This window comes from Cuculus canorus, chromosome 18 (assembly GCF_017976375.1).
Source record: "Cuculus canorus isolate bCucCan1 chromosome 18, bCucCan1.pri, whole genome shotgun sequence".
Classification (NCBI taxonomy): Eukaryota; Metazoa; Chordata; class Aves; order Cuculiformes; family Cuculidae; genus Cuculus; species Cuculus canorus.
The window spans coordinates 4,749,355-4,882,699 of record NC_071418.1 but is presented as its reverse complement, the minus strand read 5'-3'; the positions used below and the strand labels follow the sequence as shown (position 1 = coordinate 4,882,699).

General features: G+C 49.5%; 5 protein-coding genes and 1 long non-coding RNA gene across 9 annotated transcripts; 4 read left to right on the top strand and 2 right to left on the bottom strand.

Moving 5' to 3' along the window:
* Positions 1–19,615: 19,615 nt before the first annotated feature.
* On the top strand, positions 19,616–35,468 carry FAM20A (FAM20A golgi associated secretory pathway pseudokinase). Its single transcript, XM_054083076.1, has 11 exons — positions 19,616–19,961; positions 25,585–25,769; positions 26,223–26,273; positions 26,737–26,815; positions 28,356–28,448; positions 29,958–30,073; positions 30,511–30,691; positions 31,027–31,136; positions 31,493–31,574; positions 31,658–31,717; positions 34,801–35,468. Exons 1-11 carry the CDS (start codon positions 19,681–19,683, stop codon positions 35,063–35,065), a joined length of 1,503 nt encoding a protein of 500 aa, XP_053939051.1. The 5' UTR covers positions 19,616–19,680; the 3' UTR covers positions 35,066–35,468.
* Positions 35,469–37,919: 2,451 nt separating this feature from the next.
* Positions 37,920–54,188, bottom strand: PRKAR1A (protein kinase cAMP-dependent type I regulatory subunit alpha). The gene is made up of 12 exons (XM_054083077.1): positions 54,037–54,188; positions 52,191–52,254; positions 51,142–51,320; positions 46,750–46,923; positions 46,054–46,145; positions 45,747–45,808; positions 45,173–45,219; positions 44,420–44,578; positions 43,704–43,764; positions 43,461–43,582; positions 42,779–42,860; positions 37,920–40,405 (listed from the first exon to the last, which is right to left on the bottom strand). Exons 3-12 carry the CDS (start codon positions 51,316–51,318, stop codon positions 40,233–40,235), a joined length of 1,149 nt encoding a protein of 382 aa, XP_053939052.1. The 5' UTR covers positions 51,319–51,320; positions 52,191–52,254; positions 54,037–54,188; the 3' UTR covers positions 37,920–40,232.
* Positions 54,189–55,901: 1,713 nt separating this feature from the next.
* ARSG (arylsulfatase G) lies at positions 55,902–117,129 on the bottom strand. 3 transcript variants are annotated; one of them, XR_008452950.1, is made up of 13 exons: positions 116,047–117,129; positions 106,650–107,424; positions 106,169–106,356; positions 105,225–105,272; positions 105,034–105,145; positions 104,582–104,722; positions 101,970–102,160; positions 100,735–100,815; positions 97,363–97,471; positions 92,895–93,015; positions 89,273–89,363; positions 88,494–88,958; positions 55,902–57,710 (listed from the first exon to the last, which is right to left on the bottom strand). XR_008452950.1 is itself a non-coding variant. In XM_054083737.1 (12 exons), the coding sequence occupies exons 2-12, from the start codon at positions 106,844–106,846 to the stop codon at positions 88,624–88,626; spliced, it is 1,614 nt and encodes a 537-aa protein (XP_053939712.1). In that variant the 5' UTR covers positions 106,847–107,424; positions 116,047–117,129; the 3' UTR covers positions 87,743–88,623. The 3 variants fall into 3 exon arrangements, 2 of the variants coding, with proteins under 2 accessions (XP_053939712.1, XP_009562189.2); XM_054083737.1 differs by lacking the exon at positions 55,902–57,710 and having other exon boundaries at positions 87,743–88,958; XM_009563894.2 differs by lacking the exon at positions 55,902–57,710 and having other exon boundaries at positions 87,743–88,958; positions 104,582–104,719.
* Positions 61,345–65,453, top strand: LOC128854044 (uncharacterized). Its single transcript, XR_008452951.1, has 3 exons — positions 61,345–61,474; positions 63,400–63,592; positions 64,682–65,453. It is a non-coding gene; the product is annotated as an uncharacterized LOC128854044 (long non-coding RNA).
* On the top strand, positions 66,391–87,400 carry WIPI1 (WD repeat domain, phosphoinositide interacting 1). Its single transcript, XM_054083740.1, has 13 exons — positions 66,391–66,515; positions 67,860–67,942; positions 69,503–69,672; positions 73,064–73,160; positions 76,884–76,981; positions 78,013–78,105; positions 78,411–78,481; positions 79,383–79,490; positions 79,881–80,045; positions 80,231–80,338; positions 81,507–81,628; positions 82,320–82,420; positions 86,853–87,400. Exons 1-13 carry the CDS (start codon positions 66,445–66,447, stop codon positions 86,898–86,900), a joined length of 1,335 nt encoding a protein of 444 aa, XP_053939715.1. The 5' UTR covers positions 66,391–66,444; the 3' UTR covers positions 86,901–87,400.
* On the top strand, positions 115,124–124,052 carry SLC16A6 (solute carrier family 16 member 6). Of its 2 annotated transcripts, none has more exons than XM_054083739.1 (6): positions 115,124–115,329; positions 117,128–117,370; positions 118,004–118,147; positions 118,857–118,985; positions 119,994–120,815; positions 121,427–124,052. In XM_054083739.1, exons 2-6 carry the CDS (start codon positions 117,136–117,138, stop codon positions 121,666–121,668), a joined length of 1,572 nt encoding a protein of 523 aa, XP_053939714.1. In that variant the 5' UTR covers positions 115,124–115,329; positions 117,128–117,135; the 3' UTR covers positions 121,669–124,052. The 2 variants fall into 2 exon arrangements, with proteins under 2 accessions (XP_053939714.1, XP_053939713.1); XM_054083738.1 differs by lacking the exon at positions 115,124–115,329 and adding an exon at positions 115,558–115,576.
* Positions 124,053–133,345: the final 9,293 nt, after the last annotated feature.

Genomic DNA, 133,345 nt, shown 5'->3' with positions numbered 1-133,345 from the left:
TGATCTTCTGCTACGAAACAGCCAGTGCTGCCCTTTTCATCTCAGGAATGCACAGCTGCAAAAGTGAGGTCTCGGTTCCTCTTGCAGAATGTGGCTCCAAGAGTGCAATTTGTGCCTAAACCATTAAGGTCACACTGTGGATGGAGTCACATTTGTACTTACGCTGCAGGTGACAAGTGAGGGATGGGCAGGTGGCAGGCACAGACACCCGGGGATGCCTTTGGGTGTGTGGAAAAAAGAAATGGCAAAACTCATCCAGAGTCTCAACAGCAAACTAAAACAACCTAAACTATTAACTAGATCTAGAAAGTTTCTAGGGCGTAGAGAAAGAAACAGCAACCATCATCAGCCTCCTCTCCCCCCAGAGTCCGCTGAGCAACCTTCTGCATCAGAAAACACTTTCTGCTCTTCTCAAACACTCAGACCCTCTGTGAAAGTCACTCTTCCTCCGACAGTCACACACGGCATCTGTGCGCTTTCTAAAGACTAAATAATCCATTTGCTATGATTGCTTCTAGATCAGAGCAGGTAGATCTCATGCTTGAAGGCACTAGTGGATAGTCCCAGGCATCAGGGAGAAAATCGTTTGTACCTCTTGGTGGCCCTGCACAGCCAAGATCTCACCTCAGCCAAAAGTTTACATGTGTCTAATCCCCATGGAACTTTTAGATGCCAGTGCTGCTCAAGGTAGAAGAATGTCCAGAGAAGGTCGGGGGCAAACCCCTCACATTTCAAAAAGAGCTGATGAAATTGGGCAACATTTAGTCTCTATCAGTGATATGATCTTTGCGGGCAGAGAACTGAACCAGTCCCTAGAAGCTGCAAGACCCAAGACCAACATCTCTGAAAGATGCTGGCGTGTCAAAGCTGCGGAGGTTCAGCTTCGCATAGCACGGACACAGGCTCCTTGCGCTTCCCGTCCTGCTGGGAAGAGCTTGGCTCCAAACCCAGCAGGCTGACCACAAACCCTGTCTGCATGAATATATTTGTTAAAACACTCATTCACACTGTAGCCACAGCACTGGCTGGAAGAACACATATCAGGCTTTCTGTCAAACAAAACGCATTCCAGCTGTCTGGGAGGACAGCAAAAACTGCCACCGCACTGCTTTGAAGGCTTTACAGTTCACTGTAGCGCTTTATATCTGCAGTTGTTTCCATAACCAAGTCCAAGAGAGCCTGTGAACAGGCAGGAATTAGGCACTCATGCAAAGACCATTAAAGTCAAGGGGGATCTTTCCATTGACTCGAGAGCATTTGGCTCCCAGCCCTGCGTATCAAGGTCTGTTGTGTGGGATTTAGAGCAGGAAATGGGAGCAGGACTTCACAGGTCTTCTCAGCATTCGTTACAGGGGTTAGCACAGAAGCTCTCTGTGCCCATTTCCCCGCATATAAATTAAGAAGTGACTGCTCATCCGAGATGCAAAGCCCTAATAGACCATCGTGCTGTTCAACCTAGGCACCTCCTCCATCCTTCCTAGAGCAGAGTGACTTCACACCATAAGAAGTCGGACTAACCCATTCCTATGGACAATAAGATTTCTTTATGGGTCCTGACATGTCAGCCTCTGACGCATAACTCACGTATGATGTGTCGGTCCAAGAGCCTGGGTTTAGAAAAACAGAGGTGAACAAGCCCTGCTTCAGCGGGAAATAGAGAGAGACAAAAGAATGCTTAGCTACAAGCAGCTTGATCCCAGAAAAAGAAGAAAGGAGGGTGGAGAAGGAAATGCATCCTAATGCCAGGGGTGGCCCAAACCAACTCTGCACAGACAAGCTCTGCCAACAGACTCAGGAAACATCTAAAGAACAGAAACATCTAAAGAATCAACTTTTCAGTGGCTGCAGCTTCACGTAGGCTGTGCCATACTCAACAGGACAAGCTTCGAGCAGCGAGTCTCATGTTGCTAAGATGAGCTGACAGTGATGTGCCAGTCCAAGGATCTCCTCTGCAGAGCAGCAGTCTGCAGGTTCCCTGTGCAGAAGAATCCATCCCCCCACCCAGGCATCTCCATTAGCCTGGAGGGAGATGCTGTTATCCCACCACAGGAATTCAGGTGTGGCTTTTTGTTTCCAGAGGAAAGAGTTTTTCGGAAATGAGCTTTGCTACCACCTGCTGCAAATTCACCGGTTTATAGGGACAAATTGCCAAATTTGACAGGAACTGGGGCCTCGTTAGCATGACTGAGGCTTTGGCAGAGGGAAGGCTTCTCAGCTTCCATTTATAGGACAAGCTGAGAGGTGCCATGGCAGGAATTCAAGGCAGGGCTGTGTGCACTGTTACATTATGAAGTCTAGACAGCGCTGGAGCCCTGCAAGGCTGAAAAATGCCTTTTCCCTACCCTCGTGTACTATTTAAAACCCAGCAGCATTCCTCAACCAGGAGCGATAAGGGGAAATATTTAATTCCTTTGTTCAAACAGACCCTTCTGCACCATTGTCTCCTTCAAAAACCTCCACCTCCAAAGCTCTATCCAGAAAATGGGAGGTTGACAGCATTGCTGCACGCACGCCAGCATGAATTCTCATTTGACCAAATGCTTCCAGCATCCTCAGAGGAAGGAAATAGGGAACAAAAATTTTTATAAAACTACCTAAAAATGCAAGTTTTTATTCCTACCTGGAATGAAAACGCACCTTTGGAGCAATTCTTGAACTATCTGCTTTTAGCTAGTTTTATTCCTCCCTTTTCTTCACGCCAAGGGTGGAAACTCACCTGCCTGAGACTTCACTGCCTCTGTAGACCTCCAAGCAACGCTCCCTCCTCTGTTAAAAGACACCCAGCTGAAAAGTGTCCAAGGAGCTGTGTTCATCGATACCTGCAGCCAACCTCAAAGGGAGCAGGAGACAGTTTGAACCTAAACAACAACAACAAAAAAATAACAGGAATAGTTTTAATTTATTGGAACGTTTCTATTGAGCCTTAACTGCTAAAATGCCCTTTTCGTGAGCTGAGGGGCAACTCAGGCTTAGAGAGCATTTCAGCAGCTCCTGAAATATAACCTGGGGGTGAGGCTGAGGGATGCGTGGCAGCACTTTCCCACCCATTGCCAGAAACGGGGATGACGTCTGGGCATTGCTTCCACAACTCAAACTGCAGCAGGGTCCGGTCGTAAGGACTCAGTCATTCATCAGCAGTTCGAAGGGAAAAATAGGATCAAATGATGATCCTTTAGAAATTGCCGGGATGCTTCTGTCTGTACAGTGAACACATTTGCTCTTCTTTCCTTAAGTGGATTGATAAGCACTCTGATTCAGTATTAACACATGCCAGATGCTGGGGAATCATCCCCTACTTGTGGCAATTACGAGAATGTCCCAGAATCCAATAAAGCAACTGAGAAGATGAGCATCTGGCTGTGGTTGTCAGGCCCCAACACAACAAGATAAATCTACGTAATAAAGAGGTGTGATTTTTGTTCCACTTGAGTCATATGCCATTTAGCACTGGATACATGCGATTCCTCCTCCCTTCAAGGGTTCTACTTGGGAGGAGATGAGCAGAGCATCTTTCCTCCGGTGGGATGCTGAGCTGCAGTCCTTTCTCTGCTGTGATCCAGCTGCCACGTGCTGATCCCGGAGCTCATCAGCATCACTCAGCCACAGTTCTTCAGAGGGAATCGTGCAAAACAATGCTCTACAGCCACCAAACAGCATCTCCAGCCTAGAAATCCCTCAGTGAGACCATCTCCCTCTCGCTGGCTTTGTCCACTCCACACTTCCAGCCATGGACAAAACCCCACAACTCAAGAGAAGACAATCTGCCACATGTTCAGATTTGTTAAAAAAAAAACATACAAAGTGATGAAGCAGTGAAGGCTGCTTCATAAATCAGCCAAAAAACAGTCATTGTGCATAGTGAACACTTTGTGGATTACGCAACAGCCATCCCATCAGGCACAAACACAGGGGCACACGCGTGGCTGAACAGCATTTTAAACATAATTAATGGATGATTCCTAGAAGTAATAGCCAGCAAATTTTATTCATGTGAAAGGCAGTAGAGCTGAGCTGTATTTAATAGAGGAAAGAAGATAAAAATAAATCTCAAAAGGCCTGATAATGCAGACTCTGTGCTTAGATATACATCAGTATATCTTTATGCAGTAAATGCCAGCATAGCTATAAGGATGTTTTTTCTCGGTTTGGATAGCAACTCATTGGTTTTAAGATCAGAAGCAGCCATTAAAACATCTCATATGTGCTGCTTTCCACCACAAGCCAAAATGTTTCATCCCATAACTGAAGAGAGTCAGAGGTTTGATAATTTAGAGCTATTTGCAATGAGTGGCACACCAGCCTTCGAGCAAGGGCCAGCCTGGCTCCAGCTGCTCCCATTGCCAGGACCTTCTCCCATCAAAGCTGCTCTTTAATCCATCCCCTGCCCTCGCAAACAAAGTCTGCTCCAGCTTTCTTTCCCAGAATTTTCTCAGGCAACGTGCAGAAAATGAGCTGAGGTAAAGAATAGCACAAAGAAAAGGCGGTGAGCAAACATTCGGGAACCTTCACTGCCAGAAAATGCCACCCAGCTGGGACCACGTGCTCACCTCTGGAGCCCCAGCAGTCCCAGGGAGCATCCTCCCAGGCTCCCAACCCTCTTACCTCACTGAAATGCATCTTGCTAGGAAGACTTCCAGAAGACTCAGCTGTGCCTGAAGAATCTGCTCCTTCTTTTCATTCCATTTTCCTTTGGGCTTTTCCTAAAGCAGAGCCTTTTCTCCATGTAATTTCCTACAAATATCTGAAAATAAACACCATCAGCATCCGTTTTAACAGCAGCCTCCATTGAAGAAGCATCGAGCAAACCCAAAATCATAGAATATGCTTACAATAGCACTCATAATGTTAACACCGAAATAATTGTAAAAGTCAATTTTTATGTAAATTTGTGGTCATTGTTTATTTTTGGTAAGATTCAAGTGCTCGGCATCTGTTCCAGCTTTTCAGAACTGGGGATTCAGTTTGCAGAGGGTTCCTGGGAGAGGCACAGATGTTTTCTCCTAGAGAATAACACTGCTTGTTTGAAACACCTTAAAGGCTATGAAAACATCATTCAGGATCCTGGCTTGAAAGCCAAAGTTTAAAAAAACAACTACATTTAGAGTCAAACTCACCCTATTCTCTTCACAAAGCTGCTGCTTTTCCTCTTAAACCTTTGTTTAACTTTGATCCTTTCTGTATTTGAGACCCGGTTCTTTGTGTACCCATTTCACGGGCTAATGAGTTCCCTTTCTCTCGCCTGGGATCTCTGACAGCCCAGTGTTACAACTATATTAACTACATGAAATGTGCTTTTAATGTTCCCATTAGAGAACATTAGAAAGGGGCTTTAAAGTATAAATGTAATGACTTGGGATAAAATTTAGTTCATACACAATATTTGACTATGTAAATATTTAACCGATTAATGCACCCAGTCCCATCGTAGGAAACACCATTACAAGGTTTTGGTTCCCATCTGTGACAGAGCTTTCCGAAGCGTTTGATGCAAACCACTGCCAACCCCAGCAGCTGCAAGGTCTGTGCTTTGAGGGACCTCAAAGGTCTGACTGTAGAAGCCCAGTGTTCCATGCAGCCAAGCCACCGTCCCAGGAGCCCTCAGTTTAACTAAACTCAACCATTTCACCTGGTTTAGGGACCTCTACATTATTTAATAACATACAGAGTTAACATCAACCAAGATAACAGAGCAAGGCTGCTGGTGGGGTGTTTTGCTCCACCAAGGTCTATGCATGGGAAGGAAAGGAAAAGCGTGTCTATCCAGCCTTCAGAAAACACATCCATTTCAGTGCCTTTGGATAAAGTGCTGAGCAACAGAAAATCGTTCTACATGTATCAGACCAAATCCATAAAGTATCAACCCTGTAATTAGCTAGAATTAGAAATCCACTCCAGCTGTGTTTCCCCAGGCAGAATCCATACACACCCACACACGCTCTGCTGCTAAAACGATGCTGATAGAGGAACATGGGATGATCTCTTCTCTCGGGGGTGGCCCACGTGCTCACTGTGAGTCCCCATCCTTCACCAGGTGCAGGAGCCAACCTTGTACCAAGGCTTACTGGTAACTTTCCAGAGGCCGAGCAGGGAAATGGTTTGTACCAGTGTCTCTCCAGTCAACCCTGCCAACCAGCCAGCTCCCTTCCCTGCTGCCCAAGGAGCCATTCCCTCCCAGCCACGCCAAGTCTCAGGCCAAAATTCCCCTTGGATAAGCATATGAAGTTATATTTTGAATGTGTCTTTCTGCACTGTAGCTTTTCTGTCTTTAATAAGAGAAGAAAACCTGCTGATGTAAGATCCCAGGGTGAGGAAAATGGAATGAATGCTCTGGTCTCTACTTCAGCCCTTCCTTTCCATCATCACCCAAATACCAACAAGCTCCCAAAAAAAACCAATGTGGATGTGGCCAAACCCAGTGGTATTTTTGCATGGCTAATGCCCCTCAGAGCCTGTGCCAGCTCTCAGAATAACATCTAGAAGATAATGTGGACTGAGCTTCTCCCACAAAGAAAGATTCAGTTGTCACCTTATTTTCAAGGAGATTTTGCGCTTGCGATTCCCTGGTGGTTAAGATGCATTTTGAAAGCTCCCTGCCTAACCGCATCGCCAGCTAGTGCTAAACATTGCTATATGAGAGGAAAAAAAAACCCAGTGCTTATGAGATCTTGATACTTAGGGATCTGGTAAAATGACAGCAACCTCAGCTATAATTACTGCCCTGTAATCTGCATGTCATGAATAACTACGTAATTCAGCAATAGCTGCAATCACTGCACACAGTTGTTTGCTCTTTGCATTGAAATAAAATGGTGGGGAAGATGGGCAGCAATTGAGTGCTGTGTAAATACACAGTAATTTTCAGCCTTTTTCTATCAATCAACAGACCCTTAACATTTTTCCTGGGGAGGTCGCACGCAACAAACAGAGCCAAGAAGCCCACAGGCTTTTCTCACCAAGCGCCGTGCTACACACCCCCGAACCCACCCATCAGCCCCAGTGCAAGCAGAGGGCTGGGAAGAAAGGTGGGTCATTTGGAAAAGGAAAAAGAAAAAAACAACTTTAATCACAACTGAAAGCGAGTCTTTTCTCTTGCTGTTCTTTGAACCATTTGGTTCACAGATGTTTTTAACAGCTTTTAGAGCACAAGACTGAGCCACCAGAGCATCCGCAGCATGGCCAGAGGGGAAATTTGCTATTTTGATCTTGGTTTGGGAGCGTGGGCTAAATATCCATGCTTTGTGCAGTGAAAATTACTGAAACTTTTGAGTTGGAAACCATGAGGAGCCTCAGCCAACTAATGAGATGCAGTGCCAGGGTAGAGGTGGTGAACGGACACTTTTTGAACCTCCCAGCTCTGCTAGGAAAGGTTATTACTTCCAGCTATTTATCACATCTTTGCACATCAGCTGGTTTCCTCTATCACTTATTTTTCACAGGAAAAAAAAACAACCTAACAGGTTAGCTCTGGAGCCAATTCAGCTCTTTGAAATGCGTACAGCCAGCTGGTGCCTTCACTGGACTGAGATGGGAACACTCGCAGAAGCAAGTCCACAGAGAGACCAGATGGACCCCAACCCTGGTGATGCTGAGGCTGACACCAGCCCAGGACCCACAACTGACCTATGTCAAGAACATCGACTCACACCTGTACAGCAGGAGGAAGATATGAGGAAGATACAGATCAACCTCCAAACCTAAAAGAAACCTTTCTGTGTCCTCAGCAATCAAGTCCAGCAAAGCCAAAGCTGTTGCACGGACCACACGGGCCTCCTACAACTGCAATTCCCACCAAAAAAAAGATCACAACAGAAACCTCCTGACTGTGCCAAACCATCCCCTGCAGGACAGCATCCCCAGCACACAACTTAAACACAATGACTGTATGCTCTGCTGCAATAAAGAAAGGATAAGGGCATATTCAAGACTTCCCACTGCTAAACCCACATGATTCTGTTGGTCGCAATGGATGCTTATTTAATTCCATACAGTTCACATCCCCTCAAGCTCTTAGTGCGTGAAAATGCCTCTGTGCAACAAAATGGGCATTCAGAGGTTTCACAGTACCTTCTTTCCCAGCATCTCATTTGTTCGTAGACTGAAGAGACCCTGGCATTAATAATCACTTATTTTAAATTAAATGCAAGACTAGAGAGAGAAGAAAAAAGTCTTCCTAAGTGTGGCAGACTTCTTTACATCTCTCTAAAGCTCCCTCCAGAGCTGTAGCTGTTGGTGCTGAGAGAGAAAAGTCAGCTGAACCAAGGACTTAGCGCTGGAGCAGTGCAACAAGAAGTGCAATAAAAAACGCTTTCACTCTCAAGCCAGGAGGATCATGCACTGAATTGATGAGGTTTTGCCAAACTCCACGTTGCCATGTGCTACAGAAACTGCTAACCTCCAACTCGCTTCACCAAGCAAACATCAAAATTTGAAGGCAATTTTTCTGTGTGACCTAAAACGCCTCTCACAGGAGCAGAGAGATGGCGTAGAGGAAGAAGGAGCCAAAGGATCTCACTTTCTTGAGCAAATCTGTAGCACAGGAAAAAGCATGGGGAGGTAACCTTGTTGTGAGGCCAACATCCATGGGGATGGGAGGTCCCTCTCCCAGCAGTGATGCTTTGACCATCACCCTCTGGCCTTCAGAGACTGCTGTAGCGTGACAGACAAACCCAGACAGACAGCAGCAAGCAAAGAGACAATTTAAGCAATTCACAGGAACAGCTGGGGCTTCTCTCACCGCCAATTAAAGAATTTCTCTGACCGTTTTTTACGTAAAGATTAGACATCGCTCCACATCCACACAGCTCTGTGGTTCCACGAGCCAGGGCACAAATGACAAGGGCTCCACAGCCTGTTGCTTTGCACCTTCACAGAAGACTAAGTGCCAAGGGCAGAAAGAAATACTCCCTTTTCTGTGGCTATTGCATATAGCAAATGAACAAATCCACCCCACAGGCATTTGCCTCTGGATGAGCAACAAAGGCAGACATTAAAAACCCACACAAACAAGCACAAACCCCCAACAAGAGCTCTTGCGTGACACCCGGTAGCTCATTCGAGAAATGTGATGCTGTAGATATGCTTTGTCTCTAGCTGAATCCATGTGTGAACATGAATTGTTAAGTGGAATAATTCATTGCGCATTGACTTTCACCACGGGCCCCAAGACTCAAATCCATGTTCTTTCAAAATTACTGTAATTTTCAGCGTATCTCCTGTGATGATGTACAGAGCCAGCCTGAAATTCCCCTGTGGCACTTTAATAAATAGTTTAACCTGAGATATAATTTACTAAGATTTAAGTGCATGCTCAGGAAAATCTATTTCTGTTGCAGGAACTCGTACTAAAATTGGCATCACCTCTCTCCAAGGCTCTCTCCACTGAGCTCACCATGCTTGGGTGAAGTCTACTTGCATCCTTTCCCACCGACTGCAGAGGCTTGAAAATATGGAGAGACAAAAGGTCAGAGGCATTTTCCACTTTAAAAGGTCCTAAAACAGGAGAAAAGTGACCTTCTCAGGCCTCGTACAGAGACCCTGGCTGCACCTCAGTTATCCAGGCTTTCATCATAGCACTTGAACCTTCACACTGCTGGGACACAGCACAGAAATGGAAGGAGAAATAGGCGTAGCGTCAAGGGATTAATATTGCCCTAGAACCCAGCAAAATATGACATGTAGAAATGAAGGATTAACCACTAGAAACTCCAGACCAGGTGCAGATGGCAGCTCACGCAGCTGAGGTAACCAGCTTGTTCCCCATGCCCTCTCTTCATAAGCTGCCCCTGACACCCATCCTGGTCCTTTTCTGTGCACTTCAACCCGCTTTGATTAACAGCTTTGTTCAAGTGCTTTTCTCAGGGGCGATCAGGCAAACCTGTTAAATTGATGATGCGCCTGGAAAATCAGCACAGTTGTGAGCAGTCTGGGTAGTTCTGTATTCACTCTGTTCCCCAGATCAGCCTTTTCCCTTCAGACTGCAACTCGTTTTCTGCTCTACATGGTATTTTCTGCCCTGGAGCTCAGCTGTTGGTGGCGACTAAGAGTTAATAAGAAAGTCAGGGAAGGACTGAGTGGAAAAACAGCTGAATTTTCTGCTGATAAGTCTCTCCTCCTTCTAAGCCTCATTAAAACTGTCCTGATTATTTTCTTGCTTCAAAAAAATATCTTATTTCTGGTTCTACAGCAAGACAGCGAGTTTTCTGCATCTGCATTGGGATGAACCAACGCAACAGTCAGGGTTAATGACCCCTAAAGCTGCACTAGAGGCCAGATTAAGTCAAAGATCATCATCCTGGCTCAAGAATCCGTGTGTAAAACGCTAGAGGCATTTTATAAAGAGACACTGGAACTTAAAAGAAGCCTCAGTGCCATAATTGCACCTTAATTTGATCTGAACTAGATGATTGTGCTGAAGACAGACACAAGCCCCTCCCAGGAGAACACACCCAGGCTCAGCGGCTCGTCGGCAGGGTGCTAATTTTCTGTTAGTGCAAGAGATTCGCTGATTCTCCTTATTTCCATCCTACTGGTAAAAATAACCAACATCAACATTGCTGTTGGCTTCCATCAAAGCGAGAAAAGAGAAAGCAAAGCTGACAAGCAGTTAAAGCCCAAATAGTTCAAACTGGTTTGATGGCAAGAAAGCCAGAGGAGCCGGTAGGCAATCAATCTGGATGTCGATTACCCAGAGCCAGCAAACACATCTATTCTGGGATCATTAGAGTTGTTGTCCTCTTGAGATCTTTCCCAGCCTCTCCACTGGTTCTAATTTGTTTTGTTCTTTTTCTTTTTTTTTTTTTACATTTATGTTCATTTATTGCAGAATAAGCTATTTAATAAATTCTTGTGGCGTAGCTCCCTATACAAGTGCTCTGTTCCAAAATCGTTACTTTTAGTACCTAATACTATGGACACAAAAAGAGCTCCCACAGAAGAGTTATTGCGAAACAGTCCGTTCCCATCGGCTGTCCGGCAGCCAGCCGCCAAGCCAAGGTTAATGTGACCCTGGTGAGCAGCAGAGATTAATAGAGTTAGGAGGGGGGAAAAACAAATACAAACACCAAAAAAAAAAAGAGGGGAAAAAAAAAGCTCAGAAAAAGCTGAGAAGGGATACAGTGCCACAAAGGCTGCCAGGGAAAAAGAAGGATCTTCCCCACCAACTGCCCCTGTGCTTATGCACACACCTACAGCATCCTTACTTAGTGAGAAGGAACAGATTGCTGCTCTGCAGTTTGCTCTTGAGCATCCCAATTCACTGGTGCTTTATAATTAACAACTTTAATTGTGGGTTGAAATTGAAAGGGCTTTCCCTCCTCACCTCAGTTTAACAAACAATACTGAAAACCAGATTGCGATTGAGAAGTTTTTTATCTTTTTCCTTTTTTATCCCTTGCAATTCCGAAATGTGAGGGCATTTCCCAAAAAAAAAAAAAAATCAAGATATATAGGAGCTGGAATGAAACATTGATTTATTATTACTATTACTAATTACTATTAGTAGTATTATTAGGTATAGGCTTTCCTTTTGAAAGTTTTCACTAAGCTCCAACCCAAACGATTGCAAACTTCAGACTGAAGGTTGGAGGACTCAGTTCTGCTCCCCACCAGGGAACTGGATGATCTTTAAGGTCCCGTCTGACCCAAACCATTCTATAAGGTAGGAAGCATATTGGAGGTTCTGGAGTCCAGGGTCTCCTGTCCTTACTTGCACCCTGCTGTGACAACCATTGTCTTGGAAGAGAAGTCCCCAACAGTGAACTAGCCACAAGCAAAGTGCCCACACAACCTTGAGGTCTTGGATGGCTTTTATCCTTTTTCTTAAGCTTTTTGAGAAGGGTCAGAGAGACACCATCTCCTCCATCTCCCTCTGCAGTGCCCTTTCCACCTGAAAATACACACAGCCAAAGTCTCTCCTTCATCCCACGACTGATCCCTTGGCACTTCCAATGTCACACAAGGTCTTTCTCAAACCCATGATATGGCCTATAAGAATACATCCCCAGAATAAACCAAACGCATCCAGCTTGAACAGAAGCCTGGTTGAACGGTTTCTCTGTATCTTTCTACTAATAAACTGCCTGTAGTCTTCACCGGGGCAAGACAGACAACGGCGATAGCCAACAGCAGCCAAGATTGTAGAGTTTCCTCTAAATGATTTAAAGCCTTGTTCTTGCAGACAAAGAGGAGTCAGCCAGCCTCCTCCATGGATGTTATGTACGAACAATATTTAACTCATGAGATAATTTATCAGTAGATAAGTTAATGGTGTGGGGGCTTTTTAAGAATAGATACTCTTGAGGAAAAAGATGTCCCAGATGATATCACAACCTACCATCCCCTAAAAAATAGACATTAGCTATTCCCTTATATCTTTTTTGTGGTCTGGATGAACTGGTACTGGGCTGGGTGTTGGAGGTTTGGGATCAGTCTGTGATTCTCCCATCAATGGAAGAAAGCACAAACCCTTTCATTTCCTCTGTTTTGTAAACAATCATTGTCCCATCCACTGACACGCTTTTAAATCTTTATATAGAGAGCCCCACACCAGCCCTCAGTGGTTTTACTAAGAAATTAGTGGGCAGATAAGCTATTGCAAGACTTGGAAAACGCGACAGCAGCTTCAGAGAGAGGTTCAAACCCTCTGCCCTGGGTTTGAGTGCCTGACCCAATGACAAAGGGAACATCTGTGCCTCTTCCTAGCCCTTCTGCTTGGTTCCTGTCTGCTAACATAGAAAAGAATAATAAAAGTTATCTTTGAAAGCCATTAAAATTTAAAAAAAAAACCTCTGCAAACAATCTGCATTTTATCTTCTTAATGGCTCTAAAGCCTCCGCTTGTGTCCAAACATAATTGCGCTCAGCAAGGGCTGAAGAATATTTCTCTCGAATCGTAGACCAGATGTTCCACTGAGACCATTCCACAGTTAACTACCAATAAAAGTAATTCAACAAACCAAATACTGATTAAAGAACGCACACACAGCCCAGCACCATTTGCAGATAGGAAACGTGATTTGCTGTCACTTAACCCGCAGTGACACAGACACGCTGTTCCCTTCCTCCTTGGCAAAGGCAACGCCAGCCAGCGAGCCCGGCTGTTAGCGGGGACTGTTTTGTTTTTATTATCTTGGAAATCAACCTCTCATAAACTCAACGTAGGCTGAGCCACTGGCCAGACGGCCAAAGACCTCCAGTGTTGCTTAAGAGGTCAATGCTGTTTTCCAGTCCATCCCAGACAAATAGTCCTGTCATCCACTCTGCAGAGGATGACCAGGCAGCTTTGCCCATGTCCTGGGCTGCATGCAGCCCCCCACCACCTCTCTCTATGAGTTTTGCTTATTACAGACCCCTTTTTAAGCCCCAAGGGCTGGTGTTCATCATCTGGACTTTGGATAAGAGCAGGTACCTGTGCAGCACGGGGAGCAAAGCCAGAGCCTTCTTGGACGCCATGCACTGGGCAAGGGTTTCATGACTTCGTCACCACCCATATTGTCTCTCCTAGGACAGGATGGTCTGGTGAGGGGATTGAACGTGGGAACCTGCTACAGTCCTCCAAGCCTTTGCTATAAACACACACCAGCTTTAGAGACACTTAAAGGGAAAGAGGCGCGGAGGGAAAAGCAAAGCTGCACTGGAGGAGACAGCCCAGAACCATCCCCAGCACACAACAGCTGCTCTCTTGGACCAGGAAGGTGGTTTTGTCTAGTTTGTGCTTAGCAGCGCAAAAGCTCATTGCCAAGTAGGATAGGAACCGCCCGGTCTCCCAAGCCCAGAGCTCGCTGAGGCCAAGGGGACGAGCCTGGAAGAGCAGCCAAGAGAGGTAGACAGGAGGAGGAAAATGAAACCACGAGCTGATGGGAGCTGCTGCCAGGTTGGATGGGGAGGTGTCAAGCGGTATTGTGCCTGGGGCATCTCTCACATTCTGCCTTCCCTATCCTGCAGCAAAGGAGGCTTCAGACTTCATTCCCACTTCACATGTTTCCAAAGGCTTCCTTTTATACCCTATAATTGCATTTTTGTACCAAAAAAATCCTCTAGGGTGAACAGGCTTCCTCTCTCAAAAGATTCATCTCCAAAGCAAGTGGAGAGGCACTAATTGCCCTATCAGGTTCTCCAGGGCTTTTCTCCGTATTGTTAATGAACAAAAACATGTTCTTAATTTTAGCACTTAGCCCAAATATTTCATTTTTAATTATAAGCCGAGGCGGAACACAAGACAGCCAAGAGCAACAGCGAGCACTTCCCTCTCCAAACCAGCACAGCAGAGACTGTGGGAAGATTTCACACAACCCTGGAGTGAAAAAACACAGTCCTTGCTGGGGGAGGTCAGGCAATAGGGACCCCACCAAACCCCCTGCGTGCCCCCTTACCTGGGAAAGGAACTCCAATGCCTGCAAGGGCACAAGACTGCAGCCAAACAAAGGGATGCAATAACCATCATCATCACCACCACAGCTCTCTCTGTCCTCCCCAGCTGCTCACAGGCAGCACTTTTATAGGCAGCACCACTCCCTGCTTGGCCCTTCTTGACCATGCCTGGTGGGTTTGGCTCCCAGACTACAGCTCCTTCCCTTAGCCAAGGGGTTGGTAGAGACCCCTGCTCATCCTCCCCACCTGCAGTCCCTGCCTGCACGGCCAAATGTGTTGCAGCTGGCCAAGGGATGACCTGCTGCTCTGAAAACAGGAGGGGAACTCACCACGTGTGCTGCCAGCCAGGGAGTTTGGGTTTGGCAGCCAGGCTGGGAGCGGGCACTTGGCCCCAAGAGCAAAGGCGAAAGGAGTGATGAAACCCCATGAGCATCTCAGGCACTTTCCCGAGCCCTGATCGCATCAGCAAGGACATCTGTGCTATATCTGGGACCTCTCCTTGTCCAGCATCAGGGTGGGATGCAACCACAGAGCATTCGAGGCAGGGCAGGAGCCTGGGCCAGCAGCAGCATTTCCCAAATCACGTTATGGGTGGAAAGGGCATGTGAGAAGAGGGTGGTGGGTGGCTGACTCCATAGGAGGTCCCACCTGGACTCACAGCCGAAGTCCCATGGAAGATGGGACGGAGCAGCCGGATACACAGGGACAGCCCAGCGAGCCCTGGCTACGGAGCCACAGGGGAACAGCAAAGACCTCAGACATGAACTGACCTTCCAGAAGAGCTGCAAATCAGCCTGTTTTTTCCCTGGGATGGTCCAAGCTGCGGCGTTGCCTCTATTTCCAGCCCTCTACAACTGCTTGCCCAGACTCCCTTGCTCCCTGTGGGTTTTTCTCCCTCCTCACCAGGGACACCAACTGGAATCACCTCTTTTTAGCAGCTCCATGTGCAGAGCAAACCCCTTTCCCCACCACACCGTGGAAAGAACTGACCCTGTCCCCCCGAGACCACAGCTGCTGAGGGCACAGAGGAGCTCTGATGTGTAAAGAGGGAGAAGCTGGACTTGATGCTCTGAGCCCTGACCGGATCAGCTGGATGGGGATCAGGATGGAGCTGCGGGATGTGCTCAGACACATCCCGATAGTGAAGCAGCAGATGCAAAACTTGGCTCCTCCAATTCATATTTTTATTTTCTTTGTAATCTTGTGTAGCTGCCCTGGCGTTTAATCCTTGTGATTAATAACAGAGAGAAAGGGATCGTTCTCCTCTCTTTCTGCCTTTTACAAACATTATAATCTGCAGGGTGGGACTGGGTCAGCTCTGTAGTATTTCAAGTAGAGTAAAAAGACAAAAAGCAGCAGACAGAGGCATTTACCTTTTGGCAAATAAGAGGCATCTCAGAGGAAGATGATTTTTAAATCATAACGTGTGAAAGAATTCAAATTACATACTTGCATCTCCAAATATTTTTAAGTTGGGCATCTGGAAAAACAAGAGGAATATCTTTTATTTATTAAAAATGACTTTGAAAATGACCCAGCTGGTTATTCTCTGAAATACAAAGAAAGTCTTTTTTAGCACGAGATGTCATCATACATTTATTTAAAGCTTTAATGATATGTTTTGGGACATCAGCTATGCTGGAATATTTCTCCATTGCAGTTGTCTGGAAGAGGAAGGGTTTTTTGTTTTTTTCTTTTTGTCTTAAAATAGTAAATGAAGCAAATTATCTCATGGTAATTCCAAGCGCTAATTTGATTCTGCTTTAGCTGCCGGTGTCCTATCAAATCAGGTTTTGCAGGTTAATTTTAGGAACGCATCTACCCGTTTCAGTGTGCTCAGATGAGCCCTCCTGAGACTCAGGGTGGGAAGCAAAGCTCATCTTCCAACTCAGCGGCTGCGCCCGGTCCAGACACAGCCCATCAGCAGAGCAACGAACCAAGAAACCAGGAGATGGTGAGGTGCTGAGGGATGTGCATGGGATAGAGACGAGCTCCAGCAGGATCCCTGTGTGCTGGGCAAAGCCCAGGTAGCGCCGGCATTCCAGGAGCATCGCTCCGATGCTTTAAATAATAATGAGAAGAGCAATTTTGCATTCCAGCTAGTTAGGAGCTGGCAGGCACTAATGCTCTGGGAAGGACCGTAGTGCTTCAATTTATTACAAATCAATGGGATTGATTTATTGCTTTTTGTTTCTTTTTAATTAGCCTCATTAGAAGCGAAATGATCTTCCTGTGGAGCATGTTAATAACACAAAGACACAGCTCCAGTTGATGTTTTGTTCCGGATGCATTTGTTCAGAATTAGCCTTGCAAACTAGGAAAGATTTAATAATGGTTTCTGGGAGAGATTAGCAACAAGGAAACAGCTCAGGGAGGATTAAGAGAGAAGCAAGTATCAGCCAGTTTTTGTCCAAAGTTGCTCTTTAAATTTAAAGCGAGTCAATGAGTGTCCTTCAGAGGGCTGACAGCCACGGAGCAGTGTTTGCTCCTTGGTGATTCATTCGGGTTTTGGTGAATTCCAGAGTTTCTGAACTTCAGCTGGTTCAACTCTCCTTTTTTTAAATAATAATAGAAAAAAGAAGAATCCTATTGTTAGTCCCAGGCCGTTGCTTATTATCAGGCTTATTGATGACACTGGTTTGGAGAAGCTGCCAAGCTCCTTGGCCCGTGGAAGAGCTGAAGACCACGGCATTCTGCGTAGAGAATCCTGCTGCAGCACAACACCCCTTTGCTCTCTCCTAAGCTATGGAGCCAGAGGGCTGGAGATCATTTTCTCCCTCTTTACATCCAATTTTACATTCTGAAAGGTTCTGCTCTGCTTTTGGGCCAGGAGGATCGGCTCTAAGGCTGGTGGCAGCCCTTCCCATCCTGCAGATCCTAACCTGTGAGCAGAGCCCCTGCCCGCCCAGCGCCCCCGAGCCTTTCGAAAGCAGCCAGGACCTTCCCCTCTTGATAATTCCTGTCTGATTTAGAGCATAAAGAAATCCAAGTGCAATCTTTACACCAATTTCATCCCTGAAGGGCCCAGAGCTGCAAGGATGAGAAGCAGAGTGGTGTGAAGAACACATCGTTTATTCCCACCGGTCCTCGCCAGCCCATAGAAGCACCAGCTGTAATTTGTGCTTTGGATTTCTCTGACATGCTGTGAAAAGTGCATAAAACTTAGTACTGTAGAAAAAAAAAAAAATACTTAGAGGAAGCTTCCCAAACCTTAAACCCAAATTCTTCAAATATCCAAAGATGGAGCAATTCTAAAGTTGCATTTCTAAATGAGAGCATGGAGTAGCCCCTGTCTTCCACTGATCAAGAGATTGAGGAGACAGATGTGGTCCAGAAATAAAGAGATTGAGGGGACAGATGTGCTCCAGAAATCAAGAGATTGAGGGGACAGATGTGCTCCAGGTCCCTCCAGCCACAGCCCAGATCTCTCCCCTCTCTCAACAAAGGGAGCAATCCAGGCTCCAGGACAAATCCTCAGCTAACAGATCCACGGCTGCCTGTTCGCACTGCCCCAAAACCCCAGCGCAGCACACTTCCCAGAGCCTCCCTTCGCAGTGCTCCATGCAAACCCGAGCTCTGCTCCAGCCAGCTGAAAACATAATTGACTTTTCCCTCTTTCTGCAGTTTATTTTCTGTTCTCCCTTCAGCAGAGCGCTGGAGCCAGGCTAGTCTAGTCACGCTCCCTTTGTTTACAGCCAGTTTCTTCTCCATTCCCTTCCCTTGGCCCGGCGCTCCTCAACCAGCTCCTCGCTGGGCTCTCCTCGCAGCGGGGCTCTCCTTCCCCCCATGATGAGCTCAATGGGTCGCAGCCCAAGTGCATCCCCACCACCAATTCCAGGGGGAATTTCCCCGACTATATTTTAGTAATTCCAAAAATAAAAGCCGAGTCCAAACCATGTGCTGAAGAGCATCAGAGCAGGGCTGCAAGCCAGGCCAGAGCCCACCAGACACCAGAGGTGTTTTAGGCACCTCATCCCCAAACTCCCACAGCAGCAGCACTCGCCAGCTTCCAGCTCCTGCCAAAGCATTCGGCTGGGAGGACTTTCTGCCTTCGGGAGAGGAGGTGAAGCCCCCTGAAGGAGCTGAGGGCAGCTCGGGGAGAATCATAGACTCATAGAATGGCTAGGTTGGAAAAGACCTTTGAGATCATCAAGTCCAACTGTGCCTGTACGGTTTTGTCAAGGAAGGGAGAGGAGATGCTTCCCTGGGTTGTGGCTGGAGGGACCTAGAGATCATTTTTCCCATCAGTCTCTTGCTCTTTAGAAGACACAGGCTAGTCCCTGGTTTCATTTAGAAATGCAATTTCTAAACCGTACCACTACTAAATCATCTCTCTAAGATGAGCCCCATCTCTGCCTATGAGCCTCCATCCCTGAGTGTGAGCCCCCACCTCTGCCTATGAGCCCCATCCTTGAGTGTGAGCCCCCACCTCTGCCTATGAGCCCCATCCTTGAGTGTGAGCCCCCATCCTTGAGTGTGAGCCCCCATGCCTGCCTATGAGCCCCCACCCCTGAGCCTGAGCCCCCATCTCTGCCGATGAGCCCCACGTCTGCCAGTGAGCCCCTCCTCTGCCTATGACCCCCCACCCTGAGCCTGAGCCCCCATCCCTGCCGATGAGCCCCATCTATGCCTATGAGCCCCCATCTCTGCCAATGAGCCCCATCTCTGCCTATGAACCCCCATCTCTGCGATGAACCCCATCTCTGCCTATGAACCCCCATCTCTGCTGATGAGCCCCATCTCTGCCTATGAACCCCCATCTCTGCCGATGAGCCCCATCTCTGCCTATGAACCCCCATCTCTGCCGATGAGCCTCCATCTCTGCCGATGAGCCCCATCTCTGCCTATGAACCCCCATCTCTGCCGATGAGCCCCATCTCTGCCGATGAGCCTCCATCTCTGCCGATGAGCCCCATCTCTGCCTATGAACCCCCATCTCTGCCGATGAGCCCCATCTCTGCCTATGAACCCCCATCTCTGCGATGAGCCCCATCTCTGCCTATGAACCCCCATCTCTGCCGATGAACCCCATCTCTGCCGATGAGCCCTATCTCTGCCTATGACCCCCCACCCTGAGCCTGAGCCCCATCTATCTCTGCCGACGATCCCCATCCCCGATCCTCGCCCCGATCCTCGCCCACGGCCCCGCACGCTCGGCGGTTCTCGGCGGCCGCTCCCGGGGCGGCTCCTCTCGGGCTCGGGCCGGTGCGAGCCCCCCCCGGCGCCTCCCCCCCCCCCGTCCCCGCCCCGAGGTGCCCGCGGCCCCGGCACCGCCGCTCGAGCTGCGCCGCTCGCTCTGCCCGGGGCGCCAGCGATGCCGGGGCCGCGCCGGGACCGCCCGGCCGTGCTGCTGCTGCTCGGGGCGCTGCTGGCGGCCGACCTTTACTTCCACCTGTGGCCGCGGGCGCGGCGGGAGCTGTCGGGGAGCGCCCCGGACTGCCCGTGCGCCGCCCGCCCCGCGCCCCGCGCCGCCTCCGCGCTGCGGCGCCTCTTCGCGCACCCGCTGTACCGCGCGGCGCCGCGCCCCGCCGAGCCGCTGCTGCCCGCCCGCGCCGCGCTGCGCTACTACCGCCGGAGAGCCGCGCGATGGAGCAGGTGCGTCCCGCCCGCCGCGGCCCGGGCACCCCCTGCTCGGGCACCTCCTGGGTACCCCCTAACCAAGTACCCGCTGCTCAGGCACCTCCTGCCTGGGCACCCCCTGCTCGGGCACCTCCTGGGTACCCCCTAGCCAAGTACACCCTGCTCGGGCACCTCCTGCTCGGGCATCTCCTGGGTACCCCCTAACCAAGTACCCCCTGACTGGGCATCTCCTGGGTACCCCCTGCCTGGGCACCCCCTGCCTGGGCACCCCCTCCCCGGGCACCTCCTGGGTACCCCCTAACGGGCACCTCCTGCCTAGGCACCTCCTGCTCGGGCATCTCCTGTGTACCCCCTAACCAAGTACCTCTGCCTGCGCACCCCCTGCTCAGGAATCTCCTGGATACCCCCTAACCAAGTACCCCTGACTGGGCACCTCCTGGGTACCCCCTAGCCAAGTACCCCCTGCCTGGGCATCTCCTGGGTACCTCGTAACCAAGTACCCCCTGCTCGGGCACCTCCTCAGTACCCCGTAACCAAGTACCCCTGCCTGGGCACCCCCTGCTCGGGCATTTCCTGGGTACCCTGTAACCAAGTACCCCTGCGTGGGCACCCCCTGCTTAGGCATCTCTCGGGCACCCCCTAACCAAGTACCCCTGCCTGGGCACCTCCTGGGTATCCCCGTAACCAAGTACCCCTGCGTGGGCACCCCCTGCTTGGGCATCTCTCAGGTACCCCCTCCCCGGGCACACCTGCGTGGGTATCTCTCAGGTACCCCTGCTTGGGCATCTCCTGCTTGGCCATCTCCTGGGCACCCCTGAATGGGCATCTCCTGCATGGGCATCTCCCGCGTACCCCCTAACCAAGTACCTCCTGCTTGGGCATCTCCCGGGCACCCCCTGAATGGGCATCTCCCAGGTACCCCCTCTCTCAGTACCCCATACGTGGGCATCTCCTGCTTGAGCATCTCCCAGGTACCCCCTCCGCAGACACTCCTGCTCAGACATCTCCTGCTTGGGGCATCTCCTGGGCACCCCCTCCCTTGGCACCCTCTGCATGGTGCTTGGCACCATCTCATGCAGCACCTGCTCCCCAGGCACCCCCTGTGAGGGGATCTCCTGGGCACCCTCTTCCTGGGCACCCTGTCTCAGGGCACCCCTCGGGGCACAGTTCAGCAAACAGTGCAGGCAGGATTTCCAAGGAAGCCCTCTGCCACCGGACCATGGGATGCGTGGGGCACTTAGGGACTGGTGCGGGGCAGAGATTACAAGGCTGAGGCTACTGGGAGATGTGGGAGATGTTCCCATTGCTGCCTCGACTCGGTTCCAGGCAGGAACCAATCACATTCACTTTCTTTCCCGGTTTAAGACAACCTCCCACCTTGTCTACTTTGGTGTGAATTCCTCTTATTTCTGTGGGACTCATCCAGTTCCAGTTTCAAACACGATTCGCAGGAGGAGACGATGGGAAGCAATAATGGAAGGAACTGAAGAATGACCTCCGTGTCCTGACCCTGTGTGCTTGGCCAAGGGTCACCCGTGTGGGGTTCATCCCTCGCTTGAGTCAGTCTGGAGCACGTTGCATCCTTCTTCACGTTGCTCCAAGTCCGTGAGTGGTGGGTTTGGGTATCCCTGGGGACACACTCCATGGCCAGGCTGTGCCGAAGTGCCACAGTTGCCCCTCAAGTGCATCTCCTCAGAGCTGAGCGATGCCTCCTGAAAGAGAGGATTTCAGCAGCAAGACGGATGTTTCCCAAGCAAAAGCCTGGTGAGGATGGGAAATTTGATCTGAAGCAGCTCACCGCACGTACTTGATGGCTTCTGGAGCACCACCAGAAGCCCTGAGCGCCTGGTGCCAAGCACTTGCAGCAGCGCTGGCATCACATCCGCACCAGCCTCACCTGCAGGACAGTCCCGGCTGTTTGGTACGAAGTCTGCATCTCCGACTTTGTTTACTGCTTTGTTTCAAAGTACTATTGAAACGAAGCCGTGGCTCCTCGTTACCTTTTGTTCTGAGGTTCGGTCATGTTGTGCCGGGATGAAAGCTGTGATGCTGTTTGCCCTTGACTTCGCTTTGCACCTCCAAGAAGGAGAAAGGAGGCAGAGTATTGATTATTCCTCCATCACTTTGAAATGAAATATGTGGTACTCCTAAGTGGGTAAAGCCTTCGGAAAGCACGCAAAGACGGAGGTGACACACAGCCGCTCCTGCCAATGGCGCTGCAAATTGAATCTATAATAAAGATGGCACTTGCCAGGGCTGATGCATTTCTTAAGACCGTGAATTTGCTGTGGGCACAGAGGAATTTCTGCCTCACCAGAAGCACTGCAGAGCCCATGTCCTCTCCAGCGTGGTCAGTGAAAGAAGGTGTCCCTCCATCAGCCGAGAGCGAAGGGCAGTGTCTTCTGTGGAACCCAGGAACCCATGGCTTTTTCTCCCGGGCCATAGGTTTGAAGTAGCTGCTGAGGACAGAAGGTAGTGCTGTGGGACCATCGGATCACGACAAGGTGTGACCACATCTGCTACCAGGCAGAAGACAGTCAGAGATGGGTATCCGCAGGCCATCCCCACCTTGGCTTGACTGGGCAGCAGGACACAGTTCTGTATCGTACATCGTTCTGGCTGTCAACAAAGCATCTTTCAGAGGGGCAGGATGCTCCCCCTGAGTGGAACGTGCTGTAGCTCAATGCTTTACCTACAGCACAGCATGTCCGTCTTCATTTCTGTGGCCAGACGGACATCAAGTGGAGTAGGATTCTCTGCCAGCTCATGGAGTGGCCCTAGGATACAGCCGTACCGACGGCAGGGGAGCACAGCGGCGTGTGTCCTACCTTCTCCGCGGTAATCCTACCTTCTCCTGTGTCCTTCCTACTCCTCGCTGCATGCTGGCTGCTGCCCATCACCATGCTTTTTCCTGGCACTTCAATGAGGATCAGGCATTTGATTGCAGGATGCAGAACCAGCTGGAGAGACTGGGCTTGCAGGAAGGAAACAGCACAAAAAAAAATCCACACCTCTTCAAAACCAAAAAAGAAAAAAAAAAAAAACCAAAAAAAAACCCAGAGCTAAAAACTCCAGAGCTTATTTTTATCCTGGAAGGAGCAGCTTCAAAGTCCCAAACTCTGTAACCCGCTCAGTGCCAGGGGAGACACGTGGAGAACGGACACCGGTGGGCTGCAACCAGCATCACCCCACGCTGTGCCTCTCGCAGCCCAGCTGAGAGCCAGGGCAGCCCTGGGGCTATTTGCAACAAGTTAGAAATGAACAGTTTTTTTATCATTATGTCTTTTGCAGAGCTCTGTTCTTACAGGAAATATTCCAGGAATCCTTAAGGAAACAGGGAAGCAGAGGGAGCTCGATTTTGCTGGTCCCACAGCAGCTCGCCTGGGGCAGGGACCGTGTGGGCACTGGGCTGGGGAGCAGCCGCTGGCCGGGAACTGCCTTCCCTTGCACAACCACTGCATTTTTTTCCCCATCAGTAATGTATTGCTCACTGCCACCCTGGCGGGGAGGGGGAACAGCCTGGGTGTATGGGAGGCAGGAGAGCAAATATGGTAAATTATTTAGGCAGCTTCCCTAGGGAAAAATCTTGAGTCATTCTGAATTACCCTGGGGACTTTATTGTCCCTGGCTGCAGCTCAGGGGTCAAGGTTGTGCCCCAAAGACTTGCCCACACAAGACTTGGTGCATGACAAAAGCACTGGAAGGTTGAGGCATGTCCACCTGAGCTGACAGCATCCCATGGCCACATCCTTGTGTCCAACCCTGCCAGCCAGACCTACCAATGAGTCTTAGCACGCTCCCGTGTGTCCTGGCTCAGGAGGAGCTTCTGTCTCCTTTGCAGATGACCTGTGCAAAGAGCTGGATCGAGAGAAAAATGCTCCAACCCTCTTCTTCCTAACCACACACGCCTGGACTTCGTGCCTGTAGCTGACCCCGTCCAACTGAAAGGCAAACAAACTGGGAGAGGGAACAGCCTGCTCTGACCTGCAGATATGTCACGTCCCTCCGTTTCCTAGATTTCTCCCAGGACTTTACTGAAACGTGTCCCTCACCCCTAAGAGGGTTCATCCCTTGCTCATGGTTAGACCGGACTAACCACACTGTTTAGCCTGCTTAGATGGAGAAGGATGATGGAAAAAAGAAAACCAACCAAAACCCAACACTTCCCTGCTGGTTTGAGCATGGAAGCAAAAAGAAAAACCAGTAACACCCACAAACCTTTTCCGACCAGCAGCCACCACCACTCCTTGGTCAATAAATAACTCGGTGCACGGTTGGCACCTACTTGCTGTAGCCACCGCTGCAAGCGTACAGTGTGGCAAACTCCAGCTGAGCCGCTTTGCCATCTCAGAGGACACGACTGTTGGTGCCTGCACACAGTCCCCCCTCCCACCATGCTTGAAAAGCCTCCCTCTCCTCACTGCTTTAGTTTGCATTGGGCAAAACCTAAAAAAATCAGGGAAAAAAAATACGAAAAACTAAAGGTGAGCAGGGAAAAGTCATCTTTCTTTTTATTTTCGTCTTTCTTTTCATCTTCCATGCTTCCCAGAGTGTGTTTTGCCGAGGATCTCGATTGGGTCTAGCGAGGCACGTGGCATCTCCCCCTCTCCAGCTGCTCCATCCCAGCCGTCATTAATGCCCCACTCGTTATCAGCCCCCGGCTCCGGTTTCCTTTCATGGATGTACCTTGGCATTTTCAGTGCAAACTGAACTTCGTTTTCCCTTTATCAGGACTGACTACTCTGTACATGGCTCGGCCGGCGTCAATGAGAAACTAACGCTCTGTCCTCCCTGCATAGAGCGAGTGACCTTTTGACTGCAGTTCAGCAAAGTGCGGGTCCCAGATGCACAGGTCTTGGGGTCAAGAAAAATGCTCATCAAGTGGGGAGAAGTTTTTGGGTTATTATGGAACCTAGAAGGCCCCTTGGACTCCACTTGCTAAGAAAAGGCCAAGGTCAGCCTTGATTTTAAGGGGTGATAGGTAGGACGCTGCTGGACGGCCTCATTGCATCCCTGCTCACCGGACCGAGGGCTGTGGATATGTTCACAGAGGCAATTTGTAGCTCTTATTTGGTGATATTTTTTTTTTCCCCTGTCTGGGACCCTCAAGTTCAGGAAAAAACCTCTGGCCATAAAGACAGCCCTGTGCAGAGACTCACTCAGACAAGACCCTGTTGTTCTCCCAGGCTCTCCACTGAGCAGCCAGGACCCAAGTTATCCGCTATCACATCACGTCCCCTCCTCAAGTCTGGTCTGGAGCCTGCAGTCCCTCCAGGAAGCACTTCATCCATCACATAGGCCAGCTCTTATGTGGCTGGAGATGTGATTTAGCTTCAGCCATGCCCTGACACCTCTCCTGGTCCTGATGGGGTGAGGAGAAGACAACAAGGGTCCTTTGTGTCCCTGCCTGGGGCTGCTTCCCCAGAGCTTTGCAGAAGGAAGAGGGCGGCACAGTTTGTGAGACCTTTGACCATCTCAGTCATTGCTCCCTGCCTCAGTTTCCCCTCAGGTGGCACCCAGAGTCCTTATCCTGTGCTCCCCAGCATCCTCTGTGCTCTCTCCAAGCCTCTGAGCTTGGGGCAGTAAGGGTTTCCATCCCAGGGCTCATGCTTATCACTCCGTAACTGCTCTCTTCCAGGAGACACAAGCTTTACAGAGAGGAGCTCAACCTAACCTCCCCAGCAGCACCTCTGCTGCTCCGGCCAGATGCCAGTTGGCTCCAGTTCCACCTGGGCATCAGCCGGGATGGGCTCTACCCACGCTCCAGCCCCACTGTCAACAGGCTCCTCCACGATATGCAAGTCTTCACCACCATCAGTGCTGGTAAGTACCCTCCTGCCGCCAGGATGGGGCCATTGGGAGCTGCATGGGGCTGGGGGGGTCCAACCCCTCCCAGGTCACTTTTACAAACAAGTCAGGGGCTGTGACTCACCTGAGGAAGCCCCAAACCCTGTGCTGGCTGCCCAGCAGGTTCCGTGCTCTGCAGTTGCCATACCCTTACCTCGAAACAAGAGGAAGGACTCTGCTGTAGCCCTTGATGTGGCATCTTTTGGTGCCAGCCATGCCAGGGATCCATTGCACAGCAGTTTTAATCGCAACAAGCTGCCTCAGTTTCCCCAAGAGGACTGCACCCCTCGCTGTGCACCGATGGCACCGGGACTGCCAGGCCGGGGCAGGCAGGGGTGGGCAGGCAGTGCCCCCTCCCAGGGCCAGGACGGGGGTCGGCAGCGACGGATTGAGCCCCGCAGGGTCTCACTGCTCCTCCTGCCCTTGCAGACTACAGCCAGGATGAGAAAGCGCTGCTGGGAGCCTGTGACTGCAGCCAGAGTGAGTGCCATGCTTCGGGTCCCCCCTCTTCCCCCCAACACCATTGCTTCAGCCAGCCCCGGTCCCCAACTCCTCCATCCTAAACTCAGCAAGGGAAGCATAAAGCCAGGCAATGCCAGGCTCTTCTCCCTCCAACTGAACCCCACGAGAAGCTGGGATGTGCATGGCAGGACACCAGTACACCACTGGTTTCTACTGGGGGAGGGAAAAGTCCCCAAGAGGACGTAACAAATGGCTATTGGGAAAAGCACTGGAGGGAAACCTCTATGGCACAGCTCGGAGAGAGGAAAAATACCTGCAGAAGCAGAGGGGAGAAGCTCCAAAGGGGAGGAAAGCAGCTGGAAGGAGCTTTGGGATGCACTCACCAGGGTGGAAAACCAAATCGTGCCGGAGTGCGTGACCACTTCTTCACTGCGCACCGGGAAGGCTTTCCACGTGGCTAACGTCCCGTTTCCTTCCCAAGTCGTGAAGCCCAGTGGTGTGCACCTGAAGCTGGTCCTCAGATTCCAGGACTTTGGGAAAGCCATGTTCAAGCCCATGAGGTAAGGCACATCAGCAGAGCCCCCACCGAGCCCCCTGCCGCCCTGTGTAGCCATGAACCAAGGACCCCACAAGCATCCTTGGCAAGGACAAGCGCACCACAGCTCCGCCTTTACTCTCCTGCACTCAGCCACCTTCACAGCTGAAAAGGTTTAATTATTATTGGCCGCTTGCACCGTCCCATAGATGCACGCGGATAAACTGGTGTTCCCACACTGCTTATTGACATTGGAAGTTTCTCAGTTCATAGATTCTAGATGGTGAAGGACCTTGGGGTGCTTTGCTTTAGGGAGACTGCCTATTTCTCCCTCTTCCCCAATGCACTTTGTGCTTTGACTTGTTTCTCCTTGGATTCCCCAGAGAGCTTCCAAGAAATAGCTATCAGTCCCTGTCACCTCAACCTGTCAATTGCTTCTGCACTTATTTGTAGCCCTTTGGGACTCTTCACATTTATCCCCGGTCACTTTACTCTCTGGGCAGCTGACAGCACACCAGCTGGGATTGTTTGCTTATCCAGTAAGCAGCCAGCTCCTCTCGCTTTGGTTTCCATCCACCTCTACGCTGTGTTCAGCAGGTTTGGAAGGGCAAGAAAAGCATCTATGCACTCAGCTGAGCCAGGGGAGGCTCAGCAATCCCTGTGGGCTTCCCTGCAATACGTGACTGCTTGGGAGGCAAACGTTAATTCAGTGCTCCAATATGTGTAGCATGTGTATGACAGCCAGAAAATGAAATTAAATACGCTGCTGTTCCCATCTCGGGAATACGAGAGCATCGAACCTGAGCTCCTCTCTGCCTCCCGTGGGGACGTACGATCATAGAATAGTTTGGGTTGGAAGGGACCTTAAAGTTCATCCAGATCATCCAGTCCATCCCCAGTGGACATCCCACGGGCTCAGGCTGCCCAAGGCCCATCCAACCTGGCCTTGAACCCCTCCAGGGATGGGGCAGCCACAGCTTCTCTGGGCAACCTGGGCCAGGGCCTCACTACCCTCATGGTGAAGAAATTCCTCCTTATGTCCAGTCTAAATCTGCCCCTCCCCAGTTTATACCCATTGCCCCTCATCCTATCCCCACAAGCCTTTGTGAACAGCCCCTCTCCAGCTTTCCTGTAGACCCTTCAGGTGCTGGAAGGTCACTAGAAGAAATGCATGAGAAGTGCAGAAGGGCCTTTAGCATCACCTGATGTTCCATCCCCTCAAAAAGCTGTCCTAACAGGGTCTAAACTCTGGCACAAAAGGTTTTAAAGCCCGGAGTCAGCCTTTCTGCCTCCCTTGGTCACCCAGCACCGAGACAGGGCGCACGCGCTGCTCCCCAGTGCAGTGGGTGATGGCCGTGGCCCAGCACTGAGTGCGTTGGGTCTTGGCCTGGGCACCGACTACTGCAGCTCTGTCTGGTGGCCCTGACACCGGTGTGGCCACACAAGAGCTGTCCTCGAGCAGACGGGCTGGCCCTGGGGGCACCGTCCTTGTGCCACCCCCCATGTCCAGGCTGCCCGCCCACCCTGCCGTGCCCAGGCGGGTTAACCCTCTCGCTCTCTCGCAGGCAGAAGCGCGAGGAAGAGACTCCCGAGGACTTTTTCTACTTTGTTGACTTCCAGCGGCACAACGCAGAGATCGCTGCCTTCCACCTGGACAGGTAGGGGCTGCTTCCTCCATCTGCCAGCTCCTCATCCTCTGCCGCTCTTGGGCACCAGACAAGCTGTGCTGAGCTCTATGGAGCTGCTCGGCCCCAGATGAGCGATTGCTTTGCAGCGCTCTTTTGGGAGCTGATGCGTTATTTGGGGGGTGGGCAGCTCTAGCTCCATCTGAAGGCCAGGAGCCAGCTTTGCCTTGGCCCCCGCACAAAAACAGGCTGGCAGATGAAGTCCAGGTTGTGAACGGGTCAGGTATTTGCCCAGCTGTCTCACAGCCACACACACACACACGGTCCCTGCATGCATCGAAGTGCAATGATGAGCTCTGGGCGCAGCCTGGATCCCCTCCCGGTGAGGGAGTCACACGCTCAATCAGCAATCAAGGCATATTTTGGATTGAGATCAATTGCAACGATGCAGTTCCAAGCATTCAGCTAATGAGCAATTAACCTGGCACCTCTTTCCCAGCAGGCTTTGTATTTAAATAAAATCAAAAATGCCCTTATTATAACGGAGGGCAGCAGCCGTCTTCCCCTCGGTGGGATAAGTATTGAACATCAAGGGAGAGCGATCCCTGATGATGATGATGGTGGATGAGGGTCTCCAGTTCCCAAGCTCAACTTAAACAATAAGCAGGACTAGAGTGTGAGTCCTAAAGCTCAGACGCTGAGCGAGGGGATGAAGAGAGCTGAAACCCCTTTCCAGCCACCGTGGTGACTCTGCTCGACTCAGCCCCCATCAGCTTGCCTCTCTGCATCTCAGCTCCACGACCAGAGAAATGAGGCCAGACTGCTTTTCTGAGGTGCTTTGTGTTTTTTTAGGGCTGAAAGATGCTAGAGGAAACCAAACGCGTGGGTTTGTCCTTTAAACATTGCTCAATAAGTAACAGGCTAAATCCTGTTTTGTGCCTGGTTCTCAGAGGGCATTACCCAAGAAGCAAAGCACAGCATTAGCTGTTTCACCCCATGTTACTGACTCAGCAATCAACAGCAGCTTTCCACTCACTGACACGAATCCCTTTGTGCCCCAGGCCCTGATTTTTTAAGGGTATTTGAGATGAATCAGCTGAGCATGAGTGTCTCTGAGTGGGGCGATGCCTCCTCGCCTCCCGCTGTCTCAGCCGCATTGTACCAGGTTCACCACATCTTTGCTCCATGTCAAGCCTAAGGGCCTAAAGGGCTGTTTTGTCTCTCCAAGGACCCAGCTTGCACGCGAGGGGATGGGAGAAAACAGGGAAAAGATACGAATCCTGGAGAACCAAATTGTCCCAAACTGTCCCAAGCAGCAGCTATTAAAATACCAAAATCCATTTCGGACCAGAGGGCAAAATGATCCTGGCTATTCACTAGAAAGAAGCTGGAAGATAGAAAACATGATGGTACAGTCATCAAAAGTCCTCTGGTCTACACCAATGGAAGGAACGAGAGTAGCATCTGCCGACCCACCTTGCCATCCTGTGCAGTAACATCCCTTTGCACCGCAGGCTCTGAGCAGCCGTCCCTTTTGTGCAGGATCCTGGATTTCCGGAGGGTGCCACCCACAGTTGGGAGGTTGATCAATGTCACCAAGGAGATCCTGGAGGTCACCAAGAACGAGATCCTGCAGAGCGTCTTCTTCATCTCACCAGGTAGGTGAGCGCCTGGCTGCCGGGAGCTGGGATTAGATGTGTTGGTCCCTGGTGGGTGGAAGGGCAGGGTCTGCATGTGAAAGGGGCCGGCAGGGCTCCTGCTGTTGAGCAGAAATTAAATTTTTGGGTGAAACATGCACAAAGATATGGTTACAGCAGAGTTGTCCTTCAGCCTCCAGCTGGAATTATCTCCCAGCTCTTCTCACCTGCCCAGTTTTCCCCAACCTTTCTCCTACCGTGGGACCAGATCTATCTGTTGATCAAAATCCAGGTATCCTTCACGATTTGGCAGATTCACATCCCTCCTGTGGTTACATACGCTATAGTCATATATAGTCACATAAATAGTCAGAGTCACCACCGCACGACGGGGTAGAGATCAGTCCAGGCTACCTTGCAGCCTCCTGCAGATCACAGCTCCCCTCTTCTCCTCCCAGCCAGCAACGTGTGCTTCTTTGCCAAGTGCCCGTACATGTGCAAGACAGAGTACGCTGTGTGTGGAAACCCTCACCTCCTGGAAGGGTCCCTCTCCGCCTTCCTGCCATCCCTCAACCTGGCGCCACGACTCTCCATCCCAAACCCATGGATCCGGTCCTACTCGTTTGACGGAAAAGAGGAGTAAGTGGGTAAATGATGCTGTTTCCCATATCTGCATCGCAGGGAGCGCGCGGGAAGAAGAACGTGCAGGGGACAGACACACAGACAGATGTACAGAAATTGTATGTCCAGGCGGAGGAAGGCCAAGGTTCAGAGACTACCCATAATTAATCTAATAACTCTTAATGCCTGGGCATTGAATTGGGTTTGACTTCCAGTCTCCTGCATGCACAAGGAGATTTAAGTCCTCCTCCTCTCCATCTCTGCATGGGAGACCAGCTTTGCGGTGCTGTCGGGACACAGCGGCAGCAACCACTGAGTGCATCTCCTCCTTCTCCTCCATCTCCTGCCTACAGGTGGGAAGTGAATCCGCTCTACTGCAACACGGTGAGGGAGATCTACCCCTACAGCACCGGCAACCGGCTGCTTAACATCGTTGACATGGCCATATTTGACTTCCTAATAGGTATGATGAAGGGGGAAATAACATTCCTTCCTTCCATGGGGGTCTCCAGCATCAATCTGCCCACCCTCCTACACCACGGGGATTCTCAAAGCCATCTCTTCGGCTCCATGGACAGTTTTGGGAGACTCCTGTCTCCTCCCAGCCAGTACAGTCCCTCCTGATGTGCAAGTGAGGGGGAGCCCCCAGCCCACTGCCCAAGGGATCCAGCAAGAAGGAAGCAGCAGCTCTGAGCATCTTAGACACTGCCAGCGAGGCAGCAAGCATTGCATGCTGATCTGAAAGGAAACATAGGATAGTTCAAAAAATTACTTGCCACGTGCAAGGGAAACTCTGTTCCTCTGTCTGCCCTTTACCAGGGAACATGGACCGTCACCACTATGAAATGTTCACCAAGTTTGGGGATGACGGCTTCCTCTTACACCTGGACAACGCCAGAGGGTGAGGCTGCAGGAGGACACCCGGGAGCGGGGAAGGCAGTGGGCAGGCACTAAAGCTCTGCATTCTCTTCTTGCTTCCCCCAGGTTCGGGCGGCATTCCCACGATGAAACCTCCATCCTGGCCCCGCTCTCCCAGTGCTGCATGTAAGTGCCAACTTCATTTTCCTCCCCAGACGTGGTGTTCCCACCGTAATGTACTGGCAGCACTTCGCCGAGCCCTGGCTCCATCCAGCAGCGCAGGGAAGACCTCCTGCTGATCCCAGCCAAGGGGGCAGGTTAGACACCGGAGCACAGGAATCACAAATTGTCCCTGAAACAAGGATTAAGCTTTTATATCAGTTATTCATCTCTGTTGTGTTGCAGCCTGCTACCGTGTCATACAACTGTCCTTCCTAGATACTTTCCCATCGAAGCTAAAAGGCCCTGCAAGGGTAAAAAGCTATCACCGACAGACCAGGAGACACTGTCCGCCGGATCAAACCCTTCCAGAAGGGTCTCCTAGCATCTCCCGGCTGATCGATATGAGGTGCTATCAGCACCATTGATCTGACACGAAGCTCAGAAATCCCCATCCAAAAGCTTGGTAGAACTTTAATGCAATTAACAAGGTTTCTTCTTCTCGTGGCATTAAGAAGCTCCTGAGCTTTACTATTTGAATCCTATCTTCTCCCTTTTATTAATTCACATAAATCATCAGCTGAAAGTTAAATTTAAGAGACAGAAAAAGCTCCTCTTTCCTGTGGTTTCTCTTTAGGAGATGCTTAGCCTATTTCCTTGCTGTACCTGCTCTGTTTCAGCCCCAGGGCATTACCTGCACTCTCTCCCCATACACCTGAGCCACTGGATCTAATTTTAAGAACTGTTATTTGCACCCTGTGAGTCTTTTCACTTATAATTGCAGGCTCACAGTGAATCCTTCTCACAAACTCCTATTTTGTGCAGTTTAAATTAACTCTGCCTCTTAATTCGACCTGCAGACAGTGCGATCCACAGGTCAGAACCTTCCTATTCTTCCAGATCCACCTCCCAGAAGCTCTTCTTAATTTAGTTCTCGCAAAAGATGCTAATAAGACAGCCTGTGAGTTGCACCTTGTAATAAGGCAACTAGGGCCAAGAACAGTGTAAACGCAACTCATGCTGCCTGAGGGAGACACACAAAACTTCAGTTTCCCACAACAGCCCATCCGTTTGGAGTGGAGAAGCATCCAGAAACACTGGGAAAGGAAATAAAAAGGTTTCTTTGAGTAAGCAGAGAGGATGCAGACTTCAGCCTACCCTAACCAACTAGTCTGACTCAACCCACCGAGTCACCTGCTTGTTCCTACGTGAAGTCGAGCCTTGTACACCTAAGCAGGAAAGTCCTCCAGACAAGAAGGACTGCTCAAACCACTGGGCTGCTGAATAACAGCCTGCTGGCCTCCCTGTTAAACATGTTCATCTCGTTCCCAGCCAAGTTCTTCTCTAAGTTTGGCTTCCAGCAGATTTAAGTCTTCTGGTATTTTTAGATGTCTCACAGCTCCCACACCAGTCCTCGTCCCACGTTGAAGCCTGTGCTCTCCTCTCCCACAGCGGCTCCGAGTGCAGCAAATGGCACAAACACAGCCATGAAGTGAGAGACTCCTTTTCCTGAAAGGGTCAATACCCTCAACAAGGCAGACAGGCCTGAAGACAGCCCCCAATTATCCTGGAGCATCTCTCTTCTTGGCTGACGAAGTCCCTAGAAGGCTCTAGGTCAAACCTTCACCAATTAAGTAGTACGACAGCAGGGTTGCAACTGCCCTATGGGAGAGGAGCAGCATTTCCATCTCACCTTCCTTTCCGTATTCCTCCTGTTTCTTACATAACTGTTACAGCATTAAATAAGCCGTTCCCCGCAGGGTCAGACTATCCCGTTTCTCCACCTTCAAGCCCCATTGCTGTTCGGACCAGAGCAAACACAGCTGGTGTTTACCCACAGCAGCTCCTCGGAGTCACTCTTTGCCTGGAAGGAACACTCACTCTCCTTTGCTGTAGTTCACATCTGGGCTGTGTAAGGCTTTCCTCTGCACTCCAGCAGGGATTTAAAGCCTCATTGCCACGCTTAGCACTTGGCTAATGGATTTATTGTTGCAGGGCTATTAACACAATCTTGGCAGTGGGCAGGCAGGACAAACGCTGCAGTTTACATCGCCTGCCCCCACGCCAGCGCTGTACGCAGAACGCTTCTCCATCCCTTGTGCGATGCAACAGGCATCACTGACCACAAGCATGTGCTTTGCTTGGCTGCTCTACCAGCCCTGGTGCAATTCTGCAACTGCTCAGCCAAGCACAGCACCAGCAACAAGCCTTTCCCTTGGCATCCGAGCAACACGTCTCCTATTAGAGTTGCAGAGAGACAGATATTGTTCCTGATCAATGCCCGGGGTAAATAAAAGGCATATAAAGGCAAATCTTAGAGCTGGTTAAAATGTTTCTGACTGCACTTTCTTCCATCTGAAAATTCTGGCTCAGCTCAATAGGAATGGCTCCACGAACGGGGATTACTTCATTTCCAGAATTTAAAGGGCAATAATTAAAACCACAGATTAATTTCAGTACCAGAGATGCTGAAGTCAAAACACTTCTGCTGAGGATTAAACAGATGATTTCAGAATACTTAGTTTCATTCCCAGAAGTGTTCCAAGATTATAGCTTTTCATCCCACTTCCTGTCAAAGGGAAATAATATTTAAATCTCAGTACCTGTTAAGGTAAAGTCACAGTTAAATCAGTTCCAGGGAATATTCCCCTCTTTTTGCTCAGAGTTTTGACAGAAGACTTTTTTTTTTTGTCATTCATGCCTCTTCATTTTACCTTTCCTCTGCCTCCACCCCAGAAATGTCAACCTTGGGAAAACAGCCCCACCCTGCAGTAATCTGGGGAACCGCATCATCTCTGACTCAGAGGAAAAACACTCATTGCTGAGAACTTCTATCTTGTTTTTCTCTCTGGTGACAGAAACTTGCAGTACAAATACTCTGCAGCCTGGAAAAAAAAAAAAAAAAAACAAAAGGAAGAAGTAGAGGTTTCTGCAAAAAAAATCATTTCTTTCAGGAATGGAAAGATTTTTGTCCCGAAGTTCTTTGTCAAGTATCTTCACCCATCTCTACCCTCCCTCCTTCCCCTACCAACAAGGGGTTTGGACAGCCAGTTCTTGCCAGGCTGCTGTAAGAAGTTTGCATTAACACATCTGATTTCTTATTTTTCCAGAATAAAGAGGACGACGTTATTACGACTCCAGCTCTTAGCTGAGCCTGAATATCAACTCAGCAACGTGATGAGGGAATCCCTCCTGCAGGACCCCCTGGCACCTGTCCTCACCGAACCTCATCTCTTGGCTTTAGACAGACGGTTACAGCTTATTCTGAAAGCTGTGCGGAAATGCATAGACACATATGGAGAAGCCAAGGTGGTGGCCAATGACACCACACAGCCCAAGGCTCCTGCGTTTGACAGAGTCAAGCTGAACACTTAAACAGTCCTTAACTCATGCTCAGAGGTGGGAAAAACGTCTGCAAGGCAAGTGGCAAGCTTTAGTAGCTGGGAATTTCCATCTACAAGTGCTTGTGGGACAGAGGGGAGACTCTTCTGAGGATCTTCAGGAATCACACTGGGTTTCTGTTCTGGGGGCTCAAGCAAAGCTCGACCAGCATGTTGGTAAGTTGTGGTCTGACTGCAGCAGGCCCTTACCCCTCAAATACCATCTCTCTGGTGGAAAAGAAGCGATCTCTGTTTCTGTAGTTGGTCACGCTCTTGGGAGGGTGGAGGGAACACATGGCCATTGGTTTGCTCAACCTGCATGGGATCTCAGTCTTGCTAGTGAAGGACACAAACTAGATCCAAGGATGAGGCCTGAATAAAGTGATGCCAAGACCCTTTTCCTGTTATTAAGTGTCTGTTCTGAAATCAAGACTGCGTATTTGAGAAAAGAGCATGCTTCACTAGGGCAGTACCAGCCACCGAGACAAGGCAGCACGTTGATTCAGCACAGCCACACTGCAAAGCATCAGTATTTGCCACCAGACCTGTCTGTTGCTTCTTGGTCTCTTCAACGGTGAAGAGCTCACACTCTGTGCACATCCACCCAAAAACCCGCTGCCTCACAGTTCAGGTTATTAGAGAAAGGCAGGTATGCATTGCCTTTGACCCTAAGGAAACAAAACCAAACAAAACAAACTGTTGAGAGGCACAGAGGTGTATTAACAATGCAAGGAACCCCCCACTTCTGGCAAAAACATTTTGTCAAAGTGGGGAGAATCTATCTCAGGTCATCTTCTCATAGTTTTAAAATCACTGAAGTTGTCAGAATTCCCTGGAAAATACACATGGTATCTCCCCGCCCTCATCTCTCTGCGTTCTGAAGAGATGCTATAGGAACTGGAGACCAATAAAGCATGGGGAGGGGGTTATAGCTTTCAACTTGTAGTTTTCCCCTTGCCTTCCAGCAACATGGCTTAAGAATAACTTGATTAGTAAAGCTCTCTTTAATAGTTTTTCCTTTGACTGTTCAACACTGAGCTTTTTGGCAGCCTAGGGAAAGTAATTGAGAACTCTGTTGATAATTTATCATCCTTGAGGAAAAATTAAAAAACACACCATAACCAATCTACCAAAAGCTCATTCTAAACTAACCTTTAAAGTTAAACAAAAGCCATCTACAAACACTCCAGATCTTTCAGGAGAATCCTAACACCATAGTACGAATGTTATCAGGCAGCAGTTGTTACCAGGCTCTCAGCAAGCTCCTGCACTGACCCACTGGGCTCATTTTCTTAGAGTGGCATTTTTCCCTAAAGGGAATTCAGTGATGCTGGCAGTAAGAGCCTCGATCATGCAAGGACAGAACAAAGCTTTTTTTGTCAACAGGTATCATTTTTCACAGGGACCATAGCAATGCTTAATTCAGCTCCACAATAATTCTATAATACACCTGTCTCCACACTGTAAAACTACAGGAGAGACTAGTTTAATTTGAATATATCCCTACAGGTGCCTATTCTATTCCACTCATTTGTATATTTGAGGAAATTTGGAGTGTTTCTACTAGCAAAGAGATTCCTCCATCACACCGAAGCCACAAAGGTCACCTAAAATGTCCACACAAAAACCCAACTAACCAAAACCAAAACCCCCACACCTTTAGTCTCACCCAACTTGCAATTCAGCCATGTCTTTCCATTTCCAGCTTTCACAAAACCAAGGTTTTAGTTGGTCTCAATCAAAACAGACAGAATTCCCGAGCTTAGGGGGCTTAAGAGACCCTTTCACTCTTGTGGAGAGAATAGATGAAAATGAAAAGGTTTAACTCACTCACAGCATGCGCGGTGTGGCAGTAATTTCAGAACAGGACGCTGCATTCCCAAAGTTTTATCTCCCTCTACCGGTGACTTTTTGTACGCTTTGCACACATGACGAGCCCAAAATTAATTTGATTGGCGTCATGGAATAGTTACCGTTGGCTGCTTGAACAGGAAGAACATGGCAACAGAAGATAAGTTTAAAAGTCAAGTTATAAGTTTGAAGGGGGAAGTTTTAAAGTTTCCTTTTAGATGATAAAAAAGTCTTCAGCCTTTTTTTTTTTTTGCTGGTCAAAGGGATGGGGGAAGGGCGAGCCTGAATGAAGGAAACAAACCCAAGGATATTTAAATGGCTGGTACATTAACAAAGTAGTTAGTGGAAAGATTGCTTTCTTATTTTTACTCCCCCATCCATGGTAGCTTTTTATTGTCTCTTCAAAGCCAGGTGACAGCTTTCTCAGAGCTGAGTGCAAAACACACGCAGTCTGAGCTGCTTCAAGTCACCACTTCGCAACTTTTCCTACTTCATCATAGTAGGAAAACCCCCCTTTTCTATTTCTCACTGTCCGTCCACCAGAACTCTTCAATGATTAAACATCACACTTTCATTAAGGGTACGCATAGAAGGGAGCAGACAACTTCCAGAAGCTTCTGAGCTCCACCAATAGTGGCTGGGAGAGCAATTCACAACCTCAACAAGGGATCAGAGAAGCAGATCTCGAGCTCTTAAAAGACACTCAAGCAAGACACGGGTACCTTCTCACTTCAACAGCAGTCGTGCCCACCAATGCCAGAACTCCAGAGAAGCACCCAGGTTACAGGCACAGGTTGGCTCACGGAGATCAAACTCCACTGCAGGCTCCGGAGTGGAAGGTTCGGTTGTGCTGTAAGCTGGGACTTGAATTCAAGCCTCCAGAGTCAATACAAAGCTAATCCATTAAGCTGCTTAGTTTCTACGACCTCTTCAATAATGTATCCTCTAAGGCCAAAGAAAAACACAATATAGCGATGAGGAAATAAAAAAGAGACCGATTGCATTTAAGAATTTAAATCATTTTATTGCTTTACCTGCCATTAGGACAATCTATAACAAAAGGAATATAATATAATATATTAGCACATACAGTAAATCAGACTTATAGAGTCAGGTAACAATACAAAAATGGTCCTCTGGTTGACTATAGCTTTCTAGGGCAATAGACTTCTTAAATTCGCTAAAGGTGGACTAGCAAAAATTACTTCTAAAGCCCTGAATGTTAGCTAAGGCAAAACTATGCCAATTGTGGTTTCAAACATATTTAAATTGCACACAAAGGTAAAGCTGTAACTGTGATTAATATTTAACTCAGACTTAGCTGATTTATCTTAAAATCTTGTAGGTAAAACTACAAAAGGGAGTAAACAGCAAGCTAAAAAGATGCAGTAGTGAAACTTGATTAGAAAGCCTTATATAAAAAAAAAATGTGCATTTTTTTTTGTGGCGCACTACCTAGTTTACACAGTTTTTGGTGCTTTAAAGTAACACAAAGAACACATATGAAGAAAAAACCTGGATAGAGTCAAAACTTAAGAAAACAGTTTTACCAAAACAAAAAAAAAGAAAGGTAGCATTTGCTTATTCCTTAAGGACTCAGGCAAAAATCCTCTACTCAACATACCCCGAACAGAGAACTCAAACCATAAGCATTTAAATCCCGTTATTGGGATTTCAGGTTCAGAAATATCCTGAAACCTTTTGTAAAGGCTTGTTACCCTCAGCATTATTTGGATCAATTAGCAGACTCTTTCTGATTATCTACACGCCTGGGAGAAAGTGTGTTGAATTTGAATCCCTATCGCCTCAGAAAGGAAATAAAATGAGGGCTCCATCATTAGAAGTAGTTGTACAACAAATGCAAAACTGCTTGCTGTCACTCCCAAATACAAACCTACGCTACTTTATATAAATTACAGTTTAAAGGAAACCTTAAAAATTGCCTACCATTATTGACCTGTGGAATTCAGTAAAAACTGTTGGGAAGTATTGATGCACACAGAATAATGGAACACAAAGCTGGTAAATACTGAAATACATTTAAGACTCCGCAACATATTGAACTTGGAAAAAAAAGAGTGAGTATGAAATATGTGTCTTGTAAATTCATTAAGCAAGGAAAGAGAATGCACCTTTTGCATTTAACTAGATCTACAATTAACCATTTTGAAAATTATGAAGTGGCTGATTTAAAAACTTAAAATAACCAAGTGTTGCAGAAAAGTTAAAACATTCACTTTCTGCCTCACATTCTCTACCAAGAATAATGGCATCTATGTAGACCAGCGATCTTGCCACTTGCAACTGACGCTGGCCATAAATACTCAGCATTTATTTTCCCTGGTAACAAAGAGTCACCGGAACTGATGATCATTTAAAAAGTCAACTGAGGGATACGAAGCAAGCAAGAGCCACAGGGAAAATAAAATATTTGCTTCCAACTTCTACATCAACCTAAGTACTTGAACGTTACTAACAGCCAGACAGCTGCACCATTCTTACACCCATCTATGGACTAGAGACCAAAGTTAGGCATTTAATGTAACATTTGGTTCTTGCCACTTTGAACAGGAAGTTTTAAATGGCCTACCTATCGCTGAAGAAAAAAAAAGAGAAAAAAAATCAGTTAGGGCAAGTCAGCAACTTAAGTAACAACTGCAGTAGTTCACCGGAACTATAAACTTTGAAAGCTTTGATTTACACTTGACAAAAACATAACCAAGCAACCTTAAACCAGCAGACACAGGAACAATGATACTGTTAAATTCCAACTGTGGCTTTCTTAGCAGCTGATGCCTCACAATTGAACCCAGGATTACAGCACCCAGAAAATTAAAAAAAGACGACGACCTCAAGCCCCAAGAAGCTCAATTTTAAGGGCAGTTCTCATTTGAAAAGAAATACAGCAGATTATGACCTTAAAATCTGTTGAATAATTCAAGAAACACCTTTAAAAACACAAATTTCCCCCTGTCTACTGTCACCTCCTTTCTCTATGGCAACTGGCATGGGGCCAGATTTCTCCCTCGTGGAAGCAAGGCTGTGTTTGCCCGAGTTGGACAACGTTGCACAGAGAGAAGCCATAAGAGCAAACGTCCCCATAGAACTTTCTCTATTAATTTAATGGGACAGAGAGCACAGAACTAATATGCTCTAAATTAAAAATACTGCCATGAGAAGCAATTTTTTTTCTTTTTTTTTTTTTTTTAAAACAGACAGGAAGCTGCAAATGCCAGTGGCAATGTGGCTCTGCACAAGGGTAATAAAGCAGTCTGCGTTCGTGAAGCATGTTTTGGAGAGGGAAGAAGGTTTCAGACAGACAGTGATACAAAACTGTTGTACTGCTGGATGTTTCGCTTGAGAATATCCGAGCACGGACCCAGGACGCGTTCAAATCGGGGTCGATCAAGCTTTACACATTTCAACAGGCCACGAGCAACAACTGTGGCAGCACGGGGACGGTTCATCAGCAGCGCTATTTCACCTAGGGCAACACGAAAGCGTGAACAGTGTTAAAATCAATGTGCAAAAGAGCTGAAGAAGTTATCCTGTTGTATTTCAAACTGCTGCAGGAATTGAACAGAAGGCAATTCAGGTTTCAACACTGATCAGAACAAGCATCTATGTAGTTCCATTAGAAATAACTGAAGGCAGTTTAAAAAAAACTACTTGATTCTTTTATTAAATAGCCTGTTCACATTCAAATCTTTCTAAAGAGGCCTAAAGATTTTAAATATTGGTTCTATCTAAGAAAAGGTCATGTTTCAATGAGCCGTGCAATTCTCCTAATTAACAAGTAATTATTTTTCCAGTGCGCTCAATGCTACTGTTCAATTCTGATACTTCTAGGAAACTCAGGACAACAAGACCACAGTATTGAAGTAAAAAACATTAATGCGCAAGACCAAAGCCTGTGACCCATAGCTAAGCAGAACTGAGAATGCAACTTTGCCATGGAAGATAAGTATCGTGAAGTCTCACTGGATTCCCATTTCATAAGTTATGCACAAACATGCCAAAAGCTTTTTTCAAATACCTGTTAGAACCGCTAAACAACACATTTGGAAATGAAGTTTCCAGTAACCCCGTTTCCACTGGTGGTAACGGTAACCCCTAATATTCCCAGCAACCAGCATGAAAGACACCACAGCATCAGCTTTTGGATTTGTTTGGTTTTAAGCAGTTGGGCCACTTATCTCCAAGTTCAGGACTGAGGAAGGAATTCAGCTCTCCTCAGAGACTAAATTTGCCTGTGTTATCAGAAGGAATGTTCAAAAGAAACATGAAAAACTTTTCCTCTGTGCACAACTAAAACTCCTGAACTCAGCAGCTTCCAAAGCACAGGCCTGCAAAACAATAAGTAGGTTCTAAGGCAGAGTTAAAATCCTTGGAGGCCAGGTCTGCAGCACCTGAACACAACGATACAGATAACGTTTAGTTTAGGAGTGGGAAACCCAAGAGTTCTAATATTTTCCTTGATGTATTAAGACTTTAACAACACACAGAGAACAAAAATCTGGTACAAGACACTGAGCTAAGCAGACCTTCGGTCAGATCCAGTACTATCAGTGTGCTCTTGAGCACATCCCACTTCAGCCCTTGCAACAGAGTATTTGCTGATTAAATCGTCTACAAAGCTGTAGATCTGAACAGACAACCAGAAGGCTTTAGCAAAAGACTGCTTAGAAAGAGTAACAAGGATAAAAGATCTGCCTTAAACATGAGAAAAACATCAGAGTTTGGGTTTTTTTTCTGAGACAGAGGGAAGTATTTAAACATTAAATAGCAGGTTTTGAACAGGTTGCTTGCTTTGTTTCAAAACTATAAGCCACTTTTCTTTTAAACACAAAACAAGGCCACCAAGAATATCTTCTTATATACTGTTACATTATATTCCAAGAACGCTCTCTTTCTACACATCCAGCCCTTATTTGCAATCCAAAGTTAACATGCACTGTACAAGTGATTAGTTCCATATGAAGATTACTTCAAAGTCTTCAGAAGTAAGTGTTTACAGTAGGATCTTAGGCTTTCTCTTTGCCAGCATACATATGCTTTTTCAAGCCAAAGCAAACTTGCACACAATGTAAATGTAGCTGAGTAAGAACACCTTCAACAGAGGGGAAAAAAGACCCTGATCTGCACTTGAGAGACTAAAGTACCACACAGTTTCGGGGTTCCCAGTACAAGATGCTGACAAAGCAGAACAAGTCCAGCAGTGCCACCCAGACCATGAGGGGACTGCAGCACAGGGTGAACAAATTGATGCTGGAAGAGCTGGGTTAGTCTGGCCTGGAGAAAAGAAGGCTAAGGAGGGAATCTTACTGCTGTCTTCAGTTATGTCATGAGTGATCATAAAGCCAAAACTAGTCTGCTCTCTGCGCAGTACAAGAGAGACAGAAAGCAAGAAGTTGTAGAACAGGAAATTCTCGTCAAGTTTAAAAGACAAAAATTATTCACAGCAAGGCTGGTTAAACAGTGAAAGAAACTACCCAGAGAGGTTATGGGATCTCCATCCCTGGAGACACAAAGAGACCCAGCTGGACACAGCCCTGAGCAATATGATGCAATTTCCAAGCTAGCACTGCTCAGAGCAGGGAGGGGTCTGACCAAACACCACCAAGCCCCTTCTACATTACAGTAGCTTGGAACGTTCACATTTCTGCGATGTGCATGCACACCTGAAAGCCAGATGACTTTAATACTCCCCTGACATTGATCAAAACCACAAGACTTAGCCAAAACAGTAATTAAGCAAATCCATCCCATCGTTATCACTCACAGCAGCCATCAACACAGCACCAGTACAATGGTGACAGTAGCGTTATATCGTCATAGTTGTCACTACGTAACTCACCAAAATAATCTGAAGGTGCCAGTCTGCCCACTTCAACAAATTCTTCATTTTCTGATCGACGTTGTAACACTGCGGCTGTGCCCTTTAATAAATTACAGCAATTAAACAACTGGAATTTCCAGTCAAAACATTGAATTTCACAACAAACTAGTTGCTTTGCAGAAATATCTGTTATGGTGTCTCAAGTCTTAAAAAAAAACCCACTTCACAGTACTTGCATAGCTCACCAGGCAGCTCTACAAAAACAGCTGGTCCTCCCTCCCTTCTATGCATAAAATGTCTTGGGTATTTATGTACCCACCGACTTCTTCCTGTTATTCCTCATAACACTATGAATATTACGGTATGGCTAGCAAAAAAAAAAAAAACACCCAATCAACCCAGACAGAAGACAATGATTCTACTATCAAGACACTATCACCCATCCAGAATGGGCTTCTTCTCCCCTGAAAAAGATAAACTGGTTTCAGGCAGAAACTTTACTTTTTTCTTGGAAATACCATTTGTAAAAATAGCAAAACTAAATACAAGCTTCTGCATGTCAAGCAAGATGATATTTTTTTAGGAATTCTCTACATTCTTACATTTAATTTTCCTTCAAGTGCCTATTTAAAGGTGAAATAGGCCACGTTAAAAAAAAAAAGTAGTAAAGTTCTGAGCTTTTAATTTTGATCTTCTTTACCTCCAAGATGATGAAGAACTCATCTCCTGGCTCTCCCTGGACCACAATCTTTTGCCCATCCTCAAATTGTACGGGTTCCAATGCATCAGCTACAGTGAGACGCTCCCACTTGTCCAGAGATTCTGTAGAGTTAACAATAGTTCATTAACAAAGGATCTTTTCAAGGCGTAGATTATACTTTTTACTCTGTCTTCATACAGAGGTCAACCTATTTCTGGCGACAACAAAAGTCTTCTCACTTACCCAATATAGATACTTTACTAAGGAATTCCTCATACATTTTTCTCTTTCTCAAAGTACTTCCCTACAATAAAACAAAAAAGCACACGATGTAAATTTTCTTTCTACTTCAGGTTTTACATGATGCTTCAAGTAAAACTCAAGACAAAAATAAATTTAACCAGACATACCCCAAACCTGTCTCACAGAGTCCAAACACACAAAATTAAGTGTCTTCAAACTTCATTATTTCAGTAATATTTCAGAGTTCAGCGATCTTCATAATGTCTTTGGCATTACTGCAGCCTTAATGTTTCTTAAATGCATTCAAACCATATAACCTTACCAAAACTGACACACCTACTCAAGTTACAATTGTTCACACACACTATTCACAAATAGCAAGGTGAACACAGAGCAGAATTAAAGTATACAAAACGTTCACTAGCAGGTATTACATTTTCACTCTAGTTCAATACTGCATTGGCATTGTTTTTTTCACTAATGCAGGATTCCCCACGTGCCCATGCCTGATAAATGTATGCTGGGTGATCAGTTTTCTGATCACAAGAGCCAGCAGGAGTTTGAATAAGTAACTCCAGCAAATGACATGCACAAATAGGAGCTCAGATGACCGGAATAAGTTGAGTAGATACTAAAACCAAAAGCATAATTCCAGATTATACACAGAGCTACTGAGTCAGTGGCATAAAGAACACATCAGCTAGAAAAATACTTGCCATCAGGATCCTTCTATAGCTGTCTCTATCAATGCCCCACAACTTCACATTCGTCTTCGCTTTGACAGTTGCAGCACGAGGAGTTCCATATATAAGGGCAAGTTCTCCAAAGCTTCCACCCTCACCAACACTGGTTGCCCACTCGTTGTTCACATAAACCTGAAAGGCAGTATGTGGTAATAAGCCAAGGCCCACAGCGTCTTGTCAGCGACAACACGAAGCCCCTGTCACACTCTATTTCCTTTACAGTAAAGGGAATTTCTGACGTCTGTACAGTCAACTGACCATTTCAAGGTTTCATCAGCACTTCACCACCAACCCCAGCCCTGGTTTACTCTCATTGACAAAGGGACTCTCTCCTACATCACATGCACAGGGACTACACCTTTTGTTGAGGCTTTGTTTCCCATCCAAGCCTCCATCAGAGAAAGGTATGGATTAGCTGGACTGGAAAACAAAAAGCCTGGTCATTCCTGAAGCCCGCCCCACACTTAACTAGGCTCCACCCTCCACTTGTAAAGCATTAATATTACATCAGTGTTGGAATCATTCATTTTGAAACTCAACTCTCAGTCTGTGCAGTCAGACTGAGCCGTTAAGGAGCAAAGAGGCTCCAAAGCAAAACAGCTGCTACAGGTAAGAACTTATTATGAGAGAAGCTGCTACAGGAAGAACCTATAGAAGAGGCCTCCAAATGTCAGGCTGTTCTGCTATGAACGACCTTATAATTAATAAACTACCAATAATGCTTACATCCATTTCTCCTTGATCAACAACATAGAAGTTATCTCCTTCATCACCTAAAGAGGAAAAGAAAAATTGAATACATGCTAAGAAGAAAGCAAAGCTATGCACACAGTAACATTTCGCTGAACTCGCATCCCTGCCAACTTCGATGTTTAGAGTCTAATAAGGTGGCAGAGACAAATTTTGCACAGCTTCCAGGGCGAAAGTTCACATTTTGCTGATATCACACTCCTCTACGTCCTGAGAAAGAGACCATCTACTGGTATATGGGAGATCAGCACCACTTACAGGATTACTGGAAAGGCATACTGACTTCATAAACTGACATGACGTGTTCTCCAGAGCCATCACATCACCCTCTTTCCAACAGAAAACACATGCACCGAAACTACATCTTCCTACTATTCCTTCTAGTCCTTACTTCAGCACGAGCTGTGCTTCAGGTAACATAACAAGAAAGGGTCACTGCATCCAGACAATGTTTTCATTTTCACAAAACTCCAAAACTAGCAAGAGGACTAGGCCAGCCTCTGCCCACCATCTTCAACTTCTATTCATCGATGTAAACATTGTCACTTGCCTTGCTGTATGACAGTCTCTCCTGCAATGTAAGTGACGGGGAACATTGCATCAAAGATGTCACTGAAAAAAAGGATATCAAAATTAGATGACTGTGTAGACAACTGTCAGGCATACATCCTCCAACCCGTCAGTACCGTTCCTACAACTCTGTACCTCCAAACCATCACTACTGTTACTACAACTCTGTACAGTTACACTGGATGTTGTGAAAAGGTTGCACAGCTTTGTACATTATGACACATTCAGCTCGTCTGAAGTCTGCATCTCAAGACACTTTCTTCAAGTCTATAAAGATATATTCCTACCTTCTTTCATTATCATCAAGATGGGCAAACAGCACATTCTTCTCAATAGCTTTGGCCAAAGCAGCCATAGTTTTATAATCTTTTGGAATAACCTAGGACAGAATAAGAAACAGAAACTGATTAGTTTCGATGAAAATTTTCTGCATTCCCCTGGGTAAATATACTATTCAATTGCTACAAAACACTGGCTGAGTTTTTCCAGTTTCTTTCAAGCACTTTAGAGCTAAATCCAAATAGAGTCAATGCTTACAGCCAGTTTATGCAGAAGGTAAATAAAATCTTGCTGTAAAAGCACCATTCCATGCTAAGTTTCTATGCTTTTTGCAAAAGCGTAAGTATCTGTTCCACCTGTGTTTGCCTATGAATAGCAGCGAGTCTGCTCTGCCATTAGCCTAAATGCAATGTTGGTGCAGCTGTCAAATAACTGGAAGCACTTTGTTTATATATATAACATATATGCACATATAAATATATATCTACTACTTCAAAGGGAACAGGTCTACGTAATACATAAATGGTTTAACTGCATGCCAGTTTATTCCAGCCTCCAATTAAACATGTCTGCTTTTTACAGTTACCACAAGACTTTAACAGGCTACAGGAGCCATGTTATTTAATACGTTGGATAGAAAGTGGTCTCAAATAAATTCTTGGATTGTAGATGCAATTTTTAGCAAGGTTCAAAAGTTACAGCACCTTCCTAACATAAGATGCAGCATCCTCTTCTGTATAAACTTCTGCACTGATGGCCCCACGCCTTCTTCGACCCTTAACCACAGGGTTCATAGGAGGAGGAGGAGAGATTTCATCCTCCCGTGAGTCTGAGCGCGAACCAGACTTCTGTTGATTCAACAACTGTTTTGTTTCCTCCTAAACAGGAAGGAAGACATGTTCGTGTCACATAATCCAGAAAAAAAAAAAAACAACCCAAACATTCCACATTATATTCCGATTTAGCCTGTGAGTGCAAGAGAGCTTCCTGTGTCCTGTTACTCTGATGATAAAGCAAACAGGAGACTACAGCAACCAAGATCAAAGGCCTTTCAAAACAGATGGTAGATATGCCTTTCACTCATAACATTCATGCCACAATTATATTTATTTTCATAAGTTACACTACCTTTTAGTAAATGAAAAAGTATAAACAAGTTGGCTCTGCTTTGCACTAGCGTGTTTAAGAGACAATGAAGAAATTCTGCAAAGAACAAAGATACTTCCCCAATTGTAAATTCAGCAGTTCTTCCTCTCTGCTGCAAGGTGTTAAGCCTTTTTTGGTTTGAAAGACAGAAGAGCAGCTCCTCAGAAATCCACGTTACATGAGAAGCTTTTGAAACAAGGTCAAGTCATCGACCAACTCAATAATCTACAGTTATTTTAGGAGAAGGAAACATGAACACCGCTTACAGAAGAGCTAAAGGAAGGATGCTACATGCTGAACAGCAGGTTTGTTCTCAAGCCACAAATGCGTCAACTTTGTAGATGCTACACCTTTTCCTTGCTTCCCTCAGTTGTTTGTCATGCTGTGTTGTAGTGATACAGTAGAAGACTGTCATACTCACATGCAAATGAAGTCTAACTCAACACACAGAAATTTTATTCTTCCGTGTACTAGAAGATCCACCTTAATCAACTACAATCAAATTTAAAACAAAACAAAAAAGCCAACCTCGAAACCTAAGCATCTGCATAACACATCAAATTACTTTCCCAGTGTTCAGGAAACTCAGGTTTGGGACATGCCTTAAAAGAACAAGTTGTCATCTGTTCTCCGAGAGCTCCTCGTACTTTTAAAAGCTAGTTTTGTCCCAGTGCCCTTGACCACAGTCCCCTGCCCAGCTGGACAGCTTGCTGCCTGGCTGCCACGCTCCACTCCGGAGGTGCACAGGGGCTATGTATAACAACAACGCTTTGAGGAAAGGGACATCAGATAACCATTGCAGCGAGTTTACATTTTACACCTCTCTGACAGCCAAAGAGCAAACACTCATCCGTCGAATTACATTTCACTTCCTGCTTTTTGCCCATTGATAAAATAGTGCCGCGTTTGCGTATGGGAGCAAAACACATTTCAAACGTTGTTTCTACCTTCTGATTTTAGAGAAACAAGTCTCAACTGAGATGAGGTTAAAAATAACTTGAGCAGTACTAAGCATCTGGTTTAAACTGCCTCTCTATGAAGTGTGCAACACCATCAACCACAGAAAAATACTGTTTGTTCACGTATTAACTCATAAAACACATTTTTAAATAAGTGAACACCAGTTGCTGTATTTTCTCCAGTATCACATACAGCAGTGTTAAAAGTTCTTACCTGAACTCACACTGCATCCTCCTTAATGACCATATTTTGCAAAAGAAACACTTAGGACATCAGAAAATAATCAGGTATGTATCTGTGGGGGCAGGGCAAGTGATGAGGAGCAGGTACTGCGACTAGATGGCAACCACACTTCCTAATTCCAGCTTTCTATAAAGCCTAATATGCACATAACTGAATTAAAATATTTCAAACGCACTTATTCCAGGGGACAGCCAAGTCCAATATCCAAGATTCAACTGGCAGGCTATAATAACAATCTCTACATCAAATTTCCATAGCTGAAACTACATAACACAGCCAAGCACAGCACTGGACAACTATTAGCATTTTGTGTGCATTGGTGTTACCAGACGTGTTTGCACAGCCAAAAGAACAGAGGCCTTGGTACACCACAAACAGACAAAATAAAAACATTTACAAAATCAACGTGTAGTAATTAGACTCACATAACAGCTTTCATAACTCTCAAGAGGACATCTGAATTTCTACCGTAGCTATAATAATGACAGAGGCAGTAATTTTAATATTTCTGAACATAAATTCAAATGCGTGTTTAAATGTCTTCAATATATTTAATAACATGACAGTGAATCAGCTCTCTGTATGCTGTGGAACAGATGACTTGTCAGGGTAACTAGAGACAAAATAGCAACTGCGCTTCAGTTTTAAAAGGTGTTCCTTCAAAATTCAGTCTTAAAATCCCAATACTGTATCTCAACCTCAATTTCACTCAGCCTCACGGATGAATGGATCTAGAAAGTACATTGGAAAGCTGCTCTGAGCAGCTATTAAAGATGTAACAGACATCAGTTCTGGAAGGGGAAGCAGATTCTATTTAAACATTTGTGCTCTACCAGAGCTAAGCACTAGGTTAGAACTGGTTAATAACCGTATTGCGCATCTGTGCTTTCCAGACACAGATGTCAGAGGTGTTTGCTAACACAGCACAGGATGTTCATGTTCTGTTACTTGATAGCTATTAAGGTACTGCGTTTCCTGGTTAAACAGAGACCAATCCATTAGACTGGATGGTGAAATTCCTTAGAGAAAGCTGCAGCAATGTTTGCAGAAGGCAAGAAGAAAAATGCTAGAGCTTCACTTTTAGCTATAGCTGCACTAATAGGCACGTAATACCCAGGCCAACACAATGCATAAAAGATCATGACCAAAACTGCAGGAGCAATTTAAGAGGCAAAAATATTATCTAAACAGTTTTATTTTGAGCTTCCTTGTAGGCTGACCGAGTACATAGACAGTCTATTTGCATCCGAATAAAATCATCAGGAGTTACTCAGCTCCGGAATACAGGTGATTAACTTCAGAGCTAGACTTGCTGTCCTGCTAAACACAAATTCCACTTCCTTAAATCTTAAATACTGCGTGTTGACCAGAAGTTGACCTCCCAAAAGCATCCAAATATTCCTATTTTATTATATTCCTACATACAGATTGGTTTACAATTTATTCCAAGTGCAGTAATGGAGTTTATTTTGTAAAGTTTTGTCTATCCACACTTGTGGCGATTAGTTTCTAAGCTACCCATCTATTAGTACCTAGAAACTCGAGAATCCAGGGCAGAAAAAGAGGCACAGTAACAGAGAGGAATGATGGATTTTTAAGAAAAAGAAGGTACCCAAAACGCAGTTAGGCAAAAAAAGAAACTAACATTCAATGAACAAGAACTCTGTAATACAAGCAATACGTTCCTCAAATACATGACAAGTATAGGAGGTCAGCTTACAGCATTTGGTCATTTTCTAGTACCTACTTTGGATACTTCGGTTAAAAGATCATTTCCACTAAGTACACTTAAGATCTCTAGCATTAATTTTTTTCTCTTTTACAGCTGCAATTAATAACTAGCTACAATTAAAAAAAAAAAAAGATATACCTCCCATATACAACACATACTGAAAGCAGCACCTGCAAAGGACTGCTGCACCAGGTCACAACTACATTATTTAGTAACAGTGCATTCTGAATTGAGTCATCATACGCAGCCTTTCTTTCACATTAGCCTTTAAAACCTCAATTTTCATAGCATCACAGCGGCTTCTTTCCCATGTATCAATATACCAAATTAACAGTTCAAAAGAATATGAAATCACCATTTTAAATAGACCACCGAGATGACAAAATGCTTTCCATTCCCAACATCCCAGAGTGCTTCCAACAACAATAAAACCACCTAAGAGACATTAAGGATAAATGCAAGAGGAACAACAAAGCAAAACACCAACACCAAGCTCCCAAAATGGCAGAAACAGGCTCAGTCTCCTAGAGATTCAGAATGCCTTCGGAATGAAATCTGTGGGACTTCAGCTAGACCTGGATAACTACCACCAGCCTGCTGCTTCTGTGCTGTGCTGGAATTATCGCGAACCATTTGTCTCAATATAAGAAACCAAATGCCTATTGCCAGTGTCTAACCAAGGTCGAATGCCATGGTTATCATCCAGCTACAGACACAGTGGTGTCTGCTATCCGTTAGCTTCCATGAGTAAGCATTAGACAGGGATTACATCTGCATCCAGGCTGGGTGAGTCTCCTTACCACCCTGTGTTCTACCCCACACGCTTTGTTATGACAGAGATGCTTTTACACAGTGATCGACAGGCATCAATTACTGGAAAACAGGACTTGTTTTCCAAAAGCATCAGTTCCAAACAGCCAATACCAACGTTAGTCAAATCTGAAGCTCAGCCTCCAAATCACAACGAGACGAGGTAAATGTTCCACTCTCCTCTCATCCCACTAAGTATTTTTACCTTCTCCAATCTTTCAAAGTATTCTCTGAGGAATCCCATGGGTCTTTCAGGTCTCACTGTGCATAACTGTACAATGCAATCCTTCAGAAGTTGCTGGATGTTGTGTTTTTGAACGTAAAGCTCACATTCCCGAAGACTACGCTCCTCCTCACTGCTGCTGCTGCTAGAAGCTGCCATGGCTGAAGAGAAGAGAAAGAGAAGGTTAAAAATCCAGTGGAAACGTAGGTACTGCTGATAGTTAGGCACAATCTGCTGCATCATCTACTGACATCATGGTATAAAATTACCCTTATCTGTAAGACCTATAACTAAGATAAAGCATGAAAGAAAAAGCTATGAACTTATTTATCACCTGGAAATAAAAAAAAACCTGGGTGATCTACAGCCACAGGCACAAAAGGTAAAGCATTTGATTGAGCTGGAAAACTCAAGCCCTGTGAGCAAAGTCAGGGAAGCTTCCAGCAAAACTTTCTGCTGATTAAACCTAGTATTGTGTAGGATCAGAGTCTCCTTTCAGAGCTGTACGGGATCACATGGATGAAGATCAGGAGACAGGTGCATGGAAGCTGGGAATCCGAGAAGCAAGTATGAAAATTATTAGGAAGTGAAGCACTTAAAGGTTGAAGATGAAGCAGTTTGCCAAATGCCGAGGCAGAATCCACAAACGGAAGTTACAGAATTAGGGGTGTCACTCCTAAAAAGCTACTCTCTGGTTTAAACCGCTCCGAACCTCCTATCTCCGCGGATACATTGCAATCTCAGAAATATTTCTTCAACCGCAATTAATCAAAAGCACATCTTTAAACACATCTGTTACGATGCCAGCTATTTAAGAGACTTCAAATTTATAATGTCAGCTGTAACACTTGCTAAAACGCTCTTAAGCAGGTTTTATCCCTCCTTTCAGGTTACAGAACTATTTTCACATATGCTTTTACATATATATATATATATATATAAAACATATAAATTACACGTTAACACTGGGAGAGCTAAAACAGAAATAGGAAAGGATTTCTGAGGGCATTTTTGATGAAATATAAAGTTACCTGGTACTAGGACAGTGGCAACAGCTTATGAATACGCAGTGAGATACGTTGATCCCAGGATCAGCTTTTGAAAGGGAAAAAAAAGATTCAGAACAATTTTGAGAAACAACAAGTCACTGAAAAGCCAAGCAATGCAGTCTTGTTATATATTTTACCCTACTGAGGCAGCAGATTGAGAAACGCCGGCAAAACAGCACTGTGCCCCTTCGAATTATGCTACTGGAGATTACCGGAGCACTCTAGTTAATACGGAATTGCTAACACTTCAAACAGGTTTCGTTCTTGTCACAGTTAATCCCTGCGTAAGTACGCACAGGCAGATGTATTATGTGTTGCATAAACACTGAGTACGGACTTCACATGGACCAAAAAAGTGTCTTAAAGCTCTCCAGTTACTTCTTTTGTTCTGACAACTCGCACAGTGAAGGTCAGTCCTAATTAACAGCCCCAAAGAAAGCAGGCTCCATGTCAGCCTACAAATTACAACCCAAGGAAAAGGCACTGCCGCTGTTCCTCAAAAGAACAAGAAAACCACAGAAATAATAAAACCACTATCATCTCATGGTGTTTTTCTTTCACATCACATACCCACCATTCCCCGGGATCTCTGAGGGCGCAGCTGCGATCCAGCTCGCCCAAAACCACCAGATCGCTTGCCCCAGGGCTGCCTTTCCAAGCCGAGCCCACCCCTCACTGTGGCCCCGGGGTGAGGGGCCATAATCCCAGCTCTGTTTCTTTTTTCTTTCTCCTCAGTAATTGATTCAAATATTGATGGAATAAATCTTATATGTCGATTTCCTTCTGCTTCAAGCTCGCCTTAAGTCTCTTATGTTGGAATGAAGCAGAAAACAGGATGCTAGGAGGGCTCACAGTGATAGGGTTGCATAGACAAGTTCGGACGATATCAGAGGGGGTCCTTCTCAATTAGATGGAATCATAGAACAGTTCGAGTCAGAAGGGACCTTTCAGCCCACCTAGTTCCACCCCCTGCCATGGGCAGGGACACCTCCCACTGGATCAGGTTGCTCAAAGCCCCATCCAACTTGGCTTTGAACACTTTCAGGGACTGGGCAGCCACGGCTTCTCTGGGTGACCTGGACCAGGGCCTGCCCACTGTGAAGAATTTCTTCCTAAGATCCCATCTAAAACTTCCCCCTTCCAATTTGAAGCCCTGTGGTCTAGCAGTGGGCAGGCACAGTTGGACTTGATTATCATAGAACCACAGAACGGTTTGGGTTGGAGGAGATCTCAAAGCCCATCCAGTCTCAACACTTCTGCCATGGGCAGAGAGAGACTTCTCATTGGATCAAGGTGCTCAAAAGCCCCATACAACCTGATGATCATAGTATCACAGAATGGTTTGGGTTAGAAAGGACCTTAAAGATCATTCAATTCCAACACCCTGCCAGGGGTACAGACACCTCCCATTGGATCAGGTCGCTCCAAGGCCTCGAACCTCTCCAGGGATGCAGCAACCACGGCTTTCGATAATGACGGGGTGAAACTAAATGAGCTTTAAGGTCCTTTTCAACCCAAATCACTCCGTGATTTTATGACCATCAGGTTGGACGGGACTTTGAGCACCCTGATCCTGTGGGAGGTGTCCCTGCCCATGGCGGGGGGGAACACGGGACGGGCTTTGAGGCTCCTTCCCATTGCGGTGGGGGTGGGGGGGTGGAACCGGACGGGCTCTGAGGCTCTTCCACCCCAAATCGTTCTATGATTGCGGGGGGGCGGCCCCGAGGCTCCCTCGGGTCTGGGAGGGGCAAACCCGCCGCAGGCCTGGTCGCTGCCGGACCCGGGCCCTCACCCTCGGCCCCGCAGAGCCCCAGCCCGCCCCGCTCACCTGGCGCTGGGGGCTCCGCCGGGCCCTCTCCGCCCCCCGCCCGTCCCGGCGCGGCCTCGGCCTCAGCGACAGCAGCGGCGGCTCTGACCGGAAACCGAGCGGCGCGGCCAATCAGCGCCCGCCGTGACGTCAATGCGCCTCGCTCTCACCCGCACCCGTCGCCACGGTAACTCTTAAAGGGGCCCAGCAAGGAGGCGCGGGGCCCAGAGAAGCGAGGGCGGCGCGTGGCATGGGACGTACGCGGCTTCGAGCCGGAGGCCGCTTTAAGGGGCGCGAGAGCAGCGGGGAGGGGCCGCCAGCGGCCCTGAGGGAGTGGGAGGCGGCGCGGGGGCTGCTGGGGGGGGGGAAAGGGGTTCGGGAAGGGCTTTGGGACCCTCAGGAGGGCGGGTGGAACCGGGTGATCGCAGGGTTGGAAGGGCCCTTAAAGCCCATCGAGTTCCACCCCCCCATGTGCGGGGACACCTCCCACTGGCTCAGGCTGCCCAAGGCCCATCCAACCTGGCCTGGAACACCTCCAGGGATGGGGCAGCCACAGCTTCCCTGGGCAGCCTGGGCCAGGGCCTCACCACTCCCATGGTGAAGAAATTCTTCCTAATGTCCAGTCTAAATCTGCCCCTCTCCGGTTTGTATCCATTGCCCTTCATCCTATCACTAAAAGCCTTTGTAAACAGCCCCTCTCCAGCTTTCCTGCAGCCCCTTCAGGCACTGGAAGGTCACTGTAAGATCTCTGAGCCTTCTCCTCTCCAGGCTGAACAACCCCAACTCTCTCAGCCTGTCCTCGTAGGGAAGGTGCTCCAGCCCTCACATCATCCTTGTAGCCTCCTCTGGACCAGTTCCAACAGCTCCATCTCCTTCTTATGTTGAGGATTCCAGAACTGGACACAGTACTCCAGATAGAATAGTTTGGGTTGGAAGGGACCTCAAAGCCCACACAGTTCTCTCCGCCCTGCCACGGTCAGGGACACCTCCCACTGGATCACGGTGCTCAAAGCCTTAAGCAACTGGGCCTTGAACACCTCCAGGGATGGCGCAGCCACTGCTCTGGGCAACCTGGGCCAGGGCCTCCCGGCCCTCATCATGAAGAATTTCTTCCTAATATCTCATATAAATCTTCCCCTCTCCAGTTTGTGCAAGGTGATCTTTAAGGTCCCTTCCAACTGAAACTATTCTATATCTCCAAGCACCTCATCCACCTGCCATTTAACCACCTCCCTCTGAGCAGCTGGTTCCAATGTTTTGCCACTCTCAGCAAAGAATTTTTTCCCAATATCCAATCTAAACCTCTCCTGGCACAGTTTGAGGCCATTTACTGTCATCCTTTGACTTGGGAGAAGAGACCAACACCCACCCTGCTACAACCTCCTTTCAGGGAGTTTCAGAGAGCAGTGAGAATCAGAATCACTAGCAGGCAACCAACACCCCCAGGTGCAATGACATCCTCACAGAGCTGCAGTGGGTGGCAGTGAACGCTCTGTTATGGGTTAATTAGAAGCCAGGGTCACGGATTTTCTGACACTAAGCCAAAAGCTAAAGGTTTTACAAAAAAAGAAATAAATTCCATCTCAACATGACTTGTAAGGAATCATTAATGCTTGTGAAATACTATCAGAGTGCAGTGTTGTTATATGTCAAATCTACCTGCCTACCAGGTAACAGAGATTTTCCTTCTGTAACTGAAAACTACTGGAAGTTTCTTAATACTATAAAAAAGTTGTGTTCATTCCCCACTACACACTTTTTTTCCCTTGCTTTTTATCTTCCCTTTTTGCAGGCTGTCTGCTAATGTCACATCTCACTCTTCCCTGTTTGGACAAGTCTTTTTTGGGCTAGATCCCATCTGGAGTAAAGATCAGACTCATATGTAAAACCTGCTCTGCAACATTCTCTTTATTAAGAAAACAAGTATTCTGTTGTACAGCTCCTGATGCAATCCTTTCCCGAGCTTTGGAGCCGGAGAGTTCAGATGGCAAGGCAGGAGTGCAATAAAGGGAACGGAACCGGCTTTCCAAAGGAGCCTTGTGATGCCAGCCTGGGGTCCCTCTTGTTAACTGCCCACAGCTCCTTCATCATGACTCAGCACTGATTTACCTTTGAAAGTTAGCATATGTTCATACATATTCATGTGTTAATTCTTACACTGTCAAAGATGTAAGAGCAATTAAAAACAAAGCAAGCCCTGTTCCATTTGGTCTGGATTACAGTCAGACCTAGGCCTTAACTGTCTAATTAAGTAATAAGCATTCCCAAGTAAATAACTTGCATTACCGTCAGTACTGTTCCCACAACTTTCATTTCAAACAATTTTATGCATCAGATTTTCTCATGAAGCAATCTGTTGCCGGAGGCTGTGGCTGCTGAAGAGCACAGCAGAGCTGCCCAGGCTGCCAGCACCGTACAGCAAACACAGGCACCAGAGACACGGCGTGACACCTCCATCAAGTCATCACAAAGGGGGATGAGGTGGAGAACTGTACCCGCTGCTTATGGTTACATTTACTATGAACTCCATAGAGCCGTTTCTCTAATTCGGTATCATCTCCAATCCTGAAGCAGAGCCCATCCAAGAGCACCACTATATTTGTTTTTTAGACAAATCTAGTGATCAGTCCTGGTTCACACCCTGATGTCAAGCACTGTGGGTTAGCATGGTAGTGATTTCAGTGATGGTAACCATCACACGTTCTTAGTGGTGGGACATTCAGTTGTCGAGACTGGTAAATACTGGCCAAGTCTGAGCATAGACAAGATGACTCCCCAGGGAATCATCATGTGTTACAGCACGGACTTGCAGAAATAGGTCTTTCTGGATTTTAGCAGCCTGATTGCTCTCATTTAAAACCAAGAAATACTGCCTGAAGTATGATATTTCTAGGCAGATTCTAGATGAAAGTGTCCACAGATATTTAGGTCCTTGCAAGTTAAGAAGATTTGGCTACCTGACTACCTTGGAGAACCTGGACATCTCACCCACTCATTTTGTAAGGTACTCTACTGTTGGCTTTACATATTTAGCCAATTCTGCTTCAGCCTCATAAGAAGGAATCAAAAGCACTGTTTTCATGATTAAAAACACCAGTCCTCTTCAAGATCATCATAATTCCTTCATCAACTGAGTGATAATGTCACCTCTTCATTCTTGAGCATTTGGCTTATCTCCATTCTGCATTAAGTCATGTAGCATACATATTCCTGGTCTCATAAAAGACCAATAAATTTGTCTTCAAAAAGCATGTGAAATATCCCAAGTGGGAAGATAAATTGTTTGCTTTTTAACAAAGCTTCCCAGAAGTCCTTACAATGACTAGATCTATTACTTTAATTTTTATGGTGCTATTTATCAACAGTAATAGAAGCAAAGAATGGTCACTGGGAAGGAGAGAAGGCAAGGCTTTTTATTGCGATTACTATCCTGCAATCATATCAACCCCTCAGACTCGCCTGACTCAGTATTATCCTGCAAGCATAAAGCATTGCAGCATTCAGCGACGGAATAAATGAGAGTACATTGGCACAACAGGTTAGCTGAGGATAAGGAGATCCAGGCCAAGCCAGCCGGGTAAGAAGCCTGAGCACAGAACAGTGAAGACTACATGGGAAAAGAGTACAAGGAGCAGTGTTAAAGGTGTGTGAAAAGCAGCTTGAAGCTGAAGCAGCCGAGGAGTCACTGGATCCATCTGAAAGGAAAACAAACAAAAAATCATAGACTAGACAAAAAAAAAAAATACCTCCATGAGCAATAGCACTCTCCCAAGAATAACAGTGGGGCAGTGATTGTGGAACTCAGGGGGAAAACAGTTCTATCACTTATATGAGAAATAAAAGTGTAGGCGTCATCCACTCCTGCAGCGTGCATAGAACAAAAGAAGCTTCCTGATGGGTACTTCAGTGGCAGCAAAATGAGCAGCACTTGTGGATATCACTAGGCTACATGGTAGCTGTAACAGCAGGGTTTGCACTGAAGATACCATCCCAACTTAGTATCATGCTCTGCCTGTGAGGTACCACCATCTGGGCAAGCCACTGGGATTGAAAACAAATAAGCAAGTGTCAGATTGAAACAGCTAATGTTGGTGTGTGCCTGTGTCCCCAAGTTCTAGACATTAAATCATCCTTGTATCGTGTATCATCCTTGATGTATAAGCAGGATCCAAAGAGGCACAGCCCAACATGGAACACTTGATCGGGGCGACTGCTGCATGTGCACCGTCTTGGAATGAATGGTGAATGAAGAAGTTTAGTGAAACAGAAAAGTTTCATATACCAACAGAAGCTGCCGTTAGCCTCAACAGCCCTGAAATCCACACCAAGCAGCAATCAGAAAGTCAGTGGAACAAAAAGCTGCAGCCTCACTGTGGACTGTGATGATGTCAGAAGTAGAGTTCATGCTGTGTCCTTTAGGCATGTCTTCTTGTATTTTGTTTAAGCTTTAACTAGCATAGAAAATAACGGCCTCTTGCTGCTGCACACCATGTGTTGCTGAGACTATACAGTGTGATTCATAGAAAGATCCATAGATTAGGAGCCAAAGGACAAGAAAAAAATCATATTCCTATTTAACAATGGGTTATTTGAGGGCTTCTGGGTTCCAGGCCAAGCTCTGGAGTTGACTGTATGAACTTGACAGCTCTCAGTGTGACGCTTCAGTATACCTGCGTGCAAGCACATCAGAAGGGTGCTGCGTGGTAAGCAACGTGCAATGTTTGCAAAGTAGGTTGAGCCGCTGGATGAGTTGCAGCATAAATAAATCTGGTATCGATGTCTAATTTTGCCATAAGAAACGTGATAAAGAAACAAAGAAAGGAATTGATGCAATCAAAAAACACACAGTCTGTAAGAGAGCACCTCAGCTTCCTGCTCTAACCCCATCATGACCTGTGCCATGAGCTAAAACCCCACTCTGGATTCTGAAAGATGGTGTGGGGAAGTTGGCTTTGGTTTTGCTGCACATCAACTGGGCAGACAGCTGTGTGAAATGGTCCCCAGCACAGAACAAGCTGGCTTTGAGCAGCAGATCTCAAATCATTTCCATATGTTACTTTGAAGAAGAAAATAAATGGTAAGACTCAAAACAGAGTAACCAAGAGCAAAGAAGAAAAAAAATGCCCTGAAGTGCCCAGATCTTCAAGATAGGCCAGTCAAGGAATCCATTTACATCTGCAAGACGTGCCTGCTGCAACACAGCCCATCTCAGCTCAGTGTGGTTCCCTGCTGGAAGGCTTCCAACAGCCAAGGGGCAACGTTGGGAACATTTTACCTCCCTGAGTAAATGCTAAACAGCTCAGCAGCATGAGGGAGGCAACGCAGCCAGCTGGGGTGCCGTCATTATCTGAGGTATGTCACATAGCTCTCTTGTGTTTGCCTAAGGACAGGCTCAATGACACTTAGAAAAAGCCATGACACCCTGATTAAATTCTAACACAGATAATTGCCTGACATCCAACCATGCTTAACTTGAACTCAGTGTTCTCTCTTTCTTCCGACCTAAGGAGTTGTATCTAGACCAGCAATTAACCTGCACCTCAGCAGTGGGGTAAGAAATTTCTAAGCACCCTCCTAGAAATATTTATTGGAAACTCCTTTCCTAGGTGTCCGTGCACAAGTCAAAAGACTTAAAGGACTCACTCTGCTCAACTCCAAGTGAGGACTGGGATTAGCACAGTGGGAAACAAATGCATGTCAGAGTGCTAAGCTGCCTCACAAGAGCTGGGAGACAGAAAACGGCAACCAAAGCACTACAATAAGACCCTGCAAGGCTCAGTCGTCCAAAGAGAGGGAAGGAGATGGGAGAGCAGCAGGTCTTTGCCTCCTGCAGTTTGGATGTGAGCTGTCTTTGCTTTGCATTGTTAGCTTCGTACAACCTCTAGGCTGCTTCAGCAGTTTGTGAACTGCCCAAACATCTGCAAATGTGATTCTTGACTTTACGCTCTGACGCAAACAAAAGTAAAGAGCAAAGAGAGTGTGCAGCCACTCTGACTTCTTTTCCGAGAAAGCATGTGAAATACTACCAGTGTTTGTTTAGTAATAGAACGTAAATACCCCCATTCAAAAGAATCCTCAGTTCCTGTGCTTTTAACACAGAGGCAGTCTGGAGAGAGCTCCCTCTTCGAGCATCATCTGTGACACAGTTCTGTTGCAAGCTAAATGCACACATAAAAGCCACGTGCTTGTCTCTGAAAGCAGGTGGCAATATAAACACATCATGCAGTCGGTCAGATCCACTATTCTTGGCCTGGACTGACACCCAAAACAATGTCTGGACCAACATCTAACAAACTGGCGCCACAATCAAAAGATTTCTGATGCAAGTTTCTGCCTCCCTCCCCCCAACATAATAGAGCATTTTCCCAGATGGAAGGAACCCACTTTAGAAACAATAGGTCTTTGAAATGTCAGCTATGGCTCGCTTGGATGTGCTGTGTGCCACAGGAATACAATATAGCCTTTTTCATTCTCCAACCGTAGCCCTTAAAACTGAAGTGGCAAGATTATTAAGAGATGCAGGTCTAGTTTCCTCCTCTGCTACTGATTTCCAGCCTCTCCTGTGGAAGTGGAATCTCCACTTCCCCCAGCAGGATGAGGATAAAAGTTCTTTCTAGGCAGAGGATGAAGCCAAGCTCATGAGATGTTTACATGCTCCGGTAATGGGGATCAGCAGTTGAATTACTGAAAGAAGCTTTAAGCCAGTCACAAGAGAACTGGTTCAGTATGGTTTGCAAAAGAAGTCTTGAAGCTGCATCCCCATGAACATGGAGGCTGTAACGAGCAACGGCTACAGTCACCTTGGCTCTGTGTACACCACAGTCCCATGGGCATTGTCCATGCCTCCCTGCATTCTCTCTTTGAACAAGAACCAAGTTGTTTCTGCTATGAATGTATGCTTTATATGAACATTTTGTGCCATTTCTCCCCAGAGCTCCTACTTGTCCTACTTGTGTCCTCTAGCATGAAGGGGGAGAAAGTCACCTAGGTCATGAGACTTACATGCTAGGACCTTGGGCAGTGAGCCCGTCTCTCCCACTGTTATCCCTCCACAGCCTTACCAAGCGGAGCTGCTTTGGTCTGGTAACACCAGGCTGTGCAGGAATCTGATGTTCTTCCATGTGTTGGGACCTCCATGTGCTCTCAGTCTCTCTCTCAATGTTACTTGTTCTGATCTCTCATGTAAGAACAACCTTTGATCTTTAGATAATTGCAGAGAAATTACAATTAGTGCTGTATCCAAGAAAGGGAAGGCAAAAGTTTCTCTTCCCCCTATTCCAGTTTTAACCCTTTTGCTCCCTGTGCTGCAGGTCTCATGGTTCTCGAGACCAAGACTTCAAAAAGCCCAGTGCATACCCCAAAGGGACATGAAGATCAGCCACCCTCAGCCTGTACCGTTGCCATGAGCAGTACGTCAAACCTCCAGTGAAAGCCTCCAGTGAGATAATCCATTGCCAAGGTAAGTGTGATGTCCTAATCCTAGTTAGGGAAATGGGATGTTTGCCAGAGTGAGGAGAAGATAAGGAGCATTAATCCATCTTACAAGGAAACACAGCATTAGGTTGCAAGCCCTTCCCTGACCTTGTTACGCACTTCTGAAAGGGCTGCTTACAAATGACAGCTCTTTAAATGGCAGGACCTGGCTCAGGGTCAGCATGGAAAACTGAAAGGAAAAACTATAAGAAGTAAAGCTCTCAAAACTTGGGTGACATTTAGACTGGCTGTGCAGTCGGGCACAACGTTCTTGTCCTTCTGTCACCCTGACCAATGTAAGTGCCAGCAGATGGCTCTCGTCTCAACGCATCTTTCCCAATTTTTGTAGCTAAGCAGAGTGCAATGCACATGGCACACACACTTCCACTGTGTACCCCTCCCACACTAGGACAGTATCTGTCCCATCAATTTAGGAAGACAAGCCACTCTGCTGGTGACTGTCACAAATATGATCTGCCCATTGTTTTGCTTTCCCACATTATGATATTTGATACAGGAATCTTGATACCAAAAAAAGGCTTTGAACTGATGGCTTCTCTGCTGTCTAGATCTTGTGATTAGTGTTCTTCCCAACACTAATCTGACATGTACAGTCCAGCCTTACATTGTCTTCTCACTTTTCCACTGTATAAAAGATAAAAACGTGATCTGTCCTGATATAGACAAGAAGTAACTCAGGGCAAGAGGAGAATCCAAGGTACAAATTCCTCATTCCTCTCTATAGCGTTCTATTAGCAAGGTGGCTCAACTTTCTCTGCAGTCACTGTTTTTTCCTACAACAGTACTGAAAGCTAGTGGAGGTTCAGGTAATCCATTGGATAATCCAAAGAGTAAGCAAAGACCGCTCTCTCCTTTTCACAAGTAAAGTGGACAAACATCGCTGAGTACTGCTGCCAGATTGTCGTGGACAATGTGTGCAGCCAGATTTGGGGCACCAGATGGCAGCATTTATTGTCTGGAAATCCTAGAGCAGCTGAGACTGGCAGTTCAGTGCTTGGCAGTTTGTGCTATTAAAGCCCATCAAAGTTGGACCGCAGCCCCTTCTTCTCCAATGACCTTGACACCACTTGGTAAGGGTAATAGATAAGAGCTAAGCGAAGTATCCGTGCCTTCTCTCCCCACTCCTTTTACATGCCAAAGATTGTTTCCTTGCTATGAGAAATGCTTGCTCTTCTTATTACACATTTACCTTTTGCCTGTTCCCTTCTGTATTTTTTTAACCTGGGAGGCTCTAGCCCCTCAACAGGCTCCTGGTTATCATGAATATCAGTAAAGGATACTTAACAGATTCAGCCCCTGGCAAGGCCTTTTTTCTGTAGCAGATTTCATTCAAATACCAGACATATCAGTAGGAGCAGGATTTTTTCTAAGAGGGAAGAGCTTGTCTGGGATTGAAACAACGAGCCAGGGAAAAGCCTAAAAGCTAGCAAAAAGTACCTGCCCTTCTCATGTTGAATGGCAACACGCAGGAGGCACAGCGGCTGGGTTCCCAATTTCTTCAGCTTTATTTCCTCTTTAAGTCATGAACACAGACGCCCGCGGTGGAGAACTCAAACCAACATCTGTCATACAAAGCTTTTTGCATGGAAAAATATTCACAATTGGATGGCCACACTCTGGACTGGTTTTAGAGTTGATGACTGAGTTGAGGTTGTTACTGTCAATGGTTTCTGCACACAAAGTGGAGTTACTGCAATCACAGGATTGTCAGGAAAGGGAAGCCAGCTCCTGATACGTTCTTCCCAGCAAATGCATGCAGCAGAGCAAAAACTATCTGCCTGGCGTCCAGCGTGACTCTGCTGTCTCTGCCAGCCCATTTTCCCCAGGTGTGACATATACCAAGTTCCCAAGAAGGAATTTAGTCCTAACTATTATACTTCTTCCTTTCAGAGCTGTGTTCCTGAAAACCACTGGTCAGCTATTTCTTTCAGAGACATCTCATTTCTTTACCAGAAAGACCCACGATTTCCATACATAGCACTTCAGCTCCTATTTAATGCCCAGATGCTTGTGCCCCACTCTGCCAAAGCACAGATCCCAAGATCTCCAAGATCTCTTGTCACACTGAGCTTCACCAACACATGTAAGTTATTCCAGCCAGAAAAGCAGTTTACTCCCTTGCTGCCCTGGTTTTACAGCCACAGCCATTGCTGTGGCAGGGCTCTATGCAACAGCAACACCTGCTTCAAAGACCACCAAAGGTTTTCACACGGCAGTAGAGGACAAGAACCATTTGGTTTTCCCACTTCTGCTAATTAAATAGCCATTAAATAGCTAGCTGAAAGGAAGCTTGACCAACATGGTTGCATCCCTCAAGACACAGAAATAATTGTATTGCCCAAGTCTCAGATGTTTCTGTGGCTTTGCTTTATCAAGGCTTCATTTTAAAACCAGCTTCTGGTGATTACCCAAGCAGCAAACATCCAACCATAGCAGTTGCTCAGAAAGTGTTTTTTGAAATACGAGGCACAGTTTTTATTTGCTGGGGGGAGGGTTCTTTGTAAACTTTTACCTGCTCCGCATCCCTGTTTTCCATCTGACATCTTTGTGTCAAAATCAAACTATACTGATCCACAGGGACAATCTCAGGACGTTCAAAACCAGCTTTTCCATTTCATTTCTGGGTTTTATTAGAGTGTCTTACCAGGTCTCTATGGAGTAGAAGATGTTTTTCCCCTAAACATGATGATTCCTCTCCTGTCTTTGCAACATCACTCATGTGCTCCATGTCCTAAGGTGATCCTTAGCCTTACTCTATGCTGATCCTGTTTTGAAGCTGTGTGTTTTCATACTTCCTCCCCCCCCCAAAAAAAAAATCAATCATCTTCACAGATGTAGGTTTTAAACTCTGTATCAGGGGAATACTACAGACACTCAAAGGTCCACATGCTGCAAGGGAGGATTAACCTAGGCGGATATATGTGTCCACATGGAATCTGTCTCATTTAGATGGTATTGCATGTGGGCTCTTTTTTCCAAAAGTCCTGTTGTGCACATCAAGTGATCAAGGCCCAATGACTTCAGCAGTCACATGAGGATTACTCATCTAATTAGGGGGGGTTGCAGGCTCTGCCCCTGATGCTGTGCACTGTTAATGTCATTGTACCGAATTCTGGAACATTTGCCATTTAACACTGACTCTGGAGGTTTTTTCATTTTGTCTTTCCCACAGGTAGATTTGACTCCACAAGGCAGCAGCAGCATGAATCGTGTGAACAAAGCTGCTTCGTGCACAAACACATGCAGTAGAGTGTAAATCTTGTGAAGAAGGGGAAAAACAGCCCCTTCCCAGCACAGTTTAGCTTGAAAGGAGCTGCCTCAATTGCCGGTCAGCACCATCACTGCTTTCCCCGCACCACTGAGCCATTCCTCGCCCCAGCCCTTTTCCCTGATGCCAAACGCAGCCCTTACACCCCCTTGTTGCTGCCTGAAGTGACAGGGCCCAAAATTATATGGGTGACCCATGGATGATTCATGTTGCATTGCTATGTGTACTGTTCATTCTGTAAGTTTTCACACAGCTACGATCAGTAGATTTGTGCTCTGCTATTCTTAATATGCAAGAGCGTAAGAAAGTGTTTTATTATCAGCGTGTGCTGTGCTATTCTTGCTGCAATAAAGCATAAGAAAGAGAGGCAGTGAGCAGCTGGGGTCAGTGCCTGCATTTTGGGGGTGTTGCAAGTTGTTTGTTTAATGGTATAAAAGCTAAGCCCCCTCGCAGCAATGGCTGGGAGATCTTGTCCATGAGTGAATGCACTGCTTAGGTTCCCAGTTGCTGAGACAGCCTCTCCAAATGCTTGCTGAGAAAAAGAAAACCCCCTGCTCCCCACATTGAGGGTGTGGATGATAAGAAAGCAATTGGTGATGTATCTTTCTTAATCGGTATACTTATCCCTTACTTTAATTAGATGCATTGCCTTTGCAAGCTGTTGCTGTTAACATGTTGCTGATTACTACTAATTATTTGTTTTATTTCTTGCTATAATGACTTGATTGAAACTCTATTTCACAGAGCATTTGAGAGTTTGTGCTTTTATAGAATCATAGAAAAGTTGGAAGGAACCTTAAAGGTCATCCAGTTCCAACCCCCCTGCCATGGGCAGGGACACCTCCCACTGGCTCAGGCTGCCCAAGGCCCATCCAACCTGGCCTGGAACACCTCCAGGGATGGGGCAGCCACAACTTCCCTGGGCAACCTGGGCCAGGGCCTCACCACTCTCATGGGGAAGAAATTCTTCTTCATGTCCAGTCTAAATCTGCCCCTCTCTGGTTTATATCCATTGCCCCTCATCCTATCCCCACGAGCCTTTGTGAACAGCCCCTCTCCAGCTTTCCTGTAGCCCTTTCAGGTACTGGAAGGTCACTATAAGATCTCCTCTGAGCCTTCTCCTCTCCAGGCTGAACAACCCCAACTCTCTCCTCCTGTTCTTGCATGGAAGGTGCTCCAGCCTTTGGATCATCCTTGTAGCCTCCTCTGGACCCGCCCCAACAGCTCCATCTCCTTATGTTGAGGATTCCAGACCTGGACACGGTATTCCAGATGAGGTCTCACAACAGAAGACACGAATATATTTATGATGCTTTTCGCTAATGGCTCTTATGGTCAAACACTGCCCCTTTCCTTTACAGCCGCCCCAGCCAGCACCGAAGCCCCCCCAGATGTTCTTCCCCCCCCCCCCAACAGCTGCCTGGGCTCGTCTGATGCAACCACAACATCACCACGTGGCCTGGCGCAGCTGTTCCCCGCCGCCAGCCAATCGCAGCCGCTCCCACCGCCTGGGGGCGGGGCCTCTCCTCACGCCGCTCTCTGATAGGCTGCGCCGAGCGCCCGGCCGCGCACGGGCCAATAGGAGACGGCAACTCCCTCGCTCCCCCCGCCCCTCCCCTCCCCGGCCGCCGCCAGCGCCGCGGAGCCGGGGCCGCCGCGCCCGCTCCATGGAGGCCGCGGCCGGGGCCTCGGCGGGGCCGGCAGCGCTCACCTGCTTCTCCTACAACCAGGACTGCACGTAAGCGGGGGCGGGGGGGAAACGATGGCAGCGCGGGGGGGGGGGGGGGGGGGGGGGGAAGGTTCTATAAGGGCCGAACCCACACCCCCCCCCAAATAGAGGCCGGCCCGGTTCTGTAGGGCCCGGACCCCATAGGGGCCTACCCAGTTCTATAGTGCCCAGGCCCCTCCCCCCCATGGGGGCCGACCAGCTCTATAGGGCCCAGCCCCCCCCACACAGGGGCCGACCGGCTCTATAGGGGCCCGCCCCCCCCCCCATAGGCGCCGACCGGCTCTATAGGGCCCAACCCCCCCACACACACATAGGGGCCGACCGACTCTATAGGGGCCGTTGCCCCCCGCCCCCCTCCCCCAAAAGGCACACTCTCTTCCCCCCCCCCCCCCCCCCCCCCCCCAGCGGATTCACCCTCCCCGCAGCCCCCCAGGCTCTCCTATCCCCTGCCCCCTCTCTTGGGGAGCCTGGCCCCCCATATCGCTTCATCTCCACCCCGGTGCTCTGGGAGGCTGTTTGGGACATCAGAAATATGACTTTTCCCAAGGGTTTTGTCTCCTGACAGCCTCTCTGTACCAATGTCTGTTGTGGCCACCTACAAGTTGCCCAGGGCTTCATGCCGAGAGCCCTGTGCAGCCTCTGCCAAAGTGCCACCGCCTTGAGACAGAAGGTTTCCTTGGAGCCTCTCACCCTTAAATATGGTTTACCCTCTTCAAAGCTGATCGTTTAAAAGCGATTTCCAAGTGGGACGACAAACATCCTGAAGGAGTGATTCTGAGTGGGCCAATGGGCATCCTGAAGCAGCGAAGTGCATGGTGTCCAGTGATCATAGCCCATATCAGCCTGGGTCGTGAGGTACCAGATAGGAATCACAGATACTGGTCTCACACCTGGAAGTGTCAATACCCTTGCATTTACTGTGTCTAAACAAATCGCGATTTGATGGGTGGCAACGCACTGCTGACGTGAACCTGCTGGCCACTACCACAAACATGGTGTGTTGGTATTCTGGGCCAGCTGTTGATTTAAGACCTAGATGTTGCTGCTTGCTATATCTGGAACTGGGCAGAGCCAGCACTTGGCACGATGGCACCTTGTGCTGTGTGCCTGCGCCCACTGCTGTGAGCAGGGAGAGTAAAGTTTTGCCAGCCTTCACAAGTCAGTGTGCTGCTGTAGGCTGCAGTGACCTCAGATGGAAAGCAGGATGCTTGGGCTTGTAACCTTATATGCTTTAGGTTGAGAGTGGAAACTGAAGTTATGCCTGAAGTCACCGTTTCCCCAAATACAGGAACGCTTGCTATCACCTGGATGCCACAAGATGTAAACTAGCAAGTTTTTGTCTTGTCTTTGCAGCTCCCTGGCAATTGGAACCACAACTGGATACAGGCTTTTTTCCTTAAGTTCTGTGGAGCAACTGGACCAAGTCCACGAAAGCAGTAAGTCTCCTGTTTCAGTGTGGTGCAATATCAACTGACAGGCTTTACCCATGTTATTGCGCTTCCTTCTGCCCTGAGGGGCAATTCTGCTCACCACAGCACACAGCATTCGTTTCTGCTGTACCCATGTCAGGAGACGAAGAGTTCTGGTTATTGCCCTGTGCACAGCAGCCTTTAGAGTGAGCTACAGCCTTGGAGAAGCTTCTGAACAGTCAGCAGTACTTTAACAAAGTTAGAGGAGTAACACATGTTTGAAGTCCAGCTTCTTATTCACTGCTGTCAGTCTCGCAGCAGCAGCAGTTTGTCCTGCAAACCAGCATTCAGAGGCAGTTTACCACTAGCATGTTTCAGATACACAGACAGGAGGCTGCAGAATCCCAGCATGGGTGCTAGATAACTCAGGCTTTTAAGTTCAATGTGGTATTTACAAGCAAGATGTTTTTAACAGGTTTTCCATGTAAGGAAGTCATTCACAGCAGGCTTTCAGCTATTAGCTGTGCTCAGAGCAGCATGCGATGCACTTAACAGCCCAAAACAAGACAAGCCTCTGGTTCAGCCCATGGCCAGAAGTGTTTCAGCTGAGATACACCAAAGACACACCTCACAGTTGGGAGATGCTAGTCTCTCTCCTCTTGCTGCAGGGGGAACCTCAGCAACTAGATACAGCCACATCATCTGGAACAAAGTCAGGTCTCCTGTCCTCTTTACCCCACAGGGTAACTCAGCTGCTATAGAGCAGCAAGCCATAGATGACTTGTAAAGTTATTTAGAATTTTTAATTGCCCCCAGAGTCAGACCAAGAGCCAGGGAAAAACAGATCCCTGCTGGTGACAGGTTTGAGGTGATGATAGGCTGAGATCCCAGCAGTCCCTGTACATCCAGCACAGTACAGCCCAAGCACTGAGCACCCTTCAGGGCTGTCTACACCAGGAGCTATAGATTATTTAGGTACGGGTCCACCAGGACTGGTAATGGTGCCTTCTCAACACAGTAGGAGCCATCCCAGACATGATTTTTGCAAGACACCACACCACTGTTCACCACAGCCATGCTAGAGCTTTCTCTAGCGAGCAGAGCCCCATAACAGAGAAGTCTTAAACATATCAGCCTTCCCTAAGGAGTCTGGGAGAAATCAGGCACCACACAGAATAAACACACAGCTTGTTCCTTACCTCAGTAAATCCTGGCTTGTTTACTTCCACTAGGAAAGTCCCTGACCAAATCCTCCCTTATTTTCACAAAGCTGAGCTGCTCCTTTTTATATCCCCTTCCCAAGAATTAGATTCAGCTGGAGGGCACTGCCCAGGAGAAACACAACAGCTCTGTCAGAGGGAGCTGGCTTAAATTCTGCCTTCAGGGGAAGGTTCGTTAACCCCTTCCTGCTCTGACCTAAATGCTTTGTGCCAGGTATGAGAAATTTTTAACAAAAGCAGATGTTGAACACCTTAGCACTGAGCGTTCCTACCTGATTCCCTCTTGAGCGGAGTCTTACTTCTTGTTGCAATCAAACCAACCATAAGCCAAGCTAAAGACTCTGTCTTGCTTCCCTTCTGTGCCCAGATGAAATCCCAGATGTTTACATCGTGGAGCGTCTGTTCTCCAGCAGCCTTGTGGTTGTGGTCAGCCATGCCAAGCCACAGCAAATGAATGTCTACCACTTCAAGAAAGGGACAGAGATCTGCAACTATAGCTATTCCAGTAAAATACTCTCCATCCGGCTGAATCGTCAGGTGAGAGGCTGGGTAAACGGGTTAGCCAGAGTTGTCCCGCTCTTTGCTGCTATTGGTTTTCCATCTGGGACTCCACTTTTCCTCTTCCTCCCTCCCTTGGATTCCACATTGTGACTTCAGGCCCACCTCTGCCATTTTGGTTGCAAGTGAGACCTTCAAAGTTGCTAACAAAACCCAGGAGTAGCTTGAATTCTGTGGATGAGGTAAAAAGCTGCTTCTCAAGTACTGCTAGCAGCCTTGTTTTATTAGTAAAGTTATAGAAAACAATCAGGCCACTTAGAAGAAGGCCTTTAGAGTGTTATTCTCTAAACTGTCACAGCCTCATGCAGCCCTGAGCCCTTTTGGAGGATTTTAAGTCATCTTTCCTTCTTGTCTGTATTTATTTTCAAAGTATATGCCATAAGAAGCGGAGGACATTTTACAATGAAGAAATAAGCAGTCTGTGTAATTGTATATAATCAGCCTCTCCTCAGTTAGCAACAGCGAGTCCTGCAGTCAGGCTCTCCTATAAGGAAACTCTGGGTTGAGTTTCCAGTAAAGCTGTGTTTGACCCAGAAGTTCCTGTACTACAATTAAATCTGTCCTAAATTCATTTTTTTTCTGCTTAAACTTACAATGGAACTGGCAAAATGAGGATTTCTTTGAATTCTAGATAGGTGTATAAAAATAAACTGGGAGGTTCTGCTTAGCGGCTCTAGATCAGTGTGAGAATAAAAGAAGTTCAGGCTTTTCCCTTTGTGCTGCTCTGGAGGGTGCCTGAAGATGATGCATGGGCCCAGCTTTGCATCTGTGCCTCCTGGCTGCTGTATGAGCTTGGGTTCCAGTCCTGGGCTAAGCTCATCCTCCATCCGTAACACAGACAAACCTGCAGAGATTTGAAGATGTTGCAGATGCTTGGGTAGATAGAAATCACTGTTTCAGTCTACATTCAAGATTTAAACTGGTGGCGGTCGGGTTCTGCATGTGCTGTGACATTGGAGCCTTCTGCTTAGGCTTCTGTATGAAAGCTCTTCTTCATTAGAAGTCCATAGAAACCAAATTTATGGTGGCCTAATAAAACAGGAGCAGGTCTCAAACTAGTGTGCATGTTTCAATTTGATCCCTCTGTGAAAAAGTCCTCATTGTGCAAATGAATAAGTACCTCTGTTGTTGATCCATGAGAATTCTTTGTTCCAAGCTCTGCTATAACTCTAAAACGTGTTAAGGTAGATCATATTTGTCTCAAAGTGGGGAATAAGGCTGTGCTGTGGGACCAGTAATAAGCTCTCTCGCAACCTCCCTGGGTTTTCGTTCTCTGCTGAAACCGTGCTGAGCCTTTGGAGAGGTTTGATACTTTTCCCTGGCTGTACCCATACCCAGCACATTCAAGTCCTTAACATACAACTTGGTTTTCTAACACAATTCATGTCAAACTGAAGTACTAAAGAAAAGTACTGGTGAGCAGCAACATTTCATACAAGGCACAGTGCCTTGAACCATCTGTAGCTATGAGAGCACCGGGCAACTTCTCCGAGGCTCTGTCTGTGTGCACAGCTAGGATAAAACCCATTCCTCATCTCAGCAGGGTTTACACTGGTGTTAGCATGGGATACAGGGATGCATGGAGGGATCCAGCCCTCTCCAACTCCTGATGAGCTTTTCCAGGTCTCCTTTCCTTTTTCACCTCCCACCTCTATCACTTTCCTGGATTTTGTCCCTGTCGGTGCCAGCATCTTTTGCTGCGGATGTGGCTGCTGCTTTGCCATCATCTGGAAACCTTCCTTCACCTGTACATCAACAGCAGAGCATTTCGCAGTTCTGGGAAAGCCCACGGTGGCTTTGCTGAAATCAGCTGTATAAATATTACTTTGACGGTCTCTGCTAGCAAGTTGATGGCTGTTATTGTAGAAAAGGCAAAGTCTTCCTGGAAATGCAAAATAGTTCTGACACAGCCCCAGATGCTGTGGTTAGCAGGAATAGAAGTGGGAAAGAGTTTGATCTGAGAGTAATGGTGGCGCAAGGCAAAGATTTTCTAATGTGGCTGTTTCAAGTTAGTGACTAAGCTCCACATTTAGATACTAAATAAGTGGCCTTATTTCTAAAGAGGTGGAGGCTTCCTGTACATAGATTTGTGTGCTCCAACTTCAAGAGCCTGGATGGAGTCTGGCCTTACAATTTTACTGGGAGGTTTTCAGTGCTTCTGGACACTTGGCACTAATGTGGGTTGAACTGTGCACCCACTGGACTTAGAAAGCACAACCCTTCAGAACTTGGTCCCCAAAAAAGCCTCTATGCAAAATGCCTCTGTAGTAACATGTAGAGATCTGGACCAAGCTGAGACACAAAGCTGAGTGGGCGTGGAGGTGCTGGCCCAGTGCTAAGGCTACAGCATTAGGCTTCCTTTTTACTTTTCTGCCTTTCCTGCCCATTGCTTGGCCCATTGCTCCTCTCTTAGCCGCTGCCTCTTGGCTGGGTGGGTGTTCCTGACAAGTTCAGCAGAAGAGATGCAAGCACATTAACTTGGAAATACCCTGCCCATCTGCCAAGATGGTGTAAATACTCCGTGTGGAACACAAACCACTGCGACTTCCATGAACAAATGTATCCCAGCCCAGTTTTTATGCAATTCTGCTACACAACTTGGGGCACATAAAGCGGAGTCTCATCTGCTGATGTCAGATGAGAAAAGAAACATTCATTTACTGAACAGGTACATTAGATTTAGCAGCAGTGGGAGGCCAGTCAACTGCATGTTCACTCCCAAGTTGGGAAGAAGTCAGGGCAAGCAGCATGCAGTCCCATCTGTAGGAATACTGACAAGCAGGCTGCCACTACTGGCAGAGAGGCTGCCAGTTCTTTATGATGTAAAAGTAATTTGCTGTGAAAAGAACTGGGAAGAAATTTGGGGTAGGAATAGATGGTGATCACGGCCCATGGCTAGGATATAATCCTGATGTGTCTTCCTGTTCCTGGGCCCCAGAGATGTGGAAGATCAGCTCTTAGAATAGCAAAGAAGGCATGATGTTCTATCTGCTTTTTAAGACAAGAAAAGATGCAGGCAGCTCTCAAAAGCAGAGCCATACAAAATTGAAGGCTGTCCAGTGAAAGAGGGTGGAGGAGCAGAAGAGATCATAGAATCATAGAATAGTTAGGATTGGAAAAGACCTTCAAGATCATCTAGTTCCAACCCCCTCTACCGTGGGCAGGGACATCCGACTAGATCAGGCTGCCCAAGGCCCCATCCAGCCTGGCCTTGAACACTTCCAGGAATGGGACATCACATTGTTATTACGTTTCAGTGTGTGAGTTTTTCTGGCAGCAAAAATTTGGGTTTGCGAACTGTGGGAGCAGCAGTCACAAGCACTGTGCCCATGCTGGTGAGGTTCTGTACATGTCCCTTGTCTCCTTGCAGAGGCTGGTTGTTTGCCTGGAGGAGTCAATTTATATCCATAACATTAAGGACATGAAGCTTTTGAAGACTATTCTGGATACGCCTCCAAATACAACAGGTAAAGCATGGGAGAAATGTGTGAAAGGGAGAGACCAGCTCTGCTGGAGATTTGCAGAGCCACAACATTCATTTTAGAATTTAAACAACCTTGTGGTTTGTGTATGCTAATTCAGCACCAGGGAGCCAGAAGTGCATGGAGGTGGTCAGCAAGGCTGGGAAGAGCAAAAACCCTGCTCTGTCCTGAGCAAAACCCTACTCTGTCCTGAGCAAATGCATCAAAGGAGAGCAGAAATGATCAGCGTGGTTTGACTTCACTTCCCAGGTTTGGTCCCTTCCTGTGCTTGCCTGGGATGTCTGTGCAGCTCACAGCTTCCCACAGTGTGCCTTTATTGTCTTTCACAAGCATAGAGCTGTAGGGCAAGCCAGGACCGCAAGTTTCCCTCCACATGTAGGACAACTTAAAACTCTCGCTCCAGGGCTCACTGCCCTTTCTTCACCATTCCCTGCGTCAGAGAATCCCACGGCATTTTTGCTGTCCGGACAAAGGAGCCCCGCTTCCCCACGCTGCCAGCGTGAGTCAGCTCTGCAGCGTCACGCCGTGCTGCAGAGCTCGGCACTCCCTGTAGACGTGAGGTTAACCCAGGTTCTCTCTCAGCCAGGGACAGGCACTGCCGTGCTAAGGTAGGAAGCTCCTGTCATTATTTATAGGCTTGGGGTCAGCTCCCAAACTGATTAGTGCTGTGAAGATCACCCAGGGCAGAAAACACAGCCAGGCACAGCCCTAATTCCCTGCCAGGGAGTTCCCAGGAGCCCAGGCTGCCACCTAATATTATTCCATATACGCTGCAAACCTAAGGGGCAGGGCAGGTGGCTGCAGAACAGATCTTCTCCATGTAGAGTAGGGTGAATCCGGCTTTCCTGCTCATGGAGAGGAGCTATTTTTAGCTGCGGAGAGGGAAACTTGGCTGAGCGCCTGTGGCAGCGCTGCTGTGTGTTGCTGTGATATCCCGGTCGGTCACAGGCTGCAGCATCGTTTCACGGGTGGTTGATTGGGAAGTTGCTGATGTGCTCACGCCTGGCTTCTGAGCTTTCAAGGGATGCTCTTCCGGCAGCTCCCTTGACCTACTTCAGGTCTCAACAGATGGCCTCTCCATGTGGATTAAACATACTAAATACTGCAAATATAATTAAAGTTTAAAACCTTCCTCAGAAAACCCCGCAGTGGCAGGAAGGGCAGGGATGCCCAGGCCTGAAGCTGTTCTGCAGTGGGGCTGAATGATCGGGACGTGGTTTAAGAGGAGCAGCAATCAGCACTCACCAGGACAGGACTAGGCAGCTTGCGGATCACAGGACTCCATAGGGGCTTAATTTTTTAAAACCCTTTTCCCACAGCAGCTGTCATTGAAATGAGCTGAGTGACAAGTGCTTGCCATGCGTGCTCGCTTTGTCCCCAGACCATCTGCTTTGGTCCCTTGCCTGACCTCGAGGGCAGTGTGTGCAGGAGGCCCATGCAGTTCAGCTTGTCCACTCCTTGAACAACCCTTTCAGAGCAGGGAACTGTGATGAAGGGGTGTAAGATCACACAGCAAGCCTGTCACCCCCTCCAAAGTGTGCCAGGGGCACACTAACACCACCAGTACAGTGAGAACAGGGGTTTGCTGCACACCCACTGACCAGTCGCAGTGAGATCCCTGGCTGTCCCTGGCCAGGACCCGGCTCCTGGTCCAGCCACCTCCACGCAGGAGAGCAAAACTGCCCGTGGTTGGTGAGCCTGTTGTTTTTCATGTGTGCACAAACATTGGTTTTCATGAGGCTTATTTGCACTGAGGAGGTTACAGTGCTTGTGCCAACATGCGTGCCGTGGGGGCATATCTTGTGGACAACTGAAGTTTTGGAAACTGCCTCACATGGCTCTCCTCTCCTCCAGTTGCAGATCTGCCTGGACCTGCTGGCTTGGGGGCAAGGCTAGGCTTCTCGGATGTAGTGGATTTTTTCCATTCTGCTCAAGGAAGCCACCTGCGATGTGGCATTCCCAGAGGTGCCATCCTGAGCAGCACTAGCCTGCCTCCTCCCTCCTCCGCCCGCTACTGCTTGCATCAACCCTCGCAAGGGCTGTGGGCTGCTGAGAGCAGAGGAGCATCTTCAAAGGCTGCCCTTGCCCCTTGTGATCCTTGTTCCTTGTGTGTCCCTGAGGTCAACTCAGTACACTCACATCTGTGTTTTCCCCTGGCCTGGTTTCCCATCCGCCTCTCCCAGCCAGGCGCAGAGCAGAGGCAGTGGGTGACTCACACCAGCCGCTCAGAGCTCGCTTTGTTTAGCTTGAGCGTGCTCTAGATCCTCCACTTAGAGGAAGGGCTGCACTGATCCCCCCCACCATGCTGCCTGGGCTGGGGGAAGCCTGTCGTGAAAAGACAACCTTGTTCATCACCAGCAAAGTCTCTGGGCTCTCTGTCTTCCTCCTATCCTTCCCTCTTTAGGTGCCTGCACTTAACTGCCTGCACTTAGCTGCTGCCGTGCCTCTTCTCGCAGTCCCTGGCATGATGTAAATGCCTCTGATTGATAGGGAGTGGATCCCTGGGGTCCCTGGCCGATCCTGCAGCTCCTGGCTCCACTGCGGTCTCTTTGTTTAGTTATAAACAATGACCTAAAACGAGAGCTTCAGCCGATCCTTCTCTGCTGCTGGGCCTGGGCCAGGGCTGTGTCCTGACACAACGGGTTGCACGGCATGTGTGCGCACGTCCATGTGCGTATACGTGCACGCGTGCGGGTGTCCTGTTTGGGGAGTCTGGCAGCATCCCCAGTAGCCTTTAACCCCACGGCTTCCTCCACGCGTGGGACTAGGTGGGAGCTTCAGCCCAGGCCAGGAAACTCAGGTCGTGCTGAAGCCTTGAGTCGAATTTGGGAGGACTGTGATCACACGGATGTGGCGCAGGAAGCAAGACCCATTTCTGTATGTGACAGGATTCACTGGGATGGGTCCTCGGCCAGCAGCAGAAATGAAAGGCAGGATGAGATGCTTTTTTCCAAGGTCACATGGGGGACAGGCAGATGGACACATCCATCCATCCCTGTCTCATCCCGTAGTTCCTGCTCACTTTGAGAGGGGTGTTTGGGAACCTTTACATTAATGTTGGCATAGAAACAGATGGCTTTTAGGGAAAAGAATTCCCTCTCTGGTTACAATTTTTCTAGGTTCAAGTTCCTTGTCAGCCGGAAACTCTTTGCACAACTGTGGCATTTGCTTTGTCTTTCTTTGCTTCCCTTTTCCGTTCAGATGAAAAGGAAATGGCACTGCCCAGCCCCACAACCACTGCGTTGCCATGCCAGCCTTCAAATCAGGGCTGCATCCACACTGTGGTGCTCATCTGAGCTTCTGACCTGGCAGCACACACCCTGTGCACATCTGGAGGCACCCAGATGTGCCTGGACAGATGTCCTGTTAGGCCTGAGACCAAGATGTCCCTTGCTGTGTTTCATGCACCTATTCCTGCCTTCTCAAAGGAGACAATTAAGGAAGAGAAGCCAAGAGTGTGGCCAAAAGCAGGACCTTCTGACCAGGGTTTGGGGAGGGCAGTGGCTGGGCGAAGGAGCTGTACTGTCCCATGCCAGCAGGTGTCCCCACGGCCGAGGCACTGCCAGCATGCAGCCAGACTGCACCCGGTGCCGGACACTGCCCCAAAATGAGACAGAGCCTGAAACCCCTGCAGTGTCCATGACCGCCTGTCTGCTTTGCGTCCTCCACCAACAAACAACCTCAGCTGCATCCTTCTCGCCTTGCCAGGTCTGTGCGCTCTCTCGATCAACCACGCCAACTCCTACTTGGCTTATCCCGGCAGTGCAACCAGCGGAGAGATCGCGCTTTACGACGGAAATACTTTGGTAAGTGTGAAGCTCGCCCATTTGGATACCGGCAGGGGATAAAAACAAACAAAACCGTAGCAAAGCCAACAAGGCCTTTGGGAAGGATGAATAAATACGCTCCACTGAGCTAGACTGCAAGGGAATTGCCTGGGGCAGGCACATTCCCCAACCCCTTGCTTGGACACCATGCGAAGCAGACGGCCTCTTTGAGATCATCTCCCAGTACGGGATATTAAGGGAAACGTGACCCCTTACCCCACAGCCTTGGGGACGCTGCCAGGCTGACACAGGGCTTCCTATAGGGGCTTCAGCAGCATATCCCATGGGACTGGTGTGACCAGGGTGGCTCAGGGAGGGCTGGAGCTGCTCCAGGCACAGCACAGGACCTGGAGCAGCTGCTTTGCTGCACCAGAGGCTGGAAGGGATGCTGCACGCAAAGTCACAGAGACTGCGAGGTGTCCAGAGGCCCCTCAGGAAATCTGTCCCTGGCTAGAAGCAGGGTCATGATTATCTGCTGTTTATGCCAGGGCTTTGGGTTACATAAGGCTGTCGCTCTGTACGTGCAGCAGGAGCTGAGTATCTGCAGCAGGGGAGGAGCAGAACACAAGGGGAAAACACGTTGCTGCTGTGAGAGGTACTAGCGAGGGCCTGGGCTCCCTGCAGGCATCAGGGTGGTGTCGCTGCAGTAGGATTTGCTGTTCAGCCAAGTGAATTGCAGGGAGGCCAGCTCTGTCTCTGCACAAAGAAATGCCAGGCTTTGGAGAGGGCTCATTTGTGATCCCGTGGCCTGGAGTAGTGGGGAGCTGAGGACCTCTGCCCCTGAAAAGCTCTTTCTGTAATCACAGTGGACTTAGGATGTGGGGAGTGAACTCCAGGCAGAGCAGAGATAAGAAATGCTGAGGATGTTGATGGGATACAATAAGTGTGATACGATCCCATGAATTCATATCAGCAGACCTGGACAGAGTGCGAGGCAGGGAACGCCTTGCTCTTACGCAGTCTGAGGAGGAACATGTCACTTTGCACTCACATTACTTTCTGCCCTACAGAAAACAGCTTGCACGATTCCTGCCCACGATGGGCCCCTGGCTGCTCTCACCTTCAACTCTACTGGCTCGAAGCTGGCAAGCGCTTCCGAAAAAGTGAGTGAGCACTGCTGCAAGCACCCTCCCTGCTGCCTGTGCTCTCTGCCCACAGCTGGCAGGGGAGTCCCAGACAGTTTGGCTGCCTGAAGCATGGAGAGTGGGACCTCTGAGCAGCCCTGTTTTAAAACACAGCTGACAGAGGAGAGGCAATAAAAGGACTGTGCCTTGTGAGAAGCCAGCCTGTTGGGTTCTCCACAAAAGGAGAGGGCTTTGCATGTCCTGAGTTTCCTGGGTGTGTCAGAGAAAGTGCTCAAGCTCTTTGCCCTCCTCCTGCCTGATCTTTCCATTTGCATTTTTTGTAGGGCACGGTCATTCGTGTATTTTCCATTCCTGGTGGGCAGAAGCTCTATGAATTCCGTCGAGGGATGAAAAGGTCAGTTCATTCTTCTGTCAGTGACAAGTACACAGAGGGCTCCCAGAGCAGAAATGTAAACACAAGGACAGGACAACTTCAGATCCTGGTGTCTTTGGCATCTTTTGCAGAAGGAAAACAAGAGCGAGCATATCAGATAGAAATGTCCTTGTGCCAGACAGCCACACTGCACCCAGGAGCCTCCAGCAAGTTTAGCGATTCAATTCAGTGTGTCACTGAACAGGGCGATTGCAGAGAACAGAGGTAGATTCTGTCCATTTATTCTGTTCTTTTTTGTCTCTCACTTGAAATTATCAAGTCCCTAAAGTTATCAGCCCAACTCTTGCACTCTCAAAGGAGATGTTTTGAGGCTACCAAGTCATTTGCACAGAGCCCAAGTCTCAATGGCAGGGATGGGCTCTTGCTGCCCTTCTGCAGGCTCCCTCAGATATTTTCAGTAGATCCTTCCCTGACTTTTCCCTCCTTCCCATCCCAGCCTGCCTGTCATTTTATACACAGTTCTGGAAGTACGAAAACTGCTGTGGCTGAGACACCCCAGCCCAGCTGAACCTGCACAGGAGGAGATGCCACATGTATCCCACTATCCAGCACTTTGGATATCCTCCCTGGCCTTTGCAGTACCAGAAGCTTTAGCCGCTGTAGCAAGGCTGGCACAGATGTTCACTCCACAGGCAGTTCTGTGAGCAAGGGCATCTCCACTTCTCTGGCTGTCTGTCACCACCTCGAGGCTCCCTGCAGCTTTGCTGAGCGCAGGGATTAGGGAAATGCTAGTCAGTCAGCCTGCAGGCTCAGCAGCAGCCAGGCAGGGTGCTCCTCACTGTGTATGGGTCTCCTTCCTCCCATCCTCTCCTCTGGGAGAAAAACCAAAAAATCCTCCAGTCTTGTCTTTGCTTCACCCTAGGTATGTGAACATCAGCTCTCTGGTATTCAGCATGGATTCTCAGTTCCTCTGTGCTTCCAGCAACACGGAGACCGTGCACATCTTTAAACTGGAGCATCTCACTGACAGGTGAGGGCATTGGCCTGGGTTCACCTGCCTGCCCCAGGGGCTTCAGACATCTGCCAAATGCAGCTGGCCTCCATTTCCTCACCACATACTCCATGAGGAATACCAGCTGCAAAGTGTCTCTTTGGCTTTGTGTCCTTCGCGATTCACTCCTTGGGGAAGCTACACACTGCATTCCTCCTGTGAGCCTCTGCAGGCCTTCTCTGGGTTTATTAGCTGCCACTGTCCCTGGCCTCCTTCCCATGTATCCAACTAGGCCGGTGCACAGTGTCTGCAGGTGCTTCAAAGAAAGCCTTCGCATACCTGAGATAAGGATCATTTTGGCTATTTCTGATCTGTTTTGTCATGGCTGCTTGCGGTAACCCAAATGATGGTGCTTTGTGACCCCCTCAGCCGGCCAGAAGAACCTCCAACCTGGAGCGGTTACATGGGAAAGATGTTCCAGGCTGCGACCAACTACCTCCCTGCTCAGGTATCAGGCATGATGAACCAGGATCGAGCTTTTGCCACTGTCCGCCTAAACGTCTCCGGACAAAGGAACATCTGTGCCCTCTCCACGTATGTATTGACATCTGTGGCCCCTCTGCCACAGCAGCCTGTGAGGAGGCACAACTACCTCTGCCCAACACCACCATTGTGGCCCCTTATCTTGTACCCATCCCTGCAGAGCACGCAGCACAGCTGTGTGCGGTATCTGTATGTGACTGCAGAGATGTATGGACTCACGATGCTTTTTTCTTTAGGATTCAGAAGCTGCCTCGACTGTTGGTGACTACGTCAGATGGATATCTGTATATCTATAACTTGGACCCACAAGATGGAGGGGAGTGTGTCTTAATTAAGAAGCACAGGTAATTATACCTCCAGGCACATCTGATACAGAGGCTGATCTTGTAAAAAAATAAGGGAAGTTTCACCCGAAAGCACAAAATGAAGCTCTAGAAGCAAGACTGTTACAACTGGCTTTGTGATTTTAGCTGACTGATCCGACAGATGTGGGTGAGAACCACACCACCCAGCTAGGGGCGTAGGGCTTCTTGTAGGAGAAAGCAGAGGCACCTCAGATGCCTCCAGGAGTGGAGCCCTGACCACCGCCGTGGTGGAAGGAGGGCAGAGCACCTTCCCCAGGCGTGAGTGGGTGCAGGAGAGCTGCCTTGGGGATAGCATGGTGTGGAGCGACACTGGGAGCTTCCGTAAACAAAAACCCACACAGAGGCACGCCTGCAGGCATGCGGTGCCAAAGCAGAGTCTTTCCTGCTGCTGTTCAGTTTGTACACAAATTTGTTTCAGCACGTAACCTTTTTCCCCCCCTACACATCTGGGCTACTTGGCTCCAGATGTGAAGCCTTTGGGGTGGGGTGCGATGTAACATGTGCTCTAAGCCGGGAGGTGGCTGACAGCCAGGAAAATGCCAGCAGCTTTTTGAAAAGCCACAAAAGCACTTCAAAGCTGCGCTGTCCAGCGTGCTCCGGCCGCCCCGCCGCCTGCGGACACCGCTGACGCCCGCCCGCTCCCGACCCAAAGCAACCATCCAGAGCTGGCAGGCCAGCCTCCTCTGTGGGTTCCTCTTAGCATCAGGACTGAAAAGGGCCCTTGGGTCATGAGTTGCATTACATCATACTATATCTCTGCTCAAACTCCATCGTAAACTAGCCAGGGCTGCTTTTCCCATCTAGTCTGCTCCTGTTGGAAGCCCTTTGGAGCCCCCTCTGTGATTAGAAACACTGGTTGCCTTTGTAACCTAAAGCTTTTGTGGTCAGTCTGTTCCCTTCTATTCTCATGCCAGCATTGTCCTCCAGCCGAAGTGGTGCTTTCCCTATCTTCTGCCTACCCCCCTGCTTTACTTGTAGAGCACAATGCTCTCCTCTGTAGCGCTGGTAGGGCTGCAGGAAATGCCTAGATGCGGTGATGCAGATGGGTGATGTGCTTCAAGAAGATGTGGATGTATGTGCTTTTCTTAGCTAGTGTTGGGGAAGGAATGGTCAGGATTGGAACTAATTCTTCTCCTCTCTCTTGCAGTCTACTTGGCTCAGGAAAGATGGAGGAGAACAAAGAAAATGACCTTCAGCCTCCATTACCTCAATCTTATGCAGCAACTGTAGCCAGACAAAGTACAGTGCCTTCAACTTCGACCATGCCAGGTAAGCATTGTATCTAATCTTTCTCGGGCAGAAACAAGATAGCCATCTGGGGCAAAGTGAGAAGTCTCCTAACTTCCAAGAATTCAACCAGAAACACTGCTTCTGCAATGCAGACTGGGGCAGCAGGACTGTGTTGAGCTCACCCAGTTCATCCCCTACCCCAAAACCAGGGGCTTCCTGGGACCCTCTGCCAGTGCTGCTTTTCCCTGTGCAGAGCTGCGCCACAAACAAACCTGCTGACAGTAACCATATCCGAGCTTCGCAGTTTGTCAGACAGCACCTGCTGCCAGGCTGGTTTCCAGGAGTTGAAACCATGCGTGTAGAAGTCAGATCTCACTATTTTTGTGGCAAGATCACTACAGATTCTCCCAAACCTGTTACACCTTACCCTAATGAAGGTAGTGCTGCAGGAGAAGAGTGGGTGACTACCTCATTACAGTCTAACAGTGACATACAGATGCAAATCTTATTCTGAAATTGGTGCTTACATTCATGGTGGGAGGAAGAAAGCTTCTGCTGCAGGAGGTAGCCATGTAGTCCATTCCCTAACCTGTAGTCTTGACAGAGATCTGACAAAAAGCCAGAGAAGGCAGCTCTGTGCTAAAAAGGTGATAAAACAGTGTCTCCGCTGTTTGTTTCCAACCTCTTTCCATCCGTTCATCCATAACATTTTGTATTTTCACTTGGACAGGTTATTCGGAGGACGGTGGTGCCCTGCGTGGAGAGGTTATCCCAGAGCACGAGTTTGCAACTGGACCAGTGTGTCTTGATGACGAGACTGAGTTTCCTCCTGTGAGCATTCGGGACCCCTAAACCTGCAATTCAGCCCTCATGCTGAGAAGAAAGCGTTAACCTCTTGCAGAAGAGATACTGTTGCCCCTACCTTGTCCCAGCTCACTGTGAAGTGTAAAAATAACTTATTAAGTTATAGGGACAGTGCCAGGAAAAGTATAATCCCGCTAAATGGCAGCTAGGGATGGGGCAAAGATGAACAAATCTGATGATTAGAGATGGATCTGAACAAACTAGTTGAACAAAGTGCAGATGCAGAGTCACGTTTGGATCCAGGTCTGACCTTTGTGCCTTGTGCAGATTTCTAGTATTACCATGAATAGCTTTAATTGGAACAATACCATCATTTACAAATGAGAACCCGGTACTCCCTGTTGCATTTACAGTCAGTTGTATTAGTTTATGGAATGCAACTGGGACATACCTGAACCTCACCAGTCTCTTCATTTCCAAGTTAACTGAAATGGAAACTCCTCTTCCAAGTACAAAGATGAAAGTCGTAACTGAGTTTTCAACTGTTTTATGGATTTTATGTGGCACTTTCTCAGTTACTGTTAGAATAAGATACTTAAGCCTGGCAGTGTCTCTCCTGCTCCTGTTCCTATTACACAGGCATTTATTGTGTTTAGTTCCTAACCCCTACACGGACAGATGTTGGTACCGTGCTATGATCTGGTTGTAATAGCAGTGTCTTCATAATAGTAATGCATTAATACAGCAGAATATTGTACTGGATTTCAAGTTGTAGACTTGGCAGACTGTTGAATCCCTTACTCCTTTTTTACATATCCTGCTGCTGGAGTTTTGCTGGAAAAGGAGGATGTAAAAACTTTATCAGGATCCTAGGATTTGTTCCATGTGCTGAGGCTGACCTCTGTGAGGCACTTTCCTGTTACCTGACACAAAGTGTTGTTTAGATAAAAGATGACCAGCTCATGGCTCTTTTTGAAACAACACTATCTAGATCTTACCCAAGTCACATAAACTTTAGACCAATTCCCTTTTGTTACCTGTAACATGACCTGCTGCATACTGAGAACAAGAGTTTTTTAGTTGTCCTACTCCAATAGGACGCCTCTGCTCAAAGTTGTGTGGCCGTGGAGAAGCTGGTGGCCCAGGCACCTGGAAGGAGCAGCAGAGAGAAATCCTTTGCTTCTTTCTAAGGAACCTGCTCTTGAACATGTGGTCTGGGGTAAAACAAATGCCAGCAAGCAGGAATCACGCTGCTCCTGATGAGCCTTCCTGCTGGGACTATGTAGTATAAAAGCAGCCCCAAACCCCTGCTGTACAACAGCAGGCACTTTATTAAATGAACTTTGATCTGTCAAAATCCTGTGCTGTAATTAACCTGACAGAGCAGCTTCCATGTGTAATCTTAGGGAGGAGGTGGTGTGGGAGGGAAGGTACTTTCCAAAATTACTCCCTGATATGGTGGCTTAGCAATTGGAGCTTCCAGATAGCGTCTCTGCCGCTAGGACTTTGGGTTTGCCCCTCTGTTGCTGGTGGTAATGTGTTTTGCATCTGGTTTCCCAGCTAGTGTGGTGCTGGCTGCTGCTGTGTGAGGGCAGGAGAGTTGGTCGGGATGTTCTGACGCTCTGAATTTCAATGCACTTTGCTGTTTACTCAGCACTGAGATGTTCGGTCTCAATGACGGTTCAAAGGGGGTTTCAGGCATCGGTCACTTCTATGCAGAGAAAGAGGGAGAGAAAACCTGACCTTATCCAACAAAAATGTTTTGACAGCATTCTGCTTTGCGGAAAGATGGGAAGGGTTTTGTTTGTTTTCCAGCGTGCAACAAAAAGACATTTAAAAACCTCAAAACTTGTGACAAAATGGAATATTCACCCACAGCCCACGCCACGAGTATGGCTTTGAACTTGGACATACTTTTGGAGAAACAGCAGTGCTCAGACCCAGCAGTTCCTCTCCATTTTGAAACATTTTGCCTTCTCCTGACCTCAAGCAAGACTTCAGAGGCTCAGCTGTTAAAAGCAAGGAAAAACAGCTTCAGTCTAACATAAAATCTGTTGCTGATTGTTGAAAACTGCCTCTTCATTAAAGAGAAGGAGGGACAGATCACAGAAGAGATGAGAAGCCCATGGAGGACTCATAAAAGTGGCCTCAACGAGAGTGGATGTGGCTGTTGCTACTGATTGTGCCAGGACTGCTGAACGATTCTGCTGCAGGAGGTTAAATAAGTTCAATGTGTCTCTTTCTCGCATTGATGGGGTGGATTAAATGCATTCAGGTCTGCTGTTGACCTTGCGCAGAATGGACCCAGGCATTATAGAGATGGCCAGCAGGCTAAAGCCTCAGGTGAGGTGAAGGTGCTGTGCTTGAGACGTGCTGGGGGAGGCTGCGTCACTTCTGCTCTGCGTAGTCAGAAAGCTTTGCTGGATGGGAAAAGCAAACCAAGCTCTGGCTGCAGATGGTTGTGGTGATTATGGTTGTTTTCTGGTTACTTGCCTAAGCAGCTGCCACCTTTTTGTGGGTGTATGAGTGTCGGTGAGGTTCCCAGTGGTGTCAGGAGCTGTTGGTGTGCGCTTTGGGCCAGGCAGGGCACCACTCAGCCATCTTCGCTTTTGGGAGCCGCCGCACCAAGGCATGGTCAGAACTGGTTTTGGGTAATGCTGTGAGGTTTGACCAAGGAAATCCTACAGGATTCAGCAAGCAAGATGGCCTGTGCAGACCTGAGGAGTGCACACCAAGGGAGCTCTTAAAATTTCTGAGATTGAGTAGGAAAGGATTTCTTTCAGCAGATTGCTTGGTGTCTTTCTAGGTATACATGGTCCATCCTGCATTTGGCTGCACAGCGATGCTTGTCAGCTTTAGGACCAGAGCTGGTGTGAAGGTTTATTGGGAGAGTGATTTCATTAAGTCAGGCAAGATCGCATACAACAATCAGCTCTTCAAAGACAGCTTCCCCTTGCTGATACAGTCTTAAAAACTACCTCTCTCACATCGGTTTTTGGCTGCCTCCAGAACTGTTTGGGCAGCCTGCCTGTGCTGCCAAAGGATGCAGCATTAATTACAGTGTGTGCAGAGTGGAATAAAAACTCCCCCCTGGCAGCAGCTCCTCGCTGCAGCTCCCACTCCTGCCTGTTCCCTGGAAGGCTGGCAGGAGCACGAGCTCCAGCACCCTTGACAGCGTGACCGCCATCCTGGCAGCTCTGCTGTCTGCAGGGAGGAGAAATCAGTGCCCCAGCGTGGAGTCCACACACAACACTGCTGCCCCAGACCATGGATCTTAAATACAAGCAGCCAGGTTGCAGGTGCAGCTTTGGTTCCGCAGGACTGGTATTTGCCCAAGTTCCTCCCACTCTTTGCTGGATGGTGTTTCACTCATTCTGTGTGGTATGTGACACTGATTTTAAGTGATTTTGTTTTCTCAACAGCTGGCTCTGAGCTCAGGAAAGGCAATAGATTTTGTTGAGCTCTCCTAATAATCACGTTTCATGGAGGATGAGTGAGGTTGGCGGAACCTGACTGGCCTCTTCTTCCTCATTGCAGCTCATGCCCCGGTAGTTCAGACAGGTATTGGGGGCAGCTGGAGCTTGTAGAATTGAGCCCAGTTTACCAGGACATTATTCTGGGAAATGTGCAGTGTAGTACCAATGTCTTGTGCTTCAAAATAGATCAAGTGATGGTTCTGGAGCCTATGGAGAGACAGATCCTGGCAGGAGGAGCTGGGACAGACCCTCTTGCAACTGGGTCTGTGGAGATCACATCCACACGGCTGGGAGAAGCACATCACATCTGTCAAGACTGGAGCTGATAAAGGCAGACCTGTGTCTGCAGAAGCACCTGCCTCGAGTGCTGCAGCAGCGCTGCAGCTCTGCTCAGGCCCCATCCAGAAGGAGGTGTCTATCTTGACTCAAGGTCTTCAGCCTCATCCTGTGCCAGGAGAAGCTGATGTCAAGTGGTTCGGGTTCCTTGCTGTTGCCTGTTTGTTCTATGCGTCTGCTTTACTCTTTGACTCAGCGGTTTGCTGATACTTGGGCGAGGCTTAGTCCAGTCAAACATACAGGTGTTTAACTCTGGGCACTGTCTGGAGTCCCTGGAGAGACAAGGTGATGCACGGCACACACCGTTCCCCTCCCACCATGCCAGAAGCTGAACTTTTTGGGAAGACTTAGCCAGGCAAACAGACCTCACCCCCAGTTATTGAACTCCTGCAAGTGTGGGTGCGCTTTACCCAATGCCAGCTAGAGGCAAGACCCACTTACCACCCAGCCAGAGAGTTCCTGTTCCCAGAACTGTAAATTTGGGGAGGGGGGACTATGAATAAATCAACCACTCACAAATCTGCCTTTGAATGGAAAGTAAAACACTGCAGGACATCCCTCCTCCTCTCCTCCCATGTGCATAAAACCAACTTGAAACACACCCTGTTGCTGGGAAAAGTAAGGCCGTTCTGTTTTGATTTTGGTAGATAATCTTGTGCCGTGGAGGTCAGCCGGGCAAAGCGAAGAGGTCATGATGAGGAGCAAACATCCGCGCTTAGGCCAGCTGCTGGGAAGTGCTTTGGAAAAGCCAGGAATTTCGAAGAACAGCTTTGTGAGTCCCCAAGATGAGAAAAAAATATAAAAATCCAAGGTGGGCCACTGCTTTTTCCTCCTGTTTAAGTGAATACCTGGCCCTGTTAGCCCTTTGTTCTAATTCGTGTCTGGGTGGGGTGTCAATGTACTGTATGCACATCACTATATTTAACAAACACTATTAGAACCACAATGTAAATGCTGATTTCATCAGATTTGTACGTAACCAGAATTTTATATACCCCTTTGTCCCTTTTCTAATTTATGCTGGTTTATGTGTATAAATGTACTTATAGGAAGATATATTAAACTTATGTCTTTGTACAGTATATACATACTATTTTACCCAGGCAAAATATTTTTGCAGCGATATTAGAGAAGATGCCATGTGCTAAGTTTAAATACAGAATAAAGTCACGGTCTGTCCCTGGCAGCTCGCTGCCCGTGCTCCTGCTGTTCTGTGTGGGGCCCTAAAGATGTCAGTCTCGATTAAGCTTTGCGGGTTGGCGAGTGGGTCTGGGGGGCTGGTACAGGACAGTTCTTCCACCCAACCCACCTGGCCACTTACGGCTTGTCCAAAGAAAGATCTGTGTGTGTAAATCAGAGCCCAAAATTGTTTCAGAAAACCCTCACGCAGCTGCTGAGAAATCCTGGTGGTTTTTAAGTTTCAGTTGCACCTTCGATTTTGCCTGCGCACCTGCACAGAAATGCCCCATCAGAGCTGTTTCTTCCGCCCCTGCTGCCCACCCCCCCGCCCCGGCACTGCATTCTGATTGTCAGGAGCAGCTTCTCAGCCTGGAAACCCATCTGCTGGGAGACCTCAAGGCAGGGACTTCTCCTGACCTCCCTAAACAAAATGCAGTTACACCACTGGTCTTCCCATGCAGATCCGACAGGGAGCAGCCACTGCAGTTCTGCACTGCACATGTCTCTCCTGTACCTTCCCCAAAACAGCCTTTTCCGAACGCTGGGACTTGAATGCTCGTCTCAGCACAATCCCTGACCTCTGCTGTGGCAATGCCAAGCAGCCGCAGGACAAACCGAGCAGACAAACCACCAGGACGGCAGCAGCCACGCAGAGCCCAAGACCGTCCGTCTTTTACAGCCAGTGAGTATTTAACATAACTCCATTAATAAGCCTGACTCCGCAGCTGGTGGGACAGGTGCTCCATTTCCCAAAGCACTCACCTCATGCCAGCCAAGAATTTTCTCTCCACAGCCATGGACTCTCAGGGTCTCAGTACCAGAGGGGTCATTTGTTCAGAGGCTGTGGGGCCCCCTCCTCCCCTGCCTTGTCCTCCCACCACCCAGCTCCTGTCAGGTTCGTTTTAGAGGAAAGCCGAGCTAATTTCCCAGAGGAATTCTCTCCCAAAGCCAGCTCTCACAAAAGGCAGTTTTAATCCAAGACTTCCAGAGCCACCGGGTACTGCAGTGCCGAGCTCTCCCAGCCACACGGGACAGTCCTGGTGGGGGAACACTCCTGCTCTGCAGCAAAAGGGACCCTCTGCGTGCTCACAGACCCACAACCAACTCACCTGCACAGCACAGAGCAAAGGGGACTGCAACCTCCATCCTTTTTCTCCATTTCCACCCTCCAGCATGGAACCAACAGTCCCGTTCACAGAAAGCAAACTCAGGAAAGGAGCAGCCTGAGTGAAGGTTTGCCTAAAGACAAAGCCGTGTTGCTTTTCTTTCCATGTGACGATCCAGCATGGATGCATGAGTCCCAAGCGCTTGGCATCGGCAAGCCACGTGCTGCGCGTTGCAGCAGGGGATCACAGCCGGGTCTTTAGAGTAATCTGCAATTGAGACGTTGTCTGTTGCGATGTCCTCCAGAGCTTGGGCGTAAGCCCTGCTGATTGCAGGCAGCACTGCCTGATACTCTCTAGATGCCATGTCCAAAGGCTCTTGCTCCTGGATATCACGATCGAGATTGAAAATGAGAGGTGGCTGGTGATGCTCAGCTGGCCCGATGCTCCCATCACAAGCTTTTGCCCCTCCTAGGGAGGAAATGAGAAAAAAAGTGGAGTCACAGGCTGCCCATGGATTACCTCTGTATGTTTCACTCATCTGAGATGGCCCAGTCCCACCATGTCCCAGCTTTGGGATCCTGGGTCCTGCTGCTGGTCTGAGAGGGCTTCTGACAACTCTGGGCTGCAAAGCCCATCATGCAGGCAAGGGGAATATGTGCTTATCCCTGCTAGGTTTGCTCTTGCTTGAATTAATGAGTTGGTTTTTACCTGTGTCTGCAGGGAACCAAGAATTCCAGACATTTTTTTGCCAGACTTGTTGATCTCTAAAAGGGACACGGTACCTGTGGTGTAAAACGCCTTGTACTGAGCCAGCCGTAGGGTCTCTATCCCGCCATCCTTCCCAGCTGCCCCACTGTTGGGGTGGAGCAGAACCTGAAGGACGAAAAGAAGTGTGTCCATCACCCCACCATGGAGAAAACGCAGTGGCAGGACCAGATCTCAAATCCCTCCCCGCATATCCTGCCATAACAAATCTGCCGCAGGAAAGGGATTGTGGAGTTGTGGGGACTTTCAGCAGAGCAGGGCGGTCGCAGGTGCTCTATGTCACCCACCACTTTCCCATGCCAACAAGACACCCACCTCTCCCTGTGCTTCCAGCTCAGCTGGTGTCAGAGATGTCTAAGGGAGCCAAATCACTGCCTGGGGGAGCAGCAAGCCACAAGCTGAGGGTGAGCTCATGCAAAGCAGAGGCTCCACGGGTAGGTGAGGTGCTGGAACATCACTCCCGGTCTGTCTCCTCCGCTGACTCACCCCGCTGTGCGAGCGCTCCCTTCCCTAACAACATCCATCCCGGCATGGGGAATGGAGGCGAGAAGGAAGGGAAGAAGAGAAGGGTGGGTCGAATCCCTCTCTTTCGGTATTTAGGACACTTGATCCGCACAGGATGACTGCTTTGGCACACGGGAGCGAGAAGACAAGTGAGCTGGACTGTTCACCGGTCTCCTCTGACAGATAATATCTGCTGCGGAGCCAATGGCTTCACTAAGAGATGAGTCACTTGAGGTTTCCTCCCTGGGAATTGAGTTTAAAAGTGATTCAAGAAATTTCCACTGTGCTAGAAATTAGAAACATCTGCCGAAGTTGTAGGCAGCTGCGGTGCCAAGTTTAGTAACAGTGTTTGCAGCTGATCAGCGCGGTAATGCGTGAACAGGTGCCCGGTGTGAGCCCTGTCCCAGCACGCAGCCCCGCCGGGAACCCTGCTCGGTTGCCCAGAGATGTTGTTCCTGCCCTGCCTGGTCCAGATGCAGTTGTGATCCCAGGGGTCAGTTGGTAACTCATCCAAGAAATGCCAGGCTTTGGGGTGAGGCGTGATTTCCAAATGCTCTCGGTTGCCTTGATTGCCCTTCATTGCAAGGTAAATTAAAAAAAAAATTTAAAAAGCACTGTCTTCTGGAATTTGGGTTAAAAATCATGCTTTAGGGAAAAAAAATTGCAGCTGTAAAGTGGAAGAGGTGGTACAGTGTGAGCCTGCTACAAGGAGAAAACCCATGTGACAGAGTCCCCTTGTGCTGACGCTCCTCGGTCAGAACAAAACAGACTTAGAGTAGAAATCAGCAAATATTCAAGGGCCCTTGAGGCCAAGGTGCCAGGAACTGAACCAATTTGTCTGCTTCCAACCCTAAAGCTTTGCCTTCATCCTGTCGCCGGTACCTTTAGCGGCACTGCTGGGACGCTGCCATCTCGGTGCAAAGGCACTCAAACCTCCCAAAAAGCACGTTCCTAAACCTCCCTCATCAAACCCCACGCTAAGAACATTTATTATCACTTACTACACAATTAAGGAGCTTGTTTCTATTCAGCCCTTTCAAGAAACATTCCCAGATCTGCAACCCATCTATTGATGTTCAACTTCATTATTTTAATGGTAAAAAAAAAAAGAGGGGGAAAAAGTGTTTTCTCCCCAGAAAACCTTAAATCTGAACTCATGTGCTTGACACTTGTACCCTTGATATGTTCTGTAGGATGTGTTTATTTTCACTGTAAATAGCCTTCACGCCAAACAGGACCTTGGCGTCGCTCCAGCGCCGTCACAGGTCGTGTCAGTGCCGAGCACGCGGGCTGGGATGCCAAGCAAGGTTACCCCAGGCAGCTCACGCCGGGACCCAGTTAGGAATGCAGCTGTCGGCATGCGGAAACCGGGCGGCGGGGTGAGCAAAGGAACTGCTTTCAGGAGGATTTGTGTCAAGGAAAACCCTGGGACATCAAAGGTGGGGTTGCTATCAGCTGCTCGCAAGCGGGAGATGAAAGGCGAGGAGCCAAGAGGAGGGGGGGAGCAGAGATAAGCGCTTGCTTCCAATCCCCCCGTGGGGCCGGAGCAGCTGAGTACTGTGTGTCCCCTCCAAGACCACTCTGTCCCACACAGCGTGGGCAGCTGGATTGCATCCCCCGAGGATGCTCGCCCTGCTCCCGCTGCCAGGATGGGCAGGAACAATCCCATTGTGCTGCCCAGCTCCCAGATCCACAGGGGTTAATTCACCTCTGAGTGCAGTACAACCGCTCCAAAAAAGCACAGTGCCAGGGTGAAGCCCAAGGAGCTGGCAGTGCATGGCTGCTCAGGACTTTATTCCTTGGTCTGAAATATGCAGGAATGGCAGGCACGAGCTCGTACTCCTCCACTGTGCCCTGACACCCAGCAAACCATTGCTCCCAGCAAACCATTGCTCTCAGCAAACCATCATTCCCACCGAAACATCACTCACAGCAAACCATCGCTCCCAGCAAACCATTGCTCCCAGCAAACCATTGCTCTCAGCAAACCATTGCTCTCAGCAAACCATCATTCCCACCAAAACATCACTCCCAGCAAACCATCGCTCTCAGCAAAGCATCATTCCCAGCAAAACATCACTCCCAGTAAACTATCACTCCCAGCAAAGCATTGCCCCCAGCAAAGCATCATTCCCAGCAAAACATCATTCCCAGCAAACCATCATTCCCAGCAAACCATCACTCCCAGCAAACCACCAGTCCCTTCCTCCCAGTGCCACACACGCAGAAGAAGAGGGTTAATCCTGAGGAGCACAGCGGAGCACGCTGGCAGCATCCCATCTGCTTCCCCACTTTATCTCATGGTTCAGCAGAGGGTTCCATAAATACGAAGCAAATACCAAAACCCTGATGGACGCAAAAAACGAATCCAAGCTCCCCGCTGGGACCTGGCTCGTGGTGCTTGCGGGAGGTTGGACTTTAAAAGCAAAATCAGGCTGTATCTGTGGGACTCCTATTAATGCCACTTTTTTTTTCCTTTCTTTTTCTTTTGGTTCTGCAAAAATCTTGTGCAACTCTGAGAAAAATGCATCGCCACACTGCTTGTCCTCCTAACTGGGGTTTTTAGGTCAAAAGAGCTGTCAGCAGCTGCTTTTGTATGGGCAAAGCTGCAGGGTATGGGGTTGGCTGCCCTGCTTGAACTTCAGTAACGGGCACGTTTGCCAGCCAAGGAGCTGGGAGAAGGAGGGCTTCATTATGTCTCGGTCTGGCAAGATAAAGTGGATACAACTAGGTCCGAGCTCCTGGGATCTTTTGTTTCCCATGCTTTTGTACCTTTTGCAATCGGAAAGGAGACGCCGTGCTGGGCACCGCAGGCAGGCAAGCATCCCCTAGGATGGTGTCCCCAGGGAAGCTCGCCGGGCTGCCTGCATAGGGCATTTTCACCTATAAGCCCAGATTTATGAACAAAGTGTGAAATAACTTCATTAATCCCAAAGCCCTTTTACGCTGGCACCCAAAGCAGCACCCGGCTGCCTCTGGCTGTCCTCCCTCTGGGCCATGGGGACGATGCTCCTGTGGGTCTGCACGTCGCCAGCTCTGAGCCTTTTCACCCCCCACTTACCTGTTGTAGCTCAGAGGCGGTGGGACCTGCTGTTAGGAGGGAGATGTCACCAGGGGAGGGTGGCTCTGCCTTACCTTGTGCCCCACGTCTGACCACCCAAAGAGAACAGGGGACACGTCCAAGCCGTCAAAACGCCTGTTCGGGGGAAGCGTCGCCCCAGCCAGGGCCACCAGCGTAGGGAAGATGTCCAGAGTGCTGTGGAAAGAGGTGACTTTCATCAGAGCGAGGAGCAAAGCACCCCGAACCCCACCTGTACCCCACAGCCCCTCACTCAGGGGCACTTTTGGGACGCTGATGGCCGGGGAGTGCCTTGAAGGTAGCAGCTGCTTCCCAGCACCCATCCCAACAGCTGAGCTCTGCAGAAAAGGTTAAACCCGGCTTCAAGCAGCGACTCAACCCCGACAAGCCCTCGTATTGCACATCTCCCACCCCCGGCACCGGCTGCTCGCCAGGCACTGCGGGTTCAGCCAGATTCTGCCGCTCCCCGCGCCCGGCAATTCCCGCAGCCGCAGGGCAGGGGCACGGTGGGGAGTGGGGCAGCCTCCTCCCACCCTCCTGTCCTCCCGCCTGGGGACACACGGGCAAGGCAACAGGTCACCCTCTGGAGAAAGTGCTAGCACAGGGACTTTTTACGCCAATGACAGCAGATCCCGTTGCCCCAGGAAAATGTGGTCTCGCTTTTGCATGGCGCAGCACGAGCTGTCGCAGCCAGAATGGAAAATGAGAGCGGTGCTATTTTGTGCACTCCCACCAAAACGCCCGTCAGCATTTCCACCGTAAACCTCTCGGGTTTTTCAGGGGCCTCAGCCGCAAAAGAGTGCTTTGGGCTCATCCTTGGTTGCTTCCCAGTGCACAGGGAAGGAGCGGGTGACCCGGTGTCCCTCTGGCTCCGTAAGGATGCAGAGGGTGAAAGTCTCTGCTTTCCTGCTGGCTACCTGTGGCCCCAGGGCCAGAGCTCAGCCACGGCGATTGCCCACCCGCTGGCACATCCCCATGGCGCAGAGGGGCTCAAAATTGAGCAAAGTCATTGCTGGGGTGAGACAGGGACCACTGGCCACCTGGCTCTGCCACTAGCCCCTTGTGCAGCCTGGGCATGGGCTTCCCCCTCCGTTGGTCACATTCCCCAGCAGGATCCAAGCTCGACTGCAGTGGGATGCAGGACAGCCAGCTCACAGCCCCCATGTCTGACCCCCACCTCCAAGCGTCCTGTCCCCCTTGCTAAGGGCATCCCTCCCTCTCACAGACACGGTCACGGGTGACCCCACTCCTCACCAGCACATCCCACGACCCCAGGGGACAGCGGGATGTCAACATGGCCAAGTGACACATCATAGCGCTGCCCTCTCCAGGGACGGAGCCACGGCACAGGCTCCGAGGAGCTGGCAAAGCCACCAGTGCCGGGCAGCCAGTGGGGACACCGCCAGCATCCCTCTGGCTGCAAAACCCTCATGCCAGCAGCTTGGAGGGTCAGTTGGGGCAAGGAAATTGCTGAGGGAGGCAAAAAACACCAGGTCCCCCAATCTGGAGGCACCACGGTGCTGCCACCGCGTTGCTCCTGCCCACTGCCTGGTGGCTGCGTGAGTAGAGAGAGAAAAGAGCCCCGGGCTTTGGGGCCCCCGGTTCTCCCATTCACGGAGTTTTAATTTAGCTGCTAAGAGACGGAGAGAACAAATAAGAACAAACACTGCTGAGAAGCAGCCCCGGTACGGTGCTGGCGGAGACGGCCCCAGCGGCCAGGCGAGCCGGGAGGCGCTGGAGGGAATTCTGGCTCCCCACTGCACCCAATCCAGAGCACATCCCTGCAGGCATCTCGCTGGGATCAGTCTGGGACTACCCAGAATGATAACCCAGGGCAGGTCCCAGTCAGCACTTCAGGTCCTGGGGGCGCTTGGCACCCTCAGGATCTGGCCCTCAGCATGTGGATGCTCCCAGGGTTGCACCAAGTGGTCCCAAAGCAGCGGATGGGACTGCTGGAAACCGTCACTGAGGTGGGAGGACAACATGATTGAGGGCAGAGTTGGATGAAGATCCTCCAGGCTGTGGGCAGATATAAACCTTGGGAAAAGGCATGAAAATATAGGATTTTGGTTAAAATTGGCATCAAAGCAAAGACCTTGCCAGCAGGCACATCCTGGAAGCCAAGCTGGGAAGTCATGCTTGCAGGGAGACGGGAAGCCACGCTGCCAACCCCCTGTCCCGGCCAAGATTTAACAAAGTCACTTGAACACTGAGGGGAAAGGGTCTGGTAGTGCCCAGGGATGGGCAGCTCCTGGTGCAGAGCTGCCCTGGGCGCTGTGCTGGTGATGAGCACCCCAGGCACGCCGGGGGCTCGAGTGCTGCCCAGGCAGCTGCCGGCAGCTGAACCAGCTCTCCCCACACCCCAGCCTGCTTGCCCAACCTGCCCAGCCCCACGCTGCCGGCACAGCTCGAGTGGTGCAATTTGCTTCTTCCCATCCTACTGACCTATTTCTTCCATGCCCTACTTTTGGGTTGGGGCAAGGAAGGGCAGGAGCATCGCGGGTGGCTCCGACGATTATATATAATTAAGAAAAGCCAACACGGCAGGTTTTGGTAGAAACCAGCATGCAGGTGCAGGTCTGTGGCAATGCATCAGCATTTCTCTGCCGGCTCCAGCTTCCCCGGCCCCTGGGCACAGTCACCCTTGCTCACCCCTCCACTCCCTGTGCCGGGAAGGATGCGATGCTGGGGAAAGACAAGGTGCAATCCTTGGCACACTCTTCTCCCAAGCCAGATGGCAAAGCTGTCAGCGTTTTCATACCCTCAGGGGGAGAAGCAGGTTCATGCAGGCAGTTAATGCCTGTCCTTGCCCAGCTCCTGCTCTTCTCAGGAGATCCCACCAGACAGAGGCCCCTCCTTGTGTGCAGAGATCTCCCAGCTGCACACAGATTTCATTCCCTCTCCAGTTTCTTGGTCTTCCCCATCACCTGGGGGGGACAAGTCTTCAACCACCCTATTTCATACATTCATGCTCTGAGGGTGACTCTAGGGGCACAGAAAAGCCACCTGCGAGCACCGAGCAGCCCCTGCCTCCACATCCCTCCACATCCCCTGCATCCCTTGCCCCCAAGCTCAGGCTGTGGCCAAGACCACAGTGCTAACAGCTTTCTCAGCACGATCCATCACTCACGTTCCTCAGCCTGGCTCTGTGCTGCTCCCCGAACAGGGAGTTGCCTCTTCCAGATCCCAGGGTGTCACCCTACCCCTTGCGGGCATGGCCCCATGGCAATGCTGGGCTGTACTGGGGAGGACATTGGGTGTACTGCGACTCCTGGGAAGCTACAGAATAGCTTTCTGAGTGCCCGGTGTGTCCTGCCAGCGGCTTTCTAGATTTCCAGCTGCTGGACTGGAGCTGGGAAATGCAAGAGATAAGGTTTTCAAGGAGATAAACACCTCTGGGAGGGGGGGAGTAAGGAGGCTGATGGGACAGGAGGGTGGGGACAGGCACTGATCCTGCCCCGCGCTGCGCTGGCTGCCCGAGCAGGCACAGGATGGCAGCTCTGCTCCAGGTCCTGCTGGCTGGTCCATTGCCCACCCATAGAGAGAAAGGGTTTGGAGATCAAACCCCATGGGTGATACGTGCACCCTATGCCCTTCGCCAGATGTCAGTGACTCAGCTTATGCCTCAAACCTTCCCCTGCTTGCAAAAACCCAGCTCCTAGGGCTGTCCTCAGGCCCTATAAGCGATAAGTAGCTCCAGCTTATCTGATGGGCCTCATAAACACTCACCACCTCCCCAGGGCCCACCAGTCAGGACCTGCTTCCAGCAGCTGGGACGCTCGTTCCCAACGTGCAGCAAACTCCCTCAGCCCCACCACCTGGACCTCCATCACTGTGTGCTCTGAGGGATTAAAGAGGACAGGACCTGGCCCAGGCTGTGCCCCTCGTGCTGCATTTGCTGCAAAGATGGGCTGCAGAGAGGGCGAGCCGCAAGCGCTGCACACACAGGTGCAACTGCTGCAAGGAGAGGTGCAATATAGCTGCGATAAAGACCCCTCCGTGCCATCTTCCTCCGGCGAGAGAAACCCTTCCTCTCCACTGTCAGCAGAAATGGCAAAAGTCGCTCGCTACCTCCCAGCCCGGCCGCATCCTGCGCTGATTGCAAGCACATCTCTCCAGCCAGCCTTTCCCACAACCGCACCCTCCTCCACATAAAGCCATTCGCAAACCACAAAGCCTAAGCCTGCTTCTTGGTGGAGAGAGAGAACATCATCATCTTTTAATTATCGGGAGGCACTCAGCCACCGCGGCCAGGAGGCACACGGAGCCCGGTGGCTGCTAATGCCAATCCACCAGCCTCACAAAAAGCCCTTTCAACTCCTCTTTGCTGAAGCATTAAGTCTTACAGGATTGGGAGAGGACGAAAGTACGAAGTCTGGCACAAGGCAAGCAACAACCAGCACAGGCAGCTACTGCTGCCAAATCCAGATCATCACCGAGGTCCCAGCGCGGGGACGGTGAATCCTTCTAAATGGGGGCAAAGGGGTCGCCCTGCTGCCCCATGGGATCCAGTCAGGTTCTCACCTCAGCAGAGCGTGGCTCGTCTGCTTGGCAGGGATGCGGCCAGGCCAATACGCCAGTGCCGGCACACGGTGCCCTCCTTCCCAGGTCGTTTGCTTTGCTGAGCTCCCACCTGCAAGAGAAAAGAGCAGCGCTCAGCATCCCACTGCCCAGGAGCTTCGCATCGGCTGGGAAAAAAAAACCTGACCCCGGAGCTTCCCTGGGAAAAGAACTACTCAAAGGCAAAGATGGAGTAAATGGTCCCAAAGGAGGGTGATTTCGCTGGAGAGGGAGTTGGGTCAGGCGAGGAAAAACAGTTACAGGAGTTTTTAAAAGAAACAGGGAGAGGAGAAAGAAAAAGGGTCTCAGTTTGGCACTGCTTTGTGTTTCTCCTCTGCTTCAGCAAGCAATGAGAAATGCAGCCAGCTGTTGGAGCTGCCCCATTTCCATCCACTTTTGACCAGAATACGGAGCAGGCGGGAAATGTAGGAATTTATGCCTGGGGCTGCAAATGGTCCCGTGCAGGCAGCTGCTGCCCTGCATGCCGTAAAGCACCAACAGCCCCCTGACCTGCTGGAAACCTGCTTCATTAAAAATACCATCCTGCTGATAACCCCCTTGCAAGTAATTAACTTCTTCAGTTGTTTCCCTCACATCACCCAAAATAGCTCTGCTCTGCCCTTGGGTTTGAGACGCAGGACACAAGGAGGGCTGCCTGGTCCCTTCCTTCACCTGGGATGCTGAGCACTGAAATAAGGGTGCTGAGCACTGAAATAAGGGTGCTGTGCACTGAAATGTAAGTACTGAGAACCGAAATCGGGTTGCTGAGCATCAAAATGGGTGGAAGGGCATAAGAGAGCCTCTGCTTTGGCTGTAGCCCAAAGGGCCCCTGGCAGCTTGGGGCGGGGAAGGGCTGGGAATGGGGCAAACAGAAAATCCCAACAATCCCAACGCGATTCACCGAGCAAACTTCCCAGGAGCAGCTTTTGTCTGCCCGCTTTTCAGCGGGCACATAGCAACGGCACTCGCCCAAAGCCATTTCCTCCAGGCAGAGCCAAGAGAGAGGTGATGTCCCTGCTGCGGCACAGCCGCCTCACACTCCTCGGTGGCCTTGTGATTGTCCCCATCCCAGCTCGGCCTCTCCGGGAATCACTCCCTGATGCTACAGGCAGCTGGGATGATCCTGTGCTCTTAAGCGATGCCACTGTACCCACACCCAAAGAGCGCAGTAGGACACAGATGGCACTGATGCTACAGTGGCACAAGGAATAATCTAGGGAAAAGGTTCCTGATCCCACTGTCAGGAACATTCCACCCATCTCTCCCATTTCCCACACAAACTTTTAGCATTTCCCCTCAATGAACATCCCTTTGGGGCCTGCAGCAGTGGGACACAGCCACCATCGGGGTCTCTTGTGGCTACCGGGAACATAACAGCGCTTCCAACGTGCATCTCTTCCAGCTTTTCCTGCCTTCAGGTGCCCGAGGAAATGACAGCAATTAATAGTGACCCCCATCTCTGCACGTACATTAAATAACTCATCCTCTAAGGAAAGCAGCTGCATTTCAAGGGCTTTTCCATGCATGGTCAGGGGTCTCCAGGAGGACATTGGGTGGGTATTTCCCTCCAGAGCATTGGAGCCGCCTGTGAACGAGCTCACATGAAGAGTTTGGGCAGTAAATGGGGCTGAAACACCCCAAATCCAACCAGGGTTTTTTTTTCTGCAGAGTGGGGATGATGCAGTCCTGCTGCTGCGATGACTGTGAAGGCTGTGACTTTCCAGGAAAGCTGAAGCAAGCATTCCCTTGCCAGGATGAAATCCCTGGTCCCACCACGCACAGCAGGTCCTCAGCAAAGAGTCACCAGGCTTGGAGCCTCCCAAATCTGCCTCAAAACAGCATCACATCCCTGAAATGTGTATCTCCACCTCAGCACCCTCCTTTGCTGGGCTCCAGGCCCTTGGGTGGCAGATGGGATTTTGGGATGGGCTGGAGGCTGCGGGAAACTCTCCAGCTGGAGAACGGAGGGCAGACATACTGCTCCTTCCCAGAGAGGACCAACTCCAGTGACCACCCAACATCACTGGAAAACATCCCTGGAATTTAGGTTGGACCTTAAAAGGAACGCCCAAGCTCTGAGAAGCTGTGCAAAATGTATGGACTCCTGAGCAGCTTGTTCTCCCCTGCCTTCCTGCTCCTCAAAGAGCTCTTCCTGCTCCTCAAAGAGCTCTTCCTCACCCCTGGGATGGCACAGCCGAGCATCGCAGCCACCCAGCAGCCACACCAGTGGATGTTTGCAGCGTTAGACCCGCCAGCAGTGGACAGTTTAACACCAGACTGGCTTTCAAAACATCCATGCAACAACCAGCCGAGGGATTTCAGAAGTCATCCTTCCCGGCTGGTATTTCCAGCCAGCTCCTCCAGCCCTGCCAGCCTGACCTCCCCCAGCGGTGGCAAGGGCTTGGGGTGTTTTTGCAGGGCAGTGAGATGCTGGAAAGGGGCTGTGTTTTCCTAGCTTTGTTCCCGAACGCTGGACTGCCTGTACCATCTGCTCCGGCTTGTGACTTGGTTGCTCAAGAGCAACCCGGGCCGTCAGCAGGGTTTGTTTACTAAAAATGAGAAAAAAAAAAAAGAGAAATTAAGGTTACAATTTCATCCTGGGGCCAGCCGAAGGAAGGGCTCTGGGAATGGGAAAGTGAGCCAGCCCAGCAGCACAGTTTGCCCAGGGAAGCGGCCACGGTTGCATCGCCGGGGTGTCAGGAAGCGGAGGAGGAAAGAGGCGCCCGCGGCCCCTTCCACCACCGCTCCCTCCCTGCTGACCCCGAGCAAAGAGGGGAACCAAGCGCGCGTTTACACTGCGTAATACAAGCAGAAGTGGGAAACGCCTGACTCATGCATGCTTCTGGCCACTCCGGCTGAAAAAAAAAACCCACCAAGCAGATGGCTTGGCCGGAAAAGGAGGAAAGGCAGAAAAAAAAGAAAAAAAACAACCCAAAACGGTGGAGAGAAAGAAAAGCAAAGTCCCACGGCACTGGGAGGGCTGCCAGAAGCTCTCCTTCAGCAAGGTGAGGGTCTGCGAGACCCTCACAGAGCTACCCAAGTGCTTGGGTAGTGAGAGCATCCGTCTCCGAAAGCAGCAGCCACTCACCTTGAGCTACAGGGTGACGGCGACCTGAGGGCAGCTCCCTCATAGCAGCTTTTTTATGGGAAAATGTGGCTGCTTGAAAGACAAGGTATTCTGGGGTGTCTTCAAAGTGACTCAGTGCAGGGCAGCGGCCAGCAGAAAGGCTGAGAGTGAAATGCTCCCCATTTTCCCCTTGATGGGCAATGAAGAGGTTTGTGGAGCAGCCCCTCCTGCACCCCTGGGGACAGAGAGCACCCACCCAGCCAGGTTACCTCGCTGCCTCTGCCAGGCACCCACAAACGGCCCCACGCGTCCTGCCAGCTCGCACTTCTGTGCCCAGGGCCCGTTGTCACCTGCAAGAGAAAGAGATGTCCCCATGAGCAACACTGGGATCAGGGGATTGGGGGACACACATCAGCAACGGGAGGTAAGCAAGGACAAGCAACCCCTCCATCCCTCCTTCCCATCTCAGTGATGCTTTCCCACATTAGCAAGAGCAGTGAGTTTATTTTTATTTGTAGAAGTTTATTTTTTTATGGGCGAGGGGCTGGAGAGGAGCCGGGGCACAGAGGGGGCAGCTGCCACCAGCTTTGGGCGTTAATGAGCAGCAGAGCGGTTCCTGTCATCAGGAGCACGACATCCTCATTAGGAAGGCTGCTCAGTGAGAGCGGATTTGGGCTTCTTAATGAACGAGGATTTGCGGTTTAATTAGACATGGTCCTGCTGGCTCAGGCCCGTGACCGAAGCTGGGTGACGGGGTGGGCACCTGGCTGAGCAACCACAGCACCTTGAGACCCCGTTCCCATGATGTGATGCCTCCGGGCAGCTCGCCCACGGCTGCTGATCACTCCCCATCCGCAGAGCAGCCAGGGGCACCGAGGGCAGGGGGCGAATCGAGAGGAGACCTTATCACTGCCTACAGCTATCTGAAAGGAGGTTGTAGAGAGGTGGGTGTTGGTCTCTTCTCCCAAGTGAGAGGAAAGAGGGAATGGCCTCAAGCTGCGTCAGGGGAGGTTCAGATTGGACATTAGGAAACATTTCTTCACCAGAAGAGTTCTCAAGCACTGGCAGAGGTTGCCCATGGTGGTGGTTGAGTCCCCATCCCTGGAGGTGTTTAAAAGACAGGTGGGTGAGGTGCTCAGAGATATGATTTAGTAGCAGATGGGTATGGTTGGTCTTGATGATCTCAAAGGTCTTTTCCAACCTCGGGATTCGATTCTATTCTATTCTATTCTATTCTATTCTATTCTATTCTATTCTATTCTATTCTATTCTATTCTATTCTACCCTACCCTACCCTACCCTACCCTACTCTACTTTACTCTACGCTACTCTACCCTACTCTACTCTATGCTACTCTACTCTACGCTACTCTACTCTACTCTACTCTACTCTACGCTATGAAATACAGGTTCTGCACCCCACCACACACACCCTCCAGGGCTGGGCCGGTGCAGCCTCCAGTATCACCCCCAGCCACCGCAGGCGGTTTTCTTTCCCGCTGTACCTGCAAACCAGAGGAGGGTGTTGCCCTTCCCGTGTCTGTCCGCGACCTGCTTTATCTGTCCCACCAGCATATCCATCTCGCTCAGGGAGGCTCCGTAGATGCCTCTGCCCGAGGCGTGGGGCAGGGGGACCTCCAGCGGGACGTGCATATGGGCCAGCGCCAGGTAGAGGAAGAAGGGGCGGCCACTGTCGCTGCACAGGGAAGAAGGGGAGCAGTTAAGCCAGGTCAGGGAAGGGGGCAACAGGAGGCACCCGCTCCCCTTGCAGGGGGGATGCTTGAACCACTTCTTCCCTGCTCAAACCTCTCCACATTGTCCCCTCAATGCTGACCGTCCTCCCATTTGGGACAGGCTCATCGCTTCCTCCCGAACACCTCCCAGACACCCCCGCCACCCACCCACCTCCCTCCTCTCTCTCATGGGGACCACTTTGACCCTTTCACCGCCTCCCCAGCGAGCACTCGGCCCCTGACAGTGATTTTAGCAGAGGATGAGCAGCAGAAGGACACCCACACCAACCCCAAGTGTGGCCTCGGCACTGCTGAGCAGCCCCAGACAGGGAGAGCAGCACGTTCGCTCACCACTCGCTGCCCCACTGCCTGTTTGCTTTTAAATCATCAGTGGACACGTCCTGTTTTCTTGTTTACGACTATATTTATCTCCTCCAACGAGGTCCGCTCTTCCTCAGGGACCTCTGAGGGGAAGGGTGGGATGGCAAACGGTGAGGAGGGGCCGGATCCGTGGGACGTGCCCCAACCCGCGCACGCGCCCAGCTGCCCCATCGCTGCCTCCAGAAAGCTTTCGAGGCCTCGTCAACGTGTGCTTCGGCGCTTCCTTCCTTTACCCGTCACCCACCTGAGGATGGAAAATCAGTAAATCCCATCCTGCCTGGAGCTGCCTCATCCTTCCCCAGGAGTGCTGGAGCCCTGCAAAGGGCTGTGAACCCCCGGCATCCTGCCCAGCCCCTGCCAAATGCCACAGCAAAAGGCTATGCAGCATCTTTCCCCTTGGGATGCTCGAGACCCTACAGTGGTAGAAGCTGCTTCCCTTCGTTCACATCCCAACTGGGAGCACCAGGAATCCACCAAACAGATACTCATGCCCACAGCATTCCCACTTACTTTTCACATCAACATATCAGAATCTTCTCGAAATCTGAGCAAACATTGAATCAATAACTTAAGACAAACGCCCTTGACTTTTGCTCCCATGTTCACCACTCTGTAAGTGTCCCGGGCAGAGCGAAGTCTCACCACCACGAATTGCTCAATTTTACCATGACTGATTAAAAAAATAGTGAGATGACAAATCCAATGTTCTTTTGTTGGCCCATTATGAATGAGTCAGGCAGAGGGAAAACTGGAATAAGCCATCAAAGAGAAGGAGAGAAAAGGCAGGCACCTGCTTAATCCTGTTCTCCGTGAACGCAGATAACCCCAAAATACTACAGGGAGTTTAAAGGTTTTTCCTATTAACCTGAAGCTCACCCGCTTGGTTTCACTGCTTAACAGCATCCACGCAGCCCAGGGGCCTGGGGGTTTGCCCGGGAGGAGGGACAACTGCTGCCCTGCAGCCCGGTGCCTGGAAACCCTCCAGCCCTGTTAGAGGCACACATCCTGCCTGCACGGCTGGGCCACGCCGAGGCCAATTCTTGGTACCCAAAGGGGATAAACTATAGTTATCGTGCGAGCAAAACAGTCCCCAGGCTTATAAAGAGCCGTTTCCCTGCAGGCTGCTCCCTGCCCAGCCCTTCGCTGGCCTGCGTTACACCAACCATTCTCCAAGCATGCCCACAGGACCCCCTCTGCCATGGTCTTTCGTCAGGTCTGTGTTATCACACGGGATGGGCTCCGACACGGCTGCCCGGCAGCGCTCCCCCTCCTCGCACTGCAGGGAGGTGTTTTGCAAAGTCACAGTTCATAATCCGCTGATAATAGGGATTAAAATTACACAACCCATCAGCAGGGCTTTGGGGTTGTCATCTTGGACTTTGCTCCTTGGGGAAGAGCAAACCCAGGCTCCTCATGTCCCTGTGTGGCTGGAGAAGGAAGACCTTGAAGCTCAGGGATCTCGGAGCACTTTACTTCCAAAACGGAGCGTATGGGGTGGGTTTAAACACCTCTGGGTGCTGTTCTGGCCCTGCTTCTGGAACTGCTGGGGGCACCCATTCAGCGGCATTCCCGCACCCCTGCCAGCACCCCCACGGCCCAGCAGAGCCACCTCGCCTGGTGACACCACACAGACGGAGGGATGGATGACAGAGGGATGGCAGTGTTTCCCTCTCTCCCATCCTCACTGCATGCCACCCCCAAGAAGGAGGCACAGCCCCGCTCGGAGGCTTTGACCTTCCTTGTAAACAGCAGTTTTAAAAGCATGTGATCCCTTTAGAGGAGATGCACCACAAGGCCACAACAACGAGCCCTGCAAGACACCAGTGACAGCCTGAGTGTCTTCTTCCTCCTCGGCTGGGAAGCCAAGCCATGGAGACTCCAGCTCAAACTCTGGGGAAACACCCGTTTCTCCCAGCATGACACCAAGGTGACGCAGAAGACTCTTGCGGTGACCCATGAGCGCTCCCAGCAAAGCGGGAGGGGGACAGCGGGTGGCTTCTCACCTTGCCCTCTGGATGAACCGTGACGCCTCCTCTGCATAGCGCGCCGCCAGGCTGCTGAGGTTGACAGGCTGTTGGACAATGGTGACGTTCTCAAAGAGAGGAAGGGCCACCTCTGTGTAACAGTCCTTTCTCGTCACCCTGCTGGGAAAAAGCCACCGCATCCTTGTCACCAGAGCAGGCACAGAGCCCAGACGCTCTCCTGGCTTTGCAGAAAGGTGAAGTCAAGGCAGAGAGAGAGTGGGAAGGAGGATGGTGCCGACATCCCTGTGGTATGAGGTGCTTGGGGACCCATCCACCTCTGCAACCTACACCCCGCTGCGGGGTGCCCAGGGCAAAACTGAGTGCGTGGAGCATAAGAGGAGGTGACAAGGGGAAAGCACAGCTCTTGGAGATGAGGATACTGGTGTAAATGCCCACCTCCCAGTTCCAGCACTGGAATCGCACCCCCATACCTGTCAGCAGCACCGTGCCGAGGGCAGGATGGGCACGGTGGGAGGTTGTAGCCAGGAGTGTCCGTGCAGCCCATGTCATTGCTGTAGGGGATCCCAAAGTAGTAGTCGAAGCCTGAGGGGTAAGCGAGGCTATCAGTGGGGACAAGGTGACCACAGGGTGCTCAGCTCATCCCTGCCGGTACAGATCTTACCACGGAAGCTGGGGTGATGGCGGCCGTGGTGTCCAAGGTGCCACTTGCCTGTGTGGAGATCACAGAACATCATTTCAGAGGTTATTGCAACTACAACCACCACCAGCCATGGCTCACAAGGTGCCCACAACGCTGGGGGCTTTAATCTAGCAACAAGAGAGGCTCCTTGTTCCTGCTGGCTGCACTTCCAGAATGCCTTCATTTTGCAGAAACACAGAAAAAATGCCTAAGGTATCTCACGCCTGTGCAAATGGACTGCCTCCAGCCCTCAAAGGCTCTTTCATGCATTTGCATTCAGAGAGGATGACTTCCTAACCCCTCCAGAACAACCAGCTCCATCCTCTGACCTCCAGCATGCGCTTGCTCCCACTGAAAGCACGGATCCAAGAGGGAGAGCAGCAAAAGCTAAGTAGGAAAGGAGAAAGCAAGGACTTTTCTGCCATCACAATGTTCGCGAGCAACGGGAGCTGCAGACGCAAAGGGCTTGCTCCAGGCTGGGGTTTGCCCAAGCTGGGGGACCCACGGCGACCAGAAGGTGACCAAAGCCATGGGGCCAGGAGCACCGACCATCCTGGCATTGCCAGGCAGCACCGGGGGCATCGCGCAGGCGTGGAGTGCGGGAAGGCAGAGCCACTGTGCACAGTCATGTTTGCTAAGGAAAATCCATCTGAGGTGAAGAATTAGAGCTTAAATGCAGAACTGGGGCAGACCTGAACTTCAGGCGACTCTGTATGTTTGAAAATGAGGATTTTAAAGCTTAGGATCGCAAAATCCAAGAGGGATGTGCAAAATCTCTCCCAAGTGATCCTTTAGACTTTCCTTTAATCCAGAGCATTTCCCCTAACTACCTGCAGTACCTCCTCCAGAGGGGATGGACACGGGCATCTTTGTCCCCCCAGCGTCACCCCCGACCCTGGACGTGCCTTCGGCACAGCGGGTGTTACCTATAGCCCCCGTGCTGTACCCAGCTTCCCGCAGGACCTCAGCCAGGGTGGTCTCGTTCAGGGGGAGGCCACCAACAGACGTGATGGCGAAGTTGTGAGTCACCCCGTTGCGCGCCCCGAGGCGCCCCGTGAGCAGAGAGGCGCGGGAAGGTGAGCAAGTGGAGGCAGCTGAGTGGAAATCCACCAACCTAGAAAACAAAAGGACCTTTCATTTACAAGCCCCTGCATGGTCTAACACTGCTGTTTCCCTGGCCGCTCCCCTGCTCGCATCCCTTTCTGTGACAGGGATGAGGGTCTGGAGCAGGGAATGAAGCTTACAGGTCCCAGCAGGGATGGATGGACCCTCACCCTGCCCACACCAAGCTTTGGCCACCCTCCTCATGCACCCAAAACCACAACAGTGTTTGTTGCACCCCCTTTGTTGCAGGACTGAGTAACCAGGGATGCGTGGAGAAGGGTGGAAAAGGGGGACAGACATTACCTCATCCCTTCGGCAGCCAGCTCATCCAAATGCGGGGTCTCCTTTGTCTCCGCCCAGTTGGCCCCAAGGTCACCCCAGCCCACATCATCTGCCAGGATGACGATGAAGTTGGGCTGCCCGTGTGCTGCTTGGGGAGCTGAGAGCCCTGCCAGTGTCAGGGTGAGCACCAGCACTGCCAGCAGGGAGAGGGTCCCCATGGTGCCACACGCCCTCTCACACCCACGTTGGGGCACTGGCGGCTTTGTCTTTTCCACACTCCCTCCGCTGTGTCTCTGTGGGTGCAGTCGAGCTCTCCACAGGTCCTCTCAGGGATGCAAACGTCCCCCGTTTAGCAGCTCCTGCGAGGCCAGGGGGTCCGCGTTTGCTCCTTCAGCTACCGACCAAGCTGCAACATCTCTGTTTTTCACACCCAAGCACAGTTGATATTCCTGAAACCAGTGCCAGCAAAGGTGTTATTCTTAGAAGTCAAAAACACCTTTTGAAGTCACTGTCACCCTATTTTTAACTTTCCTTCCTTCCTGGTAAATATCTAATTAGACACCAAACCAAAGCGGTATTTTTCCCTCTGGAAGCGTTCTCGATCTGCGGTAGCGGCTCCTCTCCCCTCACCGCAGCCAGGGGGATGCTCGTGTTTGACAAACGGCTCTTTCCCTGCAGACCCCGCTCCTCGGCTCATGGAAGCACTGGGCTCCCTTGCTTCAGGCGGATAAGCAACTGCCGTAGCTCTGCCAGCGTACGTCGGTCCGTCCTTCACATTGTACAACTACAGCAACCCCTGTGCAAGAGAAACACAATCAGGAGCTGCGGAGCCCTTCTGCATCCCAGCCCAGGGCAGAATGTCTATCCGGACACTGAGATAAGCCTTTGAAGCTGCATTTTTCACTGTCTGGCTCGTGATGGCTCAAGCAGAGAGGACTGGAAACAGAATGCCTTTTTTCCACATCCATTGCTTGGGTTGGGCTGATTGGGAATCCATGGTGCTGTCACCCCCAGGGAGCAGTGCTGCTCCCTCCCGGCTCACCAAGGGCTCTCATCGGCACCTGGGAGGGAGGGAGGGAGAGAGAGTGTGCAGGGCTTTGCCTTCATTTACAAAAACTGAGAAGTTTCTAAAGCTCCGATTTTAACTGTAGTTCTCCTCATGGTGCCCCATTCCTGCCAGTTGGTCAGAGCACGCAGGAGCCCAGCTCCCAACCACCGGTCACCGGGATGGAGCCACTCCTGGAGGTAAGAATGCAGGAATTCAGGCAAATCCAGAAGGCAATAAACCCCAGAAATGCCCAGGCGTAGAGGATTAAGTGTATTGTATGTGGATTTGGCCTCCAGGGGTGGAGAAGCTCAAGGACAAGAACCCAAAGACCGATGGCAGACACGGAGTTGTGAAACACAACATCAAAGTTATAGAGAAAAGGAGATGAAGCTGCAGAGATTTGCCAAACTCCTGTTGAGCCCTGTGAGGGGAGCTTGACGCTGGTCATGGGGATGGTGCAGGGATCTGTGCCGAGGTGGGGGTGACTGGGGGACCAGTGGAACCCAGTTGGGACCAGTGCTGTGGCAGATGTCCCCAGCTGGCACCAGCAGCCTCGCGGGAAGAACATGCCCTGGAGGATGCAGCCCCCATGGGGCAGTGAACGCAGCCAAGCAGGACAATGTCCATGAATGCAAACTGGGAAGGTGATCAGATAAAGTAGTACTGGAAAGTAAAAGAGGAGAAGGTGAGAATGAGAGGGCAGGTGATGGAATACAAATCCCAATCACAGGTCAAGAGGTTTGGCAAGACAAATTATTCGCCGGTATCATTGTTCACATCTTTAAAAGCTTTGGGCTGTTGCTCAGAGCAGCAGCTTCAGGCCCATCGGTGCAGCACTGCTACATTAGGTATGTGACTCCATTCATAATTCATAGCCCAGAGAGTGAATTTATAAACTCCCATCTGAGGGCCTCGAAGCTCTGAATTAAGAGGGTGCAATGTGGTGGGTCAGTGAGCTGAGCCACCAGGGAGGGTTTCACAGCTCTGCCCGAAGAAAGCCCACAAGCCCAGCTCCCCTTCTGCACTCTAACTGCAAACTCACAGCACACCCCTCATGCCCTGAACTGCCGACAAGCAAGAACTGCCCAGATTACATATGTGGATATGTTTGACAGCAGCTAAGTTGCTTTTTTTTTTCCCTAAAAAAAACTCCCTTTGCAATTTCGTTGGAAAGCCCTTGGGGTTTCTTTGGGGAGAGGGTGTTGAAAGGAGCATCCCTGTCTCAGCCTAACACCCCCGTGCAGTGGTTGAGCCCAGCTGGACTGAGGAAAACATGGACTTGAGCCACCAGCTTCATAGAAACAGCATGGATTAATGCGGGCATGGCCCAGGGGCTCTCAGCAGGGCAGTGGAGCAGGAGATCGCCCAGCACTGGAATTGGTTTGGGGGGGAAAAATAAAGCAACAAAGTTCAGCTGAGCTGCACGTAACCACCCCAGCTGAGCCGTGCCTAAGGTGGCTGCTGCCTGCTCTTTCCAGGAAGCCACACCACATAATCCTACCCTTTGGCACCTTCACCAGCATCCGGCAGCTCGTAAGCCATTTTGCCAGGTTAAGCTTGGTCGCTCAGCCTCTCCGAGCATCCTCCCCATGTCAGACCCCATCCCGTTTGACCAGGGTGGCCATGCACCAGGGGCTCCCCATCGGCACCTGCAGCCACCCAGACAAACGGAGCAAAAGCCAAGAAAGCCAAACCCACATTTGCCCACAAACCCCTGTCCTTCCCATTAACTCTAAGGAGGGACACCGGGATGACATGGCTACCAAAAACAATGAAACCCATTTGCAAAGGACACTCTCTTCTCTCTAAATCGTGGGGGAAAGGCATGCAGAGATGAAATCTATGCATTAGCATCAGATGATACTTCTTGATCTCTGATGCTCGGAGGGCATTTGAGGGAGAGGTGGAACTTGGCCCGTGGAAGGTGGGACACATGGCGTGGCTCTTGCCAGGCTCCTGCAGAACTGTCCTCATCACAGCAGGTCCAAACCCCAGCAGAGCACGAGGCTGCCCCTTGGCATCAACTCCAGCGCACTCTGTTCCGCGCTCCTTGCAGAGCAGCCTCTCCGACCCTTTTGATCTTGAATTCCTGGGCGAGTCCAGGCTCTGCTGGCTCTGCCCCCATGGCATGCTGTGCACGTCCTCCAGCAGTGCCAGCACCGTCGAGGGGTCTCTTGGGAAGAGCTGTGCTCCTCACTCACTGCTGCACCGGGACCCGTGCAGAACTGAAAGACCATCTTTTATCTATTCTTGCTTCAACAGCATCTCTGCTCCCTATAGCTTTGCTGCAACCAGACCCACGCAGAGCTGGAGGACCATCTTTTAGATATATAGTGACTCAGAAGAGATTGCCCCAAGCTGATAAGAGTGGGAAGACGGCTACAGTGGCACCTCACTTTGTGACAAGCTGGAAATACTGCACCAGTTACAGCTCCATGAGCTACCTGGGCAGAATCACACCCTCGAATCCGGATAACCAGCACCGCACTCCTCACCGCACACTCACGGGGCTGTGAGTGTCCGCGTCGCTCCGATTGGATGCTGAGCACCTGGGCTTCACGGCACGCACCTTGTACCGGGAAAGAATCAAACAAGTAAAATAAGGTGCATTTTTGCAAGTCAGATAAGGCAGCTCACAGAAAGACATCAAAACAAGACAAACCAGTTTAGGAAAGCTCCAAAACCAGTGCTGCTCAGGACACCCTGGGGCTGGCCCTGGGGCAAGGGAGGGGAGATGCCTCCTCGCTGGGGATGCCACCACCAGCCGTACCACCACTGAGTGGCCGCTGTCACCAGCCCAGCACTGCGAGTATCTGTCGTGTATTTATTACACATTAACCAGAAGTTTACAAATCCTGGGGCCAGCACGATCATTTTCACATTTTTCACATTCTTTCACATTTTCACGCCTGCCTGGAGAGCAAAGCAGCAGACAGAGCCCAGAAAAACCTGCTGCCCTTTGAAGTACGCTCGGTATTGCTGGCTGTGCCAAGTTGTCCTCTGCCAGCACCAGGGGCTCGCACCCTGCCCGGGGCGTCACAGCACTGACCTCCAGCCCAAACCTGCTCTCCTGCTGAAAATCCCAGCAAGGCATCCCCGTCGTGGCTGCCAGGAGCTGGGAGATAAGGACACAGCAGGCGATAAGAAATTCATAGCAGAGTGGGCACCCGCTGTTATCCTAGGACCATCCTGGGGCTCCCAGCATCACCTCTTGTGCCAGCTGGGGTGAGGTAAACTGAGGCAGGCAAACAGAAGCCATCACTCAAGCTGCAAGCTGACTCCACGGCTGTTGAGTGATGCAGGATGGGGATGTGGCCCGTGGCACTGACCCCAATCCCACCGGGGAATGCCCAGCCACAGGCTGGAGGGGATGGATGGCAGCACATCCCGGCAGGGACAGCCAGGATTTCAGGGGGGAGGAATAAAATATCCATGTTTTGTTTGCAAATTAGCCATGCATTGATACTATTTTTGCTTTGAGCACAGCAAAGGGCAGCAGGTGCCTTGTGAGGGGTTTGTCTGTGGGGCAGAGGGTGCACAAGCTCTGTGTCTGCCTCGTTAGGTCTCATTGGTACCGGCATGTTTACCAGCAAAGCTCCATTCCCAGTACAACTATCCTGACAATGCACCGAACAGAGTCAAGACTTTATTCCAGGAAAAGGTTTTCTACTGGAATAGTTTATACTAGTTCCCCTAACAGAATAAGCAGCACCGACAAAAACATACTTCTGCAGATTTACTAGGATTTCTGCCAGCTCCTGAGACAGGAGAATGTTTTTCACCCATCTAACTGCTAGGTCTTTCAGAAAAAAAACATTACACATGCCGAGCAGGGTTGGGTGAACCCCAGCAGAATAAATGAACTGGAAGTCCCTGACCCATCCGGTGACAGAAAGCAGGGGCCCATGTTCCCTTTCTCTTTGCAGCCCGCCCTGTTTTCCAGCTCCCAGTTGATTTATGCCCACTGCCGGAATGCTTGCTCTCCTTTGCTATGAGTTACAGAGCCCTCAAACATCAACCGCGCAGCCGGGCTGGGACCGGTGTAGAAATCCCCGAGAAGATGGAGATGCACATCCTTGGTGCAAGCTGCTGCCTGGCATGGGATGGATCCACAATGGATGTGCCACAGCAAAGTGTCCCAGCAAAACACAGCCAAGCCCTTTCCACGGGCTTCAGCAGGGGAAATCCCATCAAAACCGGTGAATAACATAGGAGGAAAAAACATTTCATGGCAGAGCCATGAAACCCCAGGTCGGAGAGGCTGTTGCCATCAGCCATCAGCTCCAGGCTTCCTTTCCCCTTTGCTCCCCAGAGTCTTATTGCACTTGGAAAGCCCAAAGGAAAAAGAACGAGAAGGTGAAGCAGAGACAGATGCGAAGTACTGACAAGAAATACCAAGGAGTAAATCGCTTTTGTTTTTTCATGCCAAAGATATTTGCATTCTTATTTCTCCCCTGGAGGCACAAACCTCTTTTGTTGTCCCCACAACCACTTGCACTGCTGCTGCCAGGAAGAATTACAGCTCAGGGAGGGTGACCCATTCTCACGAAAAAGCTTGTGTAACGGGATATGGGCTCTTTGAGGCCAGACAAGGTGGTTGGCCTTTATCCATACCCCTGAAAGGCACTGTCTCTTGGAGAAAGGGGTTTCCTGCAGGACGAGGAGATACGTGACTCCCCAAGGACACCCAAGGCACAGTCCCCATCGCTCCCCACGGCCCAGCACCTGGATTTTGGCTTGTTTAGGGTGGGACTGCGAGGGGTGAAGCTGCTGAAGCCTCTCTGCAAGGACAAGAGTGTTGGCATCTTGCTGGACCAGCATCACCAGGAGAAATCAGCAGCAGCTTTCTCAAAGTTACTGAGCGAAAAGAATACCTAATTTGCCTGATTTCATAGAACCATAGAATCACCAGGTTGGAAAGGACCCACTGGATCATGGAGTCCAACCATTTGTCAGAAGTTTGCAGTGTTTTGACCCCACTGCCCCTACCTGCGCTTCCCCACCAGCAACTCCAATTGTGAAACAAGAAAAAAGCAAGCCAAGGGAAGGGACTCCTGCCAAACCAAACACAGTGGCTCTTGCTGACGAGTGCAGCACCGAAGAAACATATTTAACCTGGGGAGTTTATCCAGGGCTACGAACCGGAATTGTCAGGTTCCATTTTAACCCAGCAAATTGAGGTGGGGTCCCAGGCCAGCGCTGGAGGAGTCCGGTCACTGCCCGGCTCTGAGCTCTCTGCTATGATCTGTGGGGAAAAGTCATATTCCCCACAAGTCCCAAGGAATGGCTCAAGAAACGGCTTCGAAATCTCCCTGGCAGCATCCCTGGGCCCCCAGCACATTGAGGCCAGCACCGGGATGCAGCGGTAGCGGTGGCTATGGCACAGTGAGCCAGGAAACACAGCACTGTCAGCTTTTTCCTCTTTTTTTTTACGGTTTTCAGAGAAATTTAGGGGAAATCCTGAAGCGCTTATGACTTTAGTTCCATCCCTTTCGCCGGGCACTGCGGGGGGCTCTCCATGCCAGATGTGTGACTCCTCCGTACACCCTTCATCCTCCATCCATACAGGTGGAGAGCTGGTCTTGCTTCCAGTTTGACTCATGAATCACTACTTTTTCAGCTCCCTACAAACGGGAGATGTTTCCCCTTAAAACAGCAACAAGTGCTGCCCGCAATGCTGGAGAAGGGAGAGACCAGGAGCACACTGGCATCCTCAGGCACAGCGTGCGGGGTGTTGGCGTGCGCTCAGCTCCATCCTGACTGCTCCCATCCTGGCTCCAGTGCCTCCTATGGCAAACAGGACAGCGGGTCCCTGCTGAACCCAGGGATGCTCCCAGCACCGCATCCTGCTGCTGCGGGGCGAGGAGGAGAGAGGCAAATGACCTAAAGTGTGTCGGAATATCATTTGCTAGCACCCCAATTGCAATAGCTCATCCCTTTCCCATAAATTGTCAGATGGGAGGTATCGGATCGAGGCCTTTTCTACAAAGGGCTTAAGGTTTTGGCACAAAAATTGAGCGAGGGGAGCAATGAGGGGGAGCGACGGGGGTCTCGGTGAGATGCTGCTCACTGAAGGCATCACAGGGCTCAGCGGGGGCCGTGTTTGCCCCCACTGTGTCCCCCTTCTTTGCATGGCAGTGTTTTTGCTGTTCCCCTTCCTGGCGCCCCCCAGGATGGAGCAGGTGGGGTGTTTGTTTGTCCCCCTCGTGTCCCCCATCTTTGTACAGCAGGGGTTTGCTGCCTCCTCTGCCCGGCAATCCTCGGGGTGGGCTTGTTTGTCCCCCCATGTGTGTGTGTGTGTGTGTCCCCTCATTGCACAACAGGGTTTTTGGTGCCCCCACCTGCCTGGCAACCCCTGAACTGGCAGCGACCTGCTGCTCCTGGTCCTGGGGGGGCCAGAGGGAGGTGGGGGGACTGGGGGGAGATGGAGGGAGATGGGGGGACCAGACAGAGATGAGGGGAGCGGATGGACATGGGGGGACCAGAGGGAGATGGGGGGTCTGGGGGGGCTGAAGGGAGATGGGGGGAACCAGAGGAGGAGTGGGGGGGGGGGCGGGGGGAGACTGAGAGGAGCTGGAGGGAGATGTGGGGGGACCATATGGAGATGGGGGACAGGAGAGAGAGAAGCGGGGACAAGAGGGAGATGGGGGGGACCGTATGGAGATGGGGGGACTGAGGGGAACTGGAGGGAGATGGAGGGGGGGAGGGTGGAAAGAGATGGGGTGGGGGGACCAGAGAGAAGTGGGGGGACATAAAGGGACAGGAGAGAGGTGGCAGGAACCAGATGGAGATGGGGTATAGGAGGGAGATGGAGGGGATACGAGGGAGATGGGGGGATACGAGGGAGATGGGTGGGGGTCTGAGGGGGACCGGAGGGAGATGGAGGGGGGTGGCTGTATGGAGTTGGGGGACAGGAGGGAGGTGAGGGGAACCAGACAGAGATGGGGGGACTGGAGAGAGATGGGGGGGAGGGCAGGAAGAGATGGGGGACTAGAGGGGGACAGGAGGGAGGTGGGGAGGTCTGAGGGGGGACTGGAAGGAGATGGGGAAGGACTGTATGGAGATGGGGGACAGGAGGGAGGTGGGGGGAACCAGACGGAGATGGAGGGACCGAGGGGGGACTGGAGGAAGATGGGGGGAGGGCAGAAAGAGATGGGGTACCAGAGGGGGGCAGGAGGGAAATGGGGAGGTCTGAGGGGGACTGGAAGGAGATGGGGAGGGACTGTATGGAGATGGGGGACAGGAGGGAGGTGGGGGGAACCAGACGGAGATGGGGGGACTGAGGGGGACTGGAGGGAGATGCGGGGGGCCAAAAGGGCACCGGAGGCCGGTGCGGGGAGCCGGGCAGCTCCGGCAGGTGCCGGTGGCGGGTGTTGCCGGGGGGCAGGGCCCGTGCTGATCCCCCCCCCCCTTTTCCTCCCCCCCCATCCCCGCCCTCCGCCGCACACGCGGGGCGAGCCGGGCCGGGCGCGCACATGGCGCTGCGGAGCCGCCGGCGGAGACCGGCTGCAGCCGGTATATAAAGGGCTGGGAGCGAGCGCAGCAGCAGCCGCCGCCGCGGGCAGCGGGAGCACCGGCGGGCAGCGGGGCCCCCTCGTCTCCTCGCCCCGCTCGCCCGGCCATGGGCAGCCCTTAAGCCCCGCTCGGCACCCGGTGAGTGGGCTCCGCCGGGGACCCCGCGGGAGGAGGAGGGGGGGAGTGGGTGGGAAAGCTTTGTTTGGTTGTTTTTTTGGGTTTTTTTCTTTTTTTTTTTAGTTTTTTTAATTTTTTTTCCAATTATTTTATGTTTTCCCCTGCTTTATTTTATTTTAATTTTGCTTTCCCTCCCGTCCTCCCCTTTTCCGCATCCTTTTATTTTTAGCTGGAGCCGGTGCGGCGGCGGCGGCGATGCAGAAATCAGGTCTGAAATGTTCGCAAAGTGATGCAGGGGAGGCGGGGGGGGGGGGGCACTCCTGAGCTCTGGCAAATTAATTCTTTGCTTTTATTTTTTTTCCCCCCCACCACCACCCATCATCATTTATTTTAACTTTTAAACGCACATAACACACGCCAACCTTTGTGGTTTGGGTTGGTTTTTTTTTTGGCTCCCCCATTCCTCGTGTAGCGACACAGTAATTTGTTACCCCTCTCGGTGAGGAGGGGGGGGATGATCCAAGCACTTGCCACAAACTTTGGGCAGAGGGATGCTGCTGTCCCCCTGGACCAGGGGGGGATGCTGCTGCCCCACGCCTCGCTCCATCCCGGGGGCTCCAGCCTCCCCCCATCGTGCAGCAGCACAGAGGGGGCTGAACCCCCCCCCTGCCCCGCTCTGGGGGTCCCTCGGGTGGGTCCCTGCATCCCCCGCCCCGCATCCCGGGAACGCGCACGCACTCGCCTGGTCCTCCCTCCGTGTCGAGGTGCCCCGTGGGATGGGGGGTTGGGGGGGAGAAAAACGTTGCCGGAGCCTCTCGGGCTTCTCTTCCTCTGCCGAGAAAGTCGTGCCGATGATCTGGTGGAGAAAATGGAGGAGGGAAATGCCTGGTGGCTGCTGGGGAGGGAACGCGCTGCCCGCGAGAGCCGCAGGTCCCCGCTGCGCCCCGGGACGCTGCGTCCGGGGCAGGGGCAGCGGCCCTCGGGGGCACCTCCTGCCGTGGCCACCGGGAGCCAGCGCTGAGGTTTGGCCCCAGGACTGTGTCCCTGCTCGGCTGTGGCGGTGTTGGGCTTCGTCACGGAGCCCCCCGCGCATCCGCGGCTCCGGGGGACACGGAGCGGCGCTGAGAAGACACCACCTCCGTGCCTTCTGCGTGATGCTATCTGGTCTCCTCTTGCCCTGGGAGGTGGCAGAGACCCTCCCCGAGGGCTGCAGGGAACCTGGTGGCAGCAGGGTGTCCCTCTGCTTCTGTTGCCACATCATAGCCCTGGAGTAGCCAACTGGGGAGCCGGGATGCTCTCAAGGAATTGCCGTCACCCCAGGAGCCAGTGGTGGGCTTAGAATCCACCACGGCACCATGTGCTGTCCTCTCATTGACCCACCCTGTGGCTAAGAGGTGGCACTGAGGTGGAACCAGCCACCCCCTGGCCAGGCAAGAGGGTGCAGCCAGCAGGATGGGTGCTCCTGGGGAGTTCCTGGAGCTCCACGAGCCCACGCTGGGTCCTACGATGGATCTTTCATGAACTGCACCCATCCACCCCCACACAGATGACAGCTATCGGGCACTGGGTTTTGCTGATGGGAACAGCTTGCCCGGGTGCTGAGCAGAGAATTTCTAGTCCAGCGCTCAAAGAGCCCCAGCAGAAACAAGCTCAGTGGGGTGACCAAGACACAAGTTTCAGCCCAACTCCTGCGTTTAATCCGTTGGTAGCGCAGGGACCGGCTAGCAGCGCTTTAGTGATGCGATAGCTGCTAGGTCATGCCCCTTTTGGGAGAATTCATCTTAAACTGATACCTGGCTCTTTCTCTCCTCTTTTCCAGATCAAAAAATGACTGTCAAAGCCGTAAAAATGTCGTGCACCACTCCAAATGTTTATACTAAAGTGCCTGATGGAGGATGGGGTTGGACAGTTGCTTTTGCTTTCTTCTTTGTGGAAGCTCTAACGTACGGCATTATAAAATCATTTGGCGTCTTCTTTAACGACTTGATGGAAAGCTTTGATGAAACCAACAGCAGGATATCATGGATAATATCCATCTGTGTGTTTGTACAGACCTTCACAGGTAAGAAACGGGCGTTCAGCATGAGTGTGAGGGGCGGTCATATTGCTGACTTAGCATACAAGGACCTGGTACCTCTGACTCTTGTGTCTCTAATGGCTCCATTACCTAAGTAACAGCCATAAAGTCCAGAGTCTGCGTGCTCCTAAAATAACAAGGAATGAACAAGTTTTGGCCCAGCTGTCCCTTTGAACTTTAACTCCTGTCCTGTGTGGCACAGGGATGTGGTCCACGTCACTAATCCTGGCCCTGCCATTCAGCTCTCATCAGCAAGGGGTGAAACCAGAGTTTTGAAACCTAACTCTGTAGTGAAAAGGATTAGAAATAACTTAAGCCCCACTGAAAGCCGCTGGTGTCTGTGAATGCTGATGCAGGTCTGTCCCAGGCTGCCACGCACACACTCGTTTTAGTCTCTTCTGAGGACTTTTTAGCGCCTCCTAAATGCCGTGAGCTGTGCAGCGCCCCAAGGATGGCTCCAGGGTGATGCTCTGCTGTGTGAGGCCAGCTGGCAGGGGGAGGTGGCATGTCATGGGGACCTGGGCAGGGGTATGAGAAGAGCCTCTGAAGGAGAAGGTAGCTGGTGAAGTTGCTGACTTGGGTGTTGACTACCACTTTCCTCCTTTTCCACCCATCCAGCTCCTCTATCAACAATCCTCAGCAATCGCTTCGGTCACCGCTTCGTGGTGATGGCCGGAGGGGTGCTGATCAGCACTGGCGTGGTCACTGCCTCCTTCGCCCGCAATGTTGTGGACATGTATGTCACCATCGGTGTCATCTCTGGTGAGTCATCCTATTCTCATACGTGCTGAATTCTCCGCTCGCTCCTGCCGCTTCCTGCAAGCCTGGCTCTGGCCATGGGGATTTTCCTCCCATGGCACTGGGAGTGCTTCAGAAACGCTGCTGCCCTTGCCTCCTGGTAGAGGTGATGACCTGGGCTCAAGGCTTGGCTTTCTGTGCCGTGTCACCTTGGGGGGACCGCCTTGGGACTTGGTACTGCAGACCGGTGCGCTAGTGCAGCCATGCCGATTGCTTCTGGTTCACTGGGGAGATGAAAGCTGTTCACGGGGTCAAATCCTTTAATCTCTCTCTCTTTTTATGATAACTTTTTTCCCTCTCCATTCTGGCCTGGTTGTCCTGCTCACATCCGTGGCCAGGAGCTTGCCTTGCTTAGGAGAGCAATTGCTACAAGCTCAAACTCTAAGCAGATGAGGTCCTCAAAGTGGACCCTGCTGCTTGTTTGGGAGCAGAAGTCATTATTTATCAGGTTTGGGAGGTTGGGTCTCTTTGCTTTTGTTTCTTTTTCCTCCTTCAAATTAAAAAAAAATTAACATTCTGGTTTCCCCAATGATTTTCTTCCAGGGTGACTTGCTGAGTTGGCCGAAATGATTCTGTAATCTCACCACAGGGAAAGCTGACTTAACGTGTTCTTGCATCGGTGTTTCCCTCTCCTTTACTTGTTGTTATGGCAATTTTTGGCATTTATTCACAGGCCTTGGATACTGCCTCTCTTTCCTCCCGACTGTCACCATTTTATCACAGTATTTTGACAAAAGACGTTCGCTGGTCACAGCAGTGGCATCTACCGGAGAATGTTTTGCTGTTTTCTCCTTTGCACCAGGTACAGTGCCGAAATGCTGTGAGCTCATACATGCATGCCTAAAGTGCCACGCTGCTCCGGTCCTTCTCCCAAGCAAATGAGAGCCAAAGGACATTGATACTGGGTTGGTGCTCATGGATCTTCCCATGAGCTGTTAAAGCCCACAGGTGGTTGCTCACATGCCTGCGACACTCATGCCCTGCAGGCAGGGTTACAAGTAATCCTAGAGACTGGTCTAATGATGCCCAGCTCTTCCTGGCATCTCCTGCCAGAGCAGGATGTGCCTCATGGATACGCAGCCCGCTGGGTTCCCTATAATAGATCTAGGAGGCTAAAAATAAGACCAAGAAACTTCAGCTGTTTAAAACGCATGCATTTCTCGTAGCTGCCCCTAAAGGTTAGTTGGCTTGTGTTTAACAGGGGCTGCCAAACTGCTAAACAGGCTTTTGAGGACCTGTTCTCAGGCAGCACATCCCTGTCCCCGCCTGTCCTCTGCAGTTCAGGTGGTCTTCAGCTGCACATGCTTGCTTTCAGCCAATACCCGTTGCAAAGCAGCTTGGATTGCAAACGAAGGCTTGTCATTAAGCAGTGACATACATCTTTGAGTAGAGCTAAGAGACTTCCTCTAGAAGTTGGTTTCAGGGTGGGGTCAGCTGAGAGAGGAAACTCAAATATTGAGTTTGCTCTCATTCACTAAAAATAACGCCACCTTCATCCTCATGCATCCCAAACTTGCTGGGACCTCAGAAGTGACTACGTAGAGGCTAACTTCTGCTAGCCAGATGTAAAGACCACTTCTAGCTCATCTGCTGCAGCTGATGGGAGGAATATGGGTGCCAGGCCAATATGGGTGGCCCTGGGCAGGATGGACCAGGAGGGACCCCTGCTCAGCCTCTGCAAGAGCTGAGGTACTTGGGACCTTCTAGTGATGAAGCTGTGGTTACTTCTCTAGCTGTAGATTGGAATAGCTGCTTGGTGTGACTACAGGCTTGTCTAGTTACACTTTCTTCTTCTGCTCTCTCCCCTCAGCAATTACTGCTTTGAAGGAGCAGATTGGCTGGAGATACAGCCTCCTTTCTGTTGGGGTGCTACAGCTAAGCATCGTCGTCTGCGGATCACTGCTGCGACCCATTATCATCAAAGAGCAAGAAGAAGTGAAAGCGCAGCCTCCAGAAGAGCCCACAGAGACAAAGTACATGCTTGAAAATGAGCAAACACGCACCTCAATAGAGTCCATAGACTCAGGAGTAGAAATAACTACCTCACCCAGCAATGTGCCTGGAAACGCCAAAGCAGAGCATAAAAGTGAAGAACCAAAGGAACACATACAGACACTTGTTGGAAATAAAAGCACCCCTGCAGAACCAAAAACCAAACTACTGGACTTTTCTGTGATGAGAGACTGTAGCTTTATCTGTTATGCATTCTTTGGCCTCTTTGCTACCGTAGGCTTCTTTGCTCCCTCCCTCTACATCATTCCCATGAGTCTCAGCCTTGGCATTGGCAAAGACCACTCTGCATACATACTGTCAGCCATGGCGATCGCAGAGGTCTTTGGAAGGATTTCAGCTGGCTGGGTTCTCAACAGAAAGCCCATCCGCAAGATCTACATCGAACTCATCTGCGTTGTTCTGCTGTCTGTAGCATTGTTTGCCTTCCCTTTTGCCTCTGAATTCTGGGGCTTGATGACATGTAGCATATTTTTTGGGTTCATGCTCGGAACGGTCGCGGGCACACATATTCCTCTCCTGGCAGAAGATGACGTGGTTGGCATCGCAAAGATGTCTTCTGCAGCTGGAGTCTACGTCTTCATTCAAAGCTTAGCTGGGTTGGCGGGACCACCCCTTGCAGGTAACTCTTAAAACTGTCTTAAATGTTTTTTTGCTGTGTTTGACAGCTGTTGGTGCTGATCTGTCTAGAAAGTGTTCTGGCAGCGCTAATCATAGTACTGTTCTAAAAGCCCTGTAACTAGTATTAGGAGGCTCCTGGAGCCAGAAGACTGCTGCAATGCAGCTCTGCAGAGTCCCACGGATGAGGCAGTCTCTACTGAGGAACCTTGGAGTGAAGGGAAATACTGCAGTGCTACCCTGCTCCTCTTAAAACCTAAAACTGGCACCACTTCAGGCTCTAGTGAAGGTAGAAACAAATCCCTTTCACTGTGCGTGGGTTTCTACCATAGACTGCAGGAAGGTGAAGGCTTTATAAAGAGATGTTTGATGCATCTCAGGCTTGGCGTCCCTGCAGTGACCGAAGGGTTTCTGACTTGCCCAAAGACAACACTACGTACCTCTGAACACAGTTTTTCTTTTTACTTTTTTAAGGTAGCGTCTGTCACTGAGCATCATTTGATTACAAATAAAATGATGCAGTGGTACTCGGATTAAAAATCATATAGGAGGGAAAGAATGGGCTGGGGAGAGGGAGAGTCAGTTGTGGCTAACTGCTCTATGTGTTTTCCATAGGTGTCTTAGTGGATACGACCCAGAACTACAGCTCAGTCTTTTACTCCTGTGCTGCTGGCATGGTCCTGGGTGCTGTGTTTCTGTCCCTGGTGAGACCGTGCAAGGTTGGGCTGTGCCACCGCCAGCAGCAGTGCGCAGAGGAGGGGGTGATGGAGGTAGTACTGGACTTGCCAGAGGACTTTATTGACATGGATATTGCAAAAGCAGAAAATTCAGGAAAAGGCTGTGATGGCGCGGCATAAAAAAACCCTGTTCCTCCTCCATCTAAAGTACTCTGTGTAAGACCGGGGAAAACATCAGCTCTGCTCCATGTTTTAAAACTACATTCTAAAGGGAATGTGAAATTTTAAATGTGAACAGTTGCCACCAACGACTCTTTTTTAATTATTAAAAAAAAAAAAAAGACTCTTTTAACCAACAACGGAAAGCTGCATAGAAAATACAGATAGCCACATAAGAATAACTTCTGTCTAGCATGAAGATGTGATGCACACTCCTGCTTTCCTGATACCAAGCGTAGGTAAAGGTTTGATACATCCCAGAAAAACTGACAACAGCAACAGCAGAAGCGGCTCAGCCTCTGACTGTCCTCACGCATTCCCAACTGCAAATTCCATGCAGCCAAGAAACCGATGATAGAAACTGGAGATGAGCATTTTGTGCACCACCAGTAGCCAACTGCATCTTCTGGAAGAATATGGACTTGTGTTTCAGATTTGAGGAGAAGGCTAGGCTAGATAACTGACTTAAACCATTGTTAATGTTCTTCTAATTAACTTGAAACATCACAAATGCTGGGAAATCAGAGGCTCCATATGTCTTTATGGCCAGTTACTACTGCACATATTTCATAAGATCATTTTTCTTCTCCCCATTGATATCCTTAGGACTGTTTACGATTGATAGTCAGATCTGATGTACTGTTTCTAATTTAACTAGTATTTATTAATTTATTCTAAGATTGTTAAAGAAGGTTAGCTTAAATAACTGGAGAGGAAAAATCATCTTTTGCATAACGGAAAGCTGCCTTGACATCAATCTCTTCAATACCTATCTTGTATTGCTAGCTTGTGAAATTGTTGGGAAACTTACTCTTACAGCATAGAGTGTAGCTGTTTTTAATAGGTAGGTCTTAGGTAACCTAATTGTTATTTAAAAAGGAAAAAAAAATTAATAAACTACAGACCCAGCATCTCTTTCCATAAGGCCTCAGCTGGTGCCAGCGGACCTCACTCCGCTCCCGTCAGCAGCCCACCCTGCAGGGAGGATTTGGTCCAGTATGTCTTAATGTACCCGAAACCCTCGCTTACAGGTGCACAAGGAACTCTTTGCCGCATCACCGAACGAATGTGGAACCCCTCTTTTTTTCCCAGCCCCCTCGCAGCCCGCTGCCAGCCGCAGGGCACGGGACAGTTGGTCTGACTGTACCCCCTGCCCTGGCTCTCCCTGCTCCCCCAAAGTCAGCAAGAGGCTTTTTTTTTGTTGTTGTTTTTGCTGCTGACTTCAGTGAGAAATGAACTGGAACCTGTGCACATTGAAGGCCTGAAGGGAATGATAAGAGACAACGTACTAGCTGTTCATTTAGTCTTAACAGGAGAGATTCCTACTCACAGTGACACAAGCTTGCTTACCCCACCTATATGCATCTTAACGCCTCTAGGCAACTCAGGGGGACAAATAAAACGAGTCTGTTGTGGTTTGGGAAAAAAAAACCCAAACCAACATTTCTGTGTATTTAAGTGGAAGTGGCATCGTGCATTAACTGCTATGCTGACCTGTCTATATTTTTACCAGCCATAGAAATGTGGGACAATCTGTTAAAAACTTTTTATGGGAAGGTGCTTGAGTTGGGGTGGGTTTTTTTTTTTGTCTTAGATGTCAAAAAGAAAAAAAAATCCAAACAAAAAAAAAAAAAACACAAACCACCAGGCACTCTTGTAACCAAGTGGCTAGAGCAATCCATCCTCACTGCCCGAGACCTGCGGTCTCGCGTCCTTCCTCTGCCTCAGCACTTTATCACAGCCAGCAGAACCTCGCTGCGTTGCACCCAGGACTGGAAGACCCCTTACAGAGAACTAGAGTTTTGTGAATCAGTGAGTAAATGAACAAATAATGACATTGCATTAAGATGTACTTTTTATTTATTGTTAATTTATGATACTTCAAGCATTTTGGTAAATGTTCTGTAGACTATAATTGTAAGATTATTGAAGTCTGTGTGAGACGAGAGACTACAGCACTTTGCTATTACAACTCTGCTTGGAAGTGGAATGAGGCCTCCAGGTTTTGTGTGTGTGTGTGGAAGCTCCCTGTTCTGCAGATTTGCAAGGTTCTACTTTAATTTAATTTTTGGTTTGGTTGGGTTTTTTGGTTTTGTTTTTTTTTTTTACAACAGTTTCCAATACAGATCAAATAATATTTGTCACTGACCTCACAGTACGTTTCTGTTCCTGTCTGTGTAGTGGCACGAGCAGGGGAGCGAGTGAGTATGTGTGCGTGCAGGCACAGCAGACCCAGAAGCGGGCTTTAACGCGTTCAAAGCAGGATTTACTGATCTGTTTGTAATGTACCTAGTGGAAATACTCTAAAACACTGAGTTTTGCAATAAAATTATTCTTTTTTTTTCCTTTTTTTTTTCCTTTTTTTTCTTTTTTAAATAAAGAAAATGAAGAAACTTTCCTTTTCTCCCTCTCTCGGACGAGGCTGGGTCAGCCTTCGCCCCATGGGGTTGGCACAGGCTCCAGACACCGCTTCCCTTCCCTGAACGGTTCTCGGCAGCGCGGTGTGGCTGGCATACGCCGCCTTCTCAGCCTGAAGAAGTGTGTTTACCCTGCAAATTGGGCAATCCTACATTCTTGTAAACGAGTTGCTTGGGAGCTGGTAGATGAGCGTTGACCTCAAGGGTGCTCTTGTAAACCCTTACCCAGGGAGGCCTGATTAGAAGGAGCCTTTTCTTCTTCTGAGTGGGAACTGAATTGGTGGCACTCAGGAACATTATCCTCACGTCTTCAAGAAGCATGCAATCATGTAATTATTTTATCATCTCTGAATTGCAGAATACTTTCTCCATGCCAGACTAGGCGGCTCATGTATTGGGAATCAAGCTACTAAATAGCAGGATAGTCAAACTAAAGGGCAATTTTCTCTCCCTCAAACCTTATTTCTTTTCACCCCAGCTGAGAAACGCCCTTCCCTGCTTAGCCCATAACTCCTAGCATCACAAAACCCTGTAAAGATTAATGCTGCCTTGCTGCTTAATTCCAAATACCAATGCATGTATTAGATTTGCAAATGAACTACTTGTTGAAGGAATCATCATGCCACTGATAAGTGTTAAGTGCAATTTGTTTTCATTCTGGTTGCAAAAGTCCTAGAACAGAGATGATCACGTATGCAAGTGGAGCAGACAACGCAAATACCAAAGTCCCAGGAAGCTAATCTGTCTCCAAATTAGACTCTGGCTCAATTACAGCAGAGAACAAACATTATTTGCAGCAGCTTCCTCAAAAACAACCCCCCCAAAAAGCATTACAAAGGCCACACGCTGTTCACATAAATAAAAGCGCATAAAACTCCAACACTTATCAGATGTCTCCCTGCACAGAAACAATTTGGAGTAATTTTTCCCACCTGGTTTAAATCAATTGCCCATGGCCGCCTCTTTTCTCCTGGCATGAAGGCATTAAGGCCAAAAGAACAAAATAGGATAAGGATACTTATACAATGCTACTGAATAAGAGTATCTACTTTGTACCAGTAAATAAGAGCACAACGCGGGGCAGAACTCACTCCTGCAAGGCTCGGTATTTGTCTCAGAAGCAGCTGCATAACCTCTTGTAGTCAATGAGGCCAGTGCCAGCCAAATGTAAATAAAGGAAATTACACAAGGTCAGCTTGCAGAAGAACAAAAAGCCCTCAGAGCATAGGTATCTATCCTTCTGCAGCAGAAAGGAAGCTGTATATGGGGTTTTTTTTTGTTGTTTTGGGGTCTTCTTTTTTTTTTTTCAAAACAAAAAGATGACAAACCCATTTTTCCATTTGAAATTCAAAGGAAGGGCAACCTGTTCTTTTTCACTTCTTCAGATAAGCCGACACCAGGTACTTAAGGGGACAAATGGATCTTTTAAAAATAGCTAAACTGGTTTTGGCAAAAAGTAAAGTAGGTGCTTACAAAACAGCTCGAATGTTTTAATGCTTCCCTTCAGATGTTACTTGTTAGCATCTGAGATCATAATTTTCCAGCTGCCTGTAGTAAACATGACCTGAATTTTCACTGCGGTGCAAGCCCAAGCAGCAGCTTCCCTGCCTCCCTCTTCAAAGCTCATCTTTAAAGATGCTTTACAGGTTAGGAAAACATCCCTTTAACTTCTGGCTTGGTTTGAAAGCTAAGAGAGAAAGTGCTGCTACCCAGAGGAATTATTTTATACTTGATATCCGCACCAAAAGACAGGACCTTGGTTACCACCAGGATACCACACCGGCATTGTGCAGGAAAGGCTCCTGGGCATCCTAAGATGCCATCAGATGAAGATGGTGCAGGATGTGCATACCTCCCTCCAATCCAGACAACTTCTGGGGATCCTTGGCAGCAAAAGGCAGTTTTCCCCTCCCCAGTTTCACTCACAGGGACTTTTACTTGCAGGATTTGCAGAGTGGTGGCTGCGCTAGCATAAAGCTCGCTCTTGCAAATTGCAGTAAGCCCTCTAATAAATCAAACGCAATCCCCCACCCTCCTTCCTACTGCAGTTGTCAAGCGCTAGTTACAACAATTTGTGGTAAAATATTACTCACTAGCACTTTGGCCCATGTGAGCAGCTCTGCCTCTGTAAAGACAGCCCCCTAAATCACTGCTTTGTCACAGAAGCCACAAGCATAACCAGAAGACTTATTACACGCAGACATTATGAGAATAAGGCTGAGCAGACAATAGTTTCTCTCACTTCCTTTTTGTCAAAGCTTTCATTAATGTTGTGAACGGCTTTTTCTATTTTATCTGCTGCCGGCTGCTTGCCGCAGTCAGCCTGGCAGAGGAACGGCCCAAACCAGCCCCAAATGGCCTGAGCAGCAGTGACAGCAAGTTGGGCGATGGCAAACCGAGGCGCCGAGCATCACCCTGTGCTCCTGGCTCAGCGAGCAGCTCTCCGCAGCAATGCTGGTTCCCACCACCCTACCCCTCTGCCCTGCTAATTTACTTTAATCACCACTACGGGAAATTATCAAAATTAGGCATTTGAAGCACTCGAAGCACATCAAGTCTTTGGCATTTTGTTTCTGATGTGGCCGCTATTTTGGTTTTAGGTGTTGTGAAATGAGACAAAGACCCAAAATCACTAGTTAGGAGAGGAGGCTATTTGTGAGGTTATACCTGCAGCTGGAGGGTGGCAGGAGACGGGCACCGGCGGGAGAGGGGGGCACAGGGCAGCCAGCACCAGCATTGCCAGGGCGGCTTTGCATCCCCACTGATGCCCACACACAGCAACGGTGTAATGCTGCTGCCTAAGCCCAGCATCCTCCTAACCCTGGCGCTGAGCACTGAACGAGCACTAAGGGCATCTCCCCTGGCATTCCACTAACATCCTGTACACATGGCCCTCCATCTCCTTTGTGTGATGGTAGGGAAGGGTATAAACTGACTGTAAGTGAATGACTAAATAACCCAGCAATGGATGCACAGATTGCCTGAAGGATACAAAGACAGGTGACAAGGTCCGATTCTGATACTGCCACTCGGACAAACCTACTTCTCAAGCCTTTTCTCCTCTCCCAGACACAGCACGTGACCAAAACTATCCAAATACTTCTCTTTGCAGATCTGCATCCCTGCTTTTAGCTGCCAGCAGCAGCTGTATGTCCAGCCCTGGCAGCCAGAGCACAGCAGGGATACGAGGATACTTTGATGCGCACGGCCACTTCTACTCAAGACGCAGCATCCGCAGCCAGAAGCTGGCACAGCAGTTACCACGCCTTGACATTCCCACATCGCATGCTCTTAGAGAACCAGTACCAGGTGTGAAAGCAGCTTCTCGTTTGCACAGAGAGGAGGGAAGACTAGAGCAGGATGCCCCCCGCATCCCAGCACTTAGAAGCCAGGCTTGCTGTAGGATGGGATGCACCACGGGATGCGGGATGTGCCTCAGCTGCTCCTCTGAAAGCAGCACTGGGGGACAAGCCAGCTTTTGCTAAATATCGCAATGTGAACACTGGGAAACTTGAAATGGGAAAACGTACGGAGTAATAGTCCAGGCCCTGCTTGGAGTTGAATCTGTTGGAAAGCCAGTTCCTTCCCACTCACCACAGAGCTCCATGCCCACTGTAAAATCACTCCCTTCCCCTCCTCCTGCTGCAGCCCTGGGCCTCAGGTTGAAGAAATTTGCCCTCACTGTACCTAACAACAGCCACCAAACGCCCTCTATGCCTGTATCTTCCCTCCTCACATGCCCTGGGCTGCAGCAACCCCTTATCGTCCTCAGCCGCACTCCGCCTCGCCCTGCACCCCACTGCAGGATACCCCAAGTGCTATCAGGTGCTGCAGGCTTCCCACATCGACAGGATGGACTCCTGCCAACTGGTTCCACCAAGCAAATGACGCCAGGCAGTTCGACGTTGCTGGGGAAAACAAGGGCGAAGCCAGGTCCCTCTCACTCCCAGTCAGAAAAGCCCGAAGGAAAAGCTTGTGCGCTCATGGTGCAGAGCTGCCTGCCACGTTTTAGCCCTCTGCTCCTCCTTGTCCCTGTCCACAACGAGGAGAGGAGCATGGCTTGAGGAGCCCATGCCACTGCCCCACAGCAAAAGGTCCCCTTGGCGAGTCTCCATGGGCGAGAGCAGGCACGAGAAGGGGCACATCCCACCCTCAGTGCCACTGAAGTAATCTGCTTCCCGGCCTCCAGCAAGCCTTTGCACCACAGTTGCACAGTCATTTTCTTGCTGCTCAAAAAACACAGCCCTTTTCTGCTCAAACATTGCCTGCACATATCATCCAGCAAGGTTTTTATCCCTGCCCTTGCTTGAAAACCCCGAACCGCACCTTCAACAACACTTGTGCCCACCTTCACCAGCACAGAAACCCCACCAGCCTCGCAAGACTTTCCCCTCCTTCAGTAACTCATGCAATTCCTAAGTAAAATATATTAAATAAACTGTACCTGGAAAGGATTCTGCAGGCATAAAGGCAGCTTTGCTGTTTCTTCTCCTTTTTGCTGGCTGTTTGTCTCCTGCCTCTGCTGGTGAGGGGGTCAGAGCCCTCCACAGCTTCTTCCAATATTGCAATCAAGGGAGCTCAGCAAAGAGAAGGTGGAAACTTGCTCCCATTACAGCAAATCCTGGTGTAAACAGATCCCTCAGATATTTAAATATAAAACCACATTCAAGATTTAGTTTGTAAAATGTTTTCACTGAGACAACCCTTGTCCTACCCAGATCTACAACGGTATCCTCACATCTCAAAGACCTTTATTCCATCTCTTTTGCACAGCTTTGAATGAGACAAGGATTCCAGCCTGTTTGTCTTAAAAGAGTCTTGCAGCCTGCCCTGCGTGTTGGATTTCTCCTTGGTAAAAAGCAGAGGGGGCCAAACTGGTCAGCTAACAGCGTGTAGAGTGATCACTGGACATAAACGATATACTTAAGTCAAATTCAATTTTAAAAAGCAAGGAAACAACAGCAATAAATATCAGAATGCAGAAGTGATTCGATTTCAAAAGAGTAACTTTAAATATACATACAGATGCATGCTGGTGTCTACCTTTAATAGCAGATAATTCACACACTTTAGAGAATTTAATTGCTCGGTGTAAGACCAGGAAGGGAGCACAAAAGTAGACTCACGAAGCAGAGAGCAAAAATTAATCCTGAAAATTGTGCCCAGTGGGAACTCTTCCCCCATCAGCATGACCTGGGGCTTGGCACGAGGGAGTCAATTTACCAGCACAGAGGAGGCAGCATCCTACCTGGGTGACGTGGAGTAAAACGGAAGCCTAACCAAATCCTGGTCACAGTAATTAAAAATAACATCCTGACACAGGAAATTAAACCTCTCACACAAAGTGCCAATTAAATCCATGAACCTATTTTTTTTAAAAAATAGAAACTATGTAAATAACCTGGATTAAGGTTCAAGGCATCATCTCTTGATCTTAATGCAAACTCTTAGATGCAACTGGACTTGGCTCCTCTCCTTGTGACCCACACTGTGGAGAGATCCGGATACTCGAAGACTCTCATGGGACAGCAGACATCACAGTCTGCCTCTCCCCACATAGTGCCAGTCCCCAGTCCCCAGATATTCATTCCCAGCTGCCCCTTTCACCTGCAAATTCCCTTTTACTTCTACACAGGGACTCTCCTCCCAACAATTTTATTACTAGAGTCTTATAAACCACCAAGAACTAAGCAGCACAAGCCGCCTGCAGCTGTGGGTGATACAGACCCTATTTAGACCCTACTTAGAAAAGAAGTGTTCAAGAGCGATGAAGACAAAAAATCCTGGATACGCGTGGCATCAGCAGAGACCAAATACTGTAGCATCGCGTTAGCAACCAGTGTCAGCCAAGAGATGATACAAACATGAGCTTTGCAGGGAAGAATTTTTAGTGTATTGGTATTTTTCTTGTCAGACAGTAAATTTTATAATAGCCCACGGCAAGTGACAGCAAGTAACCCTTTAAATAGAGGGGCATTTCTATATATCCTGCTTCTATATATCCTGCAGTCTGCTTCTGTGCTCTAGTCCTGCAGCACACGAAGGCATTTTCGTAACTTCTCTTTGAAGAGCTTTTGGTGAACGCATTTGGGTTCCTGCCACTGTTTTGCTATCGTCTTCATGCATTCCTTGATAGTAAGGTCTTCAAGATGTAACACATTAAGTGAAAACGAAATGAGAAAGTTGCAAGTCTTTAATCTTCATGTTGAAAGACTAAAGCAAAATCATTCTCTCCCTCTCTCTCTCCACTGCATTCTGCTTCTTGTGTTTAGAAACAGTATGGTTAATACTAGCTAGAAGGTTTTCAACCCCCAATACACGTGCGCAATGCAACCATTCTGCCTTTTTTTCCCCAAATACCCTAACTCTTCTGCGACACCTGCTTCTACTTAGCAAAACAAATAAACAGTTACTAACCACAAGTATAACTCTCTACCACTGACATTTCTTTGCGTGTCTCAGACCACAATTTCCTTTGGAAACCCTGAACTTATTGCTCCTTCAGTTTTTATGTCTGTAATACCATAGAAAGATGAGAAAAACAAGAAAACATGCACAGACAGAAGCTGCAGTATCTACAGCAACAGCTGAAACACAAACTAACATAGGGGTTGTGAAAGCCATCCTGCAAGGAAGTTGAAGTGTATAGCTGACTGATGCACATCATTGATGTTGTAATCCAGTCTCAAGCATGAGATGATGGTCTCCAGGCAGAGATGACTTCCAGGTACCTGTTTCCAGGGCTTTGCAGCTCTGCCCCGTCCTGGGACAGGCACACATCCAGCCATGTACAAGGTTCCCAGGGACAAAGGTGCCCAGAAATCTGCCCAGAGCAGTCTGGTTATAACACTGCTTCTGGACAGCCTGGTCTCTGGGAGGCCTTGGGAACAGGTGATGCCATAGCTTTGGAGATGTCCTACTAAGCCTGGTGAGCACTGGTTTCTGCAGGGCAGCGGGTGACCTTACTGGGAAGCAGCTGGTTGGCAGCGCCAGCACACATCCTGCAGGTCTGGGCTCTTCCCTCTCTCTTGTAACGCCAGCACCAACTCTGCCGGGTTCTGCCACGCTGGGCAGGGTGGGCAGCGATGCCCTGTGGAAGGGGAGCAGCAGGAGGGCAGCGGTGGGTGCCAGCAGCACAGCTGCACTGCTGCCAAAGGCGAGGAAACATTGGGTGCTGGCTTGTGTGACTGCCTCGCCTCCACATCCTATATTTTCTTGTCATGTCAGAGCCTATGGCAGCTTGCAGCTTGCACAAACACTTTAGGCAGTGATGCAGGAGAGGTCTGTCTACTTGCTCAAGCGCCTGGAGCCCCGAATCGTTGCCTACAGCTAACAGACTGTGATGGATACCAAAGATATGCTCGATTTCATAAGTCAAGGTCTAAAAAACAGCCTGTGTTGGGCAAACCTATACTAGTCGAGGGAGGAGATTCTCCCCCTCTGCTCTGCTCTTATGAGACCTCACTCGGAGAATGCAGGACTGGAGTCCTCAGAACAGGAAGGACATGGATCTGCCAGAGTGAGTCCAGAGCAGGCAACAAAGATGATCCAAGGGCTGGAGCACCTCCTGTATGAGGAATCATAGAATCATAGAATAGTTTGGGTTGGAAGGGACCTTAAAGCCCATCCAGTTCCACTCCTCCTGCCATGGGCAGGGATATCCCACCGGCTCAGGCTGCCCAAGGGCCATCCAACCCGGCCTGGAACACCTCCAGGGATGGGGCGGCCACACCTTCCCTGGGCAACCTGGGCCAGTGTCTCACCACTTGCATGGTGAAGAAATTCCTCCTTATGTCCAGCCTAAATCTGCCCCTCTCCAGTTTATACCCATTGCCCCTCATCCTATCCCCACAAGCCTTTGTGAACAGCCCCTCCACAGCTTTCCTGTAGCCCCTTCAGGACAGGCTGAGATGGTTGGGGTTGTTCAGCCTGGAGAGAAGGCTCCAAGGAGATCTTCCAGTATGGAAAGGTGCTCCAGAAAAGCTGGGAAGGGGCTCTTTATCAGGGATTTCAGGGATAGGATGAGGTGCAACAGTTTTAAACTGAAAGAGGGGAGATTGAGATGAGATGTTAGGAAGAAATGTTTTCCTGCGAGGGTGGTGAGGCCCTGGCCCAGGTTGCCCAGAGAAGCTGTGGCTGCCCCATCCCTGGAGGTGTTCCAGGCCAGGTTGGATGGGCCTTGGGCAGCCTGAGCCAGTGGGAAGTGTCCCTGCCCATGGAGGGGTGGAACTGGATGGGCTTTGAGGTCCCTTCCAGCCCTTTCCAGGACGCTCTGAGCGGTCCCCCGGCTGCGCGGCCCGCGGGCTCCCCCTGCCGCCCCCCCGCGGGGCTGCACCCGCCCCTCCGCGCCGGGGGGTGCTGAGGGGCTCAGTATCAACAAGCCGGACCCTCCTCTGCAGGGCGATCATCAGCCGCCACGCTCCATGCTGCTACAGCAGTGGGAACACAGGTGGGATGAGTTTCCCACTCACAGGAATCGTAGAATCATAGAATAGTTTGGTTTGGAGGGGACCTCAAAGCCCATCCAGTTCCACCCCCTCTGCCATGGGCAGGGACATCCCACTGGCTCAGGCTGCCCAAGGCCCATCCAACCTGGCCTGGAACCCCTCCAGGGATGGGGCAGCCACAACTTCCCTGGGCAACCTGGGCCAGGGCCTCACCACTCTCATGGTGAGGAAATTCTTCCTGATGTCCAGTCTAAATCTGCCCCTCTCCTGTTTATACCCATTGCCCTTAGTCTGGAATCCTCAACGTAAGAAGGAGATGGAGCTGTTGGAGCAGGTCCAGAGGAAGCTACAAGGATGATCTGAGGGCTGGAGCACCTTCCATGCAAGGACAGGCTGAGAGAGTTGGGGTTGTTCAGCCTGGAGAAGAGAAGGCTCAGAGGAGATCCTATAGTGACCTTCCAGCACCTGAAGGGGCTACAGGAAAGCTGGAGAGGGGCTGTTCATAAAGGCTTGTGGGGATAGGACGAGGGGGAACGGGGATAAACTGGAGAGGGACAGATTTAGACTGGACATTAGGAAGAATTTCTTCACCATGAGAGTGGTGAGGCCCTGGCCCAGGTTGCCCAGGGAAGCTGTGGCTGCCCCATCCCTGGAGGTGTTCAAGGCCAGGTTGGATGGGCTTTGGGCAGCCTGAGCCAGTGGGAGGTGTCCCTGCCCATAGCAGCGGGGTTGGAACTGGATGATCTTTAAGGTCCCTTCCAACCCAGACTATTC

What these genes read in the sequence shown, in the direction of transcription:
- FAM20A (XM_054083076.1), top strand. Translation starts at nt 19,681, where the DNA reads ATGCCGGGGCCGCGCCGGGACCGCCCGGCCGTGCTGCTGCTGCTCGGG. An exon ending in CGTCTTCTTCATCTCACCAG is followed by an intron (nt 30,074 to 30,510) that starts GTAGGTGAGCGC and finishes TTCTCCTCCCAG; the next exon opens with CCAGCAACGTGTGCTTCTTT. An exon ending in CATATTTGACTTCCTAATAG is followed by an intron (nt 31,137 to 31,492) that starts GTATGATGAAGG and finishes GCCCTTTACCAG; the next exon opens with GGAACATGGACCGTCACCAC.
- PRKAR1A (XM_054083077.1), bottom strand. Translation starts at nt 51,318, where the DNA reads ATGGCAGCTTCTAGCAGCAGCAGCAGTGAGGAGGAGCGTAGTCTTCGG. An exon ending in ACTTTGAAAGATTGGAGAAG is followed by an intron (nt 46,924 to 51,141) that starts GTAAAAATACTT and finishes CTTCCTGTTTAG; the next exon opens with GAGGAAACAAAACAGTTGTT. An exon ending in AGAGACTGTCATACAGCAAG is followed by an intron (nt 45,220 to 45,746) that starts GCAAGTGACAAT and finishes TTTCCTCTTTAG; the next exon opens with GTGATGAAGGAGATAACTTC.
- WIPI1 (XM_054083740.1), top strand. Translation starts at nt 66,445, where the DNA reads ATGGAGGCCGCGGCCGGGGCCTCGGCGGGGCCGGCAGCGCTCACCTGC. An exon ending in CCATCCGGCTGAATCGTCAG is followed by an intron (nt 69,673 to 73,063) that starts GTGAGAGGCTGG and finishes GTCTCCTTGCAG; the next exon opens with AGGCTGGTTGTTTGCCTGGA. An exon ending in TTCAACTTCGACCATGCCAG is followed by an intron (nt 81,629 to 82,319) that starts GTAAGCATTGTA and finishes TCACTTGGACAG; the next exon opens with GTTATTCGGAGGACGGTGGT.
- ARSG (XM_054083737.1), bottom strand. Translation starts at nt 106,846, where the DNA reads ATGGGGACCCTCTCCCTGCTGGCAGTGCTGGTGCTCACCCTGACACTG. An exon ending in CGGTTCATCCAGAGGGCAAG is followed by an intron (nt 102,161 to 104,581) that starts GTGAGAAGCCAC and finishes TTCCCTGTGCAG; the next exon opens with CGACAGTGGCCGCCCCTTCT. An exon ending in CAAGGCGTTTTACACCACAG is followed by an intron (nt 88,959 to 89,272) that starts GTACCGTGTCCC and finishes TTTCCTCCCTAG; the next exon opens with GAGGGGCAAAAGCTTGTGAT.
- SLC16A6 (XM_054083738.1), top strand. An exon ending in GTTTGTACAGACCTTCACAG is followed by an intron (nt 117,371 to 118,003) that starts GTAAGAAACGGG and finishes CCACCCATCCAG; the next exon opens with CTCCTCTATCAACAATCCTC. An exon ending in TGTTTTCTCCTTTGCACCAG is followed by an intron (nt 118,986 to 119,993) that starts GTACAGTGCCGA and finishes CTCTCCCCTCAG; the next exon opens with CAATTACTGCTTTGAAGGAG.